The sequence below is a fragment of the Podarcis muralis genome, chromosome 5, assembly GCF_964188315.1.
Source record: "Podarcis muralis chromosome 5, rPodMur119.hap1.1, whole genome shotgun sequence".
Classification (NCBI taxonomy): Eukaryota; Metazoa; Chordata; class Lepidosauria; order Squamata; family Lacertidae; genus Podarcis; species Podarcis muralis.
The window spans coordinates 39,383,548-39,527,164 of record NC_135659.1 but is presented as its reverse complement, the minus strand read 5'-3'; the positions used below and the strand labels follow the sequence as shown (position 1 = coordinate 39,527,164).

The 143,617-nt window shown below is 43.7% G+C and overlaps 4 protein-coding genes and 1 pseudogene across 13 annotated transcripts; 1 reads left to right on the top strand and 4 right to left on the bottom strand.

The window, feature by feature from the left end:
• Positions 1-12,978: 12,978 nt before the first annotated feature.
• On the bottom strand, positions 12,979-18,196 carry DIRAS3 (DIRAS family GTPase 3). 4 transcript variants are annotated; one of them, XM_077928606.1, is made up of 3 exons: positions 16,905-17,490; positions 15,855-16,068; positions 12,979-14,383 (listed from the first exon to the last, which is right to left on the bottom strand). In XM_077928606.1, the coding sequence occupies exon 3, from the start codon at positions 14,315-14,317 to the stop codon at positions 13,721-13,723; it is 597 nt and encodes a 198-aa protein (XP_077784732.1). In that variant the 5' UTR covers positions 14,318-14,383; positions 15,855-16,068; positions 16,905-17,490; the 3' UTR covers positions 12,979-13,720. The 4 variants fall into 4 exon arrangements, with proteins under 4 accessions (XP_077784732.1, XP_028588962.1, XP_028588963.1 ...); XM_028733129.2 differs by lacking the exons at positions 15,855-16,068; positions 16,905-17,490 and adding an exon at positions 17,579-18,196; XM_028733130.2 differs by lacking the exon at positions 15,855-16,068.
• Positions 18,197-31,862: 13,666 nt separating this feature from the next.
• On the bottom strand, positions 31,863-95,195 carry WLS (Wnt ligand secretion mediator). 3 transcript variants are annotated; one of them, XM_077928603.1, is made up of 13 exons: positions 69,627-69,915; positions 68,336-68,377; positions 55,481-55,753; positions 43,516-43,640; positions 42,236-42,397; positions 40,567-40,703; positions 40,069-40,237; positions 38,766-38,863; positions 38,396-38,459; positions 36,376-36,519; positions 35,375-35,458; positions 33,835-33,988; positions 31,863-32,839 (listed from the first exon to the last, which is right to left on the bottom strand). In XM_077928603.1, exons 1-13 carry the CDS (start codon positions 69,730-69,732, stop codon positions 32,730-32,732), a joined length of 1,668 nt encoding a protein of 555 aa, XP_077784729.1. In that variant the 5' UTR covers positions 69,733-69,915; the 3' UTR covers positions 31,863-32,729. The 3 variants fall into 3 exon arrangements, with proteins under 3 accessions (XP_077784729.1, XP_028588959.1, XP_028588958.1); XM_028733126.2 differs by lacking the exons at positions 68,336-68,377; positions 69,627-69,915 and adding an exon at positions 95,174-95,195; XM_028733125.2 differs by lacking the exon at positions 68,336-68,377.
• On the top strand, positions 95,154-113,596 carry LOC114598867 (methylcrotonoyl-CoA carboxylase beta chain, mitochondrial-like; annotated as a pseudogene). Its single transcript, XR_013392897.1, has 13 exons — positions 95,154-95,322; positions 97,130-97,459; positions 98,643-98,839; positions 101,056-101,234; positions 101,636-101,716; positions 102,469-102,647; positions 103,779-103,971; positions 105,607-105,698; positions 108,886-109,042; positions 110,203-110,325; positions 110,972-111,120; positions 111,408-111,489; positions 112,600-113,596. The product of XR_013392897.1 is annotated as a methylcrotonoyl-CoA carboxylase beta chain, mitochondrial-like (transcript).
• Positions 113,597-113,785: 189 nt separating this feature from the next.
• On the bottom strand, positions 113,786-126,356 carry RPE65 (retinoid isomerohydrolase RPE65). Of its 2 annotated transcripts, none has more exons than XM_077928605.1 (14): positions 126,206-126,356; positions 123,989-124,071; positions 122,708-122,858; positions 121,953-122,060; positions 121,714-121,855; positions 119,061-119,208; positions 118,478-118,559; positions 117,388-117,520; positions 117,123-117,262; positions 116,304-116,433; positions 115,591-115,705; positions 115,243-115,337; positions 114,460-114,571; positions 113,786-114,199 (listed from the first exon to the last, which is right to left on the bottom strand). In XM_077928605.1, the coding sequence occupies exons 4-14, from the start codon at positions 122,027-122,029 to the stop codon at positions 114,048-114,050; spliced, it is 1,326 nt and encodes a 441-aa protein (XP_077784731.1). In that variant the 5' UTR covers positions 122,030-122,060; positions 122,708-122,858; positions 123,989-124,071; positions 126,206-126,356; the 3' UTR covers positions 113,786-114,047. The 2 variants fall into 2 exon arrangements, with proteins under 2 accessions (XP_077784731.1, XP_077784730.1); XM_077928604.1 differs by lacking the exon at positions 126,206-126,356 and adding an exon at positions 124,795-126,198.
• Positions 126,357-127,041: 685 nt separating this feature from the next.
• Positions 127,042-140,675, bottom strand: DEPDC1 (DEP domain containing 1). 3 transcript variants are annotated; one of them, XM_077928600.1, is made up of 12 exons: positions 140,539-140,675; positions 139,000-139,265; positions 138,391-138,535; positions 137,693-137,808; positions 135,900-136,030; positions 134,944-134,991; positions 133,989-134,129; positions 132,734-133,585; positions 131,882-132,054; positions 131,500-131,676; positions 130,366-130,551; positions 127,042-128,785 (listed from the first exon to the last, which is right to left on the bottom strand). In XM_077928600.1, the coding sequence occupies exons 1-12, from the start codon at positions 140,584-140,586 to the stop codon at positions 128,645-128,647; spliced, it is 2,424 nt and encodes an 807-aa protein (XP_077784726.1). In that variant the 5' UTR covers positions 140,587-140,675; the 3' UTR covers positions 127,042-128,644. The 3 variants fall into 3 exon arrangements, with proteins under 3 accessions (XP_077784726.1, XP_077784727.1, XP_077784728.1); XM_077928601.1 differs by lacking the exon at positions 131,500-131,676; XM_077928602.1 differs by lacking the exon at positions 132,734-133,585.
• Positions 140,676-143,617: the final 2,942 nt, after the last annotated feature.

The following is a 143,617-nucleotide window of genomic DNA, read 5'->3' as shown; positions in this document are numbered from 1 at the left end:
CACGATGCTGAAATATGACTCAGACAGTGCCTCATCATTAAATCGTGCTGTCAGAAATATTGATTTACTGCTGGGTGCAATTGCTTAAAAACAATAAATAGGTCCTGGTGGGAAATTTCTCCAACTTGGTTATACAGTTTTAAAACCCTACTTTTAAAAACAAGTTGGCTGCATTTTAAATATGCTCCCCAATTTGCATTTATATGAGTAATTACTTTATAGCAGTCTATATATTTTGTAATGTTCCTGAGTCTGGATGCTCTAAGTCATAAGATTAAGCAAAGAGCTAAAGGACCCCTAGAGAGAGAGAGAGAGAGAGAGAGAGAGAGAGAGAGAGAGAGAGAGAGAGGAGTGATTAAATATTACTAATTAAGTAGTTGCACATTCCATAGCCGTGTGTTGCAAATGAGGTCTATAAGATTAGCAATTTGCCCTGTATTTGTGTTATGTACTGAGTTGAATAGGATCCAAACTGCAGCAGTCTGATTGGTCCTAGAACAATAGGATCCAAAAGGCAGCAGTCTGATTGGTCCTAGAACAATAGGATTCAGAATGCAGCAGTCTGATTGGTCCTAGAACAATGCAGCAGTATGATTGGTTGGCAGGAACCACCCAATCATGCTCCAGATAGAAGTGAATCCACAACCTGATTGGCTTACAGTAGAATTCTGGAATTAGCCAATCATGTGCAGCCCATTGTGTAAATAATGTATATAAAGCAGATACTCTGAGGGGACATTCATTCATTCCTCCTCACCACTATGAGCTGAATAAAGAGCATGAAATCACTTTGCGACTCTGAGTATATTTCACTGGCGACGAAGGTGGGATCCCGCTGAGCTGACTGCCACACACAGCACCGCAGCACCGCCACCTGCCGCACCGCTGCCTCGCACCGTGCATCCAGGCTTCAGCTCCGGGACACAAGGAACTCAGAATGGCAACTGACAGCAGCTTCTCGCCGTTCAACCCAGCATCTGGAGACTGGGAAGCGTACGCCTCCCGTTTCACCTTCCTCCTAGAAGCCAAAGGGGTCACCGATGAAGAAGACGCCAAGAAGAGGGCAATATTGTTCAGCGTCTGCGGAGAGGAGACGTTTGAAATCGCCCGGGCTCTCCTTGCGCCTGAAGACGTTGCTACTGTTCCATACAAAACAATAATGGAACAGCTGAAGGGGCACTTTTCGCCACAGCCCTCAGTGGTGGCTCGTCGAAATGCCTTCTACGCAAAGCGGCAAGCCCCTGGGGAAACCATAACTGGGTTTGTGACCTCTCTCCGCCAAGCTGCCCGGTTCTGCAACTTCTCAGAGCTGGAGAACATGCTTTGTGACCGCCTCGTCGGTGGCCTGAAGGATGAGAAGCTGCAACGACGCCTCTACGCTAAGAAGAACCTAACGTTCCAGATCGTTCTGGAGGAGGCCCTGGCAACGGAAGCTGCCGAGAGGTCGACGCAAGAGGCACGGCCGAGCCAGCCATCCCAACCGAGGGTCCACCATGAAGACCTCACCGACGACTCAGGATCCAACAGGGAGGAGGTGCACCGAGTACAGCAGCGCACTCAAGCAGCCCACATACCACAGCTGCCTCGACGAGAAGGAGGGAACTGCGCAAGCTGTGGAGAAAGTCACGAGAGGAGGACCTGCCGTTTCCGCAACGCGGAGTGCAGGCACTGCAGAAAGTTGGGACACATCGCCCGGGTGTGTCGGGCTCGGCCCACCCGACGCCAGGCATCAGATGACCAATCCAAGAGCCCCAGGTCCCGGGGCCCAACGCACCAAGGCAACTCGACGGAGCTCACGGACTTCCAGGTATACCAGTTGCCCCACCCCAACGTAGAGAAAATTTATGTAGAGGTACAGATAGAGGGGGCCCCATGCCGCATGGAGCTTGACACGGGTTCAACTCTATCCATAATCTCGGCAAGGACCTTAAGGAAACTGTGTCCTACTGGGGGTCCCAAACTCAGGCCGGCCCCATTCACCCTCTGGGACTTCCAGAAACGTAAGGTCCCCACCATGGGGGTGGGGACCTTCAGGGTGCAATACCGAGGGCGGACGCGGCGACTGGACTTGCTTGTGGTCAAGGGCCCCTACATTAGCTTACTGGGATTGGCATGGTTTGGACCACTGGGGCTAGCCGTCACCGGGGTGAACCACACGAGCTTACAAGTGGACGTGGACGCCATATGCAAGGAATTTCCGGTGTTTTTTGATGGGAAATTGGGACAGTATACGGGGCCCCCCATTGCTCTACAGCTTGACCCCGCAGTACGACCGGTCAGGCTCAAGGCCCGCCGGGTCCCGTTCGCCCTGAAACCCCGTATAGACGAGGAATTGGACCGACTCGTGGAGCAAGGAGTGCTGGAGCCGGTGCCTAATGCCCCCTGGGAAACCCCAATTGTCACACCCGTCAAGCCTAATGGTTCGGTCCGCATCTGCGCAGACTACAAATGTACCATAAACAAGGCCCTCACGGCCCATGCATACCCAGTGCCAGTGGTCAGCCATGTCCTTGCCACCCTGGCTGGGTCGAAAATTTTTGGCAAGCTGGACTTGGCCCAAGCATATCAACAGCTGCCAGTTGATGAGGCCACAGCAGAGGCACAGACGATTGTGACGCACAGAGGAGCGTTCAGGGTAAAGCGGCTGCAATTCGGTGTCAGCGTGGCACCAGGCATATTCCAGAATCTAATGGACTCGCTCCTTAAAGGGATTCCTGGCGTCACCCCCTTCTTCGATGATGTGTTGATTGCCGGGCCCACACCAGAGGAGTTTGAGGACCGCCTCCGCACTGTTCTGCACCGTTTCCAGACAGCGGGTCTCAAGGTGAAGCGGGAAAAATGTCTACTAGGAGTGCCTCAGGTGGACTTTCTGGGATTTATGGTGGACGCAGAAGGGGTCCACCCAACTGGGGACAAGGTACGGGCCATTTGTGATGCCCCAGCGCCCAAGAACAAGACTGAACTTCAGGCCTTCTTGGGACTATTGAACTTTTACCATTCCTTCCTTCCCCACAAGGCGGCGGTAGCGGAGCCCCTACACAGACTCCTGGACAAGCAGGCCCCTTGGGTGTGGGGCCAGCGCCAGGAGGCCGCATTCCAGGCAGTCAAGGACTTGCTTGTCTCAAACTCGGTCTTGGCACACTTCGACGAGAGGCTGCCGGTGGTGCTAGCATGCGACGCCTCGCCCTATGGCATTGGCGCTGTCCTGGGACACCAACTCCCGGATGGAAGAGAGGTACCGGTGGCATACTTTTCCCAGACACTCAATGCAACCGAGCGGAACTACTCGCAAATCGACAAGGAGGGTCTGGCAATCGTGAAGGGAGTAAAAAAATTCCATGATTTCTTGTACGGGCGGCCCTTTACTGTGGTGACTGACCACAAGGCGTTGCTTGGCTTGTTTGCCCCCGAAAAGCAGACCCCCCCAAGTGCTGTCTCCTCGCGTCCTCAGGTGGTCAATTTTCCTTGCCAGCTACCAGTATGCACTGATTCACCGTCCGGGAAAGGCGATGGGCCATGCGGACGCCCTCAGCAGGCTACCACTACCGGAAACAGGCCCCGACCCAGCACCTGCACAAGAGGTTATGAGCCTGGAGCTGCTTCCCGACCGCCCCATTCAGGCACAAGAAGTTGCAGACCATTCCAAGAAAGATAGGATCATCTCCCGGGTCCTGGACTGGGTGTGGAGGGGATGGCCCAGTAGCAGCCCCGGGCCAGAATTCGCTGGCTACACAACCCGCAAACATGAACTGTCGGCCCACAAGGGGTGCCTGTTATGGGGAAGCAGGGTCGTTGTTCCCCAGCCCCTCCGCAAAAGGGTCCTCACAGCCCTACACGAGACACACCCAGGGGTAGTAAGAATGAAGGCCCTTGCCAGGAGTTATGTGTGGTGGCCGGGGATTGACGGAGAGATAGAGGCCTGGGTCAAACACTGCCAGGCCTGCCAAGAATCCCGCCCAGATCCCCCAAGGGCCCCAGTCCAGTCCTGGGAGTCCGCCCGAGCACCATGGTCACGCCTGCATGTGGACTTCGCTGGCCCCTTTCAGGGGAAAACATTCTTCATAGTGGTGGACTCCTACACCAAATGGCTGGAAGTCGCACTGGTACCGTCCACTTCTACGTCCGCAGCCATCCGGGTACTACGCAGGCTGTTTGCAACCCACGGGCTCCCTGACACTCTCGTCTCAGACAACGGGACTGCATTTACGTCAGGAGAATTCCAAACCTTTACAGCGCAGAACGCCATCCGCCACATCCGTTCGGCGCCATTCCACCCTGCCACCAATGGCCAAGCAGAACGCATGGTGCGGACCACCAAGGACACCCTTCGCCGCATGACGCAAGGGGATTGGGAGTATCGCCTTGCCACATTCCTTCTAGCACAGCACAGCACCCCCAGCTCAACGACTGGCCGAAGCCCCGCTGAACTACTAATGGGTCGGCGCCTTGCAATCAGATTGGACCGCCTTCACCTCGATAGAGCTCAGGATGAGGTAGTGGTGGGGGAAGGCAGGAACCCCCGGACCTTCGAGGCCCAGGACCCAGTGTACGCAAAGAATTTTGGGGCAGGCCCTGCATGGGTACCCGCCACAGTCACCAGGGTCACTGGCCCCGTGTCGTACGAGGTGCTAACAGATGGGGGGCAATGCTGGCGCCGCCACTGTGACCAGATACGGCGACGATTCCCGGGAGAAAACCAGGAGGAGGAGGACAGGTCAGAGGAGTCCCAAGGGAACAGTGGGGCAGTGAGGCCTATAGAGCAGCAGGGGCAAGTAGGAGAGGCAGAATCAGTAAGTACAGAGAGGACCCGTGAGGCCGAAAGGACACCGGAGCCAGAACCACGACTGAGCGAGCCAGACCAAACAGCCCCATCACAGTCAGCATCCTTGGAACACGAGCCAGAACCTGAACCCCGGACCAGGGAACACCCCAGGCCGCAACGCACACGTAGGCCACCGGCGTACCTTGAGGACTATGACTGCGACCTCCCGGGCAGGACTGGAACTTAGAGGGGAGGGGTGTTATGTACTGAGTTGAATAGGATCCAAACTGCAGCAGTCTGATTGGTCCTAGAACAATAGGATCCAAAAGGCAGCAGTCTGATTGGTCCTAGAACAATAGGATTCAGAATGCAGCAGTCTGATTGGTCCTAGAACAATGCAGCAGTATGATTGGTTGGCAGGAACCACCCAATCATGCTCCAGATAGAAGTGAATCCACAACCTGATTGGCTTACAGTAGAATTCCGGAATTAGCCAATCATGTGCAGCCCATTGTGTAAATAATGTATATAAAGCAGATACTCTGAGGGGACATTCATTCATTCCTCCTCACCACTATGAGCTGAATAAAGAGCATGAAATCACTTTGCGACTCTGAGTATATTTCAATTTGATTCCCCTAGAACCCTTCACTCCAGCATTGTGCCTCCCATCCCATAAATTAAGGGTGGGCAGAAGGTAGATAAGGATCTATGTAGATCTCTGGAGCATAGGAAGCTGCCTTATCCCACGTCAGACATTTACTCCATCTACAGTGGTACCTCGGGTTACAGACGCTTCAGGTTACAGACTCCGCTAACCCAGAAATAGTACCTCGGGTTAAGAACTTTGCTTCAGGATGAGAACAGAAATCGTGCTCCAGCGGCGCAGCGGCAGCAGGAGACCCCATTAGCTAAAGTGGTGCTTCAGGTTAATAACAGTTTCAGGTTAAGAACAGACCTCCAGAACGAATTAAGTTCTTAACCCGAGGTACCACTGTAGTTCAATATTGTCTATGCACAGCAGCACAGGTTCTCCAGTAGTTCAGAAAGGGGTCTCTTTTAGTCTTACCCTGAAGCTCAGAATGTGTGTTTTATCACTGGAAATGGATTTTGGCATTAGAAGCAGTTCAACCAAGGCTTTTCTCTCTCTCTCTGCCCGAACAGTTCCTTTCTCTCTATACTATATTTGTACTAGTCTGTCGTCAGGCTGATGATGGCCTGTGCATGCTCCAGGGTGAGAGGGGCCTCTGAGACAGGCAAGTGACAGGGCGATGGGCGAGCAAGCTGGTCTTGCAGCAGGGGGCTGAAGTGGGTGAGTGGGGTTGTCTTGTGGCAAGGGAGTGAGTTGAGCAAGAGGAATGGTGTGGCAGTGTGGGAGAGCAAGGAGGCAGGTGGGACAGGTGAGCTAACTGGGCATGCAGCTGTGGGGCAGGTCAAGCGAGAAGATGCATGGAGATGTATATGGGGTTGGAGAGGGTGCATGAGCGAACTGGACTTGCAGTGGCTGGGCGGTCTGAGCAAGGTGGCACAGTGGAGTGACTGAGCTGCAGAGGGGAGGGGCCTAGGGAAGGGATTGCTTGGACAAGGAGTAAGGGGGTGGGGCCTGCGGCAAGCAGTAATGGGTAAGGAGAATGTAAGGGGGCTTCAGAGGAGAGGGGCTTTGGTGGCAAGCAAAGTGAGCAGGGATGTCATCCCCTATTCCTTTTATTGCTTCTTACCAAACTGCAGGTTCCTCATAGAGCCTAGAGGCCAATTCTCATATAGATTTTGTATTCAGCTGTACATGTAGCCCCCTAGCAAAATCTAAGTCTACCACATTGTGTGAGACGTGTATGTATTTGGGGTGCTTGTTCCTTTTGGAATACTCATAATGTGCAGACAGAGGGTCTGCCCAGTCCTTTTGCCAATCTGGCCACTGCATTCTGGATTATTAAACTGAAGTTTTCCTGACACTTTTCAAAAGCATATAGGCAGGAACATATTACAGTGGGTGATTCCAGATTCCTCATGCAGGCAAAGTGTTCTGTCCACATGATCTCAGCATCAAAATGCCAGACTATACCCCTCCCCCATTTAACTCAGATTTACTCTTTCTGGGCGAAATCCAAGTCATTTACAGAATTAAGCCCCATCTGGAAGCACCCACTGACATTTCCTTTCCATCAAAAGTTCTAACAAGTGTGTGTGTGTGTGTGTGTGTGTGTGTGTGTGTGTGTGTGTGTGGAGCAGGAGGGAGAGCGTTAGTCAGTAAACAAACATGAGCTGGAAACTATAGAGTACCAAATAAACGAGTTTTCAAAGCTGTACTCACATTTTAGTAGAAATGGTCATAAAACACAATGTTAAGCATTGATTCAGGCTTCTTTTTTTGTGGCTCTTATGAAAAACTTTCAAATCCGTTGTAAATACTGTATCATATTTGAGGCAATTTCATTGCCAATGTTACCCCGTTGTCTCCCCTCCTTGTGATACAGCAGTGAATCAGAGTCACTTCACACATTACACGTCAGAGGTGGTATGAGAGGCTGTTTGTTTTCATGCTCTGCTTCAGGCATTTCCAGAGGCATCTGGCAGGAGTCTGGACACTGGATAAAAGCAGAAGGCTGAACCGGGTGGGCCTTTGGTGTGATCCTGCAGGGTAGGTTTACACCTAAATATGCAAAGCATGACTGCAACAAACACAACCTTTCAAACACAGCTGGGGCCATGTTGAGCATAAGCTGAGTTGCAAACTCAAGCCTGCCTCTGTGTGAGAAAGCATCCCATCAGCGGATCATTCGGCTTCGTGAGATTGTGAGCATGGCTGGAAAGTCAGTATAACATTGAAGTGGAATTGAAGTAGCTCGAGTGTGATCTGAGAATAGACTATGGGTCCCTGCAGACTGGTGTTTTATGTGCAGGAACATATTCTGCAATGTGTTCCTGACACAATAGTAATACATAAGTGCATAAGGTGAATCTGTAGGGGCCCTATGTTATTTGGGGCTCCCTCCTCTGTGTTCACAAAATCACATGATTGTTATAGGCCAGAGGTGGGGAACCTTTTAACCCTAAGGTGAAGCTGAGAAGCCACATTCCAGCAGTGGATGGTGTCCATAGCTGTCAACTTACAGATTTGAAAATAAGGGACCAGCAGCCTCAAAAATAAGGGATCAGCAGCCAAAATAAGGAATTTTCCCAGCACAGGTATGTTCAACTTCTGAGCCCCTCCGAGCCAAAGGCAGAAAGCCCAGCCAGCAGCCAAACGAAGCCTCAAGCGGTGGTTCCCACAGTGCAGCAACCCAGCAAAGGGGATGCAGCAAGGAAAACCACAGTCACCTCTCTGCTGGGAAGCGCTGAACAAAGGCGAGTCCCCAGGCAACACGGCTGATTTTATCGGCACAAGGCATGCAAGCTCCACCCCCACCCCCAGTTGTTCTTAAACTCCTTATTGGGTGAGCAACGCAGCCAAGCAACACAGTTGGAGCCTCCCTCCTCCCTGGCCGGCAGGGAGGGAGGGAGAGGAGCTGCTTCCTTTGAAACCCGGGAAATTTAAGGGGCATCATCAATAAGGGACAGCAGCGGGACACAGCGCTGGGATAAGGGACTTTCCCGCCACATAAGGGACGGTTGACAGCTATGATGGTGTCACACCATCAAATTACACACCCAAAACATAATACCATGCACTCCTTAACACAAAACACCATCACACACAAATTTAACACAGAGAGAGAGTTTGGGCCAACGGTTTGTTCTATTATTCTTTTTTTTATAAATAATTTTTATTAATTTTTCAACACAAATATACAGTCTTATCAAAAATTCCACAAATTTGACTCTGTTTGGACTTCCTTCAGCTTCTCTGACAATCATCCATATTTACCTCTCAGTTACGCATTTATTCTATTTATATTGCCATTAAACTTCCCTCCCACTTCTATTTCTTTTTAACAATATATCTCAACTTTCACAGTGCTTCTTGAAACCCCACTAGCGTTGTTTGCACATCACATGTACTTTTCAGATATTCAGCAAATTTCCCCCAGTCCTCGATGAACTTTTGGTCTCGAAGATATCTAATTTTCCCAGTTAGTCTGTCCAATTCTGCATAGTCCGTCAGTTTCAATCTCCATTCTTCTATCGTCGGTATTTCCTCTTGTTTCCATCTCTGGGCCAGTAAAATTCTTGCTGCTGTAACTGCATATTGAAAAAGTTTATAGTCCTTTCTTCTTATTTCCTTTCCTGTAATCCCTAACAGAAAGGTCTCTGGTTTTTTTACAAATGTATATTTTAACATCTTTGTCATTTCGTTATATATCATCTCCCAGAAACCCTTCACTTTCTTACAATCCCACCACATATGATAAAACGTTCCTTCTTTTTCCTTACATTTCCAACACTTATTACACATACATACGTATATAAACCATGTGTCTGAAATAGTACAGGAGAGCAATCCCCTCTTTCCATCCCACAGGAAGCAGCAACAGCACCATTCAAGGGCACTTCTCAACTCAGCAAAGTTCTTAAGTAGGGCATGGAGCAGGACTGGCGATGGCTGTGGCCCGTAGAAGCTGCCCAAAGGGATGGTTAGAGAGGCCTGGTGGACAGCATTTGACCCCTGGCCTGAAGTTTCCCACCACCCCTGATATATAATGACTGTCAGTTGCTCTCTAGGTATCTGAGAGGAGTCTTTCTTAACCCCACCGAGAGAGGGCTGGGGCTTTCTCTCTGCTAAGTGTGTGCAAAAGAATTAGCAAGGAAATGTGGGTGTCAGGAATGAGCCAGCAGTAAATCACACTGTGCAAGTTGGAGTTAACGCTTTATTAGCAAGAACGCAATCTGCACAGGAGTGGCAGGCCTAATGAGAACAGCAACTCATCTCCAGGAAGTCTTGCCCCCATGAAGCAGTTGGTGAGATGGATGGTCCCCACCTCCCCACAGCTCCCTAAGTCCCCTCCTCTCCATGGGTTTTCCCCAAGCAATCAGAGACTGCGTCTTCGTGTTACCAATCTCTCCTCTGTCCTTTTCATGCCAGTTCTGGTTCTTGGAGATGTGGGGGAGGAGAACTTGTCGCAGCAGGAGGGGGAGGACACCCGTGACTCTTTCACCAGCTTGACTCTACCTCTTGGTCTCCATCTTCTCTGACCTCCTCCAAGCTCCTCTTCAGTCTCTGGTTCTGGACTGCTCTCTGCCACTGACTCTCCCAGCTCACTAAGACCTGTCACCTCTTCAGCTTCTGACCCCTCCTCCTCCCAGTCTTCTCCCTCTGACCACTCATCATTGTCCCACCACGACTTCCCGAGCTCTGAGCTGCCTTTTTCTCTTGGTGGTTTCCCAGGTGGTTCCTCTGCATCCAAGCAGTCCATGACACCAGGCTGCTGTGAAACGCTGTATGAGGGGTCCAAAAATTTGGATCAGTTCAAAATACTGCTGTAAGATTGTTTGTGCTTTACAGTGTGCCTGCAGCCTGGCACTGAGCAACATGAGCATATTTATGCAGGTGCAGGCTGCCAACTTTATTGCAGATTAAATAAGCACAACATACTGCAAGGAGAGAGGGGAGTCCTAAAGTAACGTATTGCAGAGGAAGGGAACAAGGTAGCGTTCCTTAGTATGAGTGTTGCAAGATTGCCTCTGCCAGGCTCAGATCCTGGATTCTTGGCCTAAGCCAAGATTAAACCACAGTTTCCCATATGTAACCCAGAAACTGTAGCTTGAAGAAACGAGAAACTGAAACCAGACACATTAGTGGAGAAGAGGGAGCACATGGCTGGTGCTCAGGCCAATAAACCATGATTTAATCACCCTGAAATTGTTTTGTCTGTACAGGGCAGGCATAGGCAAACTCGGCCCTCCAGATGTTTTTGGCCTACAACTCCCATGATCACCTAGCTAACAGGGCCAGTGGTCAGGGGTGATGGGAATTGTAGTCCCAAAACATCTGGAGGGTTGAGTTTGCCTATGCCTGGTACAGGGCCTTTGAGAGATAAAATATTTGAGGCAAAGCTTGTCGAAAAGACTGTATGTTGATCTGGTGCAAAGGGTTAGGGCTCCTGTACATTTACTAGTTGTAGAGGGGAAAATGGAAGATTTTTCAGCTCTCCTTTACAAGCCACACCTGCCAAAATTCCTTCATCTGCACCACTTTTTAAAAAATGCACTGCACTTTTCATTTACAAAGCCAAGAAAATTAAACTGCTTTAAAGCCAGTTTGGCTGTGGGGAGCTGTGCTTTTGGATGCTGAGATATTTGTTATTTAGCATTTATATTACTGCAGAATCAGGCCTTTCAGCAGCTGAAGTCATAAGACTTCAAAAGTATTTTACTGCACATCAGAGTTCTAATTTCTGCTTACTATATTCTGCCAATATATTATGTTTTCTGCACTGCAAAATATTTTTTTAAACAAAATTTACATCTCCCTCTACCGTAATGTATTACTGCCTAGTATTGGTATTTGTTGAAATTTTGGTGTGTGTGTGTGTGTGTGTTGTTGTTATTTTTTACTTTCTTGGCTGCAAAAAGATTCCAGCTGTCAGAGTCAGCAGTGGCTACACTTCCTCCGCACATTTCGTAAGAAATGAAATGATGGTACATTGTACCCCAAAATGGAATGGACTTGCTTCACTGCATTGGGCCTTTATTTTTGGTACCTCAAAAATATAGGCATATATTTTATTTATTTAACCAGACGGCAGATCATCAACCTCAGAAGGGGATTAGGAGATGCCTTTGTTTTAAGTTGCTGGTCATAGAGAATTAAGGTGTTCTAGCTATTGAGTACTCTCCCTAGATTTGACATACTTTATCACTCCAGTCAGGCATTGAGCCAGACCATCCCCTCTACTCCCAGTCTTCAGGGGTGCACGTTGGTCTTTCAAACGTCAACAACTCCCCGTCCGAGCCCCAAATTCGGTGCCTGTTGCCTCATGTCTTCTGTTCTGCTCAATTCACTACGTCATAGCCCTGCAGCACCCCCTAGGCTCAGCGCCCAGCTGAATGAAGTCAAGCACTGATTTCATTTGTAGAATTACAGTGCATTCCTATACATCAGGGGTGGCCAACTCCCGAGAGACTAGTTGCATTGCCCTAAGTCCGCCTCTGCCAGCCTTTGCAAAGGTTCCTAACTGCAGAGACGCTTCCCTTCAGATTCTCCTTCAGACCTTCATGTTAAATGCATCATCTCTAGTGGGGACATCATTGCTGGCTGCGGGCTTGCATGGATGGACCCCCCTCCCACTGCCCTATTCACATATGTTCAAACTAAATGTCCTTTTAATATGGAATCTCTACCGTTCAGATATATTTGAAGGTCTAACTGCAGCAGGTCTACTGCAATGAATGAAATATTTATAATGATAACTAGAAGCCGAAACGTGACGTATAAAAAGTTTTCTTGTGATTTTCCATTCCGTTTGTTTGTTATCGGTGGTTATGCATTTACCAGTTCTGATGGATTTATTATAACTGTATGGCAGAACGTTAGTAACAATAAGGAGCCTCAACTATGCCAGAAATAAACTGTCCACTTCATCTCATCAGATGGCTGGACAGACTTGAGCTGCTAAACACCAATGAACCCTCTTGATCATGAGACTCCTTAGGAGATGCTAGCTCTGGGTGTTAGCCTTCCACCACCAACCAACCATCCACCACCTCCGAACAAACACCAGACCTTCTGAGGTGAGAAAAGAGGTAGAAGTAGCACTTGGGGAAACACAGGAGGATTACAAATGGACAGCACAACATAGGCGCCCTGTAAAATGTGAGCAAAGGAGGCACAGCCATCCAACCTTAAACCTCTTGTGTGGAAGCTTTTCTGAGCCACATCTTCATTCTACAACTTAGCCATTGCTCCATTAATCTTACTTGGCTATGAGTGGTTGCCAAAGAAGAAGAAAAGAAGGCGACGACAGTGGAATACGTTTGCAGCCAGTTGTAGCAAAATGGAGAATGTTTAATGTGCAGCATGACTCAAGACCAGGTATGGTGGATCTGTAGCCTTCCAGATACTGGTTGGTGGGTCATGGAGGCTGAGGCTGATGAGAGTTGGAGTCCATGCCTAGAGGGACACACTTTCCCCATCCCTGCCCAAGGTACACCAAAGTTCACCTCTTGGCCATCCTCAATTTGAAAAGCACATTGAGTATTTTTGACCCCAGATTCTATCTTTTAGGGGAAGACAACCTTGGATCTGCTTACGGTTAAGAAGTCAACAGATGCACACTAGGTACTCAAATCACTTTAATCGTTCACATAAAATCCTCGCCAATATACAAACACCACAAATGAAGTTTTAACATGTAATAGGAAACAACAAGCACTTCTTTGGTGAGGAATGCAGCTCCTCCTTCCCTACAAGCGTGCAGATTCAAAGACCTACCGTAAATGATCAAAAGTCATCATTTACCGCAATCAGCATTTGATTTTACCCTGGTGATGCATCCATCTGAAGAGGTCCCTTTGAAGTATATACAAAACATCAGACACAGTACTATTTTTGTTTGTTTCTGGCTTACTGACCGGAGCCCTAGTGAGAATTGCTTGGTTCCTTGAGCATTTGCATAAGGGCAGGAGGGGAGGAGCTATGATAACTTGGAGATGGTGTCAGAAGCAGTGGCAAAATGCAGGACAAGAGTACCCTCTGTTGCTTTTCCTCAATGCACATGACCCTAGCGGCTTGTCCTGTGACATAAATGGCTAATACTGGTTGCTGCAGGGACAGGAGGGCATGGAGAGCGATGGTGGCTGTTTTGGAAAAGCCTGCTAGTGCAGAACAAACATGCAAACCCCAACTTCCATCAAGGGAATATTCAAACAGCCTAAACGAAATTTAGACTATAAAGCAAAAACATCCTGGGTCAGCTCCTTGGGAAATCGCTACTCCAGGCACACCCCAGGACAGGCGAGACAGTTTTCAATGCAAGAAGAAGTCCTCTTTCAACCGCAAAGGCGGCGCAGAACCCAGGCATCTCACATGACTGAGCATTTGCCTTTCAGTTTATCCTTCTTGCGCTGCTGCTTGGATTTCTTACCGTCCACCTGGAGGCTGACGCTTCTCCTCTTCTCCAAATTCAAGAGCTCCTGGAAAAGCTCCTGCACGTTGTAGTTCATTTTGGCCGACGTCTCCATAAAGGAGCATTTCCACTTGGTGGCCAAGACCTCCCCTTCGCTGGCCTGCACTTCCCTCTGCGAGTCGTCGCTCTTGTTCCCCACCAACATGATCGGGACCTTCTGGATGTCTCCTTTGATCTGGCAGATCTGCTCGTAGATGGGCTGAAGCTCTTCGATGGACTGCCGGCTGGTCACGGAGTAGACCAACATGAAGGCATGGCCTTTGGAGATGGACAGTCTCTGCATGGCAGGGAACTGGTGGCTCCCGGTGGTATCTGTGATCTGAAGGGTGCAGATGCTCTTGTCGCAGCTGATCACCTGGCGGTAGGTGTCCTCGACGGTGGGAATGTACGTCTCCCGGAAGGTTCCCCTCACAAAGCGGAGAACCAGAGAACTCTTGCCAACTCCTGCAGCTCCAAACACGACCACCCGGTAATCATTACTTTGTTCAGGCATATTGCTCGCTCGGCTGGAAACCAAGGAGGAGTTCTGTGTGTTTACATAGCCCCTTGGGGAGCAGGTCTGGAGAGAGAGAGAGAAGAGGGAAGGCAGAAACTTAGGCATAACAAGAGGTTCCACAACATTGCTGAATTCAACAACGCCCCCTCCCAAACCCTCCACATTTCCAAGTGTGAGCCAAGCCAACCTCACACTTTCTATAGGCAGCCCTCCTATTAGCTGTGAAATATCTGATCCGCCTGCAGCTGTAAGGCGAAATACGGTTATAATTGCCTATGCCAGTGGAGATCAATCGGCCCTCCTCATTAATGCTCTTCAGTCCCCAAGCAGCAGAACGCCCTGCAGCTGGCGCAAAACCTTCAGGATCGCCCTTCCCCATTAAGCTAGCCTCAGCACACAGCTATTTTCATTTTCTGCTGCGGTGGGGGATGTTGTTGGCTGCGAATCCCAGGGGTTTGTCGCTTCCATTTCTCCTGTTTTCTGCACACGCCCACACTGGCTCTCAAGAAGCAACAGGCTCAGCAATCCAGCTGCATTACTCAGAAGGACCGGTGCAAATGAATACAGACAAGCCCAGCATGTTGCCTCCTGGCGTAATCACAGCTGCCAACAGGCAGGCAGGACAGCCCCCTTGTCAGTTTGACCCACCAACCCTGTCAGAGAAAGGCAACACCAGCACAAGCCTGCTGTACTGCAGAGTTACAGACCTGCACGGCCAGACAGGAAGACCGTGGAATTTAAACTATTCTTTCACCTTCCCTCTGCAGTACATCCGTGCATGTATACCAAGGATCACAATTTTCCTGTGCTGTAAGTACTTAAGTTGGGAATATGCCCCAGGATTTTCAGCAGCATGGGATGTAAAACCACTAAAAATAATAATAATAATGAATTGGAAGCAGTCGCACCTCATCTTGTTGACATTCATTTTAACTAATTACAAGGAAGATATCTGAAGAAGTGTGCATGCACACGAAAGCTCATACCAAGAACTAACTTAGTTGGCCATTATCACAGGGTCAGGGAACTGGGTCTCTCCAGATGATGCTGGACTACAACTCCCATCATCCCTGATCATCGGACACACTGGCCAGAGCTGATGGGACTTGGAGTCTAAAGTATCTGAAGGACTGTGGGTTCCCCACACCTGGGCTATCAGTTTCCTCACAGTCTAGACGAGATGTTCATGGAAACATTCCATTCAGCCCAGCCAATATTCTCAGCATCCTGCAGACCTGCCATAAGCCATGATGTTAAGCATAATTTGTGGGTAAACACTGCTGGATTCAGTGGGGCTTGCTTTTGAATAAGTACACACAGGACTGGGTTGTCTCAAGAGTATCAGAACCACATCTTTTTATGACAGTTCTCACTAGTACAGAGGAGGAGGAGCCTCTCTCTCTTTCTCTCTCTCTTTTGCTCCCCATGGCAGCCATTTTGTGCTGTGTTCGCACCCACAGCACTTTTATCAGTATGTGAATAACACCAACACCTCATTTTTAAAACAACAACAAAAATAGACTGATCAAAATACTTTTTGCACAGGAGATATTGGCTGTGCTGTTTGCCAAGATGACAGACTCAAACTGTTGCTCGGGTTGGGGAAAATATTTCTACTTCAGGAAGTTAGGCATCTGGGGTTTTCCCTTCAGTCCTGATTCTACCAGCCAAAAATCCAAGCAAAGAAGTCGCAGATTTTCAAGCCTTCAGGGTGAATCATCTTATGGTTCCTTTCCAGTGAGAAAATTCTGAAGGTAAAGTTATCAGAATGTTTTTCAATTAATTCATTTATTACATTTATTACCCAGTGCTGCTCTGCCCCAGATATTCCCCCCCCCCCGGCCAACTTCCTCCCCATGCTCTAGCAGCTGCCCATTGGGAAGATCCATGTCTGCCATTAAGCAAGCCCAACAGAGTCAGAAGATTTCGGACTTGGATCTGTAAGACCAGAATTCAAATCCTAGGGTGCAGTCAAGTTTCTGCTGTTTTGGTGTGCTTCCCCCTTCCCCACCCTTCATCTGCTCATATCAGCAGGGCTGAAATTCATTTCTGTTTGTGTACACACCCAGGAAGTGTGGAAGTGGGTGTGGATGTCTTTCCCCTATGTAACGGTGTTCACACCTTGGCTAGAGAGAATAAGGAACTGGTGGCTTAAGGAGTTTGAAGAACAACAAGCACCAAACAGTAGCATCTTGCAACAAAGTACAAGAGATATATGCATTTTGGAGAATGTTGCCTGAAAACAGATTAAAAACTCAGCACTGCAAACACAGTGAGTGCACACCATAAACAAGAGTAGGAGCACAGCCCTAATTTAGTACAATAGCCAATAGCATGTTGGACAGCACTCTCTAGAAACCTAGGAAGTTGCCTAATACTAGCTTGTATATTTGTCCAGAACCTAAGTCAGAGGTCTTCTCCATCACTTGCTATCTGATCCTGATAACTTGAGACATCTAGGATTGAACAAGGGACATTGTGCATGCAATTCATGTACTCTAGTCCTGAGCTATGATCCCTCCCCGCAATCTCTCTCTCTCTCTCTGTTCCTCCAGCTGAAGGAACAGGAGTAACAGCAACCTACCTCACTACGTTGTCCTGTTGCAAGCAGGTTCACAGCATCTGCAAGGAACGCCCCCACTCTTTAAACCTCTCAAGTTTCATTGGAATGGAGGCTTTTCTTCCAAGCAACTGTTGCGCAGGGCCGAGGTGACAAGGCGCTGCTCCGCCTAAGCACACATATATTCCCGCACACTTTATATCGCAGCGGTGAGAATCCCCCAAAGCGGGGACGTTGCCATGCGGCAGCCCCAGACCCTATCCCAAGGGGGTCGGAGGGGAGAGTGGATGATGACCCCACTACGCTGGCGAAGGCAAGTCTCGGCACGATCAGCTAAGATAGAAGCGTCACGGTGGGACTCGGATTTGGGGAAACCAAACAGGCGCGGGTGCCTTCCAGAAAGCACTCCCTCTCCACCAGCCAGGAGGGAAGAATATCCCCCAGAGGGCTCCCTCTCCCAGCCCCCAGGAAGCCAACGAGCAGGCCAGGCCTCCCGGCAGCTCAGTAGCCCACAGGGGCGAGGCAGCATCCGAGCAGGAAGCCCAGCAACACGCAAACAAAAACACACAGAGGAGCAAAGCTCCCCAGGACTGTCAAGAGACGCAGATTTTGTCATCCACCGACATCACACACCCACCCCTCCCCCTCCCCCTCCCCCAAGTGAGGACCCCCCTCCACCCTCTCGGCGCTCTCTTTACCTGGGTCTCTGGCTCTTCCAGAAGCCTGGGCGGCCAGCCTCTCTCGCTGCCTGCCGGGCGTCACCAGGGGAGGCACTCCCGGGAAAGGCGCTCCCCTGCGCCCCGGCGGGGTAGCCCAGGCAGGGCGGCGCCATCGCGCCCAGGGAACCAAGGCGGCCTGCTTCTCCCCTACTGCTGCTGGCTGGTGCTGCCCTGGAGCTCCCCAGCCGAGTCCGCCCTCGATGGCGGCGGAGGCAGCAAAGCGTCGCCCCGGTGGAGCTTGCTCAGCCTAAGAACCCTTCTCCAGAAAGAGCAGCCCGGCCACTCTCACGTTCCAGCTGCGCGGAGCATCCCCAGGCAAGCGTCACCGTGGAACGTGGAGGACAATGGCTGAAAGGGACCCAGCGCGGGGGAGGAGGAGGCTTCCCCTTTCCATCGAAAGAGAAAGAGCGCGCCCCAGTCTGTTGGGCGGGTGGGGGCTTGTTTTTGTCTCTTTTTTGGCCGAGGAGTTTTCGGGGGCTGGCTGTTTCTCAGGGAAATAAACAAGCACCACCACCATGGAAAGGAATTGCTCTTAAGATCTCCAGGGCTGCTCCGAGTAAAAAACATTAATCTAGCATCTCCACACAGGTGGCAGCCCCCCCCCCCCCGTTTTTCCGTGCGGCATCCCTTGTGCTGCACCTGTTGAATTTCCGCTTTGTCGTTAAAGATATTTAGAGTCACGGCCGGAAAGAAAGGAAAGGGGTGGGGAGAGCAACCTCTTTGTTTCAGAGCTCTCCCACCACCTGCAACTTTTAGGTAAAGGCACACACATTTAAAAGCACTTCCATACGATACGTGCTGCCCTGAGTCCTTGCAAGCGCAGCTGCACATTCGCCAATGGTGGACGGTGGGGGAAGAAATCGGGCACCTTCTTAGCATTAGCAAAGTTTTAAACACAAACGTGCCCACACGCGATAAATAACAACAGACTTCTGTGGTGGAGTCTTAGTGATGCATGGAGAGTGTTTGTGTTTAAAATATTGATAAATCCCATTTGGGTAGCTGACTGCCATTCATTCATTCATTCATTCATTTTATTTTGTCAATGACATGCCACTAGTGAGACAGCTCCATTTCCCTTGCCACATCTCCATCAATGATATACCATTAGGGGGAAATCCCAATCTCCCTTCTGTCCCACATTGAGTATGAACTTGATTTTTCCTGCCTTCCTTCTTCTCCTTTGAGTTTTACAGCGCTGCACTCACAGGGCACACTCTCCGGATTTTACAGAATTGCATGGGCAAAAACAAGATGGGACCCTGCCCTCAAGGAACTTACAATCTCATTATCCCAGAGATCAGGTGTGGATAGACTTGAGGCTTGCAATACCTACTTTCTGCAGGATCCAGCAGAACCCCAAGATCCTCAGACAAAAGCTTGGAGCCAAAGACATGCACTTAGAATTAAAGAATGTTGAACCCAGGAAGAGAATGTTGAGGAATAGGAAAAGAATGTTGAGCCCAGGTTTGAGTACCAGAACTGAATGGAGTTCTTCTACACACACACACACACACACACACACACACACACACACACACAAACACACCCCTCAACTCCTGGATTTATTCCAAAGTTCTTCCTTTCAGCAGTGAAATTTAGGAGTAATTTTATTGCTGCTGTTGTCAAACAATTGGGAGTCAGAATTCTCTGCCAATCTTCTGCAAATTGTCCACGTCTCTACCGTTAGGTACAGATCTACCTTCTTCCCACTCCTGCATGGATCATGGAATTGTAAAGTTGGGTGGGGCCATGAGGGTCATCTAGTCCAACCCCCTGCAATGCAGGAATCTTTTGCCCAATGTGGGACTTGAACCCACAACCCTGAGATGAAGTTGTGGGTTCAACTCTACCAATGGAGCTATCCCAGCACTACTTATGGCAGAAAGTAAGGAGAGACAGAAAACAGGCGGGGTGGGCAGGGAGGCGAGAGGAGTGGGAAAATGTGTCTTTGAGTATGTACAGCTTGGGAACAGGAGGAAACGATGTTTTAGTGGAGAAGCCCAAGGCCAGACACAAAAAGGTTGGTGCTTGCAAAGTGTTGTGCATGGCATAGGGTTTTGGAGGGGCTGGTGATTGGTCCCAGCGATGTCTTTACTCCCCCCCTCCCGATATTATATGTGATGTCATCTGTAAGCTGTGGGCATGGCTTGGCCAAAATGGCCTTGTGGGCCACATGGGGAGACCTGGCAAAATTAATTAGGGGTGGAGATTCCCCTTTCCACTGATTTAGGAATTTGAATCCCATCATGCTGAAATGGAGGCGCCTCTCTTTCATTAGCAGCAATATGCCTTCTAATAAAAAAGGCAAGGAAGGAGGCTTTTGACACTTTTAGTATTTAGATTATCTATGCCTATAAAAGCTGCATGATGGCCAAAAAAACCCCCCAAAACCAGGGTGCAGCTTTTCCCAGTATGAGGACGCCTTGATGAAGGGATCTGCCCCCTGGCATTTCTCCTTGCCACTCAGCTCTTACAGACAACCCTAGATACTACCACAAATAAAAGCAAGATTTTTCTCCCCCGCCTGAGCTTGTGGGAGTCCAGTGCTGCTGTCAAGCAGTTTATTTCCCCTTGACTCATACTCATGGTTATTTATTTGCATCTAAAAAGCAGACCAATTAATTACAGTCTGTATCTTGGCTTTTATGCTGTTTCCCAGCATTTATTCTTTAGGGCAGCTGCAGTTTTGAAGTTGTTGTTTCCCCCAGAGAGTGGAGATGCTGCATACATAAGCCTCTCCCCCGCCCCACAAAGATAGAAAGAGGAATTCTTTCTAGTTCTACTTTCATATGAAGCTGTTTGTGGAATGCTGAGATCTAGGTGCCACTGCATCATCATCATCATCATCACCATCATCATCATCATTAGAAAAAGACTTCTATAGCATTTCATTTATAAAATCTCTAAGTGTTATACATTAAGTGGTACCAAAAATATCATTAAAAATAGCAATAAAAGCAGACTTTTAAACAGTAGGTGCAACAAAATGATAGAAATGATGATAAAATCCATGTACATAACAAAATTACATGTCTGGTTAGGCTTTAAGAAGCACAGCTGCCTTTGTGGTTGAAGTCCTTCTTTTCAAACATTGTACCATCCCACGTTGGGTGTTGGGATTGCTTCTTACCAGCCCTTCTCCTATGCCTTTAACCATGGGTAGGCAAACTAAGGCCCAGGGGCCAGATCCGGCCCAATCACCTTCTAAATCTGGCCCGCAAACGGTCCTGGAATCAGCGTGTTTTTACATGAGTAGAATGCGTGCTTTTATTTAAAATGTATCTCTGGGTTATTTGTGGGGCCTGCCTGGTGTTTTTACATGAGTAGAATGTGAGCTTTTATTTAAAATGCATCTATGGGTTATTTGTGGGGTATAGGAATTCGTTCATCCCCCCCCCCCAAATATGCTCCTGCCCCCACAAAGTCTGAGGGACAGTGGACCGGACCCCTGCTGAAAAAGTTTGCTGACCCCTGCTTCACACTAGATGAAGAACTACACACATGAAATGGATTACAGTGGTACCTCGGGTTACAGATGCTTCAGGTTACAGACTCCGCTAACCCAGAAATAGTACCTCGGGTTAAGAACTTTGCTTCAGGATGAGAACAGAAATTGTGCTCCGGCGGCGCAGCAGCAGGAGGAGGCCCCATTAGCTAAAGTGGTGCTTCAGGTTAAGAACAGTTTCAGGTTAAGAGCGGACCTCCAGAACGAATTAAGTACTTAACCTGAGGTACCACTGTATATACATATAAGATGAAACCATGGTAGGTGTTTGTTATGTGAAAAAGCAGATAGCTGGAAGAATGGCTTAATGGCAGTGAAGGATGTCAGCTGGAGACCAAATAAGAAAGGAAGCAGCTATGGGGAAATATCTTGGACATATGATAGCAACGGGAGCAGGAAACCTGATTTTAAGAAATTGTATTAAATTAATTTGGTTTGATTTGTAATAATTTGGAATCATCATCACCATCATCATCTTAGATACAGAGAAGAAGCAGGACGAGGTAAAACAAGACAAAACAAAACAAATGGTTTTCATTGGTTGCCAGTGTAATTGGGAAGAAACCTCTGACTTTTGCATGGCTCAAATATAACCTACTGTACAAAGGTAAGAACCACATCTGTGACTCCTGTTTGCTTTTGCTTCTGGTCTCCCCCATCACTGGCATGTGGCCCTCAGAGTATTACCCATTAGAGAATGCAGCCCTTGAGGTAGAAAATGACCCCTCTCCCCTGGTTTCTTCCCATTCAGCTTGTGAACACTGGGCTCTCAATCGTTGCTTTCTCTGTGATCCTTGTGGTATATTGCAGAGGCTTCAAGAACATAGACATTGCTGCGCCTGAAACATGCTCTGTGGATTGACTCATACCTTTCAAGCATGTGCGACACTGCGGGTTTGAGTCTTTCTCCTGCCGCCCCTTATTGACACAGGAAGCTCTTTACCAGGTGTGTTCTTGGATCGGCCCACCTCTTCTTCTGAATTTCACCAGCTCTGTTGGTGGTGATAGTCTCTAAGAGTTGTCTCTCGGTACAAAACTGAATTTCTATAGGGAAGAGCTTTCAGTGCAACTCTGGTTGGGTAGCAACCAGTTTTCTGCCGAGAGAGGGAAAAGTTCATGGAAATAATATTGAAAAGACAACCGGAATGAAAATTGAAACTGGAAACTAGAGAAGAGACCCCTTTAACAGATGAGATACAAGAGAAATTGTGTAACTGGAATTTCACCAGCATTTTATTTTGAAGTATGAGCCAGCCTGGCCCAGTTAAATTTCCACAACGTATAAAAGGAATAGACAACAACCACAGGAAAATGGCCCTAAGAGAGTTTTCATTTTTATAATGCAGTTTTGAAAGCATTCAAGAGCTGGCAGAGCTTCCTGAATATTGCCTTGTTCGCCACGCCTGCCCTCCTCTCCACTCACCCAAAGCCATCAAGCAAATTGAATTAAAGTCCAACTTCATCCAAAGATTAATCTTTTGAGAGAGATTTCTCAGCATGATGAATGGAAAAAACATGGGTTTAAGAATCCACTCTCTCCACATGATGAGCAAAAATTAAGGAGTCCAAGACCAGCTGCTGGGTAGGTAGAAGAGATGAAGAAAGTTGTAACTCGTTTTGCAAAAACAAAGAGTGACCCAAACTGAAGAATATTAGGGGGGAATCTTATAGAGCAATGGATATGTCCTCAGGGATGGAGGATAAATTTGGGTTTTGTTTGCATTTTAAGGAGAAACTACTTAATTTGCACTTCTCAAACCAATCCACAAACTAAAACACAATTATTCTTTGAAACTTACATTTCCTCAAATTTTGTGGCGCAGTTGTCCAACCAAACAACATGCGCAAAATTGCATATATATTAGGGGGAAAGTGTGCACAAAATACATGCCTTAGTGAAATTAACATACACAAAAATGCATTCAGTTAGAAGAAATTGTTTGCAAAATGTGTAAATTAGTCAAAACTGCACCTAAAAATGTGTATATTGGGAAAAACCTGCAGTAAAATGTTGATGAAATTTCATGAGTTGTTTTTTTTTTAATTTAAATTGCAAAAACATGTTACCCTTCTCTACAACAAAATGGAGTTTGTTATCAAGTAAATGTGTTTAACATCAGGTCAGCAGAAGCCAGGACTACTTTTCCCCCTGTAATCAAGATGGTGCAGCCATTTAAGTGAGTTTTTTAAAGGGGAAGCTGTGCATGCTAAGAGTATATCTTCCTTTAAAAAAATAATAATATTTGTGGGGAATATTTGCTCTAATGTATCAGAAACGTGGGGATAGTTTTCATTGTAAATAAGGGAATGGGTGTGGGTGGGTGTGAAATAAAGAAATGTTACTTGTGTGCTTCACAACATGGCTGTCTAAGGCAGGTCCCCATATGTCCGTTTTAAGTCCAGGATCTAAAATAATCCAGCTGCACCACTGGGAGATGCCAGCATGGCTAATGTGCAGGTGTAGTGGATTTGTTGTCTAGCAACCTGAGTCTGGAGAGTCACAGATTCCTCATAAAGCAACATATCTGAAGCCCAAACACTTCCATGACAAAGGAGCCCAAAGTTTGCAATAATTTCAGAGAAGAAGCTACGACTCAATCTAGCAGTGGGGCAAAAGGAGAGAGGGAGGGATAGTAAGATGTGAGCCAAATCACCTCTCCGATTCTGAAAAGCCCATCAGAGCTGGGTTATGAAGGGTGTTGTGAAACCAAGCTAGACCGTTTCATCTCTGCCTGGTTTAACATTTTAAAAAGGAGGAGATAGGAGGACAGGCAAATAAAAATAAAATAAACAGGGAATGGGAATGTGGATGGACCTCTCCATTTCAGCAGGGAGGGCCTTCCACAATGGCCTCCAGGGAAAAAGCTGGCCTTTGCGTTACCACATCGTTCTTGAACAGGCACCATGAATTGCCAACCCTCCGGAACCTGTGACTGGTTACCATGAGTTCCTTTCTCTCTCTCTCACCAGGGTCTGTGTGCTGCAGTCATAGGTAGGCAGGAGAGAAAATATCCTCATTAATTATCTTTTATATAACATCCTGGAAGAACTGATTTGCATACGGGACCGAAGGCATAGGCACTGTTCCATATTTAATAGAACTTTAACTTTTAGGAAAAAGAAACGAAACCACGTCACAGCATGGGCAAAGAGGCTCCCACATGCTGCTTTGGAATATATTTCCTGGTTCCTCTCCAAATGTCGCAGAAGCCCAGCAGCAGAGAGCTAATTCATCAAAGGCAACGTGATCGTCAGAGAGAGGCAATCCCCTACTAATGTTGGAGCAAGGAAAGGAAGCTGTCATCAGGGACTGATTTTAGTAGGCGGCTTGTGCCAGAGGTGTTACATTCGGAGCTATTAAAGCCGGTGGGATTTGCTGCCAACTCCAGTGGGCTGTAGAGTGAAGCCGGTTATCTTGCCAGCGACATCAGCCACAGACACCTCTGCCTAATGGTGTGAATTGCGGAGTTTACCTCCTTGTCTACGTTTGCACAGTAGCAGCTCAGCCTGTTCCTATTTGCAACTTATCCCAACGCAGCACAAATCTGAAAGGAGGATTTCGCAGCGGGTATATAGCGGTCCGTGTCCTTATGCAGGGGGAACAAATTTAGGGAGCCTGACCTGACTCTGTTTCGTGGCCTCCCTTCTTTTTAATTGAAAGGGGATATACGAAGAGGAAGGCTTGTCCTCTTCTGTTCGGTATAATTTAGTGAATGTAGATGTGGGAAGGGGTCAGCCCCAGGTCATAATCTGTGGCAGGGTGTGGCTGAGCCTGAGCCACTTACCTCCCCAGCAGGTCCAAGGGGAATCAGGGTCAGGAATTACCTGTGCGAAGCAAAACAGTTTAGCATAGTTATCTGGACAGAGTTCAGATAAGGCCTAACAAAAAATGTAATCTTTGAAAACACATCCTTCTAATGCCCCCTCCCCCCGTGGGATAAACACAGCTGTTACCAATCATTTATATCTAGCACATATTTTGACTGCAATCCTTACGAGATCTAAAAGCCATTGAACTCAGTGGCACTTACTTCTGAGTAAAACAAAAAGCATAGGCTCAGGTTGCAAGCATATCTTTACAGCTGGAGCCTATGCCTTTTTTGTTCAGAAGTAAGTGTGCATGAGACTGTAGGCTTAGATTTTCTTCTCAGGGTCAAAGTTAATTGTGGTAGATCGCATTATGTGTGCATGCATTTTCTTATCTATTTACCTTTCTTGTGTCATGGATCCCAAAGTGGCCCGCGTGTGTTTCCCCAAGCCCTGACCATATGCAGACCAGATGAGCTTGAGCATGATGGTGGCTTGGTTTGCTTTACTTTAAAAATAATCATAGAATCATAAAATTGTAGAGCTGCAAAAGCACTCTGAGACTCATCTAGTTCTTGCAGTTCAGGAATCACAGATGCCCAGCATGTTTGCACTTCTGTTTTAGCTGGCTTGGTCGTTGTCCACAGAATGGAAGATGGTAGGATCCCCAAGGATGTGCTCTACAGGGAACAGGCTTCAGGAACCAGACAAACTCCGCCACTCAAAGATATCTGCAAATGTGACACGAAGCTTGGCAATTTTAAACTTGCCATGTGAGAATCCCTGGAAGATGATCACAGTGTTTGGAGACAGACAGTCACGTTGTGCATCTATAGCAGTGACCAGAGGAGGAATGACCACTGGGAGGAGCGCGGTGAGAAGAAATACCATGGTGCATCTGCAGCAGCACAACTCGACACCTTTCATCTGCCCCAGCTGCAACAAAACATGTCTCTCCCATATTGGTCTCTAAAGCCACAGCAGGCGCTGTAACTCTCCAGCGTTTTGAGTTCAACCCCAAAGGTGCACTAATCCATTGTCTCCCGAGACAGATGGGAACAACAACTACTGGAATTAGAATCCATGCGCCATGAATATGTTAGGGCACAGCAATGGATAAGTTGCTGGACTCCTGACTCCCATCATCCCCGGCCAGCATGGCTAATAGGGATGACAGAAGTTGTAGTCCCACAACAGCTGGAGAGCCACAGGTTCCCCCGCTGCTCTATTGGGGTTAGACAAATGCCAGCGCCTGCCTGTGGGTTGAAGGGGCCTGTATTCCCAGCTCCTTTCCTGCTCTTCTCTGGACCATGATCAAAAGCACCTGCGATCTGCCGGCTCAAGGAGCGTGCGGGCTCTGTGAGTCTGGTCACGATCAATGCTGATTAATACTCCCGCTGGCTTTCTCCCCAGAGAGCGGGAGTACATAACCATGGTGACTGAAAGCCTCTCTCGCCTGCCCTTTGAACAGAGATTGTTTCCACTTATTGGCAGAAGGCTGCTGCAGGCGAATTCTACCTGTTTTTGGTGAGCACACATGTGCCTCAAACACGGAGCCACTGGCTCGCTGTTTTCTCTCTCCACACAATTCTGCCTTGCTGTACTGTATATGTAATTAGAGGAAGATCACTAACGGCTTTCTCCCTTTTTCCCATCCAAAGCATATAAACGCCAGTGACATCACCGATTCACTGTGACCATTTTGTAAGTGAAGGCTGGCTAAGCCACAACTTGCCTCCCTCTGAAAGAACTAATCCACTTTGATTTTGCAGCACAATGGGCCTGTGTGTCTGGCTGTTGTTAACTGGAAGACTGGTGGTTCAAGCCCATCCAGTGACTTCTGTGGGCAGGAGTCCTGCATTGCTGCGGGTTGGACTAGATGACTCTCGGGTTCCCTTCCAACTCTGATTCTTAGTCAAGTTGCAGTGCCATCCTTCATAGGATACCCTTGTATATTTTATTAAACCCTTAGCAACACAGAGCATCTAGAACCACAGAATCAAAATTAATTCAAAATTCATTGCAGGGGTTCTGCAGCCACATTTTCAGATGGAAGCTTTCTGTGAATGAAATATTCTCTGCCGGAGAGTGTATTATTAACTCAACGTGCGTTGGGTTTCACAATATACTTTGCGCACCTATCGCTTCCTTCCTTTTTAGATCAGGTTGCTAGGTTGCATCCTGGAGACTGACACTGCGTACCTACATCTCCCAGAGAAGCTGGACCTGCAGCAGCTGCAATTTCACCAACTTCCTTCATCCGTTCCCTGCCCTTCTCCGATTGATGCAAACAACACAACTCCTTGGAGAAAGCCGTTTTTTGTTTTTCTAAAGGACAGGCTATTTTATGGCTACTGAGGCTGGAATCCTCTGCCCACTTCCCAGGAGTCAATTCCACTGAATACCTCTGACTAGGCATACAGAGACTTAACTAAGGAATTCAAACTTGTAGACTCAGTATGTAACCTGGCAACTCTGCCACAAGATGCTGAGAAGAAAACAAGCACATATCAGGCAGCTGTACCAATCATTCTCCCATCTCACCACTAGATGGTCTACTCTGTTAAAATATTTCTGATTCCAACAAAGGTTTCTGAATCAGGGCATCAAATAATTACTCAGAAGACTGGCTTCTATGCCCAAAAGCCTGGCAGGGGCTGATGGTGCCTAGCTAGAGGCGGCCTCTTTTATAATTGGTGGGGGTTTTGTGTGTGTAAAATGGTTTTAAAATATTCATTTGGCTTCATAACACTTCCTATCCCTTGGGCTCAGTAGCAATAATACCGCCCCTTGACACTAATGCAGGCACATTAAGTCCCATCGATGGAAAATGTGGAGAGCACTCAGAGGTTTTGCAGCTGCAACAACAAAAAAAGCCCAAAGCACTTCTGTCAGGCAAGAGGCCTTTCTAATGAACGAACAGTTTTAAAAATAATGATTTCGGGAAAGGAAATGACATGCAGCATAGCTGGGAATCCAAGGTGATGCAATGGATAGTGGTGGTTTTTGAGCAGGGGATGCCAACTAGTTTGAAGCTCTACTCAGTGTTGGGAACTCAGTAACCTTTAGCTCAAGCTACTTTAGAGCTGTTGCGCTGATACACATAATGCAATATGCGGCTCAGGATCGCGATACCTCAAGGACTGCCTCTTTCCATATGAACTTACCCAGACCCTGAGATCATCTTCTGGGGCCCTTCTTCGTGTGCCTCCTTCTCGAGAGGTCTGAAAGGTGGCAACATGAGAACAGGCCTTCTCTGCAGTGGCTCCCCATCTGTGGAATGCTCTCCCCAGGGAAGTTCACCTAGTTATACACCTATACATTATACGTTATACATTATACACCTTTAGGCACCAGGCAAAAACATTCTTTTTTAACCAGGCATTTGGTTGATCTTATTGACATCCAACACCCTTTTAAAATGTGGTTCTTTGGGGTTTTTTATTGGGTTGTTTTTATTTTATATATTTTGTGATTTTATATCTTGATTTTATTCTGTGAACCGCCCTGAGATCCCCGGGTATAGGGCGGTATATAAATCCAAATTATTATCATTATTATTAATAAGAATATTGTGACCACTCATAAAACCACGGAGTTGGGACGGGCCCTCAAGGGTCATCTAGCCTAACCCCCAATGAACTGGTGGAACTCACTGCCACAAGAGAAGTGACGATAGATTCTCAAGCTGGGTAACAAAATGATCCACAGACTGCTACTAGTACATTATGGCTTCATGGGAGCTCCAGGTTTTGTTTGTTTTCTTCCTGTAACTCTTCTAAAATTGAGTTCACTCATGGGATACAAACGCAAATCAATACAAAAAGAAATAAATGAATTGGCTTAAATTAGTAACAGGCTCACGTTTTGAGGCCAAAAGAAGAGGAAACAGTGGAAGGCAGCTACTGCTTCCAAGCCCTGCTTGTGGACTCCTTGAAGGCCACTGGTTGGGCAAGAGTGGGCAGCAAGATGCTGGACCTTTCGTCTGATCCAGCACGGCCAGTGTGGTGTAGTGGTTAAGAGCGGTAGACTCGTAATCTGGGGAACCGGGTTCGCGTCTCCGCTCCTCCACATGCAGCTGCTGGGTGACCTTGGGCCAGTCACACTTCTCTGAAGTCTCTCAGCCCCACTCACCTCACAGAGTGTTTGTTGTGGGGGAGGAAGGGAAAGGAGAATGTTAGCCGCTTTGAGACTCCTTCGGGTAGTGATAAAGCGGGATATCAAATCCAAACTCTTACGTTCACAAAAACAACCGGAAACCAAAACCAGATGCCCAATGCAGGGTTCCACCCCGCAGACTATGGCTTCCCTCTTCCATTTCCCCAGCTCAACAGTTGTATGCAGGGACTACCTAAGGATCCACATTTGGAGAAGGGAGCTCCACATTAACATTCCAAATTAAACCACATGTTCTTCCTGCACTATAGAAGTGACCCTTAAACTGTGGGGGCACTGAGCAATGGAGATGATCCTACAGCACATGGGAACTTTGTAAACCCAACCATCACAATAACAGACCCTTCCAAGTGTCTCTATTTTGCTGGGACGTCCCTGGTTTAGGGACGCCATCCTGGTTTCTTATTTGATCCCAGAATGTCCTGCTTTTCCTTAGGATGCCCCTACTTTCATTGCAGAAATGTTGGAGGATATGGAGTTATCCAACTCCCGAGCCGTCTGAAGGCAATCCTGCATAGGGAAGGTTTTTGTTTTTTTTTAATGTCTTAACACTTTGTTTTGCTTTTATATATGCTGGAAGCTGCCCAGAGTGGCTGGGACTACCCAGCAAGATGTGTGGCGTATAAATAGTAAAGTTATCATTATGGAATGGGCCGTCCCTATTATCATCATCAGGGAAATGTTGGGACGGTATGCAATAAGGTATTTTTGCCTGACAGTATAAAACTTCCTTTTGTGTTGGTTTCATTTTAAATCCCAGGTTACACTACCCTGCTGCCAGCAGATGGCAGCAAACAGCTTTGACATGCAGGATGAGTCACTAATTTTTAAATCAGATTTCCCAAATCAAGATAGGCAGCTAGAAGACATAAAGTTCTTTGGAACAGAGATGCATCTATTTGGTTTGATTTCCAGGAGTCTTTTTTCCTTGGGGGAAAAACCAAACTCATTTAGACATAGGGATTTAGCTGGAGGATGGGTTGGAAACTGGATAAAATAGGCAGGTGCTTCAGAATACCCCAAACATAAATGCAAATTTGGGGGGAAATGATGCCTCTTGGAAATATATGCCTTTACTGCGGAATAGTGAAAAGTAGCAGCCGTCCTCAAACTCTTGCTTCATTGCCCCCCCCCCCCCAAATTTCCAGTGACTATTGAAGAAGGAAGATGTAGAGCTTCCCTCTCAAAAAGGGAAATGTTGGAGATAAATGCTGCTGTGCTGTGCTCAGAGCATAGCACTCTGCACATGCTTGAAAGTGATCTTATGTTCTGTATGTGTGCCAGGGCTGGGCTCTGGCACCAAAACCTAGTGTTTCCTGGGAAGAGGGAATGGTGATTACACCAGTCTGGGAATTGTTGTTTGGGGGAGGAGGGGGAGGAATAGCAACACGCAGAACTATACTTCCCAGGATTTATTCGGGGGTGGGGTCGTGGCTGTTTAGAGGTAATGCTACTGCTTCGAAGCAGCATGGTCCAGCTTTAAATGCACAAGGATTTGCAAGAACGATAATCAGCCTGCAATTCAAAATTTGGATATGTTCAGGTTTTCAGAAAGACTGCTAGCAAACCCTGGACGTTTACGTGCTCAGGATAGGGCCCCCTGCTAGGCTCTGGTGCAGCAAAATCCAAGACATCAGACCTCTGCCGTGTGAGCCTTCTTATTCATTGCCACTTTCCCCCACCTTGCTTCTTATCCTTACCCATACCTTTTGGTTATTGCCTAGCAACCACAAAATGCAGTTATGTTTCTCCATGGATATAGCAGAACAGCCTTCCTGGTGAGGTGTGATATTGGCACAAAGTAGCCGACTTCTGATTCCACGTGACAGGGCAGCCCCTGAACCTTGGAGAGCTGTGCAGAAGCGATTTCAGCAGGCGTTGCTTGCCAGAATTCAGACATTAAGATAGTGTGTGTGTGTGTGTGTGTGTGTGTGTGTGTGTGTGTGTGTGAGAGAGAGAGAGAGAGAGAGAGAGAGAGAGAGAGAGAGCGCGCGCGCAAGAGCTTGGGCCAGTCAGTCTCTAACTAGCCCACTTCACAGGGTTGCTGCAAGGATGAAAACACAGAGAGGGAGAACCATGAAACCCTGAGCTCCTTGAAGGCAAGGCAGGCTATAAATTTAATACATCCTCCACAACATCATAAACACATGGAGAGCAAAGCCACATGTGCTATTCCCCTCTGGGAGAGGGCTCATCTTGGGTGGGGGTGGGGGTGTGGAGGTAGTGACTGTCCCCTGTTTATTATTTGACTATCCTCTACAGACCTACAATTGTGCAGAAGATAATGCCTGCAGAGGGCTTGGGTTGTAGCCTTTCTCTTTGTCTTTGGCACGGTGTTGGTTAAACTGAATTACATCACTAAGAGCTGGAGGGAAAGTTGAGACTTGGCTTCTTGTACAAGTTGTCCTGCAGAGTTTGCACAACTTCCCGCTCTCCCCCCACCCCTTGATGATAAAGGGATCCCCTTCTTTCTTCTCCAGAATCCGTGAGTCCAGCTCTGTGCGATAAACAAAAAAGGGGAAAGCTGCTTGGCCCAATGAAAGATCTCTCACACACACACACGCTCATCACCATCCATTTACCTGACTTAAGTTTACAGTTCTGAACCTATGCGGGGGCAATGGTCCACTGGAATGCACCCAATTTCCAGCAGATGTCAGCATTCTCTTTTCTACTCCTTTCCACAGGTAGTTTTAAGGAGACAGCTTAAAACAGAGCAGCAACATTTGCTAATATGTTTCCCTACCAAAAAATAAATAAATAAGCAAAAGCCATAATTATTTGTATATTTTATTCATAGTATAAAAGAAAAAAAAAAAAGATCTACAGTATTCCCCAAGTTACATTATTTAAAAAAGAAAAGAAATAGAAACAGAACAAAAGAATTAAACAGTGCACACGAACAGCCCTTTCACCTCCGTGGGTTATGTATCATACAAGTAAACAGGGATTCTTGGGGCATATAAAAAGATATCTACACCAGATAGACTTGTTAGTATTCACAGCACGCACGCACGCACGCACGCACGCACGCACACCCACACTTGCACACAAATAGCCCGACTTAAAGCTGAAATGACCTTATTTGTACCAAAACTTTACAAAAAGTAGTTTTATACTAGACTAGAAAAGAAGTCATGAATGTGCTTATTAAAGCATGTAAATATTAACCATTACGTGTGATATAAATAAAGAACAAAAAATGGTTCTAAACGTAGGTTTTGGGAGTGTGGAATAAAAAAACCTTGACTTGGGGACGCACAAAGTATTCCAACTCTGTTTCCCAATAATGTCCCTATATCAGAAGGAGCAGCAGGTGTGTGGGTAATGAGTAAGGTATTAAACCAAAGGTCCTACATGGAAACGGGCACCTCTCCTTTCCATACATCAATTCTCACTCTCAATCACCCCCCACCCCACCTTCTGCAGTTAACACCCAAGACAAACTAAAGAGTGTCGTGGGGGGGAAAAGTCAAAAGAAAGATACACTACTATCAAAGCAGCATTTCCACCAGGTTGCCACCGTTCCGTGAAAATGCCCCGTCAGTGCCAGGCACTTTGGGGATGATTTTAGACACAGATCATCACCCTTTCCATGTGTCACCCACAGTTTGTGCCTGATGAGTCCTGCTTTAGTGGTTACTCTTGGGCTTCCTTGCGAGCCAGTTTGTAAACCTCTGTCGGTCCGTCCACGTGGGTTATGGTGGTAGTGAGCTGAAGCTCTTCTCCGCTGTTTACTCCCAGGTCTCCTGGAAAAAATAAAATAAAGCCATGTTTCAGACAAAAGCTGAGTTTTGGCATGAGGAGAGTCACAGAACAGGCGTCCATGAGGCCTTTGGAAGAGAGTATTCTTTTTGAAAAGTTGGCAGTAAGGGAACGCCTTTTTAAAAGTCTGCATCAAACTTTAAAGCAGAGATTTAATTCAGGAATTGCCTTCCACATGATCAGTACAACCCAAAAGAGGTGATTCCACATGCCATTTCTGGGTCACAATGATCTAGCCACAACTGGGCACAGGCAGACTTTAGGTTAAAGGGATCTACTATTTTAACTATCACTTTTGAGGTGAAATAGAGCCAGTTGTGAAATAGCATACCTCAAATACCAAACCAGCATGGACTTAATCACGGCTTGTAGCCCTGAATGCTTTTGGCAACTAACTTTTTAGGACAGGCCTACATGTCACTAAAGGAAAAGTGGGTTTCTGTCTGAATACATGCTCAGCTCAGGATTTTGTTTTCTGTACAGGGACTAAACAGTTCTGTTACAAAAATATCAACTCTTGGTTTCCCCCCACCATCTCAGCAGCCTCCTTTAGAAGGCGTGGGACAAGGGAGAGAAAGCCTTTTTGCCACTACCTTGGTGGCGACACTGCCCATCACCTGGAGATCGACCAGCAATTACAAAACAACTTCCACACACCTTACATTCAAAGAAACATAGGAGAGCGCCTGCTTTATCAGGTCAATGGCTCATCTAAGTCTAGCATCCTGTTCTCACCCAATGCCTATGGGAAACCCTTCATGATTAGAACAGGAGGCAGAATGATCCCCAAAACCGCAATATAGGTTTTCCTTGGCTACCCTCAACATAGGAACATCCATTAGCAGTCACAACTCCATGCTACCAATACAACTAGGCTACCAATGAGAGGATACCCAGACTTAAAACATACAAAAGCCCCCGTCTTCTAAAAAAAATTACTGAGGTGACTTCAACCCAAGCCACTGCTGCATCAGCCCACCGTTCGATTGCTCTTCGACGTAGTTTTTGTGTGAGGGAGCATACAAGAACATCAGAGCAAAGACATAAAGATTCCACATCCCGTAGATCCCTGTGAAAAAGGCACTGTTCACTTGGACGGTGTAGTCGCCCCATTTCCAGCTGCCTTCAGTCACCTACGCAGGAGAAAGAGATGGTAAAACCAAGTGAGGAACAGAGCAAGCAGGAAAAACAACCGAATCCCAACCACACCCTTAAGAGAAACGGCCCTTTCTGTGTTGGAAATCGCAACTCCCATTCCTTTTCCAGAGTCCTCATTCCTAGGCGTGACCTTACTGGTTTGCTTTCTCTACATACAATGACTAGAAGAAAAGGAAACAGGGCCAATCCTATCTTGAACCACGATGGGCCACGTGGCTCAGGCGGTGGAATTGTATGCACCGTTTGACACCTGCAGAGCTGGCCACACACTACAGCCACACTCACTTGATAGTTAGTTGTTAGGAGACTTCAATTCCCCTCACAGAACTACACTTCTTAAGAGTGTCTTAACCATGGGTAGGCAAACTAAGGCCCGGGGGCCGGATGCGGCCCAATTGCCTTCTAAGTCCAGCCCGCGGACAGTCCGGGAATCAGCGTGTTTTTACATGAGTAGAATGTGTGCTTTTATTTAAAATGCATCTCTAGGTTATTTGTGGGGCACAGGAATTCGTTCATTTTTATTAATTTTTTTCAAAATATAGTCTGGCTCCCTGCAAGGTCTGAGGGGCAGTGGACCGGACCCCTGCTGAAAAAGTTTGCTGACGCCTGGTCTTAATGGTCAATCCTTCTTCCCAGGGAATTCTGGGAATTGTAGCTGTGCGAAGGGAAAAGGAAAGGTCTTCAAACAACTTTCAGCACCCTTCACCAACGGCAGGTGACGTCATCTGCAGCACAGCCAATGGCATGTTACAGTTTAAAATTCCCTTAACGACGTTTCAAACTGTAATTTATCGCCACTGCAGCAAAGCAGCAGAGGCGCTGGTGCTTTCTGGGTGACATTGGCTGCAGTGTGTCCCTTGGAAGAAGGAGCCGTTTCTTAGTAAAGGAGCATCTGTGCTTTGTCAGCAGCAAGCAAGCAGGTGGAGAAGAGTGGAGTACCCCCAGTTTTGCCAGTTGGGGGCAGGAGGAGATGGAAGGGCCCCGTCTCAGGTGGCACAATGCGTTGTGCTGCCCCTGGAAGCAATGCAGTGTGGGTAAATGTTTTGTAGGTGATCATTTCCAGGCCCCATTCGCCCATGCTCTCCAACATCTCTGCTACATGGTTAAAGCTTCAAATACGGGGGTGGGGGGGTGGGAAATGCACACGGTCTTGTCTCGGAATAATAGGCGACCCCAATTCTGAATGCAAAGGTTATTTGTTGATTCCAACAGGTCATTAGTGAAGGACCAGATGAAAGCCCTTACCCAAAAGCACCATAAAGTTTCTCCAGCAGGTTTTAAAAGGCCACAGGCCCAACCACCACGTAGATACAATTGGGGGGGGGGGGACCTCTGTGAAAAGTCATTTTTAGGATACTCACCTGACTGACAATGAAAAATATTATGGTCATGGCTGCACAAGCTAATGTGATTAGCATCAAGAACTTGAATCTGAAAATCAGCCCCTAGGGAGACACAGAAACGTAAGAAGTGTGCGTTTAGGGGGAATGTAGCTTCAAATATTTCAAAGATTACTGGGAAAGCAAGCGAGAGGGAGACAGTCAGGTCAGCACCTTTAGTCTCAAAGAACTTTGCTGTCAATATCCCGATCTCTTCTGATGGGATAAGCCTTTGTTTTGCTTGCCACCCTTAAAGCCTGGTGAGCATTCAACATACAGCATGTTTAACCCTTGCTGCCTGGCAGCATCTCGATGGAAGGTAAGAAGAGAGGGATTATAAGTGCTGGACCTTTCACCCAGCACAGGGCAGGGCGGTGTGGCTTCCCTGGCTTCCCAATGCTGCTGCCCGTTACCAATAAAGGAGGGCAGGTGAGCTAGCGGGGAGCAGCCAAATGGTTCTGCTGTGTCTGCACTGCGCTACCTGCTGCCTCCCTGCTCCACAACAGGCAGCGGCACACACACTGGGAAGGCATCCCACTGAGCTCCCACACTGCCCTACCAGCCGCTACCAATGCAAAGCATGGCCAAGGAATGAAGGAAGGGGAAGGGGCTCCCGGAACAACTGCTTGAGCAGCGGCTGCAGCACAATGGAAATCACTCACTGGGAAAGCTTATTCGCCACTGCAGCTCTTCTCTTTGTGAAATTCTGCTTTGCGGAATCCCAGGATTGTATTTTCTATGTAATCAGGTGGTTTTTTTGGGGGGTGGGGAGAATAATGCCTTCAGTAATGTCCAGCACAGTGGTTTTTCAACCAGGCCCAGACTTGGCACTGTTAAAACCACCCTGTATCTTTTCTCCGTGAAGCCCTTGTTAGTGACAAAACAAGCTCCACTCTTTGGTTACAATTCACTAGTAACCTGATCAGAATATTGATGCAAAGTGGCCTTTTAAAAAAGGAGACATTCCTGCTCAGGCTCCTTACCTCATAGTGAAGCCTGCGCACTTTGCTCATTGCTGGGAGGCTGGATTGCTTGCCGCTGATATTTCTGAACACTTGAAACACCATGAAACACAGGAACAGGAAGTAGAGGCAGAGGCATATTCCGGCAACGATAATAAATGCCATCTGAGCAGTAAAGTTAAGTTACTTGATATACACACAGTAAAACACGAGGCGGAGACAGCAACAACAGGCAATTCAGTTGGCTTTGTGAAGTGAACACAACATGTCTCTGTTCTTAAGGATAACCTGGGGGGGGGGGCGTGCTCCATTTACTACGTGTGTAAAAATGAAGCAGAGCATACAGGGAGTCCCAGACCTGATGCGCTGTTATTGTTCCCCTTGGCTCCTGACAAGGCATTAATGTGGGATAAAATATTGAAAACGTCAGGAGGCTAAAACAGCCTCAGTTGGAATTGTCAGCACTATTCTGCTGGAACACAGAGAAGATGCTCAGAAGCAGCAGCCACCTTGCAATCTTAAGGAAAGGCCTGCAGCCTGGAGGGGTGCAATGTAGCCAGAGCAGAACATTAGCCTAGTAAGAATTTGGAGACCGTTTGAAAGTGCTTCTGGCTCAGGCACGTGGTTTCCAAAAATGAGCAAGCTCAGCAGAAATGTTTTTAGGTTCACAGGCATGCCAGAAAAGCCAAATATTTGAAAATGTAAAAACAGGAGGGGAGGTACACAAAGACAAGTTTACAGCAGGATGAGGATGAAAGGAGATCCAGAAGAACTCCGGGAAATTTCCAGCAGATTGGCCCTGACTCCTAATTGCTTAGTAACAACAAGCCTGCTGCACAAAAAGTTTGGCTGCAGAAACAAAAGGCATGGTAGGGAAAACCAGGAGTGGATTTCTGCTGTTGTGCTACAACAGGTAAAGGTAAATGACCCCTAGACAGTTAAGTCCAGTCAAAGGTGACTATGGGTTACGGTGCTCAGCTTTCCGGTTCATGTGGCCAGCATGGCTAAACCACTTCTGGCACAACGGGGCACTGTGACAGAAGCCAGAGCACATGGAAATGTCCTTTACCTTCCCACAGTAGTGGTACCTATTTATCTACTTGTGCTAGTATGCTTTCGAACTGCTAGGTGGCAGAGGCCGGGACAGAGCAATGGGAGCTGACCCTGTCCCGCGGATTCGAACTGCCAACCTTCTGATCAGCAAGCCCAAGAGGCTCAGCGGTTTAGACCCCAGTGCCACCTTGTTGTGCTAGAAACAAGATTGCTGGGCTGAGAATGTGACCTGGCCCTTAACTCTCAGTATATGTTTGCTCTCTTGAGCAGGTATGGTTGGCAAACCTTAAGGTTCAAGCAAAAATAACCCAAACAAGAATACCGTGGTACCTCGGGTTACATAAGCTTCAGGTTACAGACTCCGCTAACCCAGAAATAGTACCTTGGGTTAAGAACTTTACTTCAGGATGAGAACAGAAATCGTGCTCCGGCGGTGCAGTGGCAGTGGGAGGCTCCATTAGCTAAAGTGGTACCTCAGGTTAAGAACAGTTTCAGTTTAAGAATGGACCTCCAGAACGAATTAAGTTCTTAACCCGAGGTACCACTGTACCCCCACCCCAAAAGCAAGTGGATTCCACAAGCCTGACGTTTACCTGTTCCTGATTCAGTCTGCAAGCTTAAAAGCACAGCAAAGCCATTCAACTTTTATCACCGCCCTTGTAGCTTGATAAGTCTAGTCACTTTTGTGTCCTCCAACTAGCAACTAGACAACCAACAACATGCTTGTTTCTTGTTCTAGTAACATCTCCACAGAAAGGAGCCTCTACAGGAGAATCATCATCAAATCAATTGCCAAATTCATGAAATACATTCAAAGGATACCAGAGGTGGTCCATAATATTTATGTGAAAAGTTCCTATCAGTTTGGCCATGTCAACAGGTTTCTCAGTATGTTCAGAAAGTCCCTGAAGAAAATGCAGCCCCTTTCCCAATACCCTATGACAAGCAAAACACACAGCTTTTGTTGATGCGAACAGCGAAAGGATACAGCCAGTTCAGTGCCAACATCTGTGGTCCAGATACTGTAGAACGGATTTTTTAATTGTACCCCTCTGGAAATTGAAAGGAACAAGCGGATTAAATTACACACGGCAAAGTATACAATAAGGCAGCAATCCTCCTTGAGAACTGGAAAGACCAGAGGCAGAGAAATGCTCAAGGAGAGCTCTGTTGGTTTCATGCAAGCAAAGCTTGACTCTATATATTGGAAGATTTCAAAGAACATTTGCAGCTGGAAAAGTGTTCTGGCATTAATAATTTTCTTATTATCATAAGCCGCTTTTTAGAACTAAAAAAAACTAAAACCAAACACATTAAGATTATGTGAACCCTCTTAAAAATAAAAAGTCTCCAGTTACCTCTCACACATGTCAAAGACAAAGAGGCAGAAGGCGCCCACAGCTATTGGTCCAACTTGTTTCCAGTAAGCGGAGAAATGATTTCGTTCACTCTGATCCTAAAAATAAAATTAGGAGACAACAGAATGATTTGCAAATGGGTAGTAGGAATAATAATAATTTATTATTTACACTCTGCCCATCTGGCTGGGTTTCCCCAGCTACTCTGGGCGGCTACCAACAGAATATTACTAATAATAATACAGTAAGAAGCCGCAGCAGCAGCAGCAGCAGCAGCAGCAGCAATAAAACACCAAACATTAAAAACTTCCCTAAACAGGGCTGCCTTCAGATGTCGTCTAAAAGTCATATAGTTGTTTATTTCCTTGACATCTGATGGGAGGGCGTTCCACAGGGCAGGCGCCACTACTGAGAAGGCCCTCTGCCTGGTTCCCTGCAACCTCACTTCTCGCAGTGAGGAAATGGCCAGAAGGCCCTCAACACTGGATCTCAGTGTCCGGGCTGAATGATGGGGGAGGAGAAGCTTGTTCAGGTATACTGAGCGAAAGCCGTTTAGGGCTTTAAAGGTCAGCACCAACACTTTGAATTATACTCGGAAACATACTGGGAGCCAACGTAAGTCTTTCAAGACTGGTATTATGTGGTCTTGGCGGCCACTCCCAGTCACCAGTCTAGCTGCCACATTCTGGATTTAGTTGTAGTTTCTGTGTCACCTTCAAAGGTAGCCCCATGTAGAGCGCATTGAAGTAGTCGAAGTGGGAGATAACCAGTAGGAAAGAAACAATAATAATGATTTAACCTGTGTAACCAATGTGCCACTCAAGCAGGTGAAGAGTAAGTATTACTGAAGGACACTTTGAAATAGTGCTAGTTCCTCAACACCATCTCTGAGGGTGAAGCGGGACTGAGATGACCCGGGACCCATTTGTGATGGCATCTGGCACAATTTGGTGCCCAATTGCCACCCCAGTTCCAGGATAGTGCAAAATGAAGCAGGGTTTCTACCAGCCCCTTATCCCAGACATCATTAGCAGTGGGGCTTTGGAGGTGGTGGAAGCCATGTGGCTCCATCATGCCCTAACCCCGGCCAGGGTCAGGATTGCTCTGCCCACCTGATACGACTTACAGAATTACCTTCTCATTGCTTCAAATCCATGGACTAAAAAACCCCTCATACATTCATCCTATGTTTCTGATTGCCCCCCTACAAAAAGGGGGAAGAAAACCCTCTTAAATATTTTCTCCGTGGCCAATAAAAAATACACACACGCACAGTATTGTGCCCAGAAACGATCATACCCACCATCATATGCTCTCCACAGAAGATGATCCAAAAGGACAAAAGCATAGCGTAGAAGATTCCTTGGCGAATGTCTCCAAATAGCAACATCCACGTCCAGTCAAATCCAATAGAAAACCACTCTACTGGAATATTTATGAAGGTCATAGAGATCCCAAGAGCAAAGATAACTCTGGAAAACAACAACAACAACGGTGCTTTCAGTGCTCCTTTCAGAGAAACTGCTGCATTCACCCCAATGAAAAATTTGTGAGGAATTTAATAATGTAGTGTTGGGGATGGGGAAGGAGAAATGCCAGAGGGGGGATGCTCAGAGCTCTGAGCAGAGACAACATTCCACACACACTCTCTAATTATACACTGGCCACCTGACTTCTTTTCAAATAAGCTATAACTTAATGCACTCTTTGTAGAGAGCAAAGGATTCGTAGCTTTGGTAATAGGATTCCTCCTTAAAGCAAGACTCAAGAGGCTACACCTGTGTTATCTATCTTTACTCACTTTTCCAGGAGTACAGGTGGTCGCGTCATCATCATGATCCGCCTCCAGTACCAAATCATGATGATGAAGATGCTCGGAGTAAGGAAGGTTTTCATTGCAAACCACACCTTCGTAAAGCCTCCGTTCTGATGGATACCCTGGAGAAGAGAGAGCAAATGGAAAACGCTGCCTTTCTTCACTTTCCCAACGTTAAGATCCATCTGACATTAACCACAACGCCTTGCAACAAACATCGTGAAGCTCAAATAACAACTATATTTGGGGAGGGAAGAAAGCCCTGTGAAGAAGCCGAGCACATGAAGCAAGTTCTTCAATTAGCCGCTTAATCATGAAAATATTGTAACAAACAGATTAACTTCGTCCTGGAGTGAATACTTTGAATAATCTTTTTATATGTAACTGACAAAGAATCAGAAGTAGTTTTAATTTCTCTCTCTTTGTTTTCTTCTTTCATTGTTTTTATCTTCTTTCTTCTCTTCTCTGTGTGTGTGTGTGTGTCTACTCTGAGGGTCACTGAGGGAGTTGTACACACAAGAAGATAATGGCTGGCTGGTGAAAGACCCTGTGTGTGATATTGGGGTGGGAGAAGAGAGGCTGGGAGAAGAAAAGAAAGCTCCCAGGTGGAGCTTGGAGAGCCCACCCCTTTCTGTGTGAGACAAGAGTTCAAGCTCTACCTTTGAGAGAAGACTTTGCACTTTGTTTTTCTTTCTTTCAATTTAGATTAGCTTTTTATTGTATTGTATTATGAAAAACATCAATAATTTTTTATGGGGGGAATATTAACTTCCATATCAGATAGTCCTAACAAGAGGATCAAAATGAGACCAATACTTAAGTCCCTCAGCTGTAATCCAGTCCCGGTATACCTATTTTTCTCAATATCCCTTCCCCACCCCCCACCCCTGCTTTAGCTCCTTCAGAGACCTGTTTCTCCAGTGTAATTCGCACACTTTCACCCAAAGGCAGACGGCATGTGACAGGCAAAGGCTGGTGGCCAGGCGGAATCGCTGGCAATCAAGAGAGCCATTCCTAGCACAGCAAGTGACAAGCTAGTTAATGCAGTGGGGGAAGGGGAGGATAATAGCTGGAGCAATGACAGAGGGAGAAATCCCCAGGGAACAAGGAGGCTCTGAGCAGGGACAGCATTCCACACAAACTGCCTAATTATACACCGTCACTTCGTTTTGAAGAAGCTGTTAACTTCATGCACTCCTTGTAGAGAGCAAAGGATTCGTATTTTTGGTAATCCGGTTCTTTCTTAAAGCAAGATTCAGGAAGCCCCATCTGTGCTTATTTCATTCATACTATAAAACTGTGGCTTAGTTCTCTTGAATGCCCATTTTAACATGAAAAAGAATCTTTAAGCAGAATCTTAAGCTGTTAACTTACCCAAAATTCCCTAGAACAGAGCAGTGTGCATGACTGATTTACACACTTTTTTTAAAAAAAGAAAGCAGGCACGAAAATTCTTGGGAGGTATCTTGGCAGGGTTGCCCATTATGATGGGTGTGGCATGCCACCAGCACCCATCTTTCTAATGTTCCTATCTTATTCCATTCAACAAAAAAATCAGAAGTTAAGAGTGTCCACCTTACAAAGGCTATCCCGTACAAAATGTTTTGACACCCTAGCAATTACAGTTGCTTTTAAGTTTGAAGGGAACACTTACCACTAGACTGATATCTTTGATTTCTCCAATTCCCACATTGATGCGCTCCCTTTCATTCACAGGTAGACGGATATTGATAAGGTAGAATTTGTGAGCAACTGTTCCAATCTCCATGAATGGAAGCACCTCACAGTCATAGAACTTGCCTTCATTCTCTATAGTCTATTGGAACACCAGGAGAGGGAACGAGACAATCGTCAGCATTGGTTTTTCAATTGCTCTTAGAAATGCCTACGTTTTGTAAAATGGCAGGTTATTTTGGCTCAGGAGGGCAACGAGAGATGGAGATGTTTCTTTAAAAGCTTAGGCTTAGGATGCGTGAAACGTAATAGAAATACATTTAACTAATACTTTCCCCTCAATAATATTGCCTTCCACAAATGGTAACTAAAGGTTCAAAAATCAGCTGGTACAACTATTGATGGCGAAAATATCCTTGCCGTTCCCACTTGGGGGGGGGGGGGAATCATGAAGATCTGTGAAAACAATACATTCAATACATGGGAAGTCCAATGCCACATCCAAAAGGAGTGTAGGATGTTGTAAGCCATGGTTGGGAAAAAAAGCATCACGCAAACAGTTTAAAATAAATAAATAAATAAATAAATAAATAAATAAATAAATAAATAAATAATCCTTTGTTGATTTTGCTGCAAACTGTTCTGCTATTTACTTTGTAAGCCATGACGTAGCAGGAGAACTTGTTCATAACTTATGGACAGAGTAAAGTCTCCCAAGGCAATGAGGATACACTTTGTGTGCTCACAAGAGACGTTCTCCAAACCCCATTTTGTCTGTGATGGGAGACCTAAAGATCATACTGGAAAGCCAAAGTACAATCCCATGGGGACAGCAGTTATCTTTAGCAAATATCCTATTTTACAGCCTGATGAACACATATCTTGACATCAAGGGAATACCTGCTTTTCCAAAGCTCTTACACTAGCAGGTTCAAGAAGATTTTCTCTAACAGATACTGTGCAGGCAGGCTCTTGGAACAGTTTATCGCTGACTTTAAATTGTTTTTTTGAACATTTTAAATAGCTCTTTGTTTTTACAGATATTTTTATTGTTTTATTCTTTCTTTGTAAACCAATTTGAGGTTTTATTACAACCAAGTGTTATATAGAACTTGTGTAAAAATGGGGGAAAGGAACCTAAGTGTTGCATGTTTTTGAAAGCAAAAGTTACATAAAGTCTTTTGGGAACAATACTTTTTTTAAAAAAAACAACAACCCAAAAATCCTAGCGATATCCAACAAGAACCAGAAGGAACCTACTTTTGGAGCTCCAAATTTACATTTTAGCTTTCGGGTCTCAACTTCGTGTGCCATTTCTACCCACTCCTCGCTCATGTCGTCACGGTACGCTAAGGACACATCAAGCATAATTTCTGCATTTTCTTCTGTAAGAACAAAACAATCAAAACTTGTTACAGAAAGAAGCAGGTAGAGCATGAAAAGCAGGATAACATTATTATTAAAATCTGCTAAGTCACTTTATCTTGCCCAAGGCAACCCAAAGCGACATACAAAATCGCTCATTGGGGCGATTAGATTATACATAAAGATTACTTGTTTCTCATTTGAAAGAAAAAAATCCAGGCTGTTAGATCCATGATGCTCTGGGATAAAGTCTAATCCTTGCTGTGTACACGATTTAGAATGGAGCCCTTTTTCACAGGTCTACACATTGGCCTAGATTCTTACAACAATGTAAGCTTCCTGGGACCATGTGGGACTCCCAGGGGAGGCTGCAGCCTCTGTGCTCCTTCCCTGGTCCTGTGGTCACTGCCACACTCAGCAAAGCCAAGGTTTCACTTGGCGTGCTGTTCGAACCTGGGTTTGCTGTTGAGCTGCAAAGTGGCCTCCAAGCTTTTCTGGGCCCTGTAAAGCCATAGTTTGGCTTCCCAAGTCATGCCAACCAAGTAATAAATCCTCAGGCTCTTAGAAACATTCCATTTGTTGTTGCTATTGTTTAGTCGTGCCAACTCTTCATGGCCCCACGGACCAGAGCACACCAGGCACTCCTGTCTTCCACGGCCTCCCACAGTTTGGTCAAACTCATGTTGGTAGCTTTGAGAACACTGTCCATCTCTATAGTTCCAGCCATGACTCTTAGAAGTGGAATGAGTTTGTTTTAAATGTATGGTGTGGGTGTGGTCAAAATGTTCTACTGATTGTGACAGAATTAGAAACCCAATCAAGCGACTTTGGCACTCCGTAATTCTTAGCTGCCAGCAGGGACAACATTCCTTCCTCCCCGCTACCCCCAAAGCAGGAGGGTACATACATCCTTGGAAATTCCTTCTGAGCTCTTTAATGCAGATTCAATCCCCCATTCTTCAGATTTCTACAGGAATCCTAGATGGCACATGTTTACAAACACCTGCGCCTGGTTTAAATTACAGCCAGCCGACTACAACCTTCGCTGTCATTCTTATACAAGACCACAAATACCACTTGTTTTTGGCATAAATATAATCCATCTGCAAGCTCAACCTTGTTACATATCGCCAAGAGACACTCGACATGCAAGAAGCTGCAGCCGATTAAGACTTCTAGTCCCAAGAGCCAGTGCCAAGCAGAAGACAATTGTTCCTCATGCTTCACAAATGCATCTTTCCAGCCTGCAGTTGAGAAAGAAATGTCTTTGAAGCTCTGCCGGCCTAGACATCTGTTACCGGTTTCAAAGTTATAATTTATTGGGATTACGTGGAGGGACGCTCATCTAGCGTGCTGGGAACGGGTGTGGAAGTGCTTTGTGGTTCAGACCATCTATTTATACAGTGCTTGGAGGTGGTTCTCTACTGCATGGGAGCAATGACATTTTTTTCAGGGCTTTTTGGTTCGCTCCCTCCATCAAAAAACAAAACCAAAACCAAAACCAAAACCTTCTAGATTATCAACAACCTGCACATTCCAGATTTAAAATGAGAATCTTAATGTCGAAGATCACTACATGAGTAATAGCTGAATACATTAAGTTTACTCCGATCTCTTAGCATGGCAAGATATAAGGGACAACTCTAAATGCAGGCCACACATACAGCATATATTTATTATTATTTTTTGTAAATCTTAATAGAGGACAGTACTGGAGTACTGAAAGTTTTGCTGTTGTTTGGGCAAAAAGATCCTCAACACAAAACAAGACCTCCTCCTTGTGGGCAGAGATTATTTGTCCACCCTAGTCTTTGCTCAGTAACTAGATTACTGCAACACGCCCTACCCGGGACAGCCCTTGGAGGTTTAAAACGCAGCAGCCAAATTACTCACATAGCCCCCATTTTAGAACAGCGCCATTGGTTGCCAGTTCATTTCTGAGGCCAGTTCAAGGTGCTTAAAACCTTAAATGGTCCCCAATATCTCAAAGACTGTACCAATCCTCTCTGGTGTGAGAGGAGGTCTTAACGGAAGTTCATGAGGCAGCACCCTGCGAGAGGGCAACCCCTAAGTTGCAGAATTCACTTCCCGTAGAGGCACACCTGACTGCATTTTGACTGTATAGCTCTATAACTTGGCCTTTGACATCTGATACATACATATGTGCGTGCGTGAGGACCCACTCTATTCTTCTGGTGGAAAATTCTTTTAACCGATTTTAATCCTGTATTGTTGAGACCTCCTGGTGAAGGACGGAGAAGAAATCAAACGAATAAATAAGTTAACGCCACTGGTTTAGAGCAGGACACCGTTTCTAAAATGGGAAGCACTAAGACAGGGGTAGGCAACCTAAGGCCCGTCCGGGAATCAGCATGTTTTTACACAAATAGAATGTGTCCTTTTATTTAAAATGCATCTCAGGGCTTTTTGGGGGGTATAGGAATTTGTTCATCCCCCCCCCAAAAAAAATATAGTCCGGCCCCCTACAAAGTCTGAAGGACAGTGGACAAAGTCCTCAAATGGAAGCTCCTCATCTCCTACCAACGTGAAGCTGTCCTTTGTCGCATTCTTCAGTCTCAGTCCTCACGAGGAGGGAGAAAGGGTGGCTGTAGGGAGTGTTTAAAAGGCAACAACAGCTTGCTGGTGGGGACCGTGGATCTTGTTGTCTGCTAAACCTTCTCAGTTCAGCAACTCAAAAGTAAAACTGTAACAGTATACGTGTATTACAAAACTTTTACCTCAGAACCACTCATGTGTGGTCAGACAGCTTTAAATGCTGGAACATCTAACTGCACTACACTTGCCTGTGAAACAAGAGTAAAGACCAGCATTGCCTTTTTATACGAGACACTCATAAACATCCTTGATACATTTTCTGACACTCGCCCTTTTTAAAAAATATATACGTATACAAAGTCTTGCCTCTGAATTCAACTTAACATTTCACAAAGCTTTCCTCCCTTTGCAGGTAAAGATGTAGTTTCAAACACTTCCCATTCCCTTTCTAGCTTTACACATTCAAAAATCTTTTGTTCACACCACATAGATCTAAAAATAGAGATGCCAAACAATGACAGGACTTGCAGCTAGGACATCCTAATCACATCATTTGGAAGTAGGAGAGAGCCAGGCCATTTCTGGACCCCAAATCATTCTGCTCACCACAAAGAGTGATCAGTCTTCCTACCAACTTCAAAGCTGCACAGGTGGAAAGTTTTGAATGGGGATACCTGCCACCTCACCACCTCCACAATCAGGAGAAAGGCCAAGAGCTGTTTGGCAGCCACACAGGCAAGGCCTCTGGGCTGCTTTGGCCATGCAGAGCGAAAAACACTACCCTCCCTCTGTGTCTTTACTGTTCAGAAACAGGAAAAGCAGGTAGGATATGACTGCAGTTTCCTGGAGGTGCACCATACTCCTTCATGCACCCATGTCCAACTCTCCTCAGCTCCTTTCCCTGATTAAAGGAAGCAGGCAGCACAGAAGTGGCTTGGCATCTACAATTTCTTTAGCTTGGCCAGCAATAGCAGCCAAAAACTTTAGACTCCCCAGTCATTTTGCTGCATGTGAAGAGAATCCACGTGACATAATATATCAAATAAAGTATTTTTCAAGGAAAAAAGTGCCCCACCAGATCATGGATCATGCGGTGTTGACATCTGACCTTTGAGACATTGTTCATGTTACCATGTATCAGACTGGCAGCACCATCATTTAAGTACATGGATGATAACTAAAGCTAGTAAATGGTTTAGGATACCTACTGTATATACAAACTTAAGTCCTCCACAGGGGGAGATGGAGGAACATGAGGCCATTTCCACCTTCCACTAGTAGCTTTGGGGTGGCCCAATTACAGAAGCGAAGATGAAAGCACCCTTGTTTGCAAGGATATATAATCCATGATGATATTCTGTAACTGGACATAAGCAAATGCTTGTATGTGTTTTGCTTGCTGAAGATGGTAGCACATTCAATAGGATGGTGGAGAACCAAGAATACTCTCCAGTTCTCATTGAACAAGAAAGTGGTGGGATATCAGATACAGCCCAATTTATTGAGTGCTAGTTGTATGGTGCAATACTGTGCACCATAGGGTGAGGGTGGCACAGCCCAATAACAGAGCAAATGTTTTGCAAGCAGAAAGTCCCTAGTTTGATTCCTGACAACTCCAGTTAAAAGTTCAAGAGCAGGTAATGAGAGAAACAAATGCATGAGATATTGGGAAAGCCACTGATAGAATAGTCAGCTGTACAACACAATACAACAAAGCTTTATCTGTTTGTCTTGATAAGGGTCCTTCCTTTTCCTTGGTCAAACTTTTAGTGACCTCTTCTTAGTTTGTTGTGGCTACTGCATTGTAGAAGCACCCCCTCAACTATTTTGTCAGGCGAGAGAGATGGGTTGACCTCATTCAAGCTGGGTACAGTAAGAACTTTGTAACTTTAATAACCAGTGCTCAAGTTTGCCCGTTTCCTTGTTCCTTCCTCACTGCCTCACTTTTTCCTTTTGTGTCGTGTCCTTTGTAGATTATAAGACTGTAAACAGCACCAGTCTTGCTAATCAAGGATTATTTTTTGCAAGCCACTCTGGGAGGTCTTCTTGGCCTGAAGAGCAGGGTAAATGCAGCCAAGATGGGGATAACTATTCCCAGGCAGCAAAGTAGAAAGTCTGTTTGGGACTGTGTGTTCTCCCTCCCAAAACGTGTGCATCCCCTCTCATTGTCAAACTTGGGGAACAGCCCATAATAGAAGCACATTAGCAGGACATTAACAGTAGGGAACTAGTTTACCTTGTAGTTGATCTAACCAAACTGCTGGTCTAAAAGCAACAGCACCCAAAGCGTGGCAGGTGTTATTTCACAGAAGGTACAAGGCAAGGAGAAAAATGAAGCAGAAGGCCTTTTTCAATGGTTCCGATGTTGCTCACCCATGGAAAAAACCCCACCATCAATCAGCAGAGAAGGCGGCTAATGCCCCTCACACTTAGGATTAAGGATTATTCAGGTCCACCCTTCTGCCCTCTGCTGTTTATTTGCAAAGTTTCAAATGCACACACACACACACACACACACACACACACACACACACACGGACACATATCCACCTAAAGACCAATTCTGAATCAATGCAACCCTACTCCTCAAGTTTCCTTCGATACATCAACCTACCCAATCTCCATCCCCAGGTGCAGGGTACAAGGCCACAACAAAAAGGAAAATACCACTGCTGCTTAAAAGCCAATTTTTCTTTTGGTCACACTTGTGAAGGCTCATCAGTGTTTGGGACACCTCCCGTCCCGATGGAAAAGCTGAAGGAAGGGTTTATGTGCCCCAGACATGTGACACCTGCTAGTTGCACAGGAACACTGCCAGTTCCTCATGCTGATTCCTGGCTAATGGAAGCGGCAAGGTGGTATCTGGGTTGTGCCAAAGTCCATGAGAGAATTACAGCAGAAGCTGTTTGGAAATAACCAGGGAAACAGCGAGGGACAGAGGGATGAAGTGCTTAATGGGGAGGTGGAGAGAGCTGGAGCTCTGACTCGTTGAGAGGAATAAGATTGCTTACAAAACACTGGAGTGGCCTTCCTTGTTTCAGAATGAGCCTTTTGTGCCAGGCCCCAAACAGTGATCTCTTCTGGCTAGAGAACGAGAGAGCCTCTCTTTCTCTCGCCTGTGTTCCACCCCTTCCGATTCAAGGTCCCATCTAGTCAAATGTCAGGTTGCTGCATACAAACATTCCCCTTTCAGAAATGCCTCCATTGCCTGGGTGACTAAGCCCTTTCAACAGCTGTGTTATTACTGGAAGATGGTCAATGTTATTCACACAGAGCACTTGTTTCATACGCCTTGTGAGAAAGGAGGCTTTGCTGCTGCAACAGAACAGGACTGGAGATCAGTTTGGAGATTTTTGATCGATCTCTCTCTCTTTTAAAATCACTATCAAGTTGCACAAATCGTTTGACATATTTCACTAGTTAAAAGCATTTGAGAGAGCTGGTAGCCACTTCCAAGAGGATACCAAGCGATTTCTTCCACCTGTTTGGCAAAGAGCATTAGTCTACTCTAAAACAAAAAGGTTATCTGTTTTCAGGTTCTGCCTGGAAAGGAATATGAGTTATTATAATGACATAGGAATTGATTGTTGCCCATTTTTGTACACTTTCTGGCAGGCAAGACAACACTTCAAAATCAATGGAAATTTGGAGGGTGCTATTAAAGTGGCAATCAATTATAGTCATTTAGGATTAACCAATTGGATATTGATGCTGCTTTAGCAGTTGAGGTGTCATATATGAAATGCATATTCTGTGCAGACTTGGGCAACTTGTGGCCCTTCAGAAGTTATTGGCTTGCAACTCCCATCAACCTCAGCAAAACAGTCAATGGGAAGGGATTTCAGAGCTGCAGTCTAGCATCATCTGCAGGGCTATGGGTTCCCCATCCCCAATGTAGTATATACAACCGCCGCTGGGATACTTGCCGTTTAATTCCAGGACAGGGATAATCAATATAAGCAACTCATGCCCTTTCAAGAGCAGGGGGTTGGACTATATGGCCCTTGGGGTCCCTCTTCCTAATCTACAATTCTATGATCAAGGTAGAGGAGAGAGTGAGGAAGAGAAGATTCAGAGGTAAATGTGGCTAGAGGAAAATACAAAAGAGAGGCATGGCGGATTTAGGGGACCGCAACCTGTTCACCCGCACTAGGCACCGAGTCGAGAGGGTGTCGCAACAATGACTTAGAATGGAAGGCAAGAGGCAATTAATTTTGGGACTGCACAAGGCATCACTGAAATATGAAAGCCCTAAAGTCTGCTACTGGTGTGCATGTCTGTATGAAGAAGAAGAAGAGTTTGGATTTGATATCCTGCTTTATCACTACCCGAAGGAGTCTCAAAGCGGCTAACATTCTCCTTTCCCTTCCTCCCCCACAACAAACATTCTGTGAGGTGAGTGGGGCTGAGAGACTTCAGAGAAGTGTGACTAGCCCAAGGTCACCCAGCAGCTGCATGTGGAGGAGCGGAGACGCGAACCTGGTTACAAGTCTACCGCTCTCAACCACTACACCACACTGGCTCTCTGTGTGGTGGGTTTGGGGCTTTATGTGAGAAAGACTTGGGGTAAGGTGATGATCTCAAGTTAAGGCAGGTGTGGGAATGTGTGACCCCACAGATGCTGTTGGATTCCATGTCCCATCAGCAACCAGCCCTGTTAGTAGAGCATGAGACTCTTAATCTCAGTGTTGTGGGTTCGAATCCCCCACTGGGCAAAAGTTTCCTGTACTGCACAGGTTTGCACTAGACAATCATTATACCTGTGGTCCTTTGCAATCCTATGATTCTATGATTCAATGGCCAGGAACAATAGGAGTTCAGTTTAACCACATTGGGAGGGTCATAGATTCCCCAGCGCTGCACTAAGTTCACCATCAATCCTCCCCTCTCTTGATCAATATTCTTAGGGAAATGGGAGTGGCCCTGCCTACTGCCTGTCCATGTGAGTGCCAAGCTATTTCTCCTGAGGGAGTGTGGTTGGGGGGGGAAAGGTTTTCTCACTTTTGAACGAGGACCAAGACCAGAAGCTGCTGACTCCCCATACACCTCAAATAATCACAAATACACAACAGCCCCCAAACAATGGATTGTCTTGTCACAATCTGTCACTTCCACAAGAGCAGCTTATCCCCACATTTAAATACTAGCCATTAATTTGCTCACAGCAATTGTTGCAATAAACAGGATAAATATTTAGTCAGTGGAAGGACCTAATTTCCATAAGCATGCAAAACAAACATATCCCTCAGAAAGAAAAGCACAGCATCCTTCAAGGGCACCAATGTCAGCCTCCAAGATGTTTCAGTTACAGCATCATAATCAATCTGCATTATCTTGAAGTTAAAATGAAACCACTACAAAGATCTATTCAAGGCATCCTGCCAAGACTGGGGTTTTATTCCACTGCCAGAAAATCTTTTGCTCGTTAAATGATGAATTTGTAAGGACTCAACAATGCTAGTGCCTGGTTCCCGGGTTTCTGTGCACAGTAAACAAAGAAACAGTAATTAAACTGTGGTAAAACGGTGGCTTTTAAGGCACCAATCATCTTCATTTGGTGGTTCAAGCAGCCGAGGGATACTGGTTGAAAGAAGTGACTGGACTGAGTCACACAATGAGTCACTGCAGCCATTTTTATTCCTCCGGTGTCCCCCCAATCCAAGCATTCTATATATGCCTGTACACACCCTCTCTGAATCCGAATGTCAAACACCAAAATAACTCTGCCCACCAGGAAACAATTGGAAGCAAAGAATTGGTGCAGACATCTTGGGTCTAGCTTTCTGGACTGCATATTGGGACTGCCCTGCCTCTCCTGAGAGGGAGAAAAGGATGGGTGCTCAAAGGAAGTCAAAAGCCAAGTCAGTAAATTCCTATTGGGGCAACATGGAGACACAAGACAGCAAAAAATGTTTGCAGACCATTACAGGTATCCCAGTGAGTTCAAAGAAGGCATCCTGTGGGTGCCATAGCCCTTCTTGTGGCATGTAAAAACAAGGAGCCGCTGAATTAGTTACGAAACTCATGAGCACAATTTTCAGTGCAGAGCAGCAAAAGTGTTCAAAGGTAGAATTTGAAGGAGCCAGCACTTCAGACCATATACGCACAGCATTAGTGGCTAGGGAAATGCAGCCAGATGGGCAGGGTATAAATAATACAATTGGTGGTGGTGGTGGTGCGATGGAGCACATGTCTGCACAGCTAAGTTAAAACGGCTTAACCAACACAGCTGCCCCGCACTGAACACATCCGGGAACTGTAAGGAGCCAATATTTTACATAGCACTCATTTTCTAATCGCAGCCCACAAAGCCAGTCAGTCTCGTTCCCCAGTTACAGATGGCAGAGCTGAGGCCGAAACACACTGGCAAACCCAAGGCCAATCAGCAAAGCTCATTACAGAGTTGAGATGTGAACGACAGAGGTGGGTATGTGTGTGCGCACAGAAAGAACGGGAACAATTCCAGATCAGATCACAGCTGAGACCTCTTCTGTCTACGCACTGCGCTTACAGTCCTCCATGTCTCCAGTAGCTTTACTCTCTCAACCTTTCTGCGTTGGGAAGCTCTGAAAGAAGAGCCAACGTGTGCACAGCTGTGTGTGCACAGACCCCCTTCTCCTGCACAGTATGTGGAGATCAGGGAAATGAAGGTGGACAATGACGTTGGGGAGGAACCAGCGTCAGAGAAGATCCCATTCTCCCCTCCATGCATTCTTGGAGTGGTGCAAATGTATGAAGGGGGGCTCCAAATCTTTCAAAAATGCCATGCTACACCAGTTCCAATGATCTAAGAAAGGTCTCTGCTCTGACATGGACCAGTGTTTGAAGCGTGGGAAGAAAGAAAGGCAAGGAACCAACTGCTGTCAATACATTCACTTGTATTACATTCAAAGGGAGACTTTGACATATTGATGCCCAAAGCAGCTCACTGGGCAAGGCTTTAGGCAGGTCAACCTCTCACAGCCTCATTCTACATCACGGGGCTTCCGAGACAACAACCTGATAGCCTCATGTGTGCTGACTCTTGGAGGAAGAGCAGGATACAAAATAAAGTCTCACCTGCCCACTGATGAGGAACAACAGAGGCAAATGGTTGCAGGTTGCAGTGGCTCGAGGTGAAACAGATGGGGATGGTTTTATACAGTTAAAGGCATGACCAAGTATCACCCAATGTCAGTACAGTAGTTTAGTAGGGGTTGGGAAAAGGGGAGCATTTGGAAGAATGAATTCTATAGAAATCAGGAAATCTGCTAGAGTGAATTCTGACCTGGAATCAGGCCAGTCTGTATACTCCTCCTCCGTCTAGAAATGGCAAAGCCAGGGCAGAGCTACAGTCACTCAAATTAGAGCAGGAAAACCAAGCCAAGAATGATCTCACAATGACTTTCACCTTCACGCTTCTCCTTGATTACAGGAGAAAACTACACTTGTATTATTTTTTTCTTGGTCACCAAGACAGAAAAGAAAAAGCTATTTGGGTCTGGTGAGGTCAGATCAATGTGAATAAGCTCTTCCTCCCCCCGCCCCCCAAAATTAGCAGCCAACTCCAATCCAGCGATTTTAAAAAAGGGAGGAAAGACATCAATCATCCTAAGACTCTATCTCCTTTGCTTCCACACATTTCTTGCCAATGCAGAAATGAAATCTCTCAGGATCGCTGTGCTTGTCAAACTGAATGAAGTCTTTACAAACTGAGTGGAAACGCTGCTCGTGGAATTATAACTCGACTGGAATGTGTGATTCCAGCAACTTTCCACATGTTATGCACAATGTTTAGAACTAAAATAGGCCAGCCTTAAGCTCTGCGACACTGCCACTTATATATTAAGGAAAATGTAAACTTGATTGCTGCAAGTCACAAAAGCGGCATGACAATCTACTATATGATGTTGTCACATATGCCAGGACAACAGTTCAAAACCACACAATTAACACATCTATCACGACAGCTTCCACAAGCACAGACTTCACAGTAATTTTCACAACAGCATATTATAATGCAATCATATTAAACATGTGTGCCATGGCACATTCCTAATTTCATAGGAAGCAGCCTGAACCCAATCACGTTGCTAGATTAAATTTTGTTTTTAAACAATCCCATCATACAATGATAAGTGGCACAACATCTGAAGGGAGCATCTTCTGCTTGATTTTGCCCTTGCAGCAGTCACTGTTGTGGTGGAGAATCAATGCCTCTCTGGATGTCACTCAACTCCAGCTCCCACCAGCCCCAGGTAGCACGGCTAATGATCAAGAATTATGACAGTTGTAGCAACAACTGGAGGGCCACAGGCTCCCCATCCCTCTTACTGCTTCAAAGCAAAAGATGAGGAGGACTTTGATCTCTTCATACTGCTACCCATAAACCTTCCCATTGGCATGAGCATATTCTGGAGATGAGATGAGCTCTCTCCTTGTCCACTGCAGGACTTTTTAAAAGGGAAATTGAGAACCGCCCAGTGGTACATGATTGTAATCTGCGTGCCTCGTGTGTGTGAATACAATACTTTCTTGCTTGGAGTCACATTCTATAACATTTAGAAGACAACACAGATTTTCCAGTTCTGAGGATTTTCTCATACCCTTAACACCACTACCACAGAAGTGTGCTATCATCAAGCTTCACGCAAGACATGTCATGAACTCCCAAGAGCAGCTGCAGAGTCTGTGAAAAGTGTTCTTGGCAAGGGAAGGAGAAACTCATTTACTTTCACCTTGTTCTCAGTCACTTTTTACATCACCCAACATAATACAACTTTTGCATCACTTGAATTTCTGAACTGCTTAAATCTTTTCGGGGGGGGGGAGGAGGATCACAAACAAATGTTGTTTTCTGAGCTATTTTAAAGGAAAATAGGCAAAAATGACACTGCTGCCATGGGTTGCCATACATCCAGATTTTCCCGGACATTTCACCAATTTCCACACAGACACTGCTTCTGACTACAATATTCCAGGTATGTCCAGGAAATTCTGGATGTATGGCAACCTTTTCTTTTCAGAACTGTCTTTCCCCCTCACTGGAACTAACCCATTTTGAGTCTGGCTGCCCATTAAAATAAGCCCTGGTTCACTGCAATCCACGAGTCAGAAGGGAGCCCATGTGGAAATGGGTGAGTGCAGTTGTCCTAGATAACCTTCTGTCTTGCCTTAATACAAGGAGCAGAGGACGGGCCTTCGTTCTCCTTTACCACTTTCTTTTAAAACACACACAACGTACCCACTCAGTCCTACTTACATCAATACCCTTTTTCAAGTTACTCCATTAACTATGTAAACAACATTTCTTCCAGGTACTTACTAATTTGGTTGTCAATCTTGAAAGCAATGTCCATGTGCAAAATGTAGACCATAAACTGGAACCAGGGGCTCATCTCCCTGTGGGGGAGTGGCATGTGAATTGAGAACACAATATCGTTGGCTTCGATTTGCCTGCTCATCGCTTCATCAAAGTCTCTGATTTTTTCACACTGGTCAGGTCCCCAGGGCATAAGCCATTTGCTCCTGTGGTGGTTCTTCCGGACATCTATGCACTTTATTGCCACATAGGGCACAGCTGCAGTGGGACTTGGAGCTGAGGAGGAGAGGGGGGGGGGGGGAGAAACACAAAAGAACAGTTTATAAACTGTATTACTAAATAGTGGCCAGCAGCATCTGAAGCTGAAAATTTAGTTACTCAAACTCATGTGAACACCTGCAGCAGATTTAGAGGCATGAAAGGTGAGGATGCAATTATGTGCCAGAGGAATGAAGACATATTGAACCCCATTCTTGTTTTCCCTCTCCTTAAATTATGGTGCATGTGGCCCTTCAGGCCCCTATCTGGCCCTCACAAACTTTCCCCAGCCTTCACTTCTTACTGGCTCTGCTTTGCCCCTCAAGTGTTTCTGCCTGGCTGGAATGCCTTCTTGAACTGTGATGTCTCTTGCCTGAATGGAAAATCCAGAGGCAGGGGCATGTTGAAACCAGCCTGCTGTACAAAGGCAAGATTTACACCCATTACTCTGCCCATTTTTGCCTCTGGCCCCTTCTCAGATGAGTGTGGCCCTTGGGCTCAAAGAGGGTTCCCACCCCTGCCTTAAATCACGATAGCAAAGCAAAGCAAAGCAAAACACACACACACACACACACACACACACACACACACACAGCAATACTGCGTCACTTCAACACTGCCATTTTAGTTGTTTCATTTGGATGGTGCCAGTTCCAAGGAGAACAATGATCTAGAGAAGGGTCTTTCCAAACTTGGGTCTCCAGCTGTTTTTGGACTACAATTCCCATCACCCCTGACCACTTATCCTACTAGCCAGGGATAACGGGAGTTGTAGTCCAAAAACAGCTGGAGACCCAAGCTTGGGAAACCCTGACCCAGACAGAGAGGGAACATGGGAATGCAGGAAACTGCCTTATAGCAAATCAGACCATTGGTTCATCTAGATCTGTACTGTCTACACTGATAACACCTCTCAAGAGAATCTTTCCTAGCCCTACCTTGAGATTCCAAAGACTAGCCTGGGACCTTCTGCATGCAAAGCTCATGCCCTTCCATGGCTGTAGCTTGTGTCCCAGCTATGTGGTATAGGCTGCAGCTGGAAAGCAGCACTTCTAGCTACTGGGTAATGGCACTAACAGTACTTCTTCTGGGAGAATGCAACCCCATCAAGAATAGTCAACTGGTCAATTTACCAAACTTAGCAACTGCTCACTCACAAAGCTTCTGTTGACTTGCCAGGATTCAGCTTCAGTTTACTAGTCCTCATCCAGCCCTTCATCTACTCCACAAATCAGTCCGTGAATTGCATGGTCTCACCAGGTTCAGATGTTATAGAGAAGTGAGTGCCATCAGTGAACTGGTGACACCTTGCTCCAAATCGCCTAATGCCACTCCCAATGGTGTTAAAGAGTGTCTGACACACATGCAAAAGATCCATTCAGTCACATGTAACAGCTTTAAGTGGGTTTTTAAAAGAATTTAGGACAATATGGGACCCTGAGGCCACACTGCAAATGGTCCTGAAGGTAGGAACAGAACCACTGAAGGACAATGCCAGCAAATTCCATCTGACAGAGCTGGTCTAGGAGGATATGGTGGTTGATGGTATCAAAAGCTACTAAGAGAAAAAGTAGCAGGGTCGCAACTCCTCCTGCCCCAATAAAGACCATCCATCAGATCAACCAAGGCCAATTCCGTCCCAAAACCAGTTCTGAAGCCAGAATCGAGTTAGTCAACAAAACCTGCATCTTCCAACAATGTCTGTACTTGTGCTGCCACAGTACTCTTTCAGTCACCTTGACCAAGAAAAGAATATTGGCATTTTATTGTAGTTTTATATAGGCAATGACTGTTTTGTGCAGGGGTTGCATTCCTGACCCCCATGCACATTGGTGGAGCATGCATAATCCCACCCCCTTTTCCAGCCACATCTGGGTTACGGCAATATGCACGTGAAAGGGCACACGTTCTCGGAACGCATGCAAAATGGGAGTTGCCTGTATTTCGTAATCTAGTCTGATTCGGCGAAGAATGGAATGGAATAATATAAATAAAACAGGGTGCAGCAGAAGGGGAGAAACAACATGGGAAAAGGAGCAGGAAATCAACAAAAATAAGAGAAAAGTTGAAACTGTGTTATGACTGTATATGTTAAAAATGTTGTATTTTGGAATCCATGCATGGAGTAGCCAGCATCAATGCTTTTGGTCAGTCTCCTCCAAAAAAGCTCAACAACTCTTGCTTAACAAACAGCTCCATATCCTAAACCAGTGGTTTTCAACCAGGGTGCTCCCCAAAGAAAGTTCAACAACTCTGGTCAATCCAATGGGTAGATCATTGTAGGTTTATTTATAGTGGGAGTAGATTGCAGTCTCTAGGCCATGCCATGCTCCCAATAGGCCATGGTGAAAGAATAGCCATGAAAAGAAACTCAAAATACTGCTGAATCTATGCCAGTAATAGACCTTTCAGGATGGGATTAGAGGGATTCTGCTATAGTTGTGTACAGAAGATAGCTGCATAGCTCTCAAAAAGTCGGCGGCAGTGAATGGCTCCACACATCCTGCCTTTTGTTTTGCCCCATGGAGCACACACTTGTATCAGTAACTCTGGTCAATTAGCTGGTCATATGAGCTTCCTAATCCTGCGCATCAAGCAATGACTTGCTCCAATGAACCAGACCAGAGCATATTCTTGTGCTTCTGGCCCACCAGAGAGAGGGCTATTCCCTTTTGATGCTGGATCACATAAAATTCTTTCCAAAGCAGGATGTGCAAACCACTGAGCTGCTGGTGCTTCACTGGATCAGATATGCTGTAATACAGACACGTTTCCATGGTCAAGGGTCCATCGATTTTGGCTCGGCTCTGTAGTCAGCCCTTATTAATGGCTCCCAACGATCCTTACCGCCTAACAAGCCTCTGGCATGCAGGGGACTCGGGGAAGAGGCCAGGATCCTGTGTCATGCAGAGCTGCTCAGCAGACAGTAGAAGGACGAGGCCAAAAGCCCAGAGGGCAGCGCAATGTGTGAGACCTCCCCAGAGTCATCTGCAACTGGGAGAAGACTCCGGGGAGGGAATCCGCCACTGAGCATGCTGGCAACCACAGATTTGTGGACACCTGTTCAAGGTTGCTGCCTTTTTTAAAAAAACAAAACTACATTTTATTTTGTTCATAAAACTACATTTTATTTTGTTCATCAATGGCAGGCAGGGAAAGGATAAGCAAAGTCTCCCAGGATTTAAGCCACAAGCCCATAGGTCATTCAACTACTTCAGAAGCAAAGGAAGTCTGCAGGCTGTTAGCCGACCATTCCTAAAGCCACACACATGGCATTGCAGATTATGCTAAATGTCACAAGCAAATTAAACCATAGCACAAGAGTATTCTGGTAAGGTTCCTATTACTGTATGAATCTCCAGGCTTAATTTTTAATATGCAGGGATGGGGGATTAACAGCACATCCCCCCCCCCCCGCACTTTCCCCAAAAAGCATCCTCTCAGGCTGGGGGGCGGGGGAGAGAATGCCCAGTAATTGCTTTTTAAAGAACAAAGGACTAGAAAAGTGAAACAAAACCAGATTCCAGTCCTCACCCGCCTCTTCTCTCAGCCCATTCGTCCGTCCCCTGCAATGAAATCAGTCCTTTAAAGCACTGGTCTGATTATTTGTAATGGGTTTCCTTACGTTCCTGCTTTCCTTGCTATATGTCCAACTGCAGCAAATACCTAGCATACAACCACAATGCAAAAAATATTGCGTAAAGAAATATCTGTGTCCTGCTTGGCACAAAACCGAAGCACAGCACTCTCTTCTCCCGAGCTTTGTTCCGCATCATGCTTTGCAATCCCGTTCACCGACTCTGCTGCCATTCCAAAGACATCCACCACCACCACCTTTTGGCTCAACACTTCTTTCCTATTGTATGGCGCTGAAGCCAGCTCTGTCATACATGCCAAATGGTGATGATGCTTGTCTACTGTACCACCTCCAACAAGTCAAGAAAATATGCGAGTTACCTCTTCTTCACAGTTGTTTAACTTTATTTGGAAAGGCACCTTTTTGAGTCCACAGCTCCCTTGGCCAATCACATTCTTTCTGCAGCACCCCTGAGAGGCTCAGGAGCCCAGTTATGTCACCCCTTTCCTGCAGAGCTGGCAGCTTCTCACCCTTTTTCAAACACCCTTCCTTGCGGAGTGTTCCCTCAGCCTCCTCCCCTCTCCCCTCTTCTTGGGAGTCCTCTGGGCAGCAGCCGCAGCTTAGCTGCCCCCCTACCCCAAAGAGAGGTGCCTCCTCACACAGCCCCACAGTGGCCTGGGAAGCCCCCCCTGGCCAGCCCCAGAGCCACCATTCACCTTGGGAGTAGCCAAGACTGCTGCAACAAACAGCAGTGCAAGCCTTTGGGAGGCAGAGATGCAAGAGGGCATCAGAGGAGGGAGGGAAGGAAAGAGGGACAGAGGCCAGTGTTGCCCAGGCACCCCAATCATTCAAGGCACCCCAGGGTGCCACGGCCCACCGGTTGAAAACCACTGCTATGGGCCACAAGTTTAAAACAGTGTTAAAGTTATGGCAGGGTATCTAAAGTCCTGCTGAGTTCATGGGTAAGAAGGAGGGGAGGCAGAAGGAGGGGTGTTTTTTTTTGCAGAACAGCATTTGTTTAATTGAGAACTGTCTACTTCAAATACAAAGACCTCACAGAGTTTTTTATCTGAAGAGCTGTGTCTGGAATGTCTGGCTCTTCTCAAAGAGTATTTCTTGAATTCAAGCCATTCATGCAGAATGGTGGCTGTAATGTTCCCCTTTAGATGTTGGGGGATTTGTTGGGCAATACAAAAAATAAAAATAAAAGCAAAGTGGGTGGAACAAAAGACCTCAGGGGCGAAAAAAAGAGTCTGTTGAAGTTTGGACCAGATGTCCTTTAAAACACAGCACCATGACAGATAAAATCTGGGTGACAGTCAACTTGAGCATCCAACTCAGAGAGATGCTCTGTTTAGTTCAACCTAGTTTCTGGCATTTTATATGTTTGGCACTATCGGTTGAACAAAACATAACATTTACTGAAGTATTTGATTTGTTTACAAAATTATTAACTTGGGTACTTTTGTAAATAAATACTTAAGAACAAAAACTTACAAGTGAGAAGCTACAATGTCAGAGAGCACTAAACAATACAGCCTCTCCAGTTCAATTATATTCCCATCCATTCTGTTCAGCAGTTAGCAAACAAGTATTCACCGCATGTGCTCCCCACCCCCTCCACTTGGGAAGGAATGAGATGCATAGCTACCCCTCTTCCTCAAGAAGGTCCTCTGACCTGGGGTCTGCCTTTCCTCGCTGGAATTATCAATCTGAATGGAATAGTTTGTGTTTCCAGAAGAAAGTGTTCTAATTTCTAGAGGGATAACAGTGCTAGTGTTAGCAACACTCTTGTGTGGCATCTTAAAGACTAAGAAATGTTACCATGGCACAAGCTTTTCCAGACTACAATACTCTTCAGATATGGTGATGGGGAAGAGGAAGAGGAAGTTGGAAGCCTGGGGTCAGAGGGAAAGTACAGATAGTGACAACTCAATCAGAAGCAGAATGCATGCAAAGTAACCACAGTGATTGCTTTATCACCCATCAACTTACCATGCTGATTAACGTCTGTAGAGGAAAGGGAAGCCATTGTCCCTACTGAGACCTGAGAGAGGAGTTGAACTTCTATCACTGGTTTATGAATACTGCCATTTCTCATATGGGATTTGCGTCCACCGACACAATTGCTTAGGGATTGGCTTGATGGACCTACACAGAATGCAGAAGGGCATTGTATGCAGATGAAGGCATACATGGAAGATGAGCAAGGGGGAATAAAACGCTGACATTATTAGCTCCTATACTGACAGAGAAAATGTGGGGACAAATTTGCCACCTGGATTTTGCAGGGTCTCATTATTGTGCTGATGTGCAGCTGGAAAGATGATTTAGGTCAAAGGTTTCCAACCTTTTTGAGTCCATGGCTCCCTTGACCAACATTCTTTCTGCAGCACCCCTGTGGAGCTCAGGAGCCCGGTTGTGTCACCCCTTTCCTGCAGAGCTGACAGCCTCTCACCCTTTTTTGAACATCCTCCCTTGTGGAGTGTTCCCTCAGATTCATGCAGCTGCTGGGTGACCTTGGGCTAGTCACACTTCTTTGAAGTCTCTCAGCCCCACTCACTTCACAGAGTGTTTGTTGTGGGGGAGGAAGGGAAAGGAGAATGTTAGCTGCTTTGAGACTCCTTCAGGTAGTGATAAAGTGGGATGTCAAATCCAAACTCTTCTTCTCCTCCTTGGGAGTCCTCTGGGCAGCCCCGTTGCTGCCATCCCAGGTCTCTGAGCTGCCCCCACCCCACCCCAAAAAGGTACCTCCTCACACAGCCCCACAGGGGCCTGGGACTTGTCTGTCCATTCCCAACAGCAAGGGCTGGCAGACTGACTGGCTGGGCTTCCTCGCCTGCTTGCTTGCTTACTCCGAGGTCACCTCAGCTCCTGGCAACCAGCACTCCCTGGCCAGCCCCAGAGGCACCATTCGCCTGCAGAGCTTGTAGCCAGGGCTGCGCACAAGCTTTTGGGAGGCAGAGACACGAGAGCGCATCAGAGGAGGGAGGGAAAGGGGCAGAGGCCAGTGTTGCCTGCAACACCCCTGGCCATCATTCAAGGCACCCCAGGGTGCCATGGCACACCAGTTGAAAACCACTGGTTTAGGTTACGGAGCTGTTTATTAAGCAAGTATAAGCCTACAACCCAAGGCCTGAGAGAGGAAAGTATAATTCTACAAATCTGGTTTTAGATCTATGATACATTGAGGTAGTTTTAGTTGAGAGCAGTAGCTGGCAACAAGTAGTATCCTGCCACCTTATCTTCTGGGTCTGTCTTATAGGAGGCTATTCCTGGAAATCAATTCACCCTTGTTAGTCTTCGTTAGATTGGTAATGTACTATCAGATGTGCCCGGTGTCAAGTTGTGAGTCTATTTGATGGGTCAGAACAAATGTGGTTTTATTGCAGGGTTTGGCTATTCTACACAATAGGCTGCCCACGTTGTACACTTTCTGGAGAAGGAACCCAGGGCTTTGGTCCTTAAAGTACTTCTTTGTTACTGACCATTTTTGGTCAGTAGCACTCTGGTGATTATGGTACCCACAAAGTCATAAAAAGTGTTTGCTAGCAGCTTGCCAGAGACACAGTCTGAATGTTTGTAGACATGTGCAACAAAATTCTTCTTCCCCCTAATAATGGCATTTATCATGTGACTTCCTGAAATGGAATTTAGAAGGGCTCCAAATTAAACACACACATGCCCTGGCATGCAAAAATGCATTTAGGGTACTGCAGCCAGTTGTTCCACTGCACTAGCTCTAACACTTTAGCCCCCTCAACCAATCTTTGCTGCAGTGATTCCTGGTTCGCAGTCCACAGCTCTTGAAGGAAGCTTTCCTTGAGAAAGCTGTGCTAAGAACAGCGGCTTCTCAACTGCTTTCCAAATCTATGTTTTTATGAGGTCTGACTGGGAGTGAAGTGTTTGGCATTCCACACCTACTCCCAACAGCATTATGCAGACAGTTTACAATGAGCTATATGTGATTCAGACCCCACTCCACCCTAGTTTTGTCTTTAAATGCGGGTTGTGATAGCAAGGGGAGGGGGCAGTTCTTGCGACCAGAAGTCCATAGCCTCCCAAGATGGAAGCTCAGGAAGATTCTTCTGACTAGGCCCCTTAAACCTTTGCTAGAGTCCCACCACATGTCTGCAGCCAATTTCTTGGTTTTACCTCAAGACACCTTTCTGGAAACTTTCAACCATGGGGGGGGGGGGGGTTGCTCTAATAGTGAAACACAAACCGCTATGGCCTGTGTAAGTACTGTTTAATCTAAATACACCACAGGCTCCCAGATCAACATTTAAAATGTATCTGCAGCTGGAATTTTGCCCTTCTTTTATTTTTTTACAGCTCCTTTCTGCGTTTCAGATTATTTACCAATCTTTGTTTCACACCCCAATGGATCGTTCAGAAAAATCTGAATCGCAGGGCGTCCACACTGATTAAAACTTGAAGCCTAGTGACCTTGTGTGATGTTAACTACTCCCATGCTCCAAGAGCTCTCTGCTTTTCTCTTCAATTACCCCCTTCTGTGCAGAGCTATCGCTACCAAATGAGTGCATACAATGGGCTTCTGCTTCATTACACTAACCAACAGGAGGGCAGGAATAAACAAGCTAATTTATCATCCTCAACTCTCACATCGCTAGTCTGCATCGCAAATCTGTTTCTGTGGAAAGAATTAAAAAAACCCCCACTGACTTGCAACTCGCTCAGCTCATAGCACTTTACAACCCAGTCAGACTTTTAGCAGAAGCTCTTCCCTTTTGGTAGTTTTTGCACAGTTTGGCTACACTTCTACACATCCTTACATGTGAGACTGTCCCACTGAAATCAGAAGACCTTGCTGCCCAGTAAAGAGGTTTAGGATGTATGTATGTTGTGTTTTTCGTGAGTGCGACTTAATCGGTATAAGGTACACTGAACTTAAGGGAGAGTGGCCTACTTACTTTTTACTGGAGTCAGCAATAGGATTTTTTCTGCTGCCTCTCTCTCCCAATTCTCAACCAGTGCTGCCATAGTTCAGTTATTTCCCCCAGGTTTGTGCCTTTGCTATAAAAGTATCAAAAGGCAGCAATTTTCTACACCCTTTTCTCCTGGAACATGCTGCCCCCAACCAGAAGCACAAGGCAAGGTTGTTTCTCCAGAGAAATCATTATGACCAAGTTGATTTTGAAAAATTTCCAAAGAAGCACTGTTGACCATGAATGATGTCATAAATTGTTGTTGTTGCTGCTGCTAAGAATTACATTTGTATACTGCCCTTCATCTGTAGAACTCAGGGCCGTTCACAAAATAACAAGAATAAAAACAACAACAAACCAATAATCTCCCCTCCCACAACACATTTAAAAGGGCATTAGATGTCAATCAGCCAAAGGCCTGGTTGAAAAGGAACAGTTTTTGCCTGACACCTAAAGGTGTACAATGAAGGTGCCGAACAAATCTCCATGAGGAGAACATTAAGTCGGATTAGATAACAAGTTTACTACTATATACTTCTTGAAGCAGCCAATGACTACAGCAGTTTGAATTCTGTAGCATGTATATTTTCACTGTGACCCTCCAAGCCAATTCAACACACACACACACACACACACATTTGCTAATTGCAGCATCACATACCTGGGCCTCGTCCAAGCCCTCCTTTTGTCGATTTTTACTCTGGATAAAAACACATTTCCTGCTCCTTCAGCCAGACTATTAAATCTCTCACAACACAAGTCTAAACAGCAGTGATGACCCAACATTATTCACAGCAGAGGCGAGAGCACAGCTCTGAGAGGAAAAACAGTGTCTTTCAAGCTGAAACATTTCAATTCTGCAGTGCCTAATCCGCAGGTAACTACTGGTACCTCATAAAACAGTTTATTTAGACTAGCCTGTCCCCCCCCAGACATAACTCTGCATCTACCACATACATGCCTGAAGGAATACTAAAGTATCCTTGGTATGTGCACAGAGCCTTTTCATCTCAAGGGAAGCATTCCTAGCTTACAGAAAGAGTTTGAATTTTAGCTTCAGGCAAAACAGAAGCCTTCTTCGCTGGAGGAGAAACCATTTCCCTTCCCAAACACGCCTAGATCCTTAAAGCAGGGGGAAATCTTCATTTTTAAAATGAGATTAGGGTTTCTGACACTATCATAGCACTTTTAGTCTTGTTTTATCTTCTCAACCACTCCCATGATAAGAGGTTAAGCTACAAAAGAGCGACTTTGTGATGGGCTTTTAATCAGGATCTTCTATATACCAAACCCCAAATCAGATTCACTAATAGCTTCAGAAGGTGAGGCGGGTTATTGAGAAAGAAACCAGCAGTAGCATTTTACTTTGGTGTCTAGTAATAGCTCTGACAATCCTTCTTAGTATCTGGAAAGAACTCCAGCGGAGTATTGTATCACATAAAACTAAGCAAAGACACTATTATAGCTATAAAGCCGTTTACTGTAAGTTATGCCATTACAAGAGATAAAGGCAAGGCAATGCAGTTTTGGTAGGATCTAAAGTATTCCCCCTCAAGTCCTTAATATCTATTCTTCACCACTCTTAAAAACAAACAGATTTGTGCCAAGTAGTTTCATTTTCCAGTGCATTTTCCCATTCAGCTGCAATTAACAGATACTCACTGAAGAAGGGAGTAGACATGACCTTTCTTGTCTATTTCCTATCTCAAGAATCTATGCTAAGACTTCAGGCTGAATATTTCCAAACAGAAGGGCCCCCATGCAGCATTCATACCCTGAGTACAGTGTGTACCTATTCAGCAGAGCAGCCCTAGCCACAGATGTGGCAAGGGATCCCAGTGTTTAAAACTGCATGATGGAATAAAATAAGCAAAACTAATCTTGAATAAAGATAGGCAATCTGATATAGGGTCATCCATGAAGCACAGAACTTGTTAAGTGTTGACCAAGGTAAACACCACCTTGTTAACTTCTAGGGACTTTCTTTTAAGGATCAAAGAACAAGCCAGTCCCACCTCAGCCAAGAGTTCACCCTTGGCGATGAGAATCATAGAATTGTAGAATGAAGAGGGACCCTGAGGATCATGCAGTCCAACCCCGAAATACAGGAATATGCAGCTGTTCCATATGGGGAATAGAACCTGCAACCTTGGCATTCTCAACACCATGCTGTAACCAGCTGAGCTATCTAGGATTTTGTCACGAACATGGATCTTCTATGGGAGATTGCCAACACACTATAAACCACTACCAGTTGACTGAAAAAATGATGAATGGAAATTGCTATTAAGGGAGTGAAGTGCAAGGTTACCACTATGAATTCATTAAGCCACAATCTTAAGTATCCTCACATAGACTGGGATCAGAAATCACACTCCTCATTGAACTAACCATATTTTGTTGGATTCGGAATGAGCAAACTCCCATCCCTCCTTATATACCCTCTGTAAAACAAAACTTCCAAGTTTGCAAATGATGTCCAAACCAGTAACTTGTGGTTTGAAACCTCCCTGAACACAAGCGTCACTCAGTAGTAAAACAACAACAACAACCCCAAACCTCCAACGTAACAGCACGCAGAATTTTTTCTGGAAATTTAGTATTCAAAAGTAGGAGCCAGTTTGGTGTAGTGGTTAAGAGCGGTAGTCTTGTAATCGGGGGAACCAGGTTCGATTCCCCGCTCCTCCACATGCAGCTGCTGGGTGACCTTGGGCCAGTCACACTTCTTTGAAGTCTCTCAGCCCCACTCACCTCACAGAGTGTTTGTTGTGGGGGAGGAAGGGAAAGGAGAATGTTAGCCGCTTTGAGACTCCTTAAAGGGAGTGAAAGGCGGGATATCAAATCCAAACTCCTCTTCTTCTTCTATTCCACAGTCTTGTTATTTGAATTGGAAGCTATGCTTCTGAAGGATGTATTCATGGCTCAAACATACCGAACCAGAAAACCTGAGTTACGTAATGGCATACAACAGCAGAATCATGTAGCCGCTATTCTACAATTTGATCTAAAGCAGGCATGGCCAATCTTGGTCCTCCAGCTGTTTTGGGACTACAACTCCCATCATCCCTAGCTAACAGGACCAGTGGTCAGGGATGATGGGAACTGTAGTCCCAAAACAGCTGGAGGGCCAAGTTTGACCATGATCTAAAGCAATCTGTGGCCCTCCAGATGTTACTTGACTATAACTCCCATCACCCCTGGCTATTGACCATGGTTGTTGGGACATATGGGCGTTCAACATCTGGAGTCCAGCAACTTCTGGAGGACCACAGGTCTCTTACCCTCATCTAAATGTTCTATCATGGTGCCTTAAAATATTTTCCAGGCTTTCAGAACTTGAAGGTGGAAGGCATTTTAAGCAAGCACTGTGCATTAGGACACACTAAATCAACTTTCAAAAATAAAAATATAACCCCAGCACATGATGTGGTTAAGATGAGGTGGGATAACCAACTGGCACGATCCTCGAAATAAAAACCTCTGTGAAGTTTGTTGCAACATGCCTCAGATTTGCCTGTAACAACCCATTAGTGGTGTCTTGCAGACTCACGTTGGGGAAAGCCTTCGTGCTATGAGATGAACCTTAAAATTGAGAATTAAAACAAAGGATTTGGGGTATGCCTGCTCCAGAGCCAGAACAAATTAAAGGTTACGTCACTGCTTAAGAAACTGCCTGGAGCAAGAGTTTTCAGAGTGCTGAGCACACTCGAAGGAGAGCAAGATTTTAAGTAGTCTCTCTCCCTCTAAGCATTTGCTCCACTAACATTTCCCATAAAGGTCACTCCATATTCATTTTTCTTAAGACATAAGCAGATTTGCCCGGAAAGGGGTTTGTTTCTTCTGCATCTTAAGACAGCTACAGTGTGTGCAGGTTAACTAGCAACTTGGATTGTGCTTCTTAATTTAAAACAAAAAACAAAGCAAGCCCTAAACAGAATTATTTATTTGCGAAGCAAAGCAAGGGCACTGGGTTACTAGACTATTCACCATATCATTTCCCTGTACCGTGCGACAGATGTCAGAATAAAGGTGTAAGTTTTGGGGCACAGATAGATAATAAAAAATAGTGAGTACCTGTCTGAGCTAGAAACAAGGAGTAGCACCCAGATCGGGGATCTGAAAAGAATAAGCCCTCAAATAGAATGGAACATGCTTTCCACTTTTGTTTGCCATTTCATGCCCCCAACTTGTTTTTAACACAGCTTGTTGAATTAAGCATTTCCTCAGTTCCTACCATTTAGTTATCTGTAAACGTAGGAATTTCGACTTGGGAGAGCAGCAACCCCATAAGTTTCAGACAGTCAAAGACAACAGAGGGACGATTTTTGGGGGAATCCCTGGCTGAAGCCAATCTTCCTCTATCCCAGGAATGGGAGGGTTACGAGGGAGACAGTTGAACTGTGCATCCATGCAGCCCAACTTTTACTTCGCCCGGAAGGAGGGCGCGAGGAGGGGGGAAACAAAAAAACAACCTTTTGTCCACCCAATATGTTTAAAGAAAGGTGCGCCCCCCCCCCAAGCAAGATCTCAGGTAAGTGATTAAGTTGCCTCCATCGAGACAGGAGCAAAGACTCGAAGGCAGTGTGTGCAAATAATATTAACAACCCTTCACCCTCCGTGTTTGTGTGTGAGGGGGGTGTCACTTCCTTCTTCTCCCGAGGGAGCCTCCTTACCCCCCTTTCAGCCTTAAATCCAAACTTAGAGACTGCCTAAGCAAATGTAAGCCTGGCTCGAGAAAGGAAGAAACACAAGAGAAAGGCAGATCCCCGTCAAGGAGGCACAATGCGCAAACATTCCTTTCGTGGGCTCGAGCAGCTCCTCTTCTCATTGCAATTGCAAGAGATTAGCTCTCTCCCTGCAGCCCAGTCGGAGAGGAAGGGGAAGGGAGGGAGATCGTCGGGACGAGGCTGAAGTAATAGGGAATATCAACTTCGCGTTTCACACAATCTCTCTCCCCCCTCCCCCCCGCCGGCTTTCTTGAAGAAACCAAGTCGCCATGCTTAAGAGGTTTCGCCTTTCCACTCGCTTCCTTGGTGCAGATCCTGGAAGCGAGGCCGAAACACACACACCCAAACACACACACACCCCGAACAAACTTTTTTCTGCCCCGAGCCTGTGCGCGCGCCCCTCCCTCCCTCCTTCCTTCCTTCCCTCCCTCCCTTCTTTCTCCTTCCTTTGCAGCCACTCGAGTGCAGGGGGCACAAAGAGGCCCGTGGCGCGGTGTTTTCTTAACTACAATAGCCCGGCTAATTAGATCACAGAAGCAAAGTCTCGAAAACAGGGAAGAGAGAGGCCAGAAAGAGAAAGAAAGAGAGAGAAAGGCGAAGGAAAAGAAGGATAAAGTTTGCCCCTGCGACGCACTTACCGATCAGACCTCCCACCAGAAAGGCGATGATTTGGAAAATCAGCAAGATCACGCCAACAATGCACAGCTTCTTGGTGCTCATGTTCTCGATAATTGCCCCTGCCATTTTTTGCAGCTTGCTCCCTTTGCACAAGCTACTGCGGCAAAAGTTAAGGCTGTCAGGGATGGGGAGGGAGAGCGGCGGCCGCCTCGGCACTGATTGCCCGGGCAAGTCCGGATCCGAATCCCGCTCTGCCGGGAGCTGTGATTGTGGCCGGCGCTCGGCTGCATGTGGCTGCTTTAAAGGAGCAGGAAAGCGGATCACATGATACCCACCTCCCTCCGCCGCCGCCTCCTCCTCCCGCCTTCCTCTGCTATTCAGCAGCAATTGGTGTCAAGTCTCGCAGAGCGGTGGGGGGCAAGGCGGAGGAAGGGGGCTTGGAATTAACAAGTGGAAAGAGGACCAGGCGGGTTCCCCCAACTCCAGAGAGGGTTCTCTGGGTCTCTCCCGGGGCCTAGCCCGGCGAGAACAAAAAGCCCCCAGAAAGTTCACCAGACTTGGGGATGGATGTTAAGGAAGGATAACACGAAGATGCTATTAAGATGTGTCCTTTAAAAACGATTTTATCACAGGTTCAGCGAGGGCGGGGATAAAACTTTGCTCTTTCTGTTTCAGAATTAGCTACCCCTCCGTTTTGTGTGGTTGGTGACTTCTGTCTTACCTCCGAAGCTGGTTGAAAGGCAGAAAAACCACAACCCTGTCATATTCTTCTGCCACATAACCACATGGATGTACAATCCAGCAACAATAGTCACTACAGGTGACAGAACAGGAAATGGTAGTGGTGAAAAAGGATATCCACTCTAGACATCACACTAATGTCCAAAAATAATCTGCCATGAACTTGGCTTAATAAGTGACATCATCAAATTTCAAATGCTGCGGTTACATTTCCAAATGTTCACCACCACCACCTATAAGAAGTTCACTAATTGCAAAAAATAAATAAACAGAAAGTTCCAGTGTAAGTTCCTTCTTTTATCTTTAGAAGTGCATTATATACAAACTTAAGAAAGGGCCCTCTCTGTGGTGGCCTCTAGAAGGAGGTACATCTGATGCTGATGATGTGTTGAAACCATTTTACTAGGTTAAAACCATTTTACCTGCCATTGTCGAAGGGAAACTCCCCACAGGAGTAGAAATCATATATCGAACAGATGGAAAGCTCTTCAATCTGAGCAGGCTGAAAGCAAAGAGTAAGGTTACCGTAACGTCCATCATAGACCTTCAGTATGCTGATGACAAAGTAGTGTGCACACGCTCAGAGGATCCTCAGAGAATCCAAACCATCCTAAATATCTTTGCAGAATCTTACGAAAAGCTTGGCCTATCACTCAACATCCAAAAGACCAAAGTGCTGCACCAACACGTACAAAATAACCCCTCTGCAGCGCCACAAATCTAACTTAATGGTGTAACGTTGGAAAATGTCAATCACTTCTCCTATCTAGGACAGTTATCTTTCCACAAGGGCCAACATTGATGCCAAAATCCAGCATCACCCGAGTTCTGTGAGAGCGGCTTTCTCCCAATTGAAGTGCAGAGCATTTGAGGACCGGGACATTCGCAGGGAAACCAAAATGCTTGTTTACAAAGCTATTGTACCACCAGCCTTACTATATGCTTGTGAAACACGGACCACTTATAAACTCCAACTCCTCGAAAGATGCCATCAACGGTGTCTCCGAAAAATTTTACACATCACTTGGGAAGACAGGTGAACTAATATCAGTGTACTGGATGAAGCAATGATCACCAGTGTTGAAGCAAAGATTCTTCAACATCAACTTCGTCGGACTGGTCATGTTGTGCAGATGCCTGATGATCATCTTCCAAAGCAACTACTCTATTCCGAACTTACAAATGGAAAGCGTAATGCTGGTGGTCAACAAAAGAGGTTTAAAGACTGTCTCAAGGCAAATCTAAAAAAATGTAGTATAAACACTGACAACTGGGAAACACTGGCCTGTGAGCGCTCCAGTTGGAGAATAGCCTTTACCAAAGGTGTCATGGGCATTGAAGAAACTCGAACTCAGGACGCAAGGAAGAAACGTGCTAAGAGGAAGGCACGATTTGTAAATCCACACTGTGACCAACTCCCGCCCAGAAGCCAATGTCCCCACTGTGGAAGGACGTGGATCCAGAATTGGCCTCCACAGTCACTTACAGACTCATTGTTAAAACCGTATTTATGGAAGACAATCTTACTCGGCTACGAATGATCGCCAAAGAATAAGAAATAAACCTGCCATTATTCTAGATACTGGTAGTTTTGGAGGGCTGAATAGTTTTATTTCTCTTAAATTTATTGTTGATTATGTTTTATAATTTTACTTTTTTTTTTTTTACATCACCCTGTGATCCATGTATGGATGTAAGGTGGTGTATATGTTTTTAACATGTCAAACACACTATCTTAGTCACAGTCACTGCTGTGTGTAGTAGATTACAATTCTTACAGCTAAGAAACTGAGGCAGCAAATGATTGGCCAAAGCTCCCCCACCAGATTTCAGAGCTGGTATCCCTAGTCTAAGATTCCATCTGCTACATCAGACTGGCTTTATGCTAAGGAGATGACATTATTTGCATTGGGAACTTTTTGGTTTCTTGTTCCATAGAATGTTTTTAAGGCAAAAGACGGGCAATGCAAAATAATCTTACTATTCTAGCTAGCTCAATGCCAAGAACAATTATCTAGGATTGAGCACATTGGAGCTTACTTTTGAGTATGCATGCACAGGATTGTACATTAAAAAAATATTGTTAGAAAACAATGCTGTTAAAGGGATTACTGAATACAGGAAGAATTGCAAGCACTCGAGAATAATATTATATTTCACAGAAGTTTTGGTCCTAGACAAATATTAAAAAGAATTTCTTCTTTTTCCTGCTGTGGAGTTTCCATTTGGGCAGCAATGGAGAAAAGTAGTCACTTCAGGAGGAAGGATATCTGAGACACAACCCTCTGTCAAAACATCACTAAATAAAAAAGGTGGATTAAATCAGCAGCAAGTCTTCCACTCCCACTTTTCTATGTGCCCTATTCTTTTCCACTCAAATTGGTTCATGTCCTTCTAAATTCAGTGGCACTTACTGTCAGGGAAATGTACATAAGACTGCAGCCTTACACTTTGCCTGTTTTTTTCAGGTGTACGCCTAACTTTTTTCAGTAAGAGTGATCCCCGAGTATGTGTGGGTAGGATTGCAGCTTAAAATTTGTAAAAGATTTCCCAACAGAAGAAGAAAATTTCCACTCTTGTGGACCTTTCCGAAAACTGCTCAAAATGAAGGCAAAAATTAATCAATATTTCCATTTTACACATTTCCCAATTATTTTAAAAAGGGCAAAAGTGTGGGGCAATGTTGCGCAGATGATTTTATTTGGTCATGCACTTATATGATTCATTTGTAAACCAACTCTAATTGGGATCACAGCGTGATTCACAACACAACAGCAAAACAACAAAAATATGAGGTGTTAAGGGGAGGGAGACATGTTGTGCTCCTTCTGGAGTAGTTTGTCTACCTTTGGTCCCCACCCAGCACTCAGCTCTCACCTGTGGCTCCTAGAAGCTGTCAGCATGCATCAGCAGCAACACCCCGGGAATGGTTTCCATTGGCCTGCTAAATCACATGAGGGTAGCTGATGGGTCTCAAACCTTCAGTGAGTTAGGGACTTCCCCTGCAGGCAAAGACAGGCTCTGGCAGATTGAGCAGATGAAACCGACAGTGGGTTCAAGGGTCAAGAAGGCGGTTTCTTCCCATGCTGTAGAGGGAAGTGAGGGGCAGATGGGGCTTGTCAACCCTGAAAGGTAGCCCATCTAGGACCTCCACTGCCTTGCGAGGTATCTTCTGGAGAAGAAAGGGCTAAGAAAAACCCCATCACATATTCAGAGTGAAGTCTCTTGAGAGAGTTGGAGGGCATGTTGTACGCCTCCTTCTGGCAACTTCTGCAGCCAAGCTGGTGCCAAATGTATTACTCTGCTTTTCTTTGGTCCCACATCAGCAAGACTAAGAGGAGGTCTTGTCGTCTGGGCAGCCCAGGACCTCCATACACACTGTCCTTCCTTGCTTCAGGGAGGTCACTTCAGGGCTGCTAATGCAGCAGTTTGACTTCACCTCGGAGGCACACTCCATTGTCTCTCGAGACAGACAGATGCCCACAACAATCCATAAAACCATTAGCCATTGAACATTAGATAAAATCAGGAGTTTAGAAGTGCTTATGCCAATACAGCAGATAACAAGAACAATGCAGATAACTTGACTTCAATATAGCCCAAAGGCCTAAGTGATGCAACATCAACCATGAAAACAGTTTGCATGCATATAGCACCAACACAGTACAAAACCAGTAACTTGACTGATAAGTTACTAGCTAAAGCTCGCATCTTCATAGATCTCAGACTTTTAATAGGATTGCGCTAGCAGAACACTTTGGAAACAAAGCTATACACCTAACATTTTTATTGCCTTTTTCTGGTTCATTTGAAGGATTCTATTCTGCATTGACACCTTTGTACCTATCCAAGAAGTCAAAGGATATTGATGTACTTGATACTCCAATCTTCACTGTATGTTTACTGTTTGTGTTGCTTACGTTGTTTTTGTCATCATTTTTCCAGCCCCGGTTTGTCCTGGGTTTGAAATTATTTTTATAAATGTTTTTTATTGTAAATTGCTTCCAGATGTTTCATGGGAAGGGATTCATAGATGAAGTGAAATACATAAAATGATAACTGATACCTCAATAAAAATAGTCATTTTAAAGAAATACTGTATTCTTTTCCCAAACCCTTATAGTTGCCAACTAGAAACTAGAGAATGGGGGTGGGGACAGGGGGTGGTCTGCTTTGGTGCCTTTAACTGCAGCAGGCAAGTAAACTCTGTCACTTACTAATGTTTGGGTGTTTAGATACACTGAAACAATAAGGACAACTTATCTCATACAGGTGAAAACTTGCACTCTTTTGTCTTTAGAATTCACTATTTCATGTTGAGCGATTGTTTGCCGCTTCACACTGGTTGCATTCCAGAGTCTCAGGATAAAACACCTAAGTATTCATGAGCTTCAGGTGCCCAAACGTATCCACTTCTCTCCTCCCTCTACAGGAGTGGCAAAACAAACCAGAAGCTGCAAAGCTGCATTTCCCCTGGCTTCCCATTACCTCCAAACTAGGAACAAAAGTGGATGGCTTCAAATGACAATTTGAAACCATTGCTTCATGCATTCGCTTGTCTAGAAGCCATGAACTATAGTTCCCCAGCTCAGATACAGTGGGAAGCTATAGTTAACGGTGGTCTCCCAACTTGTTTTGCTATTTGTGCAAAGGAAGCATCTATATGCGGTGGGTACCTGAAGTTTGCGCACATTTGGGCTTATTACATCATGGCCAATGTGTGTCTAAGACACTGAAACCACCATTGTGCCTCATTTCTAAGATTTCTAAAAGCCACTTGGCTGGTAATTGTTGGGAGACTGGGCAACAGGGACCATGGACCTGACCTAGCAAAGCAATTATTGCTTTGTAATTATGTTTATGCATCATATCTATGGATTCCTTAGTAGTTTCACCATTGCTTTTGGAAACACCTGAACTTTATTTCAACCGTCAGGAAATGCGAGATTCTTTGCAATGCTTGGCAGCGTTGAAGCTCAAGTAGGACTGCTGTTTCCACACCACTTTAGGAAAGCTATCGTTCCTGCTTTAAGGTTTTTGGCAGTATCTGTCTAGAGCAAGGTCTAGAATAGAGTGGCCCAGTGGATAATGAACAACAACAACAGATCTGAGATGCCCCAAAGATAAATAAGGTGAAGCTCAAAGAGGACTGCTGGTGCTCATTCATATCCCCCACACTTGACACATTAAAAGCTCTAAGACGCAAGAAGGAATGCAGTCACTGTGTGCTCCTCGCCCACTTTTCTTGACCATCTGCTCTGGGACTACATCAGAGTCTTGCTTCTCCACAGCGGAGAGAAAGAGAGAGATGAAAGGGACCAGCGACATGGAAGTCATGGTAGCTGTATCCTCTCTCAGTGCCTCTTTCCCCCTCTTCAAAAAAAAGGATGGGCATTCTAAGGAAGGACATGAGTAAGGACCTTCCATAAATACTTCGTAAGCAACTCCACACAGAGCAAAATATTTAGGTTCCACCTCTGCTTTTGAAATTCTCACGTTTTGTCCCTCAGCTACTACACAAGCTATGATGAAAGCAAATGCCAAAATCCAACAGGTATGATAAATGTCCTTCCCCCCTAGAAATCACAATACTAAAATTCTCTTTTAAACAGACAAAACTTACTATAGCTAATAGTGAAGCTCACCTTGCAGCCCCAAATAAGCCCATTAGGAATATTTCAACATAAGAAAGGAGTAGGCCAGCATTTCCCAACCCGATGCCCTGTGAGGTTGTCTTCACTGAGGTCAAATCATTTCATTTTAATTTTACAGGGGGAGGAATTGCATCTCAACAGTGAATTAAATGGTAAAGCTTTGGTTGTAAGTTGCTTTGGTTAAAAACAACCACTGGAAGCAGAACTGGCATCTTAAATCCCTCCATTACACAGGCTGAATAAAACATGCATGGCAAAAATTAATTGCAATTTTCTTCCTTTAAATTATCTGTCATTTTATGGTACAGTAAAGGGGGGGGAGGAAGGGCTGAAATGGGCTTTCAAACTCCACTGCCTCGTTTGAATTGAATTTTTTTTCATAATAATATAGCTTTAAGAGAACTCGCATTAGCAAGTGTTACAGGATTTCACAGTGTGGGGATGCAGTTGTTTGGGAAGGTGCAGGCAGTTTAAATGCATTTCTCTGCTGGCAGAAATAATAAATGCCCTGTGAAGAAAAAGAGGTGGTCTCGATGGATAATGATGTGAACACCCCCTGCTGCTAAGAATATTAACACTCCATTCCAAGCCTTTGTGCATTTCCCTCCATCAGAGCTGCCAATATGAATTTTGCTCTTTACCTCTCTTAGCAGATTCCTCCAACACACCAACCGTTATCTCCTTCTTGCCTCAATTAAGCCACAGACAGTTATCTCTCACCCAAGCTCCAAATGCAGAGACATGCTGGATTATTTTGTGCCACTGCTTCAGCTGAGCCTGACCGAATGGAAATGTAATGCAGACTGAACTGACAGAAACCAATGCTGAAAGGAAGAAAGCATTATAGGGCAGATACACACACACACACACACACACACACACACACACACTTCCTTTTCCAAAGTGACAAGAAGTTTTTAAGGGGCGGGGGACTCAATTTGCCTCCAGTTGCCCCAATATATAGGACATGAGTTAGACTCGTTCCTTCACAAGTCTGATAAAAAATGAAGGGACTTGTTTCTAAATTCATGGGCTTAGGTTTGCTCTATAAAGCAGGCCAGTCATATAGGAGGCATGGATAATTGTTACGGAAATTACGAGGGGGGGGAGGGACATCTTTAAAGTTGTTAAATGTTACAAATATTATGCATAAATGTATCCTTTCGACTTGAAAGCTCAGGGAAGTTACCTAGCTTTAACAATCGTATAAAATCAACTCCTTTGCCAGTTTCCTCCATTTCAACACCACAGGCCCCACAAATAACCCAGAGATGCTTTTTAAATAAAAGGACACATTCTACTCATGTAAAAACACACTGTTTTCCGGAACGTCCGCAGGCCGGATTTAGAAGGTGATTGGGCTGGATCCGGCCCGCGGGCCTTAGCTTGCCTACCCATGGTGTAGATGCTCCTTCAGGTATACTGGACCAAGGATATTTCAAGAAAAACAAATGCAATGTTTTTACCATTCTCCTCTGCTGCCAAAAGCCAATGTGAACAACTACGGAATTTCTGGGCCACAATGCTGCAGGTAACTGCTTTATATCAGTGCATAGCAGGGTAGCAATGATGGTAGTAATTTAGGGAGCTACATGGCTCTCTCTGTGTTCCAATAGGATTCCATTGCATACTGGAAACTCACTTCCCCAAAAGATCATACATTTGCGATAAGGAAAATGATGGGGGGAATGCACTGGAAAGGGTGTGAGTAGCTGCCCCCCAATCAGTAAAAATCAATACGAATCTTAGGTTCTGCCCCCCAGCAAAAGCCTGCCCCCCCAAACAAAAACCTTGGGTACGCCCATGACACCATCTAACCTCCCTGGAAATAAATCTGAATGAATACTCAATTAAAAAGGTCATGTAGAAGCTCATGCAGATTTCTGAATCTGTGGAGCAATACTAGTAAATATGTCTTCCCCTCCCAAAATACTGGAACTCAGGGCCATTATTTGAAGCTGGTTGGATGGAGCAATTCAGAACCAAAGGAAGTAGTTCTATCATGCAGTGCTTGAAATTTGTTCCCATTCAGTGTGGCAGCGGCCACCAATTTGTACGACATTAAAAAGAAATTAGATATACTCACAGAGGATAAGTTATCAACAACTATTGGACATAATGGCTACCTATTGCCTCAAGTATCAAAGGCAGCAGGTTTCTGAATCCTGGGGAGCATGATCAAGGGAGTGTTGTTGTGTTCATGTCATGCCTGTGGCCCTACTATAGGTATTGGGTTGGCCACAATGGGCACAGGATGCTGGACTAGATGAACTTTTGGTCTGATCCAGCAGTGGCCCCTCTTAGCATAGAATCTAGAGTTGTAGCATTGGAAGGGTCATCTAGTCACTTAGTCCAACCACCTGCAATGCAGGAATCTCAACATGTGGTCTCCCATCCAGTTTGAAACCGCATCGGACCCTGCTTAGCTTTGCAAATGTGCTAGCAGTTTTATGTGCATTGAAGACATAGAGATTAGCAAATCAATATCCTTTGGTATTACTAAGCAGATACAGCCTCTGTGTAGCCCCCCCCCCCAGATATTGTTTGATAGAGTTAACACCACCTACTATGGCAGGGGTCTGCAACCTTTAAGACAAAAAGAGCCACTTGGAACAAAGAAAAAAAAACCTGGGAGCCGCAAAACCATTGTGACATTTAAAACAGTGGGGAGTGTGGGGGCACACAATGTGCCTCCTCCCCTCACTAGTATCCGCCCCGGAGCCGCGGCAAAGGTGTAAAAGAGCCACATGTGGCTCCGGAGCCGCGGGTTGCTGACCCCTGTACTATGGGATGCAATATTTCCCCTACTCATACATAGTCTCTCTCTTCTCTCCCTGTCTCCTCCTAGGTGACAGTACAGTTGCAATTGTACAGAATCTATTTGTGTAGGCTGCACATGGGCTCAGTCTGATGGAAGCAAAGGTGGCAGTGCTTTTCCTTGCTAAGCCATGGTCTCCTTTGCAGAACTGGGGCTGTCAGGGCTGCATGGTGGCAGGGACAGAACTTAGTCATCATGTTGAAATTTCTCTTGCCGCTGATGAGACATTTATGAAACTAGGATTTCTTATTCAACAGACTTCAACTCTCTCTTGCCAGGCCCCTGGAGCACCCACAAAATCTGCTATATTTATACTGAGCAGAAGATCAGGTTCCATGCTTGTAATCAGCAGTTGGAAAGAGCAACAAATTAAGTTACATTTTGCCAAATAATGGAGACAATCTAGTGGATGACGCCAGAAACTATTGTTTTGCTTATTGGGAGGGGTTTCATTACACACAGAAGGAAATGACTGTTTAATAATTGCCTTGAGTGCCTTCAGTCCAAAATGCTTTAAACAGCAGAGCCAAATCATAAATCTTAATGTCTTGGCAAAGTCAAGCCCACCCAAAATATTAGTCTCCCAACAGTTCTCATAACAAAATCCTCTGCTCCTCCTTATGTTGCGTGTGTGCAAGGGTAGGTTGGTGGGATTGTGCAAGACACTGCTTAATTTGAAAAACAAAAATTATTAGCAGTGGGCCGTGGAAGGGGCCAAAATGTACCTCATTGTCCTTAGGACGTATGTCTAGTCATGTCTTGCTTCATGTGATAGTGAAGCACAGAACAGTTGTCAGATTCTGAACTCACAAAGGATGAAACATATTGTCTGCATGGCCACAATCAAATAAGCAGGGATAACTGTGCCATATTGGGTGGAGTTCAGAAAGCTTTGTGACTCATGAGTAGCCTTCGGTCAGACTGTTTCCCCCCCTCTTCCTAACAAGGACAAATTACTGCCAGCATTATTAAATTGGCAACTGCATGTGAGATCTTGGTTTATTAGTTTTAAAAAACTTAACTTCTAAAGTTTTTCTATTAAAAGGTCTTTCAAACATGTTCTCAAAATTTACTAACCTACTTGCTCATTCATCCTTATGTTAGTCATTTCTAGTACACAAATAACTTAGAGAGAAAAAGGGCCAACTCTTCTTTGCCTGCTAATTTTACTGGCTATTTACAAACCTCATTTGGAATTAAGAATTAAGAATTACTTTGCTGGAATAGAGACCTATGGATCAGGTTGCAAGTTAGAAACTGGTATTCCCCTTAAGCCCTGTTCTCATCTGATGTCCATGAGGAAACTGCTGATAATATCAAAACAACAGCCTGTCATTGTTTTTACTCTCATTTAATCTTGATTTACTCTTTGGGGGGGGGGGAGCCAAAAAGTCATTAAAAAAACCTGTGGTCAACATGGTTGTGATATCTGAACTACCTGTTCTGCAATATTACACGACTGTCTGGAAGCATCTGAGGAAATGCAACAAAATTCTTAGTTGCTGTCCTACATGAATATGGCATATGATCACAAAATAAATTTAGGGTTACAGTCATGTAGAATGCATACGACCATGAAATAAGCTAATGCTTAAAGGAAAAACATACAGTCCCAACAGAGTTCAAAGATAGAGCAAAATGTTGGGTTTATGGAGTTTGGTTTTGGGGAAATAACATGAGTGTAATACTAGTAATTTATGCGTACTTGATCTCTGTGGTTTTAAATATATATACTGGTTTTAAAGGCATGATTATTTGGGATCGGTCCTCAATTAAATAACAAAAATATATTTTACAAAACACAATTGGAGGCACACAGGGAAAAACAGGCAGGACATGTTTAGATAAAGATCTTAGGTAGATCCTACCCAGGCCTGAACAAAAGCTTTATACTTTTACTCTCAAGACAGCAACTCTTTGCTAATTATTATCATTTTAATGGATGGAATATGATGCACGAGAACACACAGATCACTGCTGCAAGCATGTGAAGATAACTTTAACTATAGGAAATGAATGAGGTAGCAGTTTTAGAAGTTATCATCTTATGGACTGTTATTTGTCTTTTAGCCATTCTGAGAACCCCTATTCAGCATTGCGTTAAGTTACCAGATGAGGCCAATTCATTGACTGGAATGTAACAGCACCAAGTAACAAGGATTGATACTGACAGGGCTGCTTTCATGCTGCAACTTCCCCGGACACCAGCTGTGCAGCAGAAAGAAAGAAATCTCCAGAATCCACAACATCCCCTCTCCAATTAATCCACAGTTTTCATGCTGTGCAGGAATGAATAGTGCTAGGTATTGATAGCTGCATGCAGGAGGTTTCCTGATTTTCTTGGAGTTTCCTGAGGGGGAAACTATACAGAGAGCAAATAGCCAACCTGTTAAAATGATGTCGCGAACCTCATTTTAAGCGAAAATGTCAACTGTGCACTGTTTACATACCAGCAGACGTGTGTGTATGGGAGAACAGACACAATCTTTGACATTTTGCTTTGGTACACCTCACAGGATGGGTCATGGAGGAGCCTTTTCTCTTTTAGACTGAAGATGCACATTTGCTAAAGGCTCTGGAAGGTTGGAGAGAACAGCTTGGATGGTTTGAGGTATTTAACAGAGCCTGGGTCATATGGGAAGGACAAGTTGTACTGGAATGCCATCCCTAGAAACGCAGTCTGTGCTTGGAACTCCCACTGTCCATGCCCACAAGTTCCTCAATCAACTTTGCTTGTCTTCCTGCTTAGTGTCATCTGTGCCTGGAAACCCTTTCAAACAAAACTCATGCTACTACAATCAATCCCCCTTCAAACTCTGTCTCATAAATCAGTTCTGGAATAAAACTTTTCTCTAGCCCACAAACTTGTTGCATTGCTTTTGCATATCGCTGAATTTAATTATCTTTTGGATGGTTTAAATAGCTGCTTTTAACTATTTTTACAGGTTGTTTCTTTTATTGTTTCATTCTCTTTGTAAACCACTTTGAGGTTTTTTTACAATCAAGCGGCATATAAATTTTACAAAATAAATTGTTAGGAAATCATTAACTCTCGCTTGTAAACTTCTCAAAACAGGAAGTCACACTAATTTTATTTGTTAAAGATTGCACATTGATGGCAGAATGCTTATGACAAAACATTCACACCGAAGTCTGAATAACTCTGTTACCTCAACATTCGAAACAGGCTTCAGTAAGCCTCAATAAAATTAAACTCTATGTCCTCATTACAAAACCTTCCATTTATCCAAATCCATCGTGTGTCTCTATAGTGTTCTCAATTAAGTCCACAATCCTATGCAATCCCAATGAGTTCCATGGAACTTGCTCCCAGGTAAGTATATGATATCTTAAGAGAGCCGTAAGGATGATTCTCCTATTCTGGCAAGCTATCAGGACCAGTGGCTGACTTGGCTTTTATTTCTATCTGTAGATTAGTCTTAGTTCCTTCTGTTTTAATGGGTTTTAGCCATTTCTACTTAATACTTGTATTATCAGTGTGGATTAAAGGAAAGAAAAAAAGCACTTGGATGAGTCATATTGCAGGGGGAAAATGTTGAAGCCTGTCAATATCTCCATTAACAAGACTCCCATTGTTACAAAACAGAGTATTTGACAGTTACCAGACATTTGGAGGTACAGCTGAACAAGACCGTTTTGCTAACCTAAAACTGCTGGCTAAGGGCAAAGGTTAAAACTGTATAGATGGTTTCATTCTATCTCAGTACAGTCATTTGTTCGCAGAAGCAAAAATTTTCTTTTAGCAAACTGGAGGCTCTCTGCTGGACATCTTGAAAGATAACAAAACCATACAAAAAGATTACAAAACCATCTGGAAAGAGAAGGCAGAGAAGGAAGAATCTTCAGTGTTACATTGAGGGAAAACCTTGCGACCCACTTTACTGAACAAAGATTTCTAAGTGCTGCAAAGAAACCACAGGTGACCCTTGTTCAAAAATAGTTCAAACCCACATCTCTATATAATGTATCTTATGTAGTGCATTAAAGCCATAGCTACGTTTTAAGAACCATCATGCACGGTTCTTGCAGTTCTTGTATTTCATTACATTCCAGTTCAATTGGCAAGATCCCTGCAGAATTTCATCTGGCAATTACCGATGGACAAATGCTTCCCTAGCTCCACTTCCATTGTATCAAGCTTACCAGAACAGGATGATCCAAATAATGCACAAAAGGATCATCTAGTCCAATCCCCTGCACTGCAGGAATAATAGATAGAGGAACCCTGACAAATGGCCATCCAGCTTCTGCTTAAAAACCTCCAATGTAAGAGAGTCGAAGGTTGTGGACGCACTCTCCTTCCTTGGAGGTTTTTAAGCACAGGTTGGATGGTCATTTGTCATGGATGCTTTAGTTGAGATTCCTCCACTAAAGTCTATCACAAGAACATCCCCTAACCTCTCATTGATGAGACATCAACCAATCTTTTTGGACTATTAGGGAGCAATCCACCTAACAAGGAACTATTGGCCAGCAGCTGTCATGACATATACAAACGGGCTCTGAAACATCCATAAAAATGAAGATTCTTGTCGAATAAATATGTTTGTATTAGCATTAAAAATGTGTAGAACGTTTTCCTTCTATGGCTGAATTGTTCATCCATTGGCTCCCAACAACATCAGAGGTAGCAGCATTTATGGAACTCATTTTCCATCTGCATACAATTATTAGAAAATATTAAGTGATGCTATTAGGTGAAAAGTTAAATTATCCAGTTATTGCTACATTGCCAAATAGCTGGTTGCCCTATTAAAAACATACCAAGATAGCACACCTCAGCCCACTATTTTGAAATATTTATAATGAAAATTAGTTTCTGCTTGGCTAGATCTTCATTTTGACCGATGGTTCTAGCGAGTGCCCTCAAGCTATTCTGTGACATGACCAGCTCCCAAGACTCAACCTTTGGCTAATTCAAGGTAACAGTAGAGTCTTAAAAAATAATATAGGATACCAGGCATTTCATACCAGTGAAATTACAACTGCAACAGTGGTATCCATTAAACTATTTGAGTTTGCAAAACAATTTGCTTTAATTTTAAAAATTATTCTCCATGAAAGATTAACAATCTGTGACCATAACTAATCGTTTAGTCTGGTAGTGACAGGAAGAGGTACAGTGGTACCTCGGGTTAAGTACTTAATTCGTTCCAGAGGTCCGTTCTTAACCTGAAACTGTTCTTAACCAGAAGCACCACTTTAGCTAATGGGGCCTCCTGCTGCTGCCGCACCTCCAGAGCACGATTTCTGTTCTCATCCTGAAGCAAAGTTCTTAACCCAAGGTAATATTTCTGGGTTAGCCGAGTATTTAACCTGAAGCGTATGTAACCCAAGGTACCACTGTACAGTGGTACCTCGGGTTAAGTACTTAATTCGTTCCAGAGGTCCGTTCTTAACCTGAAACTGTTCTTAACCAGAAGCACCACTTTAGCTAATGGGGCCTCCTGCTGCCGCCGCGCTGCCGGAGCATGATTTCTGTTCTCATCCTGCAGCAAAGTTCTTAACCTGAAGCACTATTTCTGGGTTAGCGGAGTCTGTAACCTGAAGCGTATGTAACCTGAAGCGTATGTAACCTGAAGCGTATGTAACCCAAGGTACCACTGTACTGTATTATGTTAAAGGGGTGGGGGGTGGGGAATGAGAGAAGCCACATAACTCTCTGACCAGAACTAATGGCTCTCCTGTTAGATGCCTCTAAGCCAGAGATGTTTTAGCCATGAAATGAGAACAAGAAAAGTCCATTAGTGCCATGGTTTCATTTCTTCAAATATTAAGCAAGGTTGTAGCTTTGGGAGTCAGAGGCCAGCTGCCTTTTCATCCCAAGTCCACAGTCACTCTGCTCTTCAGAGCGAAAGGGGGGAAAGCAAAGAACAATGTATTTGGAAGCCTGCAAGAAGGTATTCAACACTGCATGGAAACTATAGATATTTTCTCAACTAAAACTTAAAGAGCTGTTTATAATAGCCCCCGTTAAGCTTTTCTGAGCAAAGATATCAAAAATTGTTATTGTTATTATTCATTTCATTTCTGTACCGTTTTATATTTTTACAATCTACATTAAAGCATCTAATAAAACAATTCAGAATAAAACATTGCTGAAGAAAGGCAAGTATAAAGTATGCATTCAAAGCAACATAATTAACAGGAAATGAAAATATTACCCTAAAGATTTCAAAATAAAACACTACAAAGGAGGTCAACAGCAGAATGCACATTTAACACAGCACTGTTAACCATTTTTTAAAAAAATCTAAAACACCGCTAAAGGAAGTGAAATATAAAATGCACATTTAAAACAGCATAACCAAAAAGAGAATAAAATATGATCATAAGCACAGAACATATCTGCCGCTGTTGCTGCCAATCCTGCCAATGGTGGTTCATGGCAAGCGGCAGCTGTGGAAGCTCAGGCGTGAGGACATGGGTCTTTGCACTAAGAGACAGCCAAGGCAGCCTGAGAATGGCAAGGCTAACAAGGGATGAATGCAAGCCAGGGAAGTTACAGGTAAATAGATTTTCGTCGTAGCTCCGGAAGAAGACTAGCTGCTGAAGGAAAGGTGAGTTGAGGTTTGAAGAAAGAGGTGGTTCAACCATAGAAGTCTTTTGGGAAGGAATTCCAGGCAGATGAAGTGGATGGTTTGAGGAGAAAAGGATTGCCCAGGATGGTGGTGGTTTTGCTTCTTTTATTATTTATGGACCTGGTTGAGAACCTCTCTTTAATTTTTTATTAAAATTGTTTTATACAAATCATAGAGGGACTATGAGAAGCATTTAGTCAAACCCTGTGCAATGCACGAATCTTTTGCCCAATGTGGGGCTTGAACCCCACAATAAAGACTCCCTCAGAAGTTTTAAGACTCCCTCCGGGTATAGAACTGGTACGCTGAACAAATATGAAGGAATGACTGAAGAATTCCACTGCCTGCTTAGACATCATATCTTCCAACCGGGATATGGACTGCTAAGAATTGCTAAACAATGGCTCTGCATAATTCAAATAATTGCACGTGATACTGTATATGCTACGTATTTTCAAAATCGATTGCTGCTTACATGGAGTAATATATGAAAGATTAGAGTCCTTAGCCACATCTTTTTCACTTCTTCATTACTGCATTCATGTACAATCAGTTGAGTTGACTGCTTGGTAGAGTTAAAGGAGCCAAAATTGCTGTGGTTTTGGGGTTTCTCTTGGTAAACAAACAAAACTCTTCTCTAATTTAGACACAATTTCTAAGCAATTATTGTCAGAGGGTACTGAAAGGCCTTTGGTGTTTTGTTTTTTTAAATTTAAACACTCTAAATAAGCAACTTGGAGTAGATTTTGGCAGGAATATGCTTAACTTTATAAGAACATTGCAAGAGATTGCAATGTCCTTTTCCACTATAGCAGCCAGTGCCCGTACGTGTGTTGGTTACTAAATAGAAGTGAAGCAATGGTTACACTAACTATGCCTTGCAAATATGGAGAACCTGTTAGTGTCTCTCATTTTGCTATCTCCACACCTCCTATTCTATATGCAGAATACTGTATGCAATACTGTATAAAGAAGGGGGGAAAGGTTTACAAGCAAGCACATTCCAACTTGTTATTCAGCGTTCCAAATGCAAACTCCACATGCTTTCAAAAATTCCATAAAACTGCGTAAATTACATGACCAGCTCAAGAAGTTTGATACATAAGTGGAATATTTGCGTCTAATACAATATATTTTCTGTCCACATCTTCCTTCCAACTGAAACAGCAGATTTGCAGACCACTCCCCTTTTGACAACTCTTAACAATAATCAACAATAATCAAACAACCAACAAAACTCTAATCCATAAATAAATTTTTGCTTCTCATCGTTATAGTACACAATTAAATAACTTAAAGCTCTGTGGAGGCCTATAATAAATTGAGTACTAGCAGCTAAAAGTAATTTTCTGGTATTCTATTGGTTAAAAAAAAATGGAATCGATATAAATGATTAATAAGCCCAACTACGTGCCCTTTGTGGCTGGCATTAGATGAAATCAAGCAGGATCATGGTTTTAGCATTTGGAAAAAAATGATGTATATAGTTACAGAGAACTGATTAAAGATGGAACATTGATTCCATTTCCAGCAGTCAAAAAGCCAACAAAGAATGACTAGCTGCACTGGTATGAATGTCTACAAGTACAAAATACAGAACAAAAATTTATAAGAGAGTATAAGGTACTGAGGGAGGTAACAGAATTTATAAATATAATAAAAAGAAAGATAAACATCCATTATCTAAGCTCTGTTGTTACAATATGATGAACAGGAATGAGTAAAGGAATATGGGATAAAGAGGGATCAGGATATGGGAAATAACATAGCTATGGGGGTATGGGAGAAAATATGGAGAAAGGATAATAAATTTTCGCTAAATGCAAATGTGAGAGAAAATTGTTTCAAGGTAATGGCAAGACTCCAGTAACCATTCAGGCAATAAACAGAACATATTCAAAAAATCTGGTTAGAGTAAAAAAAGAAAATGGAACCTATTATCGTATATGGTAGACATGTATTTACAACAAAAATACTTTAAGAGGATTATTAAAATAACAACTAAATTTTGAAATATGAAGTTCATTTAGATCCAGTATTGATTTTGTTGAACCATGTCACCCAGTATAAGGAAAGAGCTTAGGGAAATTATTTCCTATTTGTTAACAGCTGCACAGATATTATTGGCTCAACAATGGATAATTACATTATGCCATCATTGCAAAGAATGGTTTAAGTAATAATAATAATAATAATAATAATAATAATAATAATAATAAATGACTTCTTATTTGAGAAGACAAAAGGAAAGTGAATATAGGAACGAATTTTAGAAAAACCGGTTGTGCTTTATGCAGCATTGCCAAAAAAATCATTGCTTCCTGCAACAGCATATTCACATAGATTTTGAATGTTTTCAAGAAGAAAATTTGTGGCCTTGTGCTAATTTATATTTATTTAAAGATTTTATTAGAAGAAGAATATCCTTACACAGTATTTTCTGTTTTCAACTTGTATGTAGACAATTGTATGTAGCTTATTGATAACAGTGTTGCCTCCAGGATGAAAGAGAAGCACAACTGACGCTTTTAATTAAACTGAAATATGTTAATGGGAAATACAACATTAAGAAGAACTCCGATGTAAAACTTGTAAGCATCAGAAAGAAGAGAAATATTTACATAAAATATCCACATGTCAGTGGGTTGGTTATTCATGTGAAAAGAGATGGTGTTATTTTAGTTGACTCTCAGGGGGTCTTGAGAATTGTGTGGTATTTGCCGCCAAATACAGGAACTGCTGCTATTCAAAGGATGTAGTATATCTAATATGGGACGCGGGTGGCGCTGTGGGTAAAAGCCTCAGCGCCTAGGGCTTGCCGATCGAAAGGTCGGCAGTTCGAATCCCCGCGGCGGGGTGCGCTCCCGTTGCTCGGTCCCAGCGCCTGCCAACCTAGCAGTTCGAAAGTACCCCTGGGTGCAAGTAGATAAATAGGGACCGCTTACCAGCGGGAAGGTAAACGGCGTTTCCGTGTGCTGCGCTGGCTCGCCAGATGCAGCTTGTCACGCTGGCCACGTGACCCGGAAGTGTCTGCGGACAGCGCTGGCCCCCGGCCTCTTGAGTGAGATGGGCGCACAACCCTAGAGTCTGTCAAGACTGGCCCGTACGGGCAGGGGTACCTTTACCTTTTACCTTTAGTATATCTAATGCCTAACGTCTTCCAGCTGTGGCAAGAAAACAAAACAAAAGCTGACAGAAGAGAGACTTATTCCTCTTTAACGCACCCCATATTTGCTTTGCCTCTCCTGTTTGAAAAAAACTTGACTCTGTCAGCCCTAACCCCAGACAACTAAGCACTCTTCATACTTCATGACTGGACAAGACAGCACCCAAACGGTACAAAATAAAAGGCCTTTAATATCATTCTAGGGACGCGGGTGGCGCTGTGGGTTAAAGCCTCAGCACCTAGGACTTGCCGATTGAAAGGTCGGAGGTTCGAATCCCCGCGGCGGGGTGCGCTCCCGTTGCTCGGTCCCAGCGCCTGCCAACCTAGCAGTTCGAAAGCACCCCCGGGTGCAAGTAGATAAAATAGGGACCGCTTACCAGCGGGAAGGTAAACGGCGTTCCGTGTGCTGCGCTGGCTCGCCAGATGCAGCTTGTCACGCTGGCCACGTGACCCGGAAGTGTCTGCGGACAGCGCTGGCTCCCGGCCTATAGAGTGAGATGAGCGCACAACCCTAGAGTCTGGCAAGACTGGCCCGTACGGGCAGGGGTACCTTTACCTTTACCTAATATCATTCTAATAACTCACTATCAAAGACTATCAACCATTAGTCACTGCTCAATTAGCCTTAGGAATTTTAAAGTAACTTCTCATTGCTATATTATTTAATTTTCAGAAAAGCTCTTTAGTGACTAAGCTACTGCATATTCACTTCTGGGTCTATTTAAAGGGGCAAAAAGGATTCCAGAGGAAATAATTAAGCTCCAGTGCTATTCATTAATCAGATAAGCCATCTTCCCTACATAGCTAATGAGTTATGAGTCTGTAGTATTTCAGACAGTATTCCTATTAATGTGTGCTTCTCCCTTGTACATATTTTTGCAAGTTATACTGACAGTAAGAATGAACAGTCCGTTCATTCATTTTATCCAGCATAATATTGTTGTGCAATGAAGGTACCAATCATGCTTTTTCCCTGCTGAGTTCACAAAAACTTTTTGCTAATATGCAGTTGAATCTTACTCACAAAACAGCAACAATATAGAAGCAAAGAAGTAAAATTGTAAGAAATAGAAGTAAAATTGTAAGAAATTCTATGCCAATTACTTAGCAAGTCATGGAGACCTCTACAGGACAATTAATGAAATGCAAGTTGGATTGAAAAATTATGCCATAATGTCTCTTTTTGCTTTGGGAGTATGAAATTTTCATGTGGCCAAACCTCAGGCATCCAAAGCTGAATCTTGTATACAACTTTAGTATGTTGTATTCTAACACCTGCAAATTCAACTCATTTGTAGGTATGTTCTTTTGCTGTAATTATAATCCTCTAATAGTAAACTCAAGGGACGCGGGTGGCGCTGTGGGTAAAACCACAGTGCCTAGGACTTGCCGATCGTATGGTCGGCAGTTTGAATCCCCGCGGCGGGGTGAGCTCCCGTCTTTCGGTCCCAGCTCCTGCCCACCTAGCAGTTTGAAAGCACCTCTAAAAGTGCAAGTAGATAAATAGGTACCGCTTTATAGCGGGAAGGTAAATGGCGTTCCGTGTGCTACTCTGGTGCAGGCTCGCCAGAGCAGCGATGTCACACTGGCCACATGACCCGGAAGTGTCTGCAGACCGCGCTGGCTCCCGGCCTCTAGAGTGAGATGAGCGCACAACTCTAGAGTCTGTCAAGACTGGACCGTACGGGCAGGAGTACCTTTACCTTTACCTAATAGTAAACTCAGCTGGAGAGCACAGAGAATATTGTAAAAAACAAAACAAAAACCTGAACCACTAAGAAAGAGGGAGGTATCAGTGTGCTATGGGAACTCCAAGGTTTGCTGTTTTGTTTTTTAAAAACTTTATTATTACTTTATTAAATCTGTATACTGCCCTTCACCCATAGATCTCAAGGGGGCGGGGAATAGGAGAGAGGCAAAGCTTAAGTTCTTTTATTTCGTGTATGCTTGGGGTTTTTCTGTCAGCGTCACTTGGAGAAGTTCTCTTTCTATTCGCTTGTTATGTTTCCTTGGTGGTGAGAGAGGTTGTGGTGGTCTCGGGTGTGGTTGATCATCTTTGGCTGGCCGCAGTGGGATTTGTTTGTGCGTGGGTGAGGGGGGTTGTCAGTTAGCCATATTGAATCGTATGCTGTCAGTGGGTTATGAGCTCTTTCTAGTGTGGGCATTGTTATCTTGGAAGATGTTCGGTAGGGCCAGTTCTGGGGTGACTTCCAGTACCTGTTTAGTTATTTTGCTTATTTCTAGTATGACTGCGCACACTCCTTTTCTGACTGGGTCCTCGATTACTTGGTTTGGTGAGATCTGCTGGTTCAGACACAGCATATGTCTGGGGAAGCCCCACATGGGATCATGGGGAGGAGGTGCGAGGAAAAAACTGTTGTGACATTGATTTCTTTGGCAACATGGAAGGGCTGTGGTGGGATTCAGAAACGGCAGCCCCCGACCACTTAACTGCTCTCTTCTCCATCAGCTTGGGAGCTTTTTCTGAGACGCTTGCGGGGTATGATAGCATCCTTTGTTGTATGAGCATCTTTCTCAAGATGCTAACAGATCTGCCTGCCTCTGCTCAGTTGTGCTTCAAGGGAAGCTCACTAGTCCTGATTCTTTCATATTTTCCAGCCCAGATAGATGTTAACCAAAGGATCTCACAAGAGTCATCTCCTTGCAGGAGCAAGGAAGCATAGGAGAATCAGATACACCACAAGGGCATCTTGGGTGGGATGGCTTTCAAAGAGGGCTAGACAATTGCATGGAAGAGAGGCCTATCAAAGGCAACTAGCCGTGATGGCTATGCTCAGCCTCCCCTGTTTTAGGGAGCAATGCTTTTGAAAAGCACTTGCTGGAAGCCACAGACTCCCCAAAAGTGTTTCACTAGGACCCCTTCCTTCCCTCTGCCCCAGTACCTGAGGGTCATCCCGTCTCTCCAGGGATTTGGCCAGAACAAAGTATATGTTGGGGAAAGGCTCCCTCCCTGCAAAGAAAATGGAGGAATCAGCAGGTGCCTGGCTCCCAGCCATGCTAGCACCAGTCTGGCACATGAGGGTGGAGGACACAGGAAGGAAGCATTCATATAGTATAGGGCACTCAACTGGCATTTCCACCTACCTGAACTCTGAGCCTTTCCCTGCTTGTTCTGGACTGCCTCTCTCCTAAGGAAGATGCAAACTCTTGCTGGAAGCCACTGGTGGGGAGAGTGTTCCTATGATTCCCAAATGTTTCAGAAGCATCCTTTTGTTCCTTTAGCAGTTTAGGTGCTTGATATAATCATAGCATGGCAGAGTTGGAAGGGATCCCAAGGGTCATCTAGTCAAACCCCCAGCAATGCAAGGATCCTGCCCACAGCCTCCAAACTCCAGCCTTCTGGTTACCATTGCAATTCTGCATGGTATGGAGAAAGGGGAGAGAGAAATGTGTTGCTTACACTCTCATAACACTGATCCACACCATGCAGCCCTTTCAATAACTAAAGTCTAAAGGGCTATCACATGGAGGATGAAGCAAACTTGTTTTCTCCTGCTCCAGAGGCCCTTAGGGCCTGAAGCAATGACTCTCCTTCCTTGGAGGTTTTTAAGCAGCGCTTGGATGGCCATCAGCCACGGATCATCTAGTTGAGATTCCTTCATTGCCGGGGGTTGGACTAGATGACCCGCGGGGTCCCTTCCAACTCTACAAGTCTATGATACTATGTTTTAAAGAGAATCCAACGCGCTTTAAAGCACATGACTTCCCCCAAAATGATTCGTGCCATTGTGGCTTCCCTCTCACAGACCTTTAATCCCTAGAACCCCTAACAAACTACAATTCCCAGAAACATTTGGGGGAAGACACCTGGTTTTTGGAACAGGGATGGAGAACCTGCAGTTCTCATCTGCATTACCTAGGAACCAGGAATGGGAAATTCAAGTGCTTCTAACAGTACAGTGGTACCTCGGGTTACATACGCTTCAGGTTACAGACACTTCAGGTTACAGACTCCGCTAACCCAGAAATAGTACCTCAGGTTAAGAACTTTGCTGCAGGATGAGAACAGAAATCATGCTCCGGCGGCAAAGCAGCAGCAGGAGGCCCCATTAGCTAAAGTGGTGCTTCAGGTTAAGAACAATTTCAGGTTAAGAACGGACCTCCAGAACGAATTAAGTACTTAACCCAAGGTACCACTGTATGGTTATAGGGAGCAGTGTGTATATAATATTGAATGTAGTAGGGTTATTAAGGCAATTGTATCAGAATGATTATGGGAATGTTAAGGAGGGAGGGAGGGGGAAAGAGATTTTGGAATTCTGGTGGTGAGTGATGATTGGATGAGGATTTCAAAGGGAGTTTGAATGTGAGGCAGTTGAGAGCAGTGGGTTCTGGAGGGGGTGGTTGGGCAACTAACTATTCAGTTTAGGATCAGTAGTCTGGTCGACATTTTTGTAATAAAGCAGAAGATAAGATAAAGAGAATTTAAAGCCATAAGCTCAGGTACACACATCATCCTACAATCATTTAGTGAATCATCCATACAGTCTCCTTTAGTGAGAGGGTGCAGTATCTAGGATCTGGACCAAACATTTACATTTTTTGCTCTTTTCTAGTTTCATAGGTTTGTTCTGGTTCTAATGATGTAATAGGGGTGGGGGCTCTTTTAATACTGGTGGCTGCTACACACTCCTTTTCTTCTTTAAAAAAATAATAATTTCCCCTCGTTTTCAAAAGCACATGCATTATCTCTTTCTTCAGGTTTTTCAGTTACATTTGTTGTGAGACATTGGTGTTATATGCATTATAGGGTTGGGAGGATTCTCAGAGCAGTTCACTATATGAAAATACAAGATGAAAAAACAAAAAATTCATAATAAAACCAAGAACAAAACAGTAGGTCAGTAACATAAATATAACATGATTGCAGACTCTGTGACCTTAGTCACATCTGTGTGCTGGAAGTCTAGAACCAAGGAGATCTAACTTCAAATGTCTATACAGCTATAAAACTCAGTCACCATCCCTCAGCTTAACATTCCTCACAATTATGCTGTGAAGATAAGAGAGCAGCCATGATTTATTTGGACTAATTAATAAGTCTGCAAAAGATCTGGCAACCTAACTTACACACCCAAACTCCCTCAGTAGTTACTGAGCTTCTCCTTGGGCTGTTTTATTCTTTAGTGGTTTCACAATTTATTCATGGTGTACTAAGAGTTTCCTGATCTTTCTTTTTTTGGCAAAATTTTAAAATTTTATTTCTAAATAGAATGCTATCGGGGGGGGGGGGGAGTAAGACTGGAAGGAAATGAACAAACATATAAAAGATGAGGCTCTTGCATCACTTCAGATATACCAGTCAATCTGCAACTAACTATACACCTGTTTATTATTTTTCATATGTTTGGTTATTTTAAATAACATATGAAAGACAAACTAATAAAACATGGCAACCTTGTTTCCCTTTGCAATAGGCTCTCAGAATCAACATAAAGCCTTCCAGTGCAACTCCTCAGCCAGATGGAAAAAGGGTTAAACGCTCTCTGTGTAAAAAAATTAAAGAATAAATCCAATATGAAATATATTGAGAAACACGTGGGGGTGGGGTGGGAAGGGCAAGTTAGGCAAAGATAGCACAGAGAAGGGATTTGAAAACATAATGAAATCTATTCAGGGAAACAAAATGTCCAGAGCTGTGACAGTTAGGTCCAGTCGCAGATGACCCTGGGGTTGTGGCGCTCATCTCACTTTACTGGCCGAGGGAGCTGGCGTACAGCTTCGGGAGGTCATGTGGTCCGCATGACGTAAGCCGCTTCTGGCGAACCAGAGCAGCGCACAGAAACGCTGTTTACCTTCCTGCCGGAGTGGTACCTATTTATCTACAGTGGTACCTCGGGTTAAGTAATTCGTTCCGGAGGTCCGTTCTTAAGCTGAAACTGTTCTTAACCTGAAGCTCCACTTTAGCTAATGGGGCCTCCTGCTGCCGCCGCACAATTTCTGTTCTCATCCTGAAGCAAAGTTCTTAACCTGAGGTACTATTTCTGGGTTAGCGGAGTCTGTAACCTGAAGCATATGTAACCTGAAGCGTTTGTAACCTGAGGTATCACTGTACTTGCACTTTGACGTGCTTTCAAACTGCTAGGTTGGCAGGAGCTGGGACCGAGCAACAGGAGCTCACCAAGTCGCAGGGATTTGAACCGCTGACCTTTTGATCCACAAGCCCTAGGCTCTGTGGCTTAATCCACAGAGCCACCTCATTTAAACCATGGAACTCGCTCCCACAGGAGGCGGTGATGGCCACCAATCTAAAGATGGCTTCAAAAGAGGCTGGCTGTGCTCTGCGTCTAAAATTTGAGGCAGCAATGCTTCTGAATGGCAGATGCTGGAAACCACAGTGGTTGGGCGTGGGGAAGAGGACGCTTGCGGGATTCCCTACAGGTGTCTAGTTGGCCACCGTGCGAACGGGACGCTGGACTGCATGGCTTTCCTTCTGCCCTCCCCGCTCGCTGTACTCGAGGAACAGGCGTGAGGAAGCGCCCGCGAGAGACTCGCTCAGCACGTGCTGTTAACTGGGCAGGGGGAAGCGCGTGAAGAAAGCGGGCATGCGCACTCCCACACTTACCCATGGGACAGGCGTTGGCTTCCGCCCTTACGAGAGAGAAAGAGAGAGAGACGCGGAGGGGGCGGAGCCCGTCCTGGACGCGGAGGACGCTTTACGTACTGAAGCGGGGCCGGGGACTTCTGGGAAAAGCCAAGAGTTGAAAGAAAACGGTAACTTCGAACTTTCCTTCGGTGCGTCCCGAAGCGGGGGGCGGGGCGGGTAGAAAATGGCCGTTAGACAACGGTCGTCGGGTGACGCAGCTGGCGGTGGGCGAACCCAGTCCGGTTGTCGGGTTAACGCCAGAGACGGAGGGGACGGATAAAAAAGGGAAACGAGGCCTTGGTTTCGCCTACAGCGAACTTGCCTGTGCAGCTGTTTCCCTCGAAACTCCGGGGCCGCCCTTGGGGCCAGAGCTCTGAGGGGTTTCGCGGGGCCTTCGGGAAAGAAAGAGCTTTCCGTTGGGGCCATAACAACCACGCTCACTTCTGGGCTCGCTCGGCAACCGAGACCCGCCAGTTAAAACAAAAAAACCAAAAACGAGCAAACATGAGGCGGACAGCAATAGTCGAGGCACTAAAACAAATTCGTCCATCCTCTCCATTAGGTGAAATGAAATGTAGTCAGTGCAATAAAAGCGAGCGACAGTCAGATCAGTTTTGGCCAAGGGCTTGTTGAACGCGCGCTGAGACAAGAAAGCATTCAAGCTGATTGTAATGCAGCTAGAACAAATAAGTTTTCATGAGTTGCATATATTCCTAATTCTGCATTAGTGCAGAACAACCATTTTAGAAGCAAAGAAATGAAGCAGACACGGAAGGAATAGCAGCCTTGCCTATCCTGTTCTTCAGGGGTAGTACAACTCCCATCAGCCTAAGCCAGCGTTTAGCCAATGATCAGGGAATATGGGAGTTGTAGCCCCAAACATCTGGAGTGCTCTCTGTTGCAGAAGGCTGCTGGTGCACCCTAAATGGACTCCCAGGGTTTGTCTTGCTGCAAAATAATTCCGTATTTTTTTATAGTTGGCTGAGGTTTAATTTCAGCCCATCACTTTACAAAATAAAGTTGACCTGTTAATGGCTTAATTTAGCTGACAGGCTACAAACCTATGCCCACTTAACCTGAGAGTAAAGGTGCAAGTACTAACTCCCAAATTTCTCCTAAATTCTGCATGGTGGCTTCCTCCTAGTTATTGTGTTGTTGCACTGTTATAACTGAAATGGCATTCCTTTTTTGTGTGACCCTGGTCCCTTCCTTGGCATAGGGAATATTTTGCTAATGCCTGGGTTTTGGCAGTCAGAAGATTCAAATACCAGCCTCAGGGAAGCACTGGAGTCTCCTAACCACTGAGCTTTGGAATTAGCTATTTTGGATGGGGTGCTGTGAGATTTCCTGGCACAGTGCTCATGTATTATGTGTGGAATGGGTTCAATCACATAATCATGGTATTAATGCTGTTACCACAGCATGATTGATCTCTTTTTGCACTGAAAAGTGTATCATTGGGAATATGTAATTGGTGGTTGGCAAGAGCTTTTTTCTAGTGCTTTTACTGTGCTATTGATTTTGCTGCTGGTAGAGTATAGCATCCCAACTAGCGGCAGTGGTGTCCAAACTTTTTTCAAAGGGGGGCAGATTTGATGAAGTGAAGGGCCGTGGGGGCCGACCAAAGTTAGGCCCCCGAAACGGACTTTGGACATGCCTGGTGTAAGGTATAAAGGTGGACCCTAGAATTGTCCTTCCTTTCAGTTAAATTCTTTAACTGTTGAAGTGAAATGAAATTAACTAGCAGAGATTTTGCTTCAAGAAAAGTTTTTGTGCACTTTCTTCCATACAGCATTGAAAATGATAACTGAAATGTTCTAGTCGTATGCCACATTATTTTATCTTGGGAGGGCTATTGGTTTATTTTTGTATGAATTCAGGGATGATATGGGATATGCATTTAAAAAATAAGTAATATGTTATTTATGATTCTAGGATCATGTGGATCGCTCTCACCATGCTCTCCAGGTATTCACGACACCCCTCGTCTACTTCCTGCTCTTCATTATTCCAAACTTCCAAGAGCATATGTCAGGAAGTTGGCATAGGCAGACAGCAAATATGGAGCCTTCGGAGATACAAGGATGGAAAAAAATGCACCAGCGTGGTTCCACATAACATGCTACATTCCTCCTCTATGAGCTTCAAAATAAACAATAAACATAACCATCAAAAAAACTTTCCAGTATTAGATGGAAGCATCCCTTCCCTGTATAGACACATAGTCGAAGGCAATGCAAGAAACAGTGAGATCTGCATTCAGAGGTAACTGATTTTTTTAAAAAATATTTCTACAGCATTAGTCCCTTGATTCAACAGTTTTGAGTGTGGGAAGCATTTTTAGGTTCTTGTAAACTAGCCTTACCTTAGGCCAGGATCCAAAATAATTCTCCTGGCTTCAGTTTTTTCCTTAATCGGTTTGCTGAATTCAATTATCTATAAACTTGAAAACTGTTACAAGTTATTTCTCCTGCCTCCTGAAAGGTTTAGAATGATTTCTCAACTTATATATGTACCTGCATATGTCTTGTGAAGATTTTTGTTTTCACAAGTTGGGTAGATGCTTTAGCACTTTTGGAGTAATGTTAGCTCATTTAAAAAGGCATCTAGCAAGTTGATACCATAAATGTTATCTGTGTTATATGCTTTACAAATTTTTGAAAATGTCATAAAACCTGTCCCTCATTTCATTTTGAATGCAAAGATATATATGAGTCATATCTTCCTAAGAGTTTTCAATTAATCATGATTCACAGATAAAGAGAGGAAAGTGACTCACTACTTGTACGTATTGGTCCTGAAGGAAAAAATGTCAGCAGCCCAAAGGGCTTTATTCAAAACTAGTAGTGCAAGCTGAAAGAAAACTCATGAAAATGAGTATTTTGCATTAGTTATTTTAGTTTAACTGTTTACATTTTATCTCTCAAGAAAGCCAGAATACAAATATCAAATAATACAGTTAATTTTTGAATGATAGGCTGTCCTAGCTTTGTGGTTGGTCATAGGACCGTTTGGGAATTCACAGTAAAATCAGCCAAGCACTTTTACTTTTGAGTATGAGACTGGTTCCAGGCAAGGACAAAATTCTATTTGCTCTTTTCATTTCTTAAGAAATATAGTTCTGAAGAAGCTGTTTTAAGTCTGTACTTAAATCTTTAGTCACAGTTCCATGAAGCAAATGTTTTCATGTTTTTTCAGGATCAAGGTTATGTCTATGTCATACAAGGTTTCCCCTAATTTGACATGTGAACACATGTATGTGTCCAGTTTAAATTCATATTTTTTTCTTTGTTGCTGAATTTTGAATAATACAGTCACACTATTTCCCCACAAGTATGATGGCAGTGTTGTTAATATGTGTGTTGGATTAACTTGTTCTTAAGGTACTTTTGTCTTTGGCAACTTAAGTTGGTTTTCAGTTCCATTGAGCTTTTCATTTTGATATCAGGTATTCAGAGTTGCTTGTGAAGGTCAGTAAAGGAGGAGGAAAAGATGCAATACTGCGCCACACTCAGAAGAACAAAAAGTTGCTTGTTCGTGAACGCTTAAAGATGCTTCTTGATGACGAAAGTTTCCTTGAGCTCTCCCCTTTTGCAGGCCTTGATATGCCTTATGGTGATGTTCCTGCAGCAGGATGTCTCACTGGTAGGTTTTGCGTAAGGGATTTTTTAAAAGGTAAATTGCAGTATAATAAATCTGCATGCAGTTAATCAGTTCATGCCAATTGATAGTGTGTGCTATGCCTGTTGGAAGATGCAGTAGTGAAGACAGAATGAGAGGGAGACATTAGAGTGCCTTTAAGCTACCTTTCCGACAACTGGAAGCAAATGTTTGGGATCAGGTTTGGTTTGGCACATCAAATAAGGCTTTCCTATGTGGGTATTAATGTACAGTAGACTTGTAAATCTGTTTATGGTATCCACCTTACAAGGCAAGAGTCACACGCGTAGTTTTTCTTTCATGCTTAAATGTAATGCTTTTTTTCTGCATATAGTAACGAAAGATTTTTGAGGGGCACGTTATATCTGTTAACTAAATTAAAGTAGAAACTTAGGTGCTCTGTAATAGACAAAATGGCATCCTCATATCTGCAGTTAGCCTCTTGCCAGCTCTTTTGCCTACCTGCCCCTTGATCCAGTGCAGCAGTGACACATGATGTCAGCAGTGGAAACCAGTCCTCACTAAGCTACACAGTTGAGAGATTGATGAAGGGCTTATGAGAAAACAATACTTAGAATTTAAGTAGTGGCCCTGAAGTTGATAGGAAAGCTGTTCATTTGTGTTTTCCCATAGTGGTTACGTGTGTAGTACATATTATGGTGTCATCTATCTGTGATGCATAAAATTAACCTCAATTCTTCTGCAGCATGGACACAAGGTTTAATGAGTTAAATTGATAAATTAATCAACTAAAGCCTCAGTCAATTAATTGGTCAGGCTGTGATTTAGAAAACACTTGTTCTGAGGATGTTTTGGATTCTTGTCTGTGGAGCAGGAATGAAAGAAGTATTAAAGCTGGCCTTTAAATCTAATATCTCAAGCTGAAATATTGATAATACTGTATGTACATTTGATAGATTGTCATCTGACTTTAACTGATCAATGCAATCCATACCCAACCTTATACCAGATGTGGGGTTGGATTGAGCAGAGACACCCTTCAGCTCAGTTAACTGGTTGCCAGACATTCAAGTAGATAGGAGGCTTGCTGGTAGTATTCACACTTTCAGAGCCCAACAGAAGACTTCAAAATACAGGAGTTGGGATCCAGACCTTGAGCTGGCCCAGGGATCAGGCCCAGTTGTCCTGCCTCCTCTGCTTCCATTGCAGCCACCATGAGCAGCAGGGCTGGGAATGTAGTGATCGCTCCTCTTTTAGCAGTGGGGAGGAATTAGGATTGCAGCCTTTATTTAATTGGTTGAAAGAATTAATTTGTTCAGGACAGAAATAATTCTGTGACAACAAACAAAGCAATGAGGAGATTCTACACTGGGCTTATAGGACAGGGGTCAGCAAACTTTTTCAGGAGGGGGCTGGTCCACTGTCCCTCAGACCTTGTCGGGGGCCGGACCCACCGCCTCCTGAAAGCACCCCCCTCCCGAAAGGCCCTCCTGCCTATGCCACTCACACCACAGTCGCCAACGCTGCCTTGTCTTCGGTAGCATCGGCGTCCTCTGTCTTGGCGGGGCACGGAGCCCAAGCCGCTGGCCTGGGCGGCGGAGGCAGCCTCCACGCCACTGCCGCTTCCTTCCTGCTCGGCCACTTCCTCCTGCTCGGCCGCCTCAGTGGGAAGGAAGGGGCGGTGCCCAGAGGCGGCTGCAGCTTCTGATTGGCTGAAGGAGCTTCCTGCAGCCAATCAGAAGCCATGCCGCATCGCAGAAGTCAGTCTCCGTGCGGCGAGGCCTCTGCGCTGCGCCTGTTTAGCGCGGGGACTGACCGAGCGGGTGGCAGGGTTTGCAAGGTTCACGGGCCGGATTAAGGAGCCCAGTGCGCCGTATCCGGCCTGCGGGCCTTAGTTTGACGACCTCTGTTATATGATCTTTTGATAAACAAGTAATTTTATCTGCATGTATTGAAAAATGTCACCATAGGATACCTTATCAGCTGAGTCACTGCTTAGTTCCACAACTGTTCTCATTCACTACACATGTTCAAAGCCTAGCAGCATTGTAAGTAAAAGAGGATAGCTGAAAGTTGAGCTGCATTCTTTCTGAGTTCCTTAGCATTTTAATATGCTACAAAAGACCTCTCTAGCATATTTATGTACTTAGTTGCCTTACTTTATGATCCAGTTACAAAATATCCCAAAGTGGATAATTCATACTGTTTGTAAAATGTAATGACAATAGTCATTGTTGCAGGTATTGGAAAAATCTGTGGAGTCTGGTGTGTCTTCATGGCAAATGATGCAACTGTGAAAGGTGGGACCATTTATCCTATTTCAGTGAAGAAACAACTGAGAGCTCAAGAAATAGCAATTAAAAATAGACTTCCATCAGTTTACCTTGTGGACAGTGGGGGAGCATTCTTGCCACTTCAGGTAAAATACATGTTCTATGAAACCGGTTGATTTAATTTGCTTAAAATTATTCCCTTTGACTTGTTTTATCATTAGCTTTCAAGTCTGTGTCCTAAAAATATTGTATACTCGAAAAATAGCCAAGGTAACAAAGTCAAAGCCAGTTTGTTATTGAACTGTCAATGAATTAACCATGTCAAAGAAAGATGAGTTACTGGTATGTATAAAATTACCGCACAGAATATACTTAGGGTTTTTTTGGGGGGAACTCCAAAAAAGAAAATACAGATTTTCAGAAAAATAATGATTATTTCAATATGCTAAAAACAACATTGGAAAAAGAAAGAGGCAGAACAACCGCATAGAACATAGGCTTTGTAACTTTTGTATTTTTACTGTATTTCCTGCATCTGTATTAATAGGCAGAGTTGTTTCCTGACCAATTCCATGGAGGCCGAGTTTTCTACAATGAGGCTGTGATGTCTGCATTGAAAATCCCTCAGGTATAATATTGGGAATGCATTTCCCAGTAGTATATAGTTAATAAGTAAAAGAATGCATTGCTGAGCAAAGCAGTTCATAGTGTTTTGGAAGAGTCATCCAGCAGTTTAAATTTTGCATTTGTTGCACAAGGAATAGGTCCACTATGATCAGAAACCATTATGGTAGATAATCATTGGCCATTACATTCATATCTTAAATATCTGACCATAGTTAGTCATTAACATCTTGCATTAAACACCTGTCAGTACTTTCATCTCATTCGCTTCAACATTCCTTCTAAATTCTCTTCACATCATGAACACACTGGGTCCCTGAATAATCTGAGCTGGTTACCCTTACTTTTGCAACATGTCACACAGGCATGATACTACTACCTCTTCTCAGTGGTGATAACACTGGAGCATGTTCTGCCCACCTCAAAAAATGTAGGTGTGGAGAGAACTTGCTGTAAAAAACCCCAACCCTGACAAGCTGTCACAAATCATAATACAGATTTTGTATCTGAGGTATGGCTTGCACATTCTTTCCTTGCTTAAGTAAGGATTATATATTATTGCTGTACAATATAAAATTAAGTCTGAGATATTTGATACTGCTCTCTGAAATAAAACTCCTGACTCCTTTTTCCTGTGGAATTTCTCAATATAATCATATGCTTGATAACTTTTCCTGGAAATTTACAACATAAAATTAAATATTTCCTCATCTTTGTTCTTTTTTTCTTACCCAGCTATCTTGGTGTGTCCTCTAGGTGGCAGTTGTGTGTGGTTCTTGTACTGCAGGAGGTGCTTATGTTCCTACCATGGCAGAGGAAACAGCCATTGTAGATAAAATTGGCACAATGTTTCTCGCTGGGCCCCCTTTAGTTAAAGCTGCCACAGGAGAAGATATTCATCCCGAGGCACTGGGAGGAGCCAACCTGCATGCTAAGTAGGTATAATATTTGTTCCTGAGCTCTTAATATTGATTGAATGATACCTTTAGTCCTAGTTTTTCTAGGTATAATGATCTCATTTTAAAAAAATGCCTGCAAATGTCAGAAGCATCCAGAAACAAAAAAGTGCTGCATTATTTGCACTTAGTTGGCCCATATCTATTTCTGGGTCGAAAATCACCCCTCAACATACATTTGTTTGTTTATATCCTGTTCTTTCAGTACCTTGCACAAGTACTGCACATTTTACATTAAAATGAGGGAGGAACAAAACCAAATAAGAAACCGTACAACCCACTTCTAGAAAAAGGAAGTGCTGGATCTCACCAAGAACACCTCCTTTGTTCTCTTAGAATGGCAGTGGGGCCCACCTGAGAGGCATGGGACTGAGTTTCTGTGAGTTCTGGCTGGAAAAAAGCCCTGGTACCACTGATTGTTATTTTCACAGCAAAAATCAGAACACAAAAACCAGACAGCATCACTGCACTATAGGCCTGATTGGAAAGGTGTGCTTTCGCACCACACTATAATCTCAAGAAGAAAGCCAACCTTATCTCAGAGCGGAGTGGTGGTCCACAGATGGAGTGCTGCAACCAAGAAGACCTTCCTTTGCATCACTGCCCCATGCCCTATGCTTGGTAGAGGGATTGTGAGAAGCTGCTAAGATCCTCAGCACATCTGAAGCCATAGGCCAGCAAATAATGGGAGATGTGCTCCTTCAAGTACTTGGGACCCAGTGAAATTTGAATTGGGAACAAGTGCAGTTTGTGCAGAACAAGTGTTATGTGGCACCATTCACAGCCCTGGCACCTGCATTCTGCAGTAGCAATAGTTTCTGTCTAGAGCACGTTGTGCTACTCTAAACGTGAGAATTCATGAAGAAAACTAATAGCACTCCTCCTTCAGTACAGTTAATGCAAATTGATATTACAGTCTCACCAGCTTTAATATATTTTTTGTAAGAAATTATCTTGTCTGAGGCAAATGTTTATTATTTCCAATCACTTGAAAGACAGAAGATAAATATAAGGAATCATTTATTTTACTGTTAGTAGTAATGTTTTCTGATCATGTTTGTTGCCTTGAATTTTATCTGTTGCCAAATATTTGTAAATTATTTTTCTCAGGGTCAGTGGCTGTGTTGACCATTTTGCATCTTCAGAAAAAGAAGCATACGAATGTGTTAGAAATATTATTTCAACACTCAATTATGAAATTCCTACAGAAGAAACTGTACAGTATGACAGTCCCTTATACAGTGCTGATGAACTTCTGGGGCTTGCACCACAAGATTATAGCTACACTCTACATATAAAATTGGTAAGGAAAATGTTTGTTGCAATCTGAAGTTAGGCTACTTGATATAAATCCCATTGACGTTAGTAGGCTTAAAAAATAAACAGTGTGACAGTATAGTTAACAGTGGTTGAACTACAAATCCTGTGGCTCAGTTTTCTTGGATCATTTATGTAAATTGGTGAAAACAAAAAAATCCTGTAAGCACTTTAAGGACTAACAAATTTATTATCGGATAAGCTTTTGAGAGAATCCACTTCATTGCATGAAGTGCGATCCTCAGTTGGCAGTACTGTTAATTATGCTTCATGCATCTGATGAAGTGGATCTTAGTTCATGAAAGCTTACATTATAATACCTTTGTTAGTCTTTAAGGTGCTTGCAAGACTTTTTGTTGTTTACAGCCAACAAACACAGCTACTTCTCTGAAAGTTGTCCATTGCTGCTTGCTTTTAGAAGTACTTCCAGAGATGATACTGTGTTGAGGTGCTGAGTTGAAAAGGTAGATCAAGGGTTAATTTGAGTATTTCAAATGGTCTACTCCTTTATGTGTCCATAGTCGAGGCCATGGTTTGTAGTTGGTTGTTATTTCTCATAAACCTCAGGAAGAGATGTGAGAAGTATTCACCATATTCTTCATGAATCAAAAAGCCTTATTAGTCTGAGTATTTACTTCTACTTAGTTTTTATTAGCAGTAAGGCTGTCCTACTCTTTCCCTCCTCCAGCTTAATGGAGATGCCTGATCACAGGGTGTACTTCATTCCAGATCTAGGGTGCTACTGCCAAGAATACCTTACTCTGGATGCCAGTTAACAGGATCTCTCTTGATGTAAGAACAAGTAATAGGACCTGCCCAGCAGATCTCAGGTCATGGACAAGATAGTATTGAGAAAGGTGTTTTTTCAGGTATTCATGCCCCAAGCTATTTACGACTTTATATGCCATATTGACGATGGCATACAAAGCCATAAACAGCTCGGGGCATAAACTGGGCTCAGTGACAAATAGACAGGCAACGCAACTGCATTGTAAGCAGTATTGTATGCTCCTGAGTTATCATATTTGTCAGTTTCCGTGCTGCAACATTTTGCTGTAGTCTCTGGACCATCTTCCAAGGGTAGCCCTACTACTGTAATGGTAGTCAACCTGGGAAATTACTACAGCCTGGATTACTGTGATCAGGCTAGCTCCATTAGGCTGTAGCTGTTGAACCCACTGGAATAATAGAATCGTAGAGTTGGAAGGGACCATGAGGGTCATCTAGTCTAACCCCCTGCAATGCAGTGATCTTTTGCTCAACGTGGTGCTCAAACCTATGACCCTGAGATTAAGAGTCTTACACTCTACCAATACCTACTTAAATCATAAAATGTTAGTTTTGGATGTACGGTCGGTATCTAAACAAGTAAAACAATTTTGAATGTTAAAGTTTAAAATTTTGTGATCTAACATAGAGTAGTACCTGACTCAATCATGCTTGAAGTAGACTCATTAAAATCATTGGATTTAATTTCAGTGTGTCTACTCGTAGTATGACTTAGGCAGACATCATCCATTATCTTTGAATATTGAGCCATAATTGGAGACAGAAGACATGATTTTCCCCCCAGCAAGCTACCTACTATTGATTTTTCATTTCTCTTGACAATATTTTATAGATCCTGAGTCGGATGATAGATGGCAGCAGGTTCCAGGAATTCAAAGCTAATTATGGAACTACCTTAGTAGCAGGATTTGCCTACATAGAAGGGTAAGGGAGAAGTTTAAACCAGTGGGCCACATTATTGCAACACTTTTTAATGATTAGTTGTTCAAGCAAATGGTAATTTGATCCCTGTTAAAGTCACTTGAAATTGCAGAATTGAGTTTAGATTTGTTACAGGGATAGAAATGTAGCCATACTATATTATGGCTCCCAGGTTGTTTGGATCACTTATGCAATTGTTTTTACATTGTTACTCTTTTTTGAAAGCCAAGGTGTATAACTGGATTTAAATTTTGTTGGCTTCATTGTATTCCAAGTGCTTAGTGCTTACATTTTGGGGTTTTAAATTAATATAGTTTGTACTTAGCCACCTGACTAGACAATCAGCATTGTTGATTAATAGTAAATTGCACCTTTTTAAAAAAATAAAAACATTGTATGTGTTTATAGAATTGTTTACAACTGCAGTACTATATCCACATCTGTGAATAAGCCCTATTGAATTTAGTGGGACTTACTTACATGCATATGATTCTACCGTTAGTAATTCTTCTTTTTAAGATTTATCTTTGCTAAATATTTTCATATTTCAACTTAAAAAGCTTGCAGACGAAATTTCATTTTGGAATCTCAGTGCTCAGAAGAATTATCAGTATCACACTACTAACAAACCACCAGCAATTAAGTTCAGCCAAAGACCTGATTACATTAAGCAAATTAGCAATTTATTTAATAAACATAGCAATGGCTAGCTTTGGGCCAAGACATATATTGACATCTGAAAGACCATGATCAGCTCTAAAAGATACTGATCAGACCTAATTTAATATAATCTAGTTGATGAGTTTTTTCTAGGATCTTTCCAGAATAGTTGTCTTGCACAAATAATTTACTATCGCATTCTTGCATGAGATCTAATCCTTCTCTCAGGTAGAACTTTGATGTGTGGGGAACTTGCATTCCCAACAAACATCAATTTGCTGTTGCTAGAGAAATGTGAGTTCTCAGCTATCATCACCACTCACTAACACCTTGTATACAGTCATAAAGGTAAAGGTAAAGGTACCCCTGCCCGTACGGGCCAGTCTTGACAGACTCTGGGGTTGTGCGCCCATCTCACTCAAGAGGCCGAGGGCCAGCGCTGTCCGGAGACACTTCCGGGTCACGTGGCCAGCGTGACAAAGCTGCATCTGGCGAGCCAGCGCAGCACACGGAAACGCCGTTTACCTTCCCGCCAGTAAGCGGTCCCTATTTATCTACTTGCACCCAGGGGTGCTTTCGAACTGCTAGGTTGGCAGGCGCTGGGACCGAGCAGCGGGAGCGCACCCCGCCGCGGGGATTCGAACCGCCGACCTTTCGATCGGCAAGCCCTAGGCACTGAGGCTTTTACCCACAGCGCCACCCGCGTCCCTATACAGTCATACCTTGGGTTGAATGTGCTTCGGGATAAGCGCGTTCGAGTTGTGCTCTGCGGCAACTTGGAAGTAACGGAACGTGTTACTTCTGGGTTTTGCCGCTTGCGCATGTGCAGACGCTCAAAATGACGTCACGCACATACGCAGAAGCGCTGAAACGTGACCTGTGCAGACGCGTGGACACGGGTTACGTTTGCTTCTAGATGCGAACGGGGCTCTGGAATGGATCCCGTTCGCATCTAGAGGTACCACTGTATGTGCATGTGTGTGCTGGGCACCTGCTAACTATTGAGTCCAGCAGCAAAAGCCTCCCCTCACCATTTGTCCGTTTTAAAAAATCAAAATTTTAAGGTGGTATGGTTTGTGTAACCAGTGGGAATAGTTACATAAAACATTTCAAACTATTTGATGAAGGGGAAGCACTGGCAAGTCTACCCAAGTCCCTCCATAACTTGGTTTAGCAATTTTGTAAGTCCTCCTTAAAATTAATTATAGGCAGTGTACTCTCTGGCATTGCAACATACACAATGTCTTCAAAACAAAATGTCAGTACGTTGAACAGGCTTTCCCCCAATGTGCAGCTCTCCGTGCAGCAGGCCATTGTTCCTATCCATGCTCCTTCTCTGTCCAATGAGAACTCAATGCCATCCTGTTAGCCTTCCTTGGGCAAGTGCTACACTGTATTTAATATTTTGAAGTAATGGCTTACTGTGCTGAAAATCCATTTCTGCACATAGCTGCTTAAGTCAAGTCTAGGATCCAGAAGCTAGTAAGTGCTTGTGATGCAGCCTGAAAGAGCCTGATGAACTGCCACCTTCTGGGTTGTCAGTTGAATGGTTAAGCAGGCCTTATTCTCTAGGGTTGATAATAAGACTGCTTTCACTGACTCTTAAGATCACTCAAAACTTTAAAAAGCTCAAATAAATATTTAAAGTCCGTTTTGTAAGTGAAAGAGAAGCCTCGTGTGGCCTAACCTTTTCCATTAATGTTAAGCTTGTCTCTAAGTAGCTCTAGAAAGTGAATTATTTTGCTAGGATTAATAAAGCATGCTGCAGACTCAAACTCATTGATTTCCTCTGAGATGAAAATATGATAGTTGAGATGGTTTGTCTTTTCATCATAATGGAAAATTACGCCACAGAGAATATGAACTGTATTTTGCTTCCTGCTGTAAGCAGACTTGAGAACATTAACAAATAAGTTCCATATTAACTACTTATGCAGGATCATCTGTTTATGAAAATGTATGCTTTTGTCACTAAAAGTACAAATTTGCATGACTAATTTGAGCTTTTTCAGCTTTGAATGTCCATAACCAGTACATAATAAGCAACCCATTAGATTGTTGCTTCATACTTTGGCATTGGAACCATGTTTGTCCATACATTCTAAGCTAGCCTACAATCTTGTGTGGACTACAACTGCCATTCGCAGCCATCATGGCCAATAGTGAACATGCCTTCCCCTTGCATAAGGGGCTCCCTAGATCCCTCCTAATAATTTATGACAGATCTCTTGCACAAACATTCCCGCTTTTGAGAGTAAGGGAATTTAGACATGAATTTAGATAAGTAATTTTCCATGCTTGCACTTCACCCAAACCATATTCTTTTAAATGACTTGTAGCAGCAGATTGTTTATTGTAAACATTTCTAAGTATCTTGGGAGTTTTGAAGTAAAGTAATGCAAATAATTTGTTGCCTATTTAAGGTGATATTATAAAGTTATAGTACTAAACACATGGAGGATACTTACTGTGTTGATTTCAATGTTTCTACTACCCTTGTACTATAAAAAGTGTTTTATGTTTTTGTTAGACAGCTAGTTGGAATAGTGGCTAACAACGGTGAGCTGACCCATGAAGCTTCTCTGAAGGGTTCCCACTTCATACAGCTTTGTAGCCAACGAAACATTCCAATCCTTTTTCTCCTGAATACAGCTCCATGTGCAGCAGAGCCAACCAGTCTCACACAGGTAAAGCAGCTAGTACAGAGCACAGTCAAATGGCTCTGAATTAGGGTATCACGCTTTCAGTTTCAAATGGAAAAGTCCTTTCACTGGAAAAGTTTGCTCACTTCGGTTCTTCCCAGCAATAACAGATTCCTCTGCATCCAACAGGGAACGGGTTCTCTGAATGTAAAAAGTTTGAAAAATGACTGAGGGGAAATCTCTCCACTTGGTATTTCCCAGGTTTAAGGTAGCTTGTGGGACACGGGTGGTGCTGTGGTCTAAACCACCGAGCCGAGGGCTTGCTGATCAAAAGGTTAGCGGTTCGAATCCCCGCAATGGGGTGAGCTCCCGTTGCTTGGTCCCTGCTCCTGCCAACATAGCAGTTCGAAAGCACGTCAAAGTCCAAGTAGATAAATAGGTACCGCTCCGGCGGGAAGGTAAACGGCGTTTCCGTGCGCTGCTCTGGTTTCGCCAGAAGCAGCTTAGTCATGCTGGCCACATGACCCGAAAAACTGTCTGCGGACAACGTCGGCTCCCTCAGCCAGTAAAGCGAAATGAGCGCTGCAACCCCAGAGTCATTTGCGGCTGGACTTAACTGTCAGGGGTCCTTTACCTTTTTTTTAAGGTAGCTTGTCAGCCAAATTAGGAGCCCAACAAGTTAACATCTGGACACTGCATAAGAAGTGCTGTTGTATACCTAGAAACTGTAATTTCCTTATAATGCAAGCTTCTTTGTTGGAAATTTAGTAGTAATGATTACAATGAACTAAATTCTTGCTATGTGAAAAAAATCAGAACTAGTAGATTTCACCATATACAATGAAAAATAATGTTCCCTACAGAGCTCAGTATTTCCAAGTAGTATACTTTGTTTTTGTGCCTGGAAAATGATGGACTGGCAGTTTTTGAAACTCATGTTTCCTTTTAGTCTGCATGTGCATAGAGAGAGAGCTTTGGTCTCTGTTTTGAAGAGGAACAGACTAGAACAATGAATTTCTAGTGCTGAATCCTGCATTAATTACTATCATCTTTTTCCCCTTTTACTGTTGGTAGGCAAATTAGTCACTTAAATATTCGTATAAAAGATTTGCAAATGCTGTACATGTTGAGACCAGGAATAGAGGGAACATCTGCATGTAAAAAGTAAAATAAATAACTCTCACCATTTTTTCATTTTAATTCAGGCAGAGGATCACACTAATAGGCTGAAAGCACAAGCATCCATGATGGCTGCAGTTGCTTGTGCTGCTGTTCCCAAGATAACCCTTGTGATTGGTGGCTGCTATGGAAATGAAAGCTATGCTATGGTAGGTTGTTGAACGTAGGATCAGCTTCTCTTTCCTCACCCACATGCCCCATGTACACAGCTCCTGTCCTAGCTAGTTTCTTAGGGTAAAATTCAACATGGTGCTAAGTCTCTTGTTCCATCAGTGCATAGATTTCTCCTTGCACAATGGGGCAGATGTTCTCCCCCCTCCTGACCCTGCACCCCCCCCCCCCCAATACTTGGATTGTTACTTACCCAAGGAGTAGATTTGTGATGTCATCATGCGGTTACTGGGTTGGGACTGATCTGTTCTAGGTGTTCTCCCAACCCTCTGAAGGGAAGGTTGTGGTGGTAAGAAATGGAAAATGTCCCCTTGTGTAAGCATAAATCCTTGTGCTTACAAGACATGGTAGTTGAATACCACACTTGAAACTTGATATAACTAAGAATCTCTAGCATGTAGTGAGGAAAATACAGAATTATTGTTGACACAAGTAGACATGGCTCCAAAGGATCAGACTGTACTGAAACCAGAAATTGGTGTTTTAAATTAGATGGACACTATATTTCACAGTTCTTTAATGCCTTCTTAATATGTTTCCCTTGAGTCAATGCTTTGTTCAAGCTGGCTTAAATGGTGAGTTTTCATTTCTGAATTTCTCTGGTCTTGTGTTGTCTGTCTTTAGTGTGGAAGATCATTTGATCCAAACTTCCTGTTCCTCTGGCCTAATGCAAGAACAGGCCTTGTGGATTCAAGACACTGCCACACGCTCTCATTTATTTGGGATGCTGATCGACAAGGAGCAGAAGTAGACTTAAAACTATTAAAGGAAAAGTAGGTGCATTCAACAAAAACCTCAGTGTTATGATTGAATTAATGGTATTGATGTTTCTCTTTGGATTTCAGGGTGCTGCTTCTAATTTTTTAAATAGCTAAAAGAATTATAAATTTTTGGAGTTACTTGTTTTCTATACTAGCGATTATTTCACTTTTTGAAGCAGACCGTTGGCTCTTCAGTTTGGGGGTATTAAAAATGTGCTATATTGTCTTAGTATTCCCCAAAGTACAATATATCTTTACAAATGCAGTTGAAAATTGAATTTTTTCTTTTGTCTTTTAAGACTAGAGGAAGAAAGCAGTGCATTCTTCTCTTCTGCCAGACTCTGGGATGATGGTGTAATCCTACCACAGAGTTCAAGGAAGGTAAGTTTCTTTCTCTGTGTATAAGATGTTCAATATCTCTTCCTTCCCAAGCCTACCTGTTAAAAAATACTGGTTTCTGGTTTTTCCTGTTAAAATAGTATATGGAGGGGAGGGGAAGAAGGCACGTTTCCTTCCCCTGCCTTCCCCCTGGCTGTATGCTTGTTTGTTTATTTGTTTGTTAAAAATACCCCCCCCCCCCGTTAAAACCCCCTTTTTAAAAACAAAAACAAATTGAACATTAGTGTGACTTCTGAATTATTTTGGATCAGTTGTGGAGCAGGTTGGCCTGACGGAGGCCTTTTAGATTAGAGCCACAGGGCAGTTCAAGGGTAAGGGCGCTTTAGACAGCCCTAGTGATTAGTAAGGGAGTTGGTAGGGCATACATAATTGAAGGTAAAGGTAAAGGGACCCCTGGCCATTAGGTCCAGTCATGACCGACTCTGGGGTTGCGGTGCTCATCTCACTTTATTGGCCAAGGGAGCCGGCATACAGCTTCTGGGTCATGTGGCCAGCATGACTAAGCCACTTCTGGTGAACCAGAGCAGCGCACGGAAACGCCGTTTGCCTTCCCGCCGGAGCGGTACCTATTTATCTACTTGCACTTTGACGTACTTTCGAACTACTAGGTTGGCAGGAGCAGGACCGAGCAACGGGAGCTCACCCTGTTGCGGGGATTTGAACTGCCGACCTTCTGATTGGCAAGTCCTAGGCTCTGTGGTTTAACCCACAGCGCCACCCGCGTTCCTAGACATAATTGAAACAGAACAGTTATTGGTATCATACTTTAGGGATGTAATTCTCTCTGAAATAATGGGTAGATGATGTTTTTTTCTCTTAATTTACTGGAACAATAAATTGACACAACACATTCACTGCTTGTTTATCTGCTTCCTCCTATATTCCTTTGCTTGCCTTTCCTACAGTTTCTGCTTTACATATTTTTTCATGATAATTGCTTTTAGCATCTTCTCCTTTATCCTTAGAGTGACCTTCTGATACGTTTTATTCAGCTTCTACAGTAATTGTCAGTTGCATTTGTCTTGTGAAGCACTTTAGAATGTTCCAAATACATTAATTGTTGTTGTATTTGTTGTGTGTTTCTTTTGGCAGGTTATTGCACAATGCTTAAGAATTATGAAACAGCAGAAATACCAGATCATGTCCCCGCAACAGTCTCCTCTTCCTGTCATAAGAATGTAAGCAGGAAAGCCTGCTGGTAAAAAAATGAATTTGAACATCTGGCTCCCTGGATGTTAAATAGAAACAACTAGTATTTTGATATTGTCATCATGATTTCTTAGTATGAAAATGTTTCATTTCTATATATGTTTATATATCAGTCTTCAATCATGCTTCTATTACTGTCCACACCCAATGATAGGATACTTTAAATTGATGTCTTTTGTGCTGAATATAACCAAACAAGTATTATGGAAATCATTTATTAGCTGATATACCAAGGTTTAAGGTGTGTCAAGTTAATAATTTAAAACAAAACTTAAATAATACAGAAAACAGATTTAACAGCACCAGAAACACCAGAATATACTAACCAGCCAAGCCAAAAGCTACCATTTTACTGTTTTGTTTTTAATTATTTACTTGTTTTTATCCTGTATTCTGTCAGCCACCCTGAGATCTATGAGGAAGGCTGGTGTATAAACCTAATAAATTAAATAATTCTTTGCCACCACTTCCAAAAAAACAAAAAACAAAATGAAGGGGAGCCAACTGATGTAAACACCTTATTTTTATCTCTGGCAGTTTTTACCTCCCACAGAGTTGGCCCCTGAAATTATATTAGGTGGTTGAAGCTGCAGGACGGTGCACAGAGGTGTGTCTTCTAAGTTATGAGGCTCTGATTGTAAAGAGCTTTTCATGAACATTCACAATTTTAATGCAGTTTTTACCTCTGTCTTGAAGACTCTTCAGGTTGGTGCAATAAAGACTTTTGGATTAATTCTTTCTGGATGTAAGATCATGAATGTTTCATTTTTCCTCAGAAGTGGGGGAAAAGCTAAGAGATTTATTGTAATTATTTTTTTAACTTGTTCATAATTGTTAAAAAGTATTAGAATTCAAGACTATATTAAAGAATGCATTCTCACTTTGTTTCTGAAAATATATTTGCTCAGTGACTAACAGTTACAAAATCTGTCCATAATTAAGTTTTTTGTGTGTGTGAAATTGACTTGAGTCTCTTTACCCCCACCCACCTACACAATCATCCATTTGCTTTAAAAGTTTGTGTGTCAGGCTACCGACTCATGAAAGACTATTTTGCAATTGACAATGCTTCTTTTCAGTTAAATTTATTTGTTGAATGAAAAATACCAAATGCTGACAGTTTCATATGCCATTTGTTTCTCTACAGTACATGAGGATTATAAAAGTATTCTTGAATTCTGTCAGTGTGCAGTTCTTTGAAATGTTAAAATACTTCTACAGGTCCTCGGGACAGATAATTGGAAGGGTGTAGTTTTTAAAGTACAGTTCGTAGCTGCATCCGTTATGCTAAAAGTCAGGCTTTAATAATAGGTCTAGTGAAGGTGCAGCCATCATGCTCGTTTGAAGAGTCCATGAAAAGTAACTGGGATGTTTATGTCCACTTCTGCCCTTGCGACTTCACTCATGTCCTTTGCGCTCAAGATCAAAAGGTAGCCAGGCTTTGGTCCACTTCCAGGACTAATGACAATGCTCAGGACAACACCTGAACCAAAAATAAAAAGGAGTTACCCTAGCTGAAGCAGCACCAGATACTTCAACAAATCTCCACTATATCATCCAAGAAAACTGCAACGACCATTAAACCAAAATCTGAACAAGTTTTCCATTATTCTATTAGTGAATATTTGTGTACAACGTTTCTTTTCTTGCAATTATTGTGTAAGACGGCTGGCATTCAAAGAAAGCCTTCCTAACTCACTGGAGAAAAGATGTGCATAGACTTGAATAAAGAAATAACATTACCATCATCCTCTTCCAGGGCATCTGGGTGTGAAACAAAGATTGGTTCAGAGGGATAGGCATCTGGTTCTTGCCATACCCATGTCTCTCTTGTTTTGATATTCATCTTGCAAAGCTAGAAAGAGATAAGGGTGGGGGACGATACTGAAGTTAATTTCTCCCTATTATATAAAGAGTTGTTAGTCAAACACTGACTAACTCTCTAGATATTGCAAAATCACCACAAATTAAGACATACATTATTTTTACACAATGCGCTTGCTATTAGAACATGGTATGGGATGTTATCACAAAAATATGAAAATATGACAAAGTGATGGTCACTTTACCATATCAAAGCTGTGTTGAAAATTAAGTCTTAGCCCAATAGATGACAGACTTTTTCTAACATGACTATGTTTTATCATGAGGTGTAAAACGAGAACAGAAATTTTGTGAAGAATGGATTTAGCCCAGTGCACAAGAATAGACAGATATTTAAAATACAGTGTTCATAAATTAATGTCCGTATTGATGGATTATGTGTCTGTGTTTATAAAGAGTGAAAGAATATATTTAGCACTATGAACACCTTTTAAATGCTGGGCTGAGAATCACTTTAAATAGATTTCAGGTTTGAGTGAAACCAGATGACTTTTTGATTAGGCTTGATGTTAATATTAAGAGTCTCTTGAAGATAGTGTTAAAATTGCACTAAACTCTGTTGTCTTGCACATTCCTATCAGTGCTGGCCCTGACCATATTAAGGAATCTTAATTTGCACCCATCTTAGCACATAATACTTACCCTGTCTGGAACAAAGTGATTCAATCCAAGTCCATATGCATATGTGTACGGTTTCCCAGAATACTTTGCATAGTTTATTTGTGGAAACTCAAAAGCTATAAAACAAAACACAAGAACATTTACAGGAATTAGTGAGTCATTTTTAGTCATTTATTTATTTAAAGCATTTTTATCCTGCCCTTCGGCCAAAAAATGCTCAGAGGGTGGCTTACAGATCACTTAAAAAACTACAATTCCTGCTGTCAGTTTTACAATTGAAAAAAGATACAACACAAAAGGAAAATAGATTGGGAGGGAGGAGGAGATTTACTAGGCTGTCTTTGTTATTCTGGTGGAGGATGATCTTACCTTGACGGGGCCCTGAAAAAATAACTTCTGGCTCCAGCCAGATGGTTTCATCACTGTGCAGAACTGCAGTAGCTGTTGTATTAGGCAATGTGATTAAGTTTTTGCCAGTGTCAGCCTAGGATAAAAAAGGGAAGCTAATGAAAAAAGTAGTGAGGAGGGAACATTTTTATGCTTTCTTACAGGATATGCTCCATTTTCCAACAGTACTAACAGTGCTACCAAAAAACAACTTCGGACAAAAGTTTGCAGGTAGGAGCAAGCTTGATTCACTGAATAATAACAGGCACTGTTCTGTAGTGCCTTCTCATATACAGGCGGCTCCCCATTTGTGTTCAATATGTGTGCAACGGTGTAAACGTGCATTGTGCTGAACCCAGAAGTGACCAGGAAACTTCATAAAGACGTCACTGAAACAACACTAAAAGGGCAGAATGGGGACAGGGTGGGGGCAGAATGGGGTGTTCACATTCTTTTTCAATGGGTTTCAATTATACATGATTTCACAGATGCGTGCAGTGCCTTGGAACCTAACCTCTATGTAAATGGGACTGCCGGTAATGCAAACACACTGGTCATGCTACCCTAAAACTGCCTCTGCCACAATGAGAGGCTAGGAGGGTGGAAACAAGAGAACAGGCGTTTTCTGTAGTGGCCCCCACTTATGGAATGCTTTCCCCAGGGAGGCTAGAACTCTATTTCACTATTGCAGGTACCTTTTCAATATTTAGGGGAAGGACGTATCGACGAACTTCAGGTTGAGGAGCTTTCTGGGCATTTTTCTTCACTTCTTCCCAGTTCTCCCGTAAATTGGCTAAATATAAGTAATTGTAAACGAACTCAAACCTGTAGGAGGATAAAAGTATCAGCATTCAAATGTTGAAAGCAAGCAGTTAATGACATCTAACATGGTTTTGTTGTGACACCCTAGAAGCAAGAGATGGATCAAATTTCCTGAAGAGTCCTGGCCCACAAAATTGGTTTGACAAAAAAAAATTATACAGTAACTTCTGCATATAATAAAATATAGTGCACAACCAGTCTTTCAAAGTAGGTGGCATTTTAAAAAAAACCTAGCAGAATTGAGCATGCAACCCTAAGGATCTAGAAACAGGATCCAGAAAATCAATAAGACTTGGGCTTAAAGTCTTCGATTATTCAGCTGATTCCTTTGTCTCTGCAAAATTACTCCCAAGTATTAGGATATATTCCAGCATGCATATTCTATCACTCTTAAAAACGAAAGCTGACAAAATCCTTCGGTATTTGACACATGCTGCTTGGATTTCTTCAGAGCTCTTTTGAGTGCTATGCAATGCTCAGGCTGTATTCAGGTGACCCTCCAAACCTCTGAATGATAGTTTGCTGCATTATTTGAGTGTTGCAGGAAGCTATGGTTTGATTAAACCACAAATAAACTTGGTAAGACACATGCACCAGAGGAGGAGGAAGCATGTGAGCAAAGGGAATATTCCTCATCCTCCAAACTGCGGTTTGGAGAATCACCTGAAAGCAACCTTCTTGTCAATACCCACCCCTTCCATGTGCATAAATCCACAACCAGAAAACCGTGATCTTCATAGGTGTTGATGTGATGAAAAAGGTTAAAAGGTGAAGTCCTGAATTTGATGTTGAGGTACTTCTTTTTTTTCCTATCAGCTACATGCATCCATACCTAAAAAATAAAATAAATCACACTTGAACTGTGCGAACCCATAAAATAGCATCTACTGCTTTGTGCCCTTAGATAATATACTTTTAGGCCCTGGGGCATGTAAATTGCAGAGCAACATCACTTACCCCCATTTTTTCATTTGACTCAAAACAATCCATGTAGTTGGCACCCCAAAGACTCCAGGAAGAAAGAAACTTGAGCAAGTTGATTTTCACTGGTGTTTCCACAAATACAATGTAATTTGGAGTCATTCCAAAGCTGTTCAGAAAGATAGTTGTGGGTTTTATTTCAGGCGACGCAGCATTTTGCATACATGAAAGTGTGCAATATTCAGCTGCATGCTGTTTCTTCCCGTTTTTAATTGCCAATTTAATTCAATCTTATCTGTCAATAATAGACAAGGACTTTGACATATGGGGCAAACAATTTTCTGTTAGAAATGTGTGCTTTCAAATTTGGATTGATTATATGAATGATATATTGGTCAGGGACATCATTAAAAGCTTTTAGAACATCAAAATGAAGAGTGCCTGAATACCAACCCTCTCCATGTGCTTCTTTGCACTTCCAGAAAATACCTAATATGTAAGTTAGTCAGTACAAACTTTTGAAGATGCTATTCTCTTTACTTGATCACATTCTCTCTCTAGCAATGCTTTCCAGGCTACATGTGCCATAGAGGGAAATGAGGCAGATGGGGCTTGTCAACCTGGGAAGGGAGCCCATTTAAGAGAAGGAAAACTCTGATCCTAAACCTCCATTACCTTGTGAGATATCTTCAGGGAAGTAAACCCTACACAAATCCAGAGTTGAGTCCCTAAGACAGTTGGATGGCACCCTGTATGCTTCCTGGCAACTCCTGCTGCCAAGCTGGTGCCAAACGTATTGCTCTGCTTTCCTTTGGACTACATCAGTGAAGCCGGGAGGGGGGTCTTGCCATTTGGGCAGCCCAGGACTTCCATACACCCTGCCCAGGCTCACGCCCCAGAGGTCACTTCGGTGCTGCTAATGCAGCAAAAATAATACAGGAGACAGCAGTTATGCGTTACCAGTCTCTGCAGTCATAGGAGGCGCTGTGATTCTCCACCCGTTTGACTTCACTCCCAGAGGTGCACTCCGTTGTCTCTTGAGAGAGAGCTGGGTGCTAACAATATTGCCCTTTTATATTAGTCATGATGTTTATATTGTTGGCTTATATTAGAGGGTGGAATTTACCTGTGCACATAAGATGGCTTGAACCTGTCGCTGCAAGGAAACTGAACAATCACCTCACATTTGGTCATTGGATCTTTCTTATCTGAAAAGAATATATATTATATATAAAGACACAATTCATCTGCTGATCTTGTACAAGCCAATGAATGAGAATTCCATACAAGAATAAGAAAACCGGTGCGGTAGATGAAAAAACAAAGGGTATCCAGCATTAATCATACTTGGGGGTAGACCCACTGAAACTAATGGACAGACCTAACTTAGATCCATTAGTTTAAAGGGGTCTAACTCTGAGTAGAACTTAGTTACAACTCAATCATTCTGTCTTCAAACACAAGCACTGCTTCTCTGAAAATGAGCTTGTCATTACAAAAACCTCTTTTGATACTTTTTTTTGCAAAATATATACACACACACAGCTTCTGACACTTTAGCTACTGTGTAAGAGAAGGAAAAGCGACAGAAATCATAGGAAAAGCGAGAAGTATTGCACTATGTGTAGCGGATAGATTTTACTCATAAGGGAAAAGGAACAATGCAGTCATATTCTAAGTACGCAGATGTTTTTTGGAAGTGAACAAACCTGCTTGCAGGGGCGGTATCCGTACAACGTTGTAGGCAAGGGAAAAATTCTTTCCAAAGCAGTTGCCCATATTGTAAACGGTTCCATCATTCTCAACGTGGGGGTGTGCTGTTACTCCATTGACAGAAACATATTTGCTGATATCCACCTGGAGAGCATAATAGAAAGATGCCTTGTTGGTCCATACATTCATCTGGGCTTGACAGATGGATGGCGGCTAACAGATTGAGGTTGAATCCTGACAAGACAGAAGTACTGTTTTGGGGGGACGGGGTGGGCAGGTGTGGGGGACTCCCTGGTCCTGAATTGGGTAACTGTGCCCCTGAAGGACCAGGTGCACAGCCTGGGAGTCATCATGGTAGACAGCTGTCCATGGAGGCACAGGTAAATTCTGTGGCCAGGGCAGGTACCAGCTCTACCTGGTACCTTGTGGCTGAGACTCTACCTGCCTGCAGACTATCTCACTAGAGTGGTGCATGCTCTGATTATCTCCCTCTTGGACTACTGCAATGCGCTCTACGTGGGGCTACCTTTGAAGGTGACCCAGAAACTACAACTAAGCCAGAATGTGGCACCTAGACTGGTGACTCGGAGTGGCTGTGGGGCCATATAACACCGGCCCTAAAGGATCTTCATTGGCTTCCAGTGCGTTTCTGAGCACAATTCAAAGTGTTGGTGCTGACCTTTAAAGCCCTAAACGCCCTCGGTCCTGTATACCTGAAGGAGCATCTCCATCCCCATTGTTCAGCCTGGACGCTGAGGTCCAGTGCCGAGGGCCTTCTGGCCATTTCCTCACTGCGAGAAGTGAGGTTGCAGGGAACCAGGCAGAGAGCCTTCTCGGTAGTGGTGCCCGCCCTGTGGAACGCCCTCCCATCAGATGCCAAGGAAATAAACAACTAACTTTTAGAAGATGTCTGAAGGCAGCACTGTATCAAGAACTTTTTAATGTTTGTTGTTGTAGTATGTTCCGATATATGCTGTGAGCTGCCCAGAGTGGCTGGGGAAAGCCAGACAAATTGGTGGGGTCTAAATAATAAAATTATTATTATTATGACTTTAGATACAAAACATTTAAAAAGAAACCATTTGCCGGGGGAGGGGGGGATTCAAACTGATAAACAAGGAATATGACATTTTAAAAGAGTTTTGATATTGTCCAGTTCCCCTGACTTGGTAATATAATCCCCCTTCAACTGGGACTGGATGGGCCTGTTGGAAAATCAAGGTTTGTACCAACTGCAAATAAGATGAGAAGGTAAGATGACTCCTCCAAATCCACTTTGTGCCTGTGTCTTGAGTCCTTGATTATTCACAGAATGATTTTGAATACTGTAGTAGCCCCTACACACATTGGGCTGGATCCAGAGTTCCTATAAGCAGAGTTCCACTCACAGGACATCCCTGCTACAGGAAAGGGGAAAAGACTGTTCTTCCCCAGCTCTCGCCAATTCCTCTCTGCACAGTTCCCTGAAAAGGTTGAGTAGTCACCTGAAAATGTTTCCCCTTCCTCCAGCCGGAGGACACCTTCTGCTAGATTTCAGCCCCACAGAATTTCCTAAACAGAGGCAATCACTGTAGAAAAAAGTTCTACATATTTGGAAATATACGAAGTTATGATGCAATGTTATTTTGCCATAAATGTATGTTTTACATTGACATTGCAACATGTCCTTGCAGCTAATTTTGATAAACACGCTGCTGCTAAGACATAACTATTTATGCAGTTTTTTCATGCACAAAAACTCTCTCTTGCAATGAAAAACAACCCGACTCTAATCTCTTAATGATGGCATTGTCCTGTCCTCTGGTACCACCTATAAGAAGGTCTGCCTGCTCGTACCAGCTGTGATATATTTATAGCAAATTCTGTAAAACTACTGGTCTCTTTATAGCTCTTGCTGAAGCACGACATCTATAAAGCTAACACGGCCACTTTACGATGTCATAAATCCAGTTATGAATGCCCCACAAGTGGTAGTAACCAGCAGAATGTCATTGGAATGTCATTTGGCTCTGGCATAAATACCAAAAATGTCCGTGTCTGCATGATATTTACTAGTGCATTCTGAGAGCACAGACTTTGCAAAATATTTATTGAAGTATTCCAATGTCTGGACTAGATTCTAATGGGGAGAGAGGTCTGGCATGTATGAAGTCTGCCACAGACCTCATATACAGCCAGACAGTTCTCTAATCAGATATTGTGTTGCAGGTGCAGACTGTGCGTCACCAAAAGCATTTTTTCCTTTTCCTTTTTGCATTTCTCCTCAACCTCTGCCTTCTATCTATCATCTATCTATCATCTATCTATCATCTATCTATCTATCTATCTATCATCTATCTATCATCTATCTATCATCTTTCTATCTCTATCTATCTATCTATCTATCTATCTATCTATCTATCTATCTATCTATCTATTTATCATCTATCATCTATCTATCTATCTATCATCTATCTATCTATCTATCTATCTATCTATCTATCTATCTATCTATCTATCATCTATCTATCTATCATCTATCTATCTATCCATCTATCTATCATCTATCTATCTATCATCTATCTATCTATCATCTATCTATCATCTATCATCTATCTATCTATCAATCATCTATCTATCCATATGTATCTCTCTCTCTCTTTTTTTTACCTTTTTAATTGTTTCCAAATTCTCTGGGTTAATTTTTGTTATGAAGTTTGTCTCGGTACAGGCATAAAAATCTTCACCCACGGGGTACACATTCACCAGGGCATTGTCGGTGACCTCCACACCTTGGAAGTATGAAAAAAACCTGCCAAACAGAACCAACAAGGACACTAGATTATTTCTTCTGGTGGGGAAAAAAAGAACACGGCTTCATCCCCTACAATATGCCTTTGTTTTGTCACCTGGAAAATATATTCTTGCATGGATCTGGGTAAGCATAGGTGCCAAATTCTGTAATCACGACTCTTTTCTCAGTCATTGCCCTTACATAGGCATCGGTCCGGATAAACCTATAGAAAAGGAAGAAAGGTTGTTTTGGTTTGGTATGTTGGAATCCTCAGGTCACCTAGGACGAGCGCGCTTCCCATGCCCCAGGGGGGATGGCATAGGCATGAGAATCAGCTCTTGTCATAGCATCTTGGATTTCTGGGTTGCTGAGAGTAACTGTAGAACAGGCCCTAAGTGGTATGTCACATATCTGCTCAAACGACCCTAACTATATGGATGGAAGTTACAGACATTGTCAAGAAGCGACAAAGGAGTAGCCACCAGAGTGGAGTCCCCGTGCTGTTACCGGCAATGTGTGAATAAGGATGGAAGTAGAAGAGGCATGGAACAAGTTCTAGAAAAGGCTGGGGTGGAGGTGGGGAGCTATGTGCAGGACGGAGTAAGCCAACCCTAAGCGCCCTCGTTGCCTGAACTCTGGATATTATTAACCCCTGACATTTCAATGTTCACCATGCTATGCAATCCTTAACGTTATTGTCCAGAAAGCCTGTGAGGCAGATCGCCGATCCCCATTTCATAGAACTTAAAATATAGCCAAAATGCATTCTTAGCTCTGGAACAGAATGTTTTTAAAAGTCAGTTTGATTTGGACAAGCCTTGGGCTTGCTATCGGTGGGGAATGCCAAGTAGGAAAAATGAAGATGCTTACCTCCTGTGATAAGTGACATGCCCCTCCTTGAAGTCAAACTTGTGAAGAAGTGCTTGCCCATCAAACAAATGATAAAATGGTTCTGAGCCAACTTCAAATAAACCCGGCCCGCATCTGAGTAAACTGCCTCTGAGCCAGACTGGAATCCTGCCTATTGCAATGATAGCAAAAAGCGTTGTCACGTATTTAAGAAATAAAAGGGCCCATGGAAGATGCCAGCTGTGTTCGACTAAGAAATCAGGCTGCTAAGCAGCCTATTGACTAGGCAGTCTCAAGTCTTCCCTTATTCTTTGTATCAATATATTTGCGAGGGGTGAGGGGAGGCCTAGCTCCTCAGGGCTGGTCACCCCTCACAGAATCAAATTGACAATGGTGGCAGCTGAGAAAAGAAGACTCAGGTTGGAAACATGAGGGTGGTAATTTCCCATCTCATCTTCTGCCCCACAGGCTGCCTTCCCAGTTGCTGCTGCAAGTGAAGGACAGCCTGAGGCCTGGTCCCACCCAACATACGCTCACACTGGGCCAAGCCAACACAGACAGATTGTAAGGCAGCAGCTGATTTTTGGAAACTATTAAAAAGCAGCAAATTGTCAGTTGCTTGGATAAACATATTTTCCCCTCTGACTGGGCAGTGATTGGGAAGGGATAGCAAATTTGGGTTTTCTGCCTCAGGGACCATAACGTCTCTGGGGAGGAACATCACAGAGCTTCTCCAAGGTACTACAGATTCTAGCTATTATTTCACTTACATTACATGAACCCCAAGAATAGGGCTAAATAAATACATTTGTTATCCAGAAGGAAAAAAAAAAAAAAAAAGATTTGATGTTCTGTTTAGAATATGTTTACCAAACTTAGAAGTCTACTTCTGCACTGAAGAAAGCCTCACTGTACAAAGGCCAGAGAGTGGGGAGAGCAAAGTTTTGTTTCGTGGAAGGCGTTTGAAAGAAGGGCATGTCCAGAGATTTGTTGCTTTGTTACAGTATTGAATTTCTATTGCCATGTTCTAGGATTGTCAGGTTAACTTGAATGGCATTTAATTAGTCCAGGTATGCAGCAGGATTTCAGGGCTTGTGATGATTAGGTCAATTTGTGGATTTTCAGCATGAGGCTATGGAAATGCAATATTTGACTTTAATTAAATAAATTAGTATTACAACAAAGAACACCCAAGGTTTCTTCAACTCCCCCTCTGTATCTCCCCACCCCCACCCCATAAAGGTTTGAAGGAAAATAGCACACTGGGGCAATCTGGAAAGAAAGCATTAGAAATCCACATACCCGTGACATTAGCAGTTATTGGTGAGGAGAGTTCCTCCACAGTCTCAAAGAGCTTCTTGTATCCACCTGCTGGATGTTCAACTCTGAAGGGTGTTAAGAAAACAAAGGGTGAGCAAGTCCTTCCAACTATTGGATGAAGGTTAGAAGAGAGATATAAATTCAACAAGAATTGTTTTGACCAGCATAAATAGGAGGCAAGGTAACTTGAGATGAAATGTATGATTGTGCCATGCCCCGCCCCCAATAAAATTGGTAGAGTTTTTAGAGAAATGTGGCGATATTCACTTTGTAGAGCAGGTTGTGGCCAAGTGAGAGTGCTGAATATATTTCCAGAAAGTGGAATCGACACAGCATTCCTCCAGCCAAATGCAAGCTTCCCCATGACCAAATCACATTGAACATGGACTGAAGGCACAGATTACTCATCCTCACAAGTGCCAGGCATCATGTTCCAGAAACTCTGTGATCCTGCTCTCACCACAGGGGGAACTCTCCTATTCCAATACCCTCCCAACACATGTTGGTCACAATACGAAGAACTATGCTTGCAATGGATTAAGCTTCAACAATAAAAATCACAGAATCAGGAGTCCAGCTTTACTACTGTTTACTACTTCCCTGCCACAATAATTTGTGGATTCTTGTTAGAATATCATGCATGCCCCAGAGGCAGCAGCAGCAGCATGTGAAGACTGACTCTTGGCTTCTGATAAATTTGCTAGCTGCAAGAATCTAGTGACATTATCACACTTTACTGGGTTGACATTTAAACTCTATGCAAAGCAAAGCCCAGGGAAGGTACTTACTGGCTGGCCATTTTCTCCCCAGGAAAGGATTTGGACTTCCCTGAGCCAAATGCAGAGTACGGCAGCCGGAGATGTGTGCTGGGTATTTATATGAAGGTTAGGTCTTACTGATGGGAGCAGCAGCTTTATGGAAACATATGAGCCAATCAGCTGGGCCCTGGGGAACAGAAGCATCTTTCACCACTCAAATCCTCCCGAAGCTTTATGAGATTTCGCCCCGCTGCTCAAGAGAGGCCTTTGAATGTTTTCCAGAGACCTAAATCCCCATGCAGAAGTGGATTACAATGAAACAACAAGGGGAAAGAAAGTGGACTATAGTCACACAGCCTGTAACGTGCTCGCTGCTTGGCACAAAACCTTTGCCCCATTACCCAAACCTCCAGCTTGGAGGAACTGGCCCTCGGCACACTGCTGGCTCCAGGAGACTGGACTACACAGGCTGCCAGGCGCCCCATTTTATGTAACAGAGAGTCTCTGATGGACACGAGAAGCAGAAGATTGCAGCAGCTGCCAATGGCATCCGTATTTGACCTGTCCTTAAATCCAATCACAGCTGTGTAGGTTACACTTCATTATACACCAAAACAATTTTGTAAAGTTCTATTTTAAAAGAGGAATCTCTGCCTCCTCCCAAATTAAAAAAAAGGTTTTATTAAAAACACTGCGTCTGTATTTGGACAACAGCACAAACACCTTTGTCAGTTATCTGTTCAGTTTTTAGCATCAGAGCAAGCAATGTGCAGCCTCTGAAAGTGCCTTAGAAGGTCATGCATGGACTGTAGCCATATAACTTTTACTCAGAGTCAACCCACTGAAATTCTTAGTTCTATGTGATGAACGATGGTTGATTTCAACTCCTTGTTTCCTTTTCTCAATTTTGGCAGCAAGCGATTTGCCCAGAGCCACCTTTGCTAACCTGATGCATTCAACATGTTTGAGAGCACAAGTCTGACGGTGGCTGGAGCTGCGAAAAGTTGTAGTCCAAAACAGCTGAAAGGCACCAGGGTTCGGGAAAGGCTGGCTTAGAGACTATAAAATACACAAATTATCATACTGCATTGGACTAAGGCATGCAGGCTTTGGGGCTATACAGAACTATTAACCGTAGCTCTTAGAAATAGACTATTGTATTTATGGGAATAGTACAAGTTAAAGCAGATTGTTACTCTCTCAAACATTGCGAGCATTGTGCCTGTGTTGCAAAACACACACGGTTTCTTAATAGGCACCAGAGAAGAGAATATTACCAAACAAATCTTTAATTCCCAGTAATCGTTTTTCTTGTGCAATTCAGCTGCAAAGGCCACATTCTTATAGGTGTCTAAGCTTTGCTTATATGGAACTATAAAGTGTGGTAGGTCTGCCATAAAGAATATGACTTGAAAGCGTAAAGGACTCGGATAAAACATACCTGAAAATTATTTTCGTTGTTCCCGTTTGCCTTCCTATGTTATTTTCCAAAAAGACTTTGAAGCCAATTCTGTGAAACACTGTTCTAACCTTGAAGAAATGCTCAGTAGGGCTGAAAACATTAGTTAGCTGCTGTATGATGGCTCTTGCAACTTAATTAACATTAATTAAATTTGGCGGAAGTGAATGAATCTCTGATACAAAAGGCACTGAAGGCATGTGTTGCAAGTGTAGCCAAAGGCTATAAAATGGTAGGGATCATGAAGAGAGGATGGGAATGGGCATATTAAATTATCAGGAATACTGGCACATTCCATAGGAAATATCTGTCACACATAAAAAGATAGCAAATAGTGGCTTAGAAGGATTGACAGGCTCAGGGCTAAGAGTCAGCATTAAGAAAAAAAGGGATAAACCTATCAAACTTTCACATGGAAATGAAGGTATCTAAAAACCCAGTATGATGGCTACAGCCAATGTGTGATGAAAAATAACCCACATCAGAAAAGACTCAGAATAAGCAGGTTGCCTCACAATTATTGCAGTAACTCAGAGCATCTTTGGTCTTTAGAACTGCCCCATAATAAATTATCAAATGCTGTTACAATTTGGGGCCTTCCATTTACCACTGCAGCCTTTAAACATTGCTCATACTACGATAATCTAAATTCAGTGTTAAGCGTCAGAAAAGGTACTCCATATAGTCTTTCGTTTGCTACGATATTTAACTCCTTAAGTGCAATTCTGCGTTCAGTTCCTGAACTTCCAGGTCCTTTTGCTACAATTCAGTTTCAATGCACTTTCTGAAACACCCTTCTGAACAAAACACAAATAGAGTACCAACATTATGTCATTTTATTCAACAAGCTTCCTCTGACAGATATTTTAAAAATATAAAATCAATTAAATATTGACAGATACATGCTGTAAACACAAAACATTTACAACAGATAAACATAAAAAGAGAAGGAGAGGTGAAAAGAATCTGGGCAGTGTAGTCTTACTACAACACACAATGGATTGGATCCAGAGTAACCTTAGTTGTACTTAGGTCCCACTTAAATTATATTAGTGATGACTTAAGATTTCCCCTGAAAACTAGTTGAATTTAACCCTTGCCAAAGGCCGGCGGGGGAAGGGCGCTAGGATGGAAGTGTGGCTTTTCCACTGGGGAAGTGCTCTGCTGACTGGAAATCCCATCTGCCTTAGAGGCCCTTCTAAGCCCCCAGGAGCTATGGAAGCAGTACGGCCATTGTTTTTCCCATTTGTGGTGGGATCAACTGGGGGTGACCTTTGATCTACTGCATTCAACCCCCTTCGCTTGTACAGTCAACATACTGGGCTACCTACTGATGCTGGCCTGAACCTGCCGTAATTAATTTCCCTCCCATTGAAACAGGCGGGAGGAAAGGTTTTAAAAACAACCAACCCCGTCAGTATGGAAGGATGATGGCGGTAGCAACACCTTCCAACTCCCAACATGGCCAGAGCAAGCTGGTAGGGATTTGGAAGTGGAGATTGCCTGCTACTTAACTCTCCACCTCATCCCACTTAAGATTGCTCTTCTCACCTGGATCCAATTTACTGGCCTAAATGGAAAGAAAGAGAACCAAGACAGCATGGGAAGAAAACCTCAACACAAGTAATGGGACCAGTGACCCATTAACCACGTATTTCCAAATATTCCAGGACTACAAATGCAGCACACTTCGCACCATTGCAAGCAAGGCTTTTAATTACTTCTTTATGGCTGTTGAAGCCTTTTTCTATGAAAGGCTGGATTTGTGCAAAGATGATCAGCTTTACAATCGCTCTCTTCTGTTTAACACTATGACACATGTTCCCTGCTTCCTTTTTCTCCTGCCTCTTCTTGGTCAACAGTGGACCATGCAAAGTTTCAAGACAACAGACGACCAACATACACGGTAAGTGCAAATTGAAAAGTAAAAGCTGTCTAATCAAGTTGCTTGCAAACCTATTGCTTTCACTCAAAAAATAATAAAAAATATTCTACTTTTCTACTTACAATTTCTAAAAAAAAATGAAGTACTTCTTGAAAATTAACACACACACCAGCTTACTGAGGTAAAAGTATGCCCCCATTTCTTGGAATGGGTTATAGCATGCATTCTCAATTCTACTAACTCCACCATCTTTTTCTTTTTGGCTATTGGTATCTGTACATTTTTGGTTGCCCTTCATTTCGCCCAACTCCACTCATACACAAATATTATCTATTTACATTGGTTGGTTTCTTTTGTAAACATCAATGTCGTCATTTCCAGACTTTAGGTATGACAAGGGAACCCTGGGACCCAACGTATTTTAGCACAGTTCAACAAATTCACATTTTTGTATACTCGCTCACTTAAATGTGGCTAATATTTGTTTTCCAAGCAAAATGGCTTTACAAACGTCAGATTCGTCAAAAGACATAAAATTAACTTCTCAGGGTACGTAGCTTTGGCTTTCGCAGGCTGAGCATTGGCTGCTTAATTGTGGGCCTGTCTTCAAACAGGATGGCTTCACTTTCTGTGGTTGGAAATCTGTTTCGATAGATCTCGGGATACTCTTTCTGAAACTGAGGAACAAGATGCCATGCTAGTCATACTGAAGTTACAAAAAACGAACACAGTGCTACAACCAAGTAATAACTCTTATAAAGACAGTCAGGGGTGAGCAGGGAGGTGGCCAAGTTTGTTTTATTTTCTATTTATTTTATTTATTCAATTTTAACATTCTACTTTGCTACAAAATACTGGCTTAAGACTTCTTGCTATCCAGAATGAAACAATTCTTTCACTGGCAACCAGCTAGCTACAGAGTAGGAACTTTAAAACGTCCTTTTGGCTGAATTTAAGAAACAATTCAAGCCCAACAAAGTCTCCATTACTACAAGAAAGCACAGAGAATAGTAACAACAACTTGGTGATTTAAAAGCTGCTTGCTTTAGAGCTGGACTCCAGTCATAAGACTTAAAAAGTTCTGGGACAAGTACAATTTTGTGTAGGGGGTTTGTCCAGGAAAAAAAACAAACTCAAAGGTTTCTGCAGGAGAACAGAAATCCTCTGTATTAAGCTTCCAAAGATATTGTACTTTACCCAAAAGTAGATTACAGTAAATTATGTGTCAGGTGACCTTGAATAAACCAAACTAAACACTTACTGAGGGGGGAGGGGAACCCCTACTTATTCAACCTAGCATGCACTTTTTCATAACAATTGCAGGGGTGTTATGTGTCATTTTAGAGTACTAGTAATATCAAAGCAGAGACCAATTGCAAAAACAGCATGCCCACCATTAACCCTTTAAGCCCAAAATCCTTTGCATACTAATTGGAGAGCAAATAATATTGGACAGTGGCATTTATTTCCAAGCCAACATGCCTAGGATTCGGCTGGTGAAGGAGGGATAAATCTCTACTGCAGACTTGCTCTTGATCCATTAAAAAAACGAAAAGAATCTCCACCACCACACACCCCTAGTTTGCAAAACGCATTGCCATTCAGCCAGACATCTTGAGGTGGGCTAGATATGATTCTGCATGCTGTAGCCAGGGATTTCAATCCCATAAAAGAATGCCATGTCCTCCCATTATGGAGTTACAACACAGTCGTATTTGCACTGCCAAAGCAGCTGGCACAACTAACACTGTAGTGCTAGAAAGTCCCTGTTCATCACAGCTGGGATGGGGGTGAAGTTTGGAGGTTGAGAAGAGCAGCCACCTACACCTCAGCAGAAGTTCTGGTGTACTATAGGGACATCTGCTTAACACAGATAAGTGCCTAAGCAGAATGCCAATTAGCAGCAAGATTAAAGTAGCAACCTGGGCCAGAGCTGTTATATCTTTGCCCGACTTGCTAGACCTAAGGTGCCACCTTAACCTTTGCGGTATAAGCCTTGTTTTCACCAATACAGCTGAAGAGGCAGCAGTGATGGGGCTGTAGCGGGCTTCAGAAACAGATGCAGCTTTTTTAAAAGGAAAAAGAAAAAGATGCCGCTGAACAGATCCCTTTGTTCTTCAACTGCAAGCACCCATTTCCAGGCAGACAATTTTCATCCAAATGAGATTGCCAGAGGCAACTTAACTGTCAGTTCTGAAAACTAAATGGCTACCTGCTTCACAAATAATGTTGATGCAGGTTTAACATCTTCTATTACCTGCTTAAGCTTCTTCTTCTTGTCTTTCACACTTAATTTTCTGTCCTTAATGATGCTTTCCAGAAGCTCAGCAACTGCTGCCTGAGAGGTGAAAATCTTTTGTGCATCAAATTCCTGAGAAGTTATCCTCTCGCAGTAGGAGTAAGTTGGGAAAATGGTGCTCAGTTCTTCCCCTAGGCACTCCATCTGCAAACAAAGATAATGTGAAGTTCCAGGCATTTTACACAGAGCTGGTTTAGTGCATCTGTTAAACAGCAAGCGCTCTCGATCTGACGCTCCCAGTTCCAATCTAAGCCAGGGATGCACTGAATGGGTTTCTAACCAGGATTCTCTCAGCCCTCTATCTGTCATATGTGGATGATGATGATAATACTGACCTACTTACAGAGGCTGTAACTCCCAAAGGGTAAGATACCAATGAACAATGGAATCAAAGTATGATAAAAATATGACCCAATTTTCTGAAACCACAGAAGTACCCAGGGCCATTGGACTGAGAGTTATAGTGCAGAGAACAGTTATAGTACGAAGTAACATAATGAAAATTTGATTCCTGTCAATTAATAATCAGGTCTGGAAGTCCACGGAATTCCCTGAAGACCAAACTGAGTACAGTGGTACCTTGGTTGTAGAACAGCTTGGCTCCTGAACGCTGCAAACCTGGAAGTGTTCTGGTTTGCGAACATTTTTTGGCAGCTGAACATCCGACGCGGCTTCCTTGGCTTCTGACTGAGTGCAGGAAGCTCTTGCAGCCAATCGGAAGCTGCGCCTCGGTTTTCGAACGGTTCCAGGCATCGAACTGACTCCCAGAACGGATTACGTTCGACAACCAAGGCACCGCTGTAATAGCCAAAAAGCAACCAAACAATTTCTACAGAATCTTCGCCAGGAGCCAAACTATTACAATTGCCTGAAGATGTGGGAAGAATAGTATCTCAAGGATGCAAAACATCCTTAAGTTTAAGGGGCAAGAAATGTCAAGTTCTGCATTTTAAGTAGGAGCCTTAAATAGGTAACTAATGTGTCCCAAGATCTAGGCTGAGAAAAAAGACAGCAAGCTCAGGAGTTAAGATCTCTGACTCATAAGAGTTTCTGTTTGAAGCATGAAAGGCATGCTTCAACCTTTTCCCTCACCTGAGTAGTTTTTAAAATTTCTAAGTGTTCTTGTACGGCCACTTGTAAATAAATCGGGACTTCCAGAATTTCTTGGTGATGATCCATTAGAAAGGAAACTAATCTTATGGCAAGCAACTCATCAAGATCAACTTCTTCTTCACAACACAATATACATCGAGAAAATGTCTGTATCATCTGGAAACATTTAAACAAACTGGTTAGGAAACAAAAGAATTTACCGAATATTGTGGCAAGGAATGTGGTATCACGCTCCTTCCCAAGACATATCCCCTTAACAGTAACAATGGCACAGAAGGGAAGACTGATAACATTGGAAGCCTAAAATTTCAGTTGTACAATGGAACAACTTAAGAAAAAATTGGAAAGCAACACATCTTACCAAAGACCTGGTGCCCACTGCATCATGAAGTCGTGGCATATCAACATTTTCACATATTCGAGAGATCATGCGCATCAAGAGTTGAAGTTTTCTGCGATTTGCTGGAGGAAGCAATAAGCAGCAGATCTGCAGTGCTTCAATAGCAACTCTTTCTAAATGAGATTGGAGCATCTCTAGCAAATTAAAAATTGGGGACAGACATTATTCTCAGTAACTGTATCAAAAGCAGAATTAGCAATCCTGCACGTTAATTTCCCCACATAACACGAAGTAATAGTTTTACGGTAATTGATTCTACTTCAGTTAAGAAGTTAGTGCTCTATTCTAGACTTTTGTGCTAAGATCCTGAACTTGCTTCATTTTGCTCCAGCAATACAGGTGAAGAGCAAATGAAAACGAAACGTTATTATTTTAACACCGAAGTGTGCTAAAGTCCAATTACATAAAAACGTCTAGCTGGTTGTTTAGAAGTTTAGAGACTAGACGAGTGATTTAGCAGTCCGTGCCCAACAGCAGCTTCTCTTTTTTCTCTATACGTTGTTTGGAAGAGTTGCCCAGTAGCCACGTGGGTTACAAATATGCCGAATTACACAAATATAACAGCACTGACAGAAGAGCACACACACTTGGCATTAGCATGCACTACAGAAAATACTGATGCTTGCATGGCAAAATATTATTTTTTTAAAATTACTGAACCTCAAAGGCCCTAGGAACCGTTTTGACAAATCTTGTTGAATACGTTTAGTTATTTAAAACCTTGGGGTTTGTGCAAAGGGGAAAAAAAGCAGAAAAACAAATTAGTTAGTAAATATAAATAAATAAATCCCATGCTCAGGAAAGCAATCTTACTTGTGCCAGTCAACATAAGGGTGCTGGGGGGAAGCGTGTTTTCTGAAAGTTGTGTTGCACTTTTGCAGAGTCTTTTACTGATGGCCATATTAGAATTCCCAGGGTTATTTCCTATTTTAGTAACCAGTGTAGTGGTGCTTTGGGTTTTTTGGCCCAGATGGCCCAAAGGATGTGGTTTCACCGTGATCTCTGCAACTGGAGCATGGGCACTACACCAGCTAGAGCTGCTATTTCCACGTAAACTACGAGATCTGCAAAGTTGCTTTGATTTGTGGTTACCGCTAGATAGCTCTTGGTCTGGAATACTTGCTGCGGAAACTCTCTTGAAGCCACATGTTTGTTTTGGGTCAGCGAGATCTGAACAAAGATCCAAGAAACAGTCTGGATTACGTGCAGAGTGAAACAGCTGGTCTCCATTACTTGCGAACGGTATATGAACTCCAGTTTCAGAAAGTGTTTTTAGTCCGTCTTGACTACACTTGCCTGAGGCGGTATCTGCAATTCCCTCCAAAGAGTAACACCTCGCCTTAAATTTGAGAGGCATAGCTTGTTCATTTTTCAGTCTTGAAAGGTCCTGACAACTTCCACCTGCTAGTTCATGAACGGTGGCATGTTCACAAGGCAAACTATCATGCTGCAACGTTTTATCATGTCCCTTTTCAGCTGTACACTTTACAGAAACTGTTTTGGAAGCCTCAGCTCTGTCCTTTTCGCCAGTCTTGAGCAAACTTAGCAGAAGGCATTCGGTTGACTTGAAAGAGTTTAAGGGTGGAGTTTTTGAAAGAGTCAAGTCATTTCGTGCACTAGATTTCCCACTGGATCTATTTGGAACTGCGATGTAGCCACACAAAACTATCAGAAAATGAAATACAAGTTCAGATGCAGGCGATGTGACAGGGCAACAAGACAAGCAACACAAGTCAGAAAAGTTAAGTCAGAAATGTTAGTCATGTTGAAGAGAACACTTGCTCAGTCAGAGGATATTCAAAAACATAAGTGCAACAGATAGCTCAGATATGCAAGACTAAGGACACATAACAAGTCAGTCTGTGTTCAGCATTCAGTGCAAAGACTAAGAACAGAAAACCAAGTTGTTAAAATTTATAATAAATTACTTGTCAAATTAAGGCAGCCAAAGTTCACTCTGAAAATCTAAGATACACCAAGTGATTTTGCTCAGACACATGGCGTCTTAGTCCATCTTCTCAAATGCCCATTAAAGTGTGGGGTGCCTCAGAACTAGAGGAATACGTACCCAGTATATTCACAAATAACTCATAGTACTGAAATGTAAGCAAAGGTTCGGGAAGACTAAGAAAATAGTCAGCAACTGTTTTGAATACATCTCGTTCAAAGCCCATGTACATTGGCTGGCTCGTGCCATTGCTTCTAGGCCCTAAAATACAAAAGGAAATAAATCTCAGTGACATTGAACTCTACTCTTCAAAAATTTACAACATGAAACAGCACAAAGAGCTCTCTCTCTCTCTCTCTCTCTCTGTGTGTGTGTGTGTGTGTGTGTGTGTGAGAGAGAGAGAGAGAGAGAGAGAAAGAAAGAAAGAGATCTTATGGGGCAGAGGACTCCAACCCCCTTTATGGTAGGTTAGCAGGCAGGATCTCCACCACTAGAAAGCTCAGACACAGGCATTCTGAAAGCAGAACCAGTCTAGGATTGAGCCCAATTTCTGCAGCTGGTACAGGGATGGGGTACAAGCCTCCCCCCCTTCTGTATTCAGTGAGTGGCTGGTGTGTGGATGTTGCAGCTCCTCTGCTGCTCTGAAAAGCCCTGACGGCAGGGGTTAGGATTTCAGCCATAACCATCATTACACATAATTATACAAATGGAATTATCTTCCTGAGTGGCAAAAAAAAAAGCTAGCTAGTTATTCTGGCTGGGGTATGGTGGTGGATGGACCCCTGACATGACATAACACAACAATTCTTTTAAGAACTGCCATTGTATAGATCAGGCACAAATTTCTGGTGCATTTATGGAATTACAGTGTTACTATTTTGCTCTTTTTTCGGCCTTAATTTCACTTATCTCATAAAATATTCTAAAAATCAGATTATTGGAAGCCCAGAATAAATTGGAAGCCCAGAATAAATAAGAGCCCAGCAGATGTCACCAATATAGTATTGGTATTTCTATTCTGTTTTCCATTTCTATTTCAGCACCTGACATTTCAAACAATGTGTGTCTAACTTACAGTTTGCCAAGCACTTCATAGCTGACAGTACCCAGTGAGGGAGGTCTTCTGCAAGGAAGGAAGGAAGAGACAAATTGAGCAGTTTCCATTGTTATTCTTAAGAGCAGACTTCACATATTCTTTCTATTTGTCCTGTTTCATCCATCATCTAAGGGCATATTCTGGAAGATATAACACCTCACTTTAACCCTCATGCTCCCCATGAGACATAGCTGGGAATTAGACCAAGAGTTACCAGCTGCTCAAGGTCACATTCTAAAAAAGCTTCATGGTTAATTTTCTAGTCACTGCATCACACTAGCTAACCCTTAGCTGACATAACCGGTTTTAAAACATGTAGTTTGAGAAGAAGCAAAAGTTCTAGACTTCCCCTTTGCTCTTTCTTCCCTTGTGCTAGGTTGTCATAATGAAGCATATTTACATTGAAGTTCTGTTGAAATTATTATTATTGCATTTATCACCCGCCTTTCACTAGCACATCCCAGGGTGGGTTACAATAAAAAACTTGAAACAGTTAAAACAGATCACAATCACACAAAACGGGTGGGCTCTGAAAACACACGTCTCAGGTGTCAAAGGTCAGGCACGTCTTCAAAATTCACTGAAAGCGGAATAGTGAAGGAGCCAGGCACCGCCCCCCCCCCATGGGGAGGGAATTCCACAATTTAGGGCTGCCACAGAGAATGCCCTCTTCCAGGGCACCCCGGAAACTTCTGAGGGAGGGGAAACTACCAAGAGAGCCCCCTCTGCTGATCTTAACATCTGGGAGGGCCTGTAGGAAAGGAGGTATATATCTTTCAAATTACTGAGGGCTTTATTAATTAATTATTATATTTTAATTATTATATTTTAATACCAATGTTAAATTACCAGTCAGGAGAAATACTGCACTTTCCATAATATTTGAAGGGGGGTGGGGTGGAAACCAGGTTTTCAAATAATTGTACAGGACTTGCCTGATTTGTCTTGCAGAAGAACAACGCCACGTTTACTTGTATTAGTCATGTTGTATATTATGTACCGAGGAACTATTTGTGCAGGGTGCAATACTTCGTTGACTGATGGCATGCCTAAAATAGTTTGCAAACTGCAAGGAGGAAAAAAAACCAACACCAGATAATTCCAGAACTGAGCACATCACTTTGGGGGGTCTCTAAAGAAAACAGGCTTGCAAAAGGATTCAATATATATTGATGTTCAAACATCTCTGAAATGATAAGCATATCATTTTACTGTGTTCTTAATGTTACCGCCTGCAAATCAAAACCAAGCTTTTATGAAAACTTCATCACTGGGTGATCACAGTAAATAAATCATAGTATAGTGGAAGAGGGGTGGACATGTAAATCCACTTTAGTGCCTAGTTCGAAATGAATTTTCCTGTGGTGTCTAAGGCATCATAATAAGCAAGGATAAATCTGTTAAGCGCAGACAGGTAAAGGACAAGGACACTAGAGACCAGGCATCTTCAAAAGTCCAACAAAAGTTCCATGAAGTATCACAGAAGCCATGTTCATAAGTAATGCTTAACTATGCTTTACCACTACTTGCATGAGCTGCTGTGAGTTTTGGGCTCACACACTCCTCCCTCTGCTCATTATCAGCTATGCAGCCAGGAGGAGTTTGGCCAAGTTTAGTTTTAGTTTTCACAAAACCTGGCTTGGTATTACATATGAACCAGAGATGGAATAAAGCAAACTTTTGTTAGTTAAACAAGCTATCTTCATTATCCATTAAAAATAGGTTTTAAAAGAAATTAACCAGAGGAGCTTATCATTAAAATATAAACAGGGCCAGAGACAAAGCACACACGTTCTTCCCTAGAAGAAATAACTCTTCCAAATACACCCTGTCTTTCCCAGCTTAAGCTATTACAATACAGTGGTACCTCGCAAGACGAATGCCTCACAAGACGAAAAACTCGCAAGACGAAAGGGTTTTTGGTTTTTTGAGTTGCTTCGCAAGACGAATTTCCCTATGGGCTTGCTTCGCAAGACGAAAACGTCTTGCAAGTTTGTTTCCTTTTTCTTAAAACCGTTAATACAGTTGCGACTTGACTTCAAGGAGCAACTCATAGCACGCGGTGTGGTAGCCTTTTTTGAGGTTTTTGAAGACTTTGGTGATTTTTGAAACTTTTCCAAAACTTTTCCGAAACCGTGCTTTGCAAGACGAAAAATTCGCAAGACGAAAAAACTCGCAGAACGAATTAATTTCGTCTTGCGAGGCACCACTGTAATCCATGCACTTTTTATGTTTTAGTAGGACTAGTGCTCTTTAGAAATGCTAATATTTTAATTCAATTTGGTGTATAAGCTTGCTAAGCTCAAAATTTCCAATAGTGGTACCTTGGAAGTCAAATGGAATCCAAAATGACTTCCAAAATGTTTGAGAACCAAGGCGCAGCTTCCGATTGGCTGCAGGAAACTCCTGCAGCCAATCGGAAGCCGCGTCAGATGTTTGGGTTCCAAAGAATGTTCGAAAACTAGAAGAATCATTTCCAGTTTTTGATCGTTCGGGAGCCGAAACGTTCGACTCCCAAGACATTTGAAAAACCAAGGTACGACTGTACTCAAAATGCTCTGCCAGCAATAAAGTATACAACTTAAAAGGAGGCTTCTCCCAACAGAATGCTTTGAGAACCTCAGCTGACGATCGGGACACTACAATGATCTTTGCCCAAGAAGTGAACGATTCTATCCTTAGGCACATTGGGAAATGACAGGAGTGAAGAAGACCATTTGTCACTCACTGTATCACAACCGTGTTTCTCCAAACTTCATCTATGTCCGCTTGGGTTATTTGTCTGATGCACATATTTTTCCTGTCCTCTTCCATCATTTCACTTTTCACATTTTCTGTGTTCTCCTAAAAAGGAGCCATAATAAAAGGCATTATAACTATGTATAGTCAAGACTTTTACTCAAGAGTTGGGAGAGAGTCATACTGTCTCATAACAACCCTTCTCCTCCCCATCCTTCCAGGATTCTGGAAGCCAGAAGACTGCTAATGGGTGTTCCCACAATTGCTCATCAGTTAGCCGTTCCCACAATGTTTACAGCAATCCTGCAACACCATAACATAGTAGTGGGCAACTTGTAGCTTTCCCAGTTGGTGTTGGACTACCGTGTTCATCAGCTCCAGCCAGCATGGCCGTTGGTCTGGAGTTGGGTTCAAATTCCCACTCAGCGATGAAGCTCACAGGGTGACCTTGGGTCAGTTGCCATCTCTTAGCTTAGCTTATGTCACAGGGTTGTTGTGAGGATAAAATGGAGAAGAGGGGAACCATGTATGCAGCTACACTGAGCTCTTTGGAGAAGGATAGACATCAAATAAATAAATAAATAAATAAATAAATAAATACTCAAAAGCAGGTCTGTGTTCCATGGGTTTAACCCAGGTAAGTGTGCATAATGAGTCATAGAATCAGAGTCATAAATAACCTATTACCTTACATTCCCGGAATTTTTTGGGTGTTCTTCTGGAGAAATGTGGTAACTTAAATGTCTTTTCTGTCTGTTTAGAAATATTATCTGTGCTCTCACTCAACGGATACCGACGTGGCAGAATTTTCACTGGGGAAACTGAAGGAAACCTATAATTTTAAAACACAAAAGCTCAACATTGAACAGTAGCGTCACAGACTATTTTGAAACACAGTTTGCATTTCAACATAATTAAATATTTTGGAAAGTGCTCATCACTCAAAAACATTTAAAGTATAAAAGTCAACAATTTTCATTAAGGTAATGGATACATGTCACATACAAGTACTGAAACGTAGGAAGAAGATGAATTCTTTCGTTGTATGAACAGGATAAAGTAAGCCCAGCTTCCCAAGCAGTTTGGTACAAGCCTAATGCATATTATATCATACTACTAGATGCTGATCTTATGCTACAGCTAATTTTCAATTCCATGTTACTCAAAGGTGGAAAGTGTGAATAAATTAAAATCTCATTATTTTTGGTAGTAACACATGAAACAGGGGAAATCAACAGGACTTTTGCATCCAATCAACCCATTTTTCCAAGTTCTGTCAATATGGTTATATATTACCTGAACAAGTTATGGTTGTCATCCAGATTCTCTGAGCCCCATCTTCCTTTTATATCCTCTATCACATGATTTTTGAGAAATTTCCTTAACAGCTGAATAGTTTGCTGCCTAGTAACTTCTGGACCAAAGTTACTGTTATTCTTCAGTAATTCATGAAGCCAGTCGATTGCTTCTGTTGCAGTAAAACAATTCCCATATTTTTTGAAGTGTTGCCTGTGTTTCCTTCGTGGCATTTCTGCCCGAAAATATTTAGTAACTTCATTCCACTACAAGGCAGAAGTGAAATTTAGGTTTTAAAAAACAACAAGAATAAGCTAACCAGAATCTGCAGTTTGGAATTGGTAATGAAACAATAAGTTATCCACCACATAATGCACCAACGTTCAAATACAGTATACCACAAACCCTGTGCTGTTTATCAAGGAATTATTAATGCATGTCAGAATCCTCATTTCAGCCATAATGGCAATTGAAAATGTAGTAACATTCCTCCTTAGCTAGTAGGGTATTAACAAAGGGCTGATTACACATGGCAGTGCTGTGAAGTGTGGAATCTGCAGGTGTGCAAAGGAGGAGTCATATGATCATTCCACGGCTTCCTCAATATAGGCAAATGTTTTGTCCTGCCACCACGAATCACATATTCATTAACCACTAAACATATTCAAGGCCCCTTAAGAGCAGTTAGCACCTGTCAATGCATACTTACAGGTGTTAATCCACAGATTCTAACGTGAAGTAGTAACCACCTTGTGTATGATGTTAAACATGCACTTCTAGGCAAAAGGGCAAACCAAATTAAAAATACCAGCTTCACCAGTGTGGAACTGGATAATTTTCTAAACATGTTTCATGGCCCTAAATGGAAACCATTTGTGGGTAGTGCTGCATTTAGCAATCACACGTGGAGGGCTTTACACCCCATGTCCACGGGGAGTCAATAAGCTGTGACCCTCCATATCTTATTGGACTACAACTCCCATTATCCCTGACCACTTGTCATGCTGGCTGGGACCGCACAATCCAACATCATCTGGGAGAATCACAATTTCCCCACCCCTCGTGTCCTTGGGCGAAGCAGCCAGTTGCTGCTTACCAGCATGTGGACAAGGAAGAGAAAAACCTCCGCATGCCATGACTGTAGCGCGCAAAAAGAAATTAAAACAAACCACATCCCTGATGGCTTTTAAACTGGTAGAACCGCCCCCAACTGCCCCCCACCCCCTGCCCAGTCTGAAGGTTTTCTCCATTTTCTTTGGGTTTAATTTTGTTTCAGTGTTTTTTTATTGGTTTCAAGCACCTGGAAAGGATTGGGGGGGGGGGGAGAGAAACTCTTTCGGGGCCCTTAAAAGGCAACCTTAAAAAAAGAAAAAGTTCTTATTAAAGAACCAAAGAGACACGAATACAAGCAGACACGCGAACTGTGTCACGTGTGAAGCCGCCCCAACCGCGCACTCCGGGCTTGCTGGCTAATGCGCCGCTCTGCATTCATCGCCCCGGGGAGAGTCCCTCCCTCGCCGCTTTCTCCGCCCCGCTTACTAGCTTGGTGGCTCGGTAGGGACCCGGAGACACCACCCGGCCCTCCATAGCGCGCCCGGACCGAGCAAGGCGAAGGCGATGGCGAGCGACGCCAAGCAGGACAGCAACTGCTGTCGGACGGTTTGAACGGCGCCCCGGAGCCTTTGATTGGAGGAGCGCGAGGTCATGTGACGCGCGCGCACGCACGCGAAGGGCGGAAGGAAGGTGTGTTCTCAGCAGCAAAGGAGGCAGGAGGTGTTAGTGGGCGCAGTTCCCGATTTTTCCCCTGTCAAGGAGGACTAGATAGCATTATAGGGCGGACGCGGGTGGAATTTTACCGGCCGATTTGTACAATGGAGAGAAAATCGGGCGTGCTGAACTGGGGATAGGGTGGGCTGGAGTGAGATTATGGAGCTTTTCTCCACCGTCTCTTTTCAGTTCCAGCGGCCAGGGATCGATTCTGTTTGCATGCCGCCTTTCCATCGTTAAAGCCACGCTCATGGGCGGCTCGCAACCTGAAAAATAAAATTGCACAACTACAGACGTAGCAAAAAAGATCGTAAACAATAAATAAAACATCAAAAAGTAGCAAATAAGCAAACGGAAAAAAAAATTCCACATAAATAATAAGACCTAAGATAAAGATGCAAAAAAGTGAGAATCAGTAGCAACACACACACACACACACACACACACACACACACACAACCCCACACATACACTAAGTAGAATAGAAACATAACCACCACCCCTCTTTTCTTCATAATCTAACATGGTATGTATCACTAATGTCTCATAACAAATGCAACTGAATTGTAGAAATCATAACTTGAAAAAAGAGACACCACACTGTTTTTGTATATTTAAGAAATCTTAATAAAAAAGCATATGAAAAAACAACACCACCTCCCACCAAGGCAATGCCCTAGCCCAAGAACCTGCTGAACCTGCCCTAGCCCAAGAACCAGCCTCAGCTTTAGTAGCTGGAGTCAGTCAAGGCCCCACCCTCCCAAACCAGGTGGAAAAGGCTAGCAAAGTACTGTACTGTAAAGAGCAGGTCTTCCAGGACTCACAGACAATCCAGGATTGTTTCTCTCTGTGTGTACGTTCAGTTTATACAAAGAGTCAAGTGCCTTCTGCTGTGGAAATGTCCCCCTGATGCCATAGGTGGGTTTGCTTTTTATTCTAGGGTTCATTGGTTGAACTTCCGGGGTCCCTCACCTTCACAAGGTGTTGCAGAAAAGGAACGGTGGAGTGTGATGGATGCAGAAGATGGTAACAGAGACACTATCGGGAAATTTTCTGTTTTTATGTTGTTGCAAACCGCTTTGATGTATTTTTTGAAGATACAGCTGTGTATAAATATTTTTTATAAACAAGCAAATAAATAAAATAGAAATGGGAGTTCCTGGACTGCAAAAGGTACAACGCTGAGACAAGGAAGGGCTCAGGCCAGGGGACAAACAAGGCTTTATTTCACCTGGATCAAAGACCCAGTTTTTGATCCCCCCCCACACATTTGCACACACACACAGACTTAGAGCCTCAATGGAGCCCCTCTGGAGAAGTTTAGCACCCCAAATATGAGCCGCACCTGGGGTAGATGGAAAACACAATACCTGCCACTTTCACAGATTATCTGTATCAAATTAAGAAACTCACATGATGCTCATTACGGCAACTGCAACACTTACTCATGCAGCCATAATCCAAAAAGCTCTGGATTCCACGCTACCTTTCTCCAGAGGCAGCAGGGGGTAAAAAACAGAAGAGAGGAATACTTCTATTTTAAAATGTTAAATGAGTGTTATTAATGTCAATCATGCCAGATATTCTGTTTGTTCATTCCTGTCAGTAAAACACAAAAGCTGAAGCTTTCGAGTTTTGCCCAGATTTACTGATGACCTTTTTGAAAAGACTGCAATTACAAAGGCCTTCTGGGATGAATGGTAGTTGTCCTAGGTGGGAAACACTGGCTCATATAAAACTTTTAAATGGAGCTAACGTAAATCAAACTTACATAAATCTAATCGTGGGATTTAAATATTTTGCTAACAGGAAAGGCGAATAGTTCACAAGCTTAGAAGTACATTTTTGCTTTATACAACAGCCCTTGATTACTGAGACTGAACGGTTTGTGCCATTTCCTTTACAGCAGCGGTAGCCAACGTGGTGCCCTCCAGATGGGTTGGACTACAATTCCCATCTTCCCAGACCATTGACTCTGCAAACTGGAGCTGACACCTGGGAGCTGGAGTCCAGCTGCCTCTGCAGGCACCATGTTTTTGAAGAAGTTGCCTCTGAAATCATACTGTATTGTTTAATGCACTGTGGCATACGTATAAAAATCAAGAGACAGGAATTAAACATAAAATGGCTTGAGGCTGAACGGAATATAGGATCCAGCGGTGTTCAAATTAATTGAGCTTTCTTACTACCCAAACAAGCCTCAGTAGTGCCACCGTCACAGTTAGAATGCAGGAAATGCCACTTATTTTCCTTATAATTATTTAGCTCCAGGACATCGCAGCTTTGTTTCTGGATTATGAAAACTATAAATGCTGACATGTTTTGGAGGACCTCAGTTGATTCAATGACACTAAACTGGCTTAAATCAATGCACTCTGATTTATCTTCTTTGTGAAACAAGACAGCCTCCGTGTGAAACAGTAGTTTAATTTATAGGAATCGTAAGGTGAAGATCTTAAAAAATGAGGATTATCAGGTGGGATTAAGTTAATTTGCTGAAATGACCTCTTCCAGACCACTGATCTTGGGCTGGCCACCCTGTGGTAGTGGCTTGTTAGTGAAGAAGTAGGGGGTTTGCCAGAAGTTTACAGGTGTATATTCTTCTTCCTGCAAATCCAAAAGAATACAAAATAATGCAGAAGATAACATGTGCTCTGTAGCAACTGACTTTCCAAGGTCAAAAGGAGTGAGAGGCTGATGGAGGGTTATCATGTCTTAGAAAGATGAATAATAACAATAATAATTTATTATTTATACCCGCCCATCTGGCTGGGTTTCCCCAGCCACTCTGGGCGGCTTCCAACAAAATATTAAAATACAGTGGTCTGTTAAACATTAAAAGCTTCCCTAA

Coding starts and splice junctions, on each gene's coding strand:
- DEPDC1 (XM_077928600.1), bottom strand. CDS start 140,586: ATGGAGGGCCGGGTGGTGTCTCCGGGTCCCTACCGAGCCACCAAGCTA. Junction 137,809..138,390: donor AAAAATTCCGGGAATGTAAG/GTAATAGGTTAT, acceptor GCTCCTTTTTAG/GAGAACACAGAAAATGTGAA. Junction 130,552..131,499: donor AAATTTTAAAAACTACTCAG/GTGAGGGAAAAG, acceptor CTTTGTTTGCAG/ATGGAGTGCCTAGGGGAAGA.
- DIRAS3 (XM_028733128.2), bottom strand. CDS start 14,699: ATGGGGAAGGGCGATCCTGAAGGTTTTGCGCCAGCTGCAGGGCGTTCT. Junction 14,384..14,507: donor CTGCCTATAGAAAGTGTGAG/GTTGGCTTGGCT, acceptor CTCTCTCTCCAG/ACCTGCTCCCCAAGGGGCTA.
- RPE65 (XM_077928604.1), bottom strand. Junction 119,209..121,713: donor ATTTGGAAACAATTAAAAAG/GTAAAAAAAAGA, acceptor TATGCTCTCCAG/GTGGATATCAGCAAATATGT. Junction 114,572..115,242: donor ATCACTTTGTTCCAGACAGG/GTAAGTATTATG, acceptor ATCTCTTTCTAG/CTTTGCAAGATGAATATCAA.
- WLS (XM_077928603.1), bottom strand. CDS start 69,732: ATGGCAGGGGCAATTATCGAGAACATGAGCACCAAGAAGCTGTGCATT. Junction 68,378..69,626: donor TCTGGTGGGAGGTCTGATCG/GTAAGTGCGTCG, acceptor TATTCTTTTCAG/ATCCCCGATCTGGGTGCTAC. Junction 40,704..42,235: donor TCAAAGATATCAGTCTAGTG/GTAAGTGTTCCC, acceptor TCTCTTCTCCAG/GGTATCCATCAGAACGGAGG.